Source organism: Leuciscus leuciscus (assembly GCF_965113295.1).
Source record: "Leuciscus leuciscus genome assembly, chromosome: 6".
Lineage (NCBI taxonomy): Eukaryota > Metazoa > Chordata > Actinopteri > Cypriniformes > Leuciscidae > Leuciscus > Leuciscus leuciscus.
In genome coordinates, this window is record NC_138730.1 from 5,122,529 (window position 1) to 5,266,707 (window position 144,179).

The 144,179-nt window shown below is 40.3% G+C and overlaps 6 protein-coding genes and 1 long non-coding RNA gene across 10 annotated transcripts in view; 3 read left to right on the forward strand and 4 right to left on the reverse strand.

Annotated features, from left to right (window-relative positions):
- Positions 1 to 386: 386 nt before the first annotated feature.
- On the forward strand, positions 387 to 64,411 carry dab1b (DAB adaptor protein 1b). Of its 2 annotated transcripts, XM_082174257.1 has the most exons (15): positions 387 to 606; positions 26,990 to 27,343; positions 47,275 to 47,414; positions 47,918 to 48,016; positions 52,291 to 52,422; positions 52,504 to 52,623; positions 54,356 to 54,394; positions 55,508 to 55,567; positions 55,787 to 55,846; positions 57,159 to 57,215; positions 59,154 to 59,253; positions 59,383 to 59,904; positions 59,987 to 60,084; positions 60,398 to 60,500; positions 62,732 to 64,411. In XM_082174257.1, exons 2-14 carry the CDS (start codon positions 27,277 to 27,279, stop codon positions 60,482 to 60,484), a joined length of 1,581 nt encoding a protein of 526 aa, XP_082030383.1. In that variant the 5' UTR covers positions 387 to 606; positions 26,990 to 27,276; the 3' UTR covers positions 60,485 to 60,500; positions 62,732 to 64,411. The 2 variants fall into 2 exon arrangements, with proteins under 2 accessions (XP_082030383.1, XP_082030384.1); XM_082174258.1 differs by lacking the exons at positions 55,508 to 55,567; positions 55,787 to 55,846.
- Positions 64,412 to 75,812: 11,401 nt separating this feature from the next.
- Positions 75,813 to 78,508, reverse strand: LOC309501971 (zona pellucida sperm-binding protein 3-like). Its single transcript, XM_082174271.1, has 8 exons — positions 77,722 to 78,508; positions 77,306 to 77,424; positions 77,125 to 77,228; positions 76,853 to 77,030; positions 76,594 to 76,711; positions 76,428 to 76,510; positions 76,258 to 76,346; positions 75,813 to 76,188 (listed from the first exon to the last, which is right to left on the reverse strand). Exons 1-8 carry the CDS (start codon positions 78,265 to 78,267, stop codon positions 76,121 to 76,123), a joined length of 1,305 nt encoding a protein of 434 aa, XP_082030397.1. The 5' UTR covers positions 78,268 to 78,508; the 3' UTR covers positions 75,813 to 76,120.
- Positions 78,509 to 83,236: 4,728 nt separating this feature from the next.
- On the reverse strand, positions 83,237 to 84,661 carry LOC309502003 (zona pellucida sperm-binding protein 3-like). Its single transcript, XM_082174322.1, has 3 exons — positions 84,094 to 84,661; positions 83,465 to 83,583; positions 83,237 to 83,387 (listed from the first exon to the last, which is right to left on the reverse strand). Exons 1-3 carry the CDS (start codon positions 84,628 to 84,630, stop codon positions 83,252 to 83,254), a joined length of 792 nt encoding a protein of 263 aa, XP_082030448.1. The 5' UTR covers positions 84,631 to 84,661; the 3' UTR covers positions 83,237 to 83,251.
- A 4,827-nt stretch (positions 84,662 to 89,488) lies between these two features.
- On the forward strand, positions 89,489 to 113,210 carry c8b (complement component 8, beta polypeptide). The gene is made up of 12 exons (XM_082174251.1): positions 89,489 to 89,644; positions 90,344 to 90,458; positions 91,117 to 91,261; positions 92,788 to 92,929; positions 94,248 to 94,380; positions 95,014 to 95,211; positions 102,314 to 102,554; positions 102,659 to 102,787; positions 105,216 to 105,379; positions 105,643 to 105,793; positions 111,552 to 111,620; positions 112,628 to 113,210. Exons 1-12 carry the CDS (start codon positions 89,580 to 89,582, stop codon positions 112,780 to 112,782), a joined length of 1,707 nt encoding a protein of 568 aa, XP_082030377.1. The 5' UTR covers positions 89,489 to 89,579; the 3' UTR covers positions 112,783 to 113,210.
- Positions 113,211 to 117,373: 4,163 nt separating this feature from the next.
- LOC309501998 (uncharacterized protein) lies at positions 117,374 to 125,008 on the reverse strand. 3 transcript variants are annotated; one of them, XM_082174312.1, is made up of 10 exons: positions 124,791 to 125,008; positions 123,754 to 123,897; positions 123,592 to 123,636; positions 123,329 to 123,370; positions 122,938 to 123,012; positions 122,128 to 122,205; positions 121,729 to 121,919; positions 121,128 to 121,287; positions 118,909 to 119,012; positions 117,374 to 117,534 (listed from the first exon to the last, which is right to left on the reverse strand). In XM_082174312.1, exons 2-10 carry the CDS (start codon positions 123,887 to 123,889, stop codon positions 117,502 to 117,504), a joined length of 864 nt encoding a protein of 287 aa, XP_082030438.1. In that variant the 5' UTR covers positions 123,890 to 123,897; positions 124,791 to 125,008; the 3' UTR covers positions 117,374 to 117,501. The 3 variants fall into 3 exon arrangements, with proteins under 3 accessions (XP_082030438.1, XP_082030439.1, XP_082030440.1); XM_082174313.1 differs by lacking the exon at positions 123,329 to 123,370 and having other exon boundaries at positions 123,739 to 123,897; XM_082174314.1 differs by lacking the exons at positions 122,938 to 123,012; positions 123,329 to 123,370 and having other exon boundaries at positions 123,739 to 123,897; positions 124,791 to 125,006.
- A 1,673-nt stretch (positions 125,009 to 126,681) lies between these two features.
- On the forward strand, positions 126,682 to 129,568 carry LOC309502092. The gene is made up of 3 exons (XR_014207146.1): positions 126,682 to 126,842; positions 129,127 to 129,269; positions 129,406 to 129,568. It is a non-coding gene; the product is annotated as an uncharacterized lncRNA (long non-coding RNA).
- A 426-nt stretch (positions 129,569 to 129,994) lies between these two features.
- c8a (complement component 8, alpha polypeptide) overlaps positions 129,995 to 144,179 on the reverse strand; it is an 18,446-nt gene continuing 4,261 nt past the window's right edge. Inside the window, exons 4-11 of the mRNA XM_082174242.1 lie at positions 144,029 to 144,176; positions 143,216 to 143,405; positions 142,034 to 142,216; positions 136,266 to 136,506; positions 136,029 to 136,148; positions 135,776 to 135,933; positions 133,578 to 133,803; positions 129,995 to 130,866 (exon numbers count right to left, since the gene is read on the reverse strand). Of these exons, the coding sequence (XP_082030368.1) occupies positions 130,718 to 130,866; positions 133,578 to 133,803; positions 135,776 to 135,933; positions 136,029 to 136,148; positions 136,266 to 136,506; positions 142,034 to 142,216; positions 143,216 to 143,405; positions 144,029 to 144,176 (1,415 nt within the window). The 3' untranslated portion in view covers positions 129,995 to 130,717. The remainder of the gene's footprint in view (positions 130,867 to 133,577; positions 133,804 to 135,775; positions 135,934 to 136,028; positions 136,149 to 136,265; positions 136,507 to 142,033; positions 142,217 to 143,215; positions 143,406 to 144,028; positions 144,177 to 144,179) is intronic.

Consider the following 144,179-nt stretch of genomic DNA (forward strand, 5'->3'; position numbering starts at 1 on the left):
ACAGTATGTGAGAATAGGTCACTGATGTTTGCATATAAGATTAGGCATCTGATCCAGTCTTTAATGGTGGACTTATAACATTATGAACAACTGGCAGCTACAGCCAGCAGAGAGTGAAGCATTACACCATTACACACATAACAAACGTGTTTTGAAAAACATGGACTGTGAAAAGCACTACACAAATAAATGAGTGGGCATCTGTTATTGTATGCATGTAATGGTGGGCTTCTGATTCCCCATTCCCACTTAATCCTCTCCCATCCCCCTTCACTCATCCCAGCATTATCCTCCGTGCATTTGAATTATTTTGTCACGGGGGTCTCTCTCTCTCTCTCTCTCTCTCTCTCTCTCTCTCTCTCTCTCCTCCCACCCCATCGCCCCACTTCTCTTCATAGCTGATTATTCTGGCTGAGAAGAAACATGTTATATCTGTCTACCGTCATTGTGATCATCGGTTTCGAGGGTATGGTGTGATCGGACTGGCACTTCACACGCAGATGTGCTGAAGGATGTGCACAAACTGGATTTAACTCATCATTTGACCATGGGAGCTGCTAGACACCGATGACTGTTGGAATAGAAGCGACCCACTGATAGTAATAGGTGAGTAACAGTAACGCGGTGTTTGCTGTTACAGGTGCGCGGCGTTTTACTATACAAACTGCATCGGCGGCAATATAGATCACAGGCATGAACTTTTACAAATATAACTCTTTATGTGGGTAAAGTGCACTTATTTTCGCTTCATTTCTGTCGTTCTGTGACAATCACATTGTGATTGTCAATGTCACACAAACTGACATTTTTAATACGACAGGATTTCTCCGAAACATATTTTTTAAGACTGAAATCATGAAGGGAGGAATTATTAAAAACACACGTCGTGTTTATCAGAGCTATTGTTAATTAATTAGGCCTTACATGTTTTATTTTCCGTGCATTGCTTGAGATGTTTCAGGAGAAACGTGAAACATTGCATAACTTTCGATTTTATTAGCCTAATGCAGCCTAAATTATTAAAGTATGAATACAATTACTAACGTTTAACTTGTGTTAACGTTGCAACACACAATCCTCCTCAGGACTCCGACTATAGGTTTTGTAAACATATGTATTACTTCAGCAAATATAGCTGAATGGGATCCAGACACTAATGTTACTGCATTGTGTGCTTGTTTGGAGTTACAGAGTTGCTTACAAAGCATTACAAATGGAGAATATTTCAGGAAATTATTCTGTAAACTTCAGATGATGTGTGATCCTTGTTCTGATGTCATATTATAAATCAGTCAGTCAGGATTGGTGATTCAGTGTGGTCAAGCAGCTGCTATAACAAAACCCTAAATCTCTATATACGTAATTAAACAATTCTGTGAAGTCGTGCTGTCCAAATCAATGAAGCGCCAGAAATATGTATATATATATTTTTTTGGTCACACTTTAGTTTACAATTCTTACTATTGACTATGACTTCTGCCTCAATAAACTCTTAATTAGGCTACTGCTTATTAATAGTTAGTAAGGTAGTTGTTAAATTTAGGTATTGTGTGGATTAAGAGATGTAGAATATGATCATGCAGAATAAGGCATTAATATATGTTTTATAAGTACGAATAAGCAGCCACAATCCTAGTAATATGCATGCTAATAAACTAGTTAATAGTGAGAATTTGACCCTAAACTAAAGTCTTACCAAATATATATATATATATATACAGTATATGTATCTTTATCTTTAATTACACATTAAAATGTATAGCCTACGATGACCGAAAATCTGGACATTTTATGAAATTAGAAATCCTAGTTGAAGGTCTGAAAAGGAGGACATGTCTGGGAGAAAATCTGACATATGTTCACCCTACCTTACAGCACATGCCAGATGTTGTTGGCCAAGTGCTCATAATTCCCAGTGAGGAGAAAAGCATTAACGGCTCTGGACAAAACAGCAGTATTAATGTCACCATATGTTTTAAAAATTCAAAAATGTTGATGAGTGAGCCAAGACCTATCACCATTTGAACATCAGCTTGCTTCAGGGGAATTGTCCCTGTAATACATGTAACGTTGCTTTTAGTTCATCTATTTTTTTTAAAGAATATATATATTTTTTTACACTTAACATGTGAATTCCTGCATTTAATGTGAGCTGTTTAACACATTAAAAATAATTAAATAATTGTTCCTCACTTTCTGTGGCTAGCATTAGTATTAATATGGACTAGTACCGGTAAGTACTAATACTATTGAGAGGATTGACCAGGTGTTTGAAAATGTAATAAAGTCACACAGTTAAATGGCAATATGTTTCCAAGGGCCAAAGGTTCTGAGGTTGTCTATAGAAAATCACGGTGTGTGTGTGTGTGTGTGTGTGTGTGTGTGTATTTGGTGTGTGTGCCTACTTAACCACATTTTGGGGACAAACAAAGTGCTTTGGTCCCAGTCGGGATCCTCAGACACCGTGGGAGCAACTCAATTATATAATATTTCGCAGCTTGAGGCCGGCGACTGCAAAGCCTCGGCCTCCCCTACGTTGCAGATAACAAACGCATGATCTAAGCGTTCTAGATGGATGGGAAAAAAATGAAGCCTATTTAAAAGTGTTACTAATTAACTGACTACTGTAGTTTCTAAAACCAGGTAAAATTGCAATGACTGCATCACAATAGGGTGTTAGATTAAAGTATTTATAACCAGCTTTGTATAAAAATCTATGGAATGTCCCCATTTACAGTATATAGCTAAGTAAAGCATGTATGTGTCTGTGAACACTCAACTGTTTTCTTTTCAAATTATCTCTGGGTCCTTAAGTCAGTTTTCCTTCAATATGCATTCAGATACTCATGTAGACATTATAAAATACTTTTTTGGTAAAGTCTTTGCATTTTTCTATGTGTTCTGAAGCATTCCTTGCGTTCCATTCATTCCTAAGGGGGTCAAGTTGACCCGTGAGGGAAGGACTTGTTACTTTTTAAAATTTCAACCACAAAACTCCTCGAATCCATTACATTTTTTTTTTTGTTTTTTTTTGTGTATTCGTGGTTCAAGTGCATCAAAAGTCCAGCGTCTTGGACCCCTCTGATGAACACTCACATTTGGTCAACATTGGTTTTGGGTCAAAATGAGAGAGTGAAGTTTCTAACAATACATGCAATTTCTGAGACCTGACCTGAACAACCTTCAATCATTATTTTAACCCTCGCATTGAGTATTCAACGAGGCTATGAAACTACTTAATGCATCAGTTCAGCTGGAATCTTCGAGGTATTGTTTTTCTCTGCGTCTTTGAATGGTGATTCCCTCCTGTGGCGCCGAAAGCTGAAAGTGGTTTTCCAGGTTCAATAATTTGTTGGTCTGTTCGCGTCCGGAGTGGCATCTTGGCGACGGTAGTGTGTTGGCTGATGAAAAGATGCACAGTCTCGTAGCCGGATTAAAGTTTGAAGCTGATAGTCAGTTTAGAGAGTCAGAGACTACAGCTTTGTGGCAAAACTTAACTTAGAAAAATCGACTCGCAACAGAAAAGAAAAGAAACAAAGCAAAAGAAAGAAAATAAGTGAACCTAGACCTGTTAGAAAAGGCTGGTTTCTTCATGAGAACTAGTTTTTGTCAAGAGTTTGCTGATCGACCAACTTCTAAAGGGGTGCTTACCATTTAGACACATAACTCTGTTTTGTCTCCCTGCCTCAAATCCCGGACAGATGGAGAATAGTGTTAGTTTTTACATGTAGGGAGCAACCAGTACTTGCCAGAAAGACCTCCAACGCTTTTAATGTTGTTGTCGGCCTCTTGACAGCCTCCCTGTCCAATTTTCTCTTTGTCTTCTCCTCAGTTTTGGAGGGATGCCCTGTTCTTGATAATGCCACTGTCATACTTACTCCACTGTGTTCCATGGTGTTGAAAAGGTTTCTGTAGCCCTTACCTGAGCGAAACCTTTCAACAGCGAGATCCCGTTGATGCTTCGTAAACTCTTTGTGGCCCATGGCTCTTGTAGTAGCAGCAACCAAACCAAACTGAGATCTTTTGGAGTTAATCAGTGTCTCTTCAGGTGAAGACAGGTGTGTAGTGGACTATTTCACATGAGCTTGATTAGTCCACTCTGAACACAGCCACATAACTGATTATAAAAGGGTGTGCAGATTAATGCAGTTAGTATATTTTTAGAGTTTTATTTTTACCTTTTTTTCTCTGAAATGTAAAACTTCAGTCCCAGTCAGTAACATAGTGTCAATGATCCGGCCCACATCTGGTACACGTGGATTCCACACAAACCAGATGTGGGCCGGATCTGGGCCGACACTATGTGTTGTCTGGGGTGGCATTGCATAGGTTGTAATTTTTACATTAAATGTGCAAAAGTTCTGAAATGATTTGTCTTCGTTAAATTGTTTTATATCACAAAAACCAGTCCCTACTGGTGTATCAGCAAGAATCTGGCGATACGATACGTATCACGATATAGGGGTTGCGATACGATAAGTTGCGATAAATAGCGATATTTCTCATTTTAGGAATACAATCTAATTTCAAAAAAGCTGTCATTAAGAAAACACCACTATATGCATAAAACCTGAGCATTAAAAATGTATTTAACCAGAACACAGTGGGATTTTCATTAGCATTAATCAGTCTCTGTAAATATTCAACGTCATGGAACTACTTTTTGTGCAATAAGAGTAATTGACGGAAATGGACAAAAATAAAGTGCTTGCATGATTCTTTAGATAAATTAAATTGATAAAAATGTAAACTGTTATAAACAAAACCAGTCACATGGGTTTTTTTTTTTTTTTAAATTGAGATTTCTACATCATCTGAAAGCTGATTAAATAAGCTTGGCTGAGATACAACTATTAGAAAATCTGGAATCTGAGGGTGCAAAAAAATCGAAACATTGAGAAAATCGCCTTTGGTGTTGTCCATTTAAGTTCGTGATTGTGCAGCATTCACTCAGAAAAAGAAATGTTTTATATATTTATGGTAGGAAATTTACAAAATATCTTCATGGAACATGATCTTTACAATGTATTGTTGGCTATTGCCACAAATATACCCGTGCGACTTATGACTGGTTTTGTGATCCAGGGTCACATATATATTTTTAGATCCTGCTTTAAAGGTTCACAGTGCAAGTAACATACAATGTCCTACCTTTTTTTGTGATCTGATCAAAATAATTACATCTGGTTAATATCAAAGAACAATCTTAAAGAAAAATTGCTAAAGAAAACAAACAAATGCAAACAATAAAACAAAATGCAGACGTTGAACATTCTCAGAAGCTTTTAACTTGGATTTCACAGGTTTTTCAGTATGTATTTATGTCTGTTAAGGTTTTTCTGGATGAAGATGAGCTGGTCAGCATGCTCAGATTTCAGGGCACGTCTATGTGCAGTTACAGTGTCTCATGCAGTGGAGAAACTCTTTCCGCAGAAACATTTGAGCTAGGAATGCGCAGGAAACGCTTTGGTAGTTTGGATAGCTCAGGATACTCATGTTCATTTTCTTTCCACCAACTGATTGGGTTTTCTGGGTGAGGCAAAGGTTTTTCTTCTCTAAACCTCTTAATCTCAGCTGCAGCAGCATCATGTGCAGAGTTTGTTGTCTTTAGAAGTGGCAAATACCGTTCCAAGCAAGTCGGCCAATTGGTTGAAAGGGTTGTCCCTCTTCTCTTAATAAGTAATGGGTGTGTTTTGGGTGTAATGTGCAAAAAAACAATCAGAGTCTCATCTCCCATTCCCTTTATAAGCCAGTTGTGCTCGTGTCATGGCGGATTCGCTATTTACATGGAGGAATTTGCAAGCGGAAAGACTGATCGCTTCTCCAGCGAGGAAACGGATCTGCTCGTGCACGAGGTTAAAGTGTGCAAGCAGACCATCTACAGGACAAGCCAGATTCTACCATATCTTTATGTACACAATAATAATCTTTTACCTTGTAATCCTTTTTTTAATATATTTTTGGCATGTTTGTGTGCTGGTGTGCATCCCTGTGTGTGTAATAAGCAGAGTTTACGTGCATGTTGGATCCGCCTATAGGCACACATTACTAATGTGGCGAAAAAAATATTTCGCTATTGACTTTAGAGCAGGTTTCAGTTGGTCAATGGCTCAGTCTATTTCAGTTCCTCAAACTAGCAACACACCAACAATGCCAGAACACACCTGGTTTTCAGACCAGCACACCCATGGGCGCACAATTGGGCGCAAATGCAAATGTGGCACAGGACGTGAAAATGAAAACTGCGTCGGACTGAAACTAGCAAAACACACTTGCGTCGCGCTACATTGCATTTCACCAGGTGTATGATACACTCAAAAAAATTTTTTTGTCTAAAAATAAGATTTATGTATTTGAATTGCATAACAAATTTCCATGCATTTGGATTACATAGTTTTAACATAAACCAATCAATAATCTGAATGTGATTCATATTTTTAAGTCATATCTAAATGAAACAGATAAGATTTATGTAATTGTATTAATAAACTGAATGTGATTTATATTTGTCAGTCGTATGTAAATGAAACAGGTAAGATTTATGTAATAGTACACAGAAAAACGCCCATGTTAAATCAACACTGCTCAGTGTTCATATGTGTGCACACTACAGAGGTAAAGCGGTCTTGAAGTTAATGAGATAATTAACTGATGATTGAGCATTAATTATGAACACCTGCTGTTAACAAGCAGAATCACTGAAGGAAAGAGAAACACAAGAACTACAACTGACTTCAGACACAGCCTTAGATGAAATCAACTGAAGAGAAAAGAAGACATTAAATCTGTGAAGATCTCAGCAGAGGAGGATTAAACAACTCCACAAACAGCATTACCAGCTTCACTTATTACTAACCAGACTGACTTTATTTCATTTCCGTTTGAATGAAAACAATAGGTGTATTTTTAAGTCACCATGATGGTGGTTAGCGTTTGCTTTAGTTGGACTCTTGACCCTTGACTCTTTAATATAAACATTCTCTGGCTGTTATAATTATGTGTTTATAAAACACGTTTGTTGCAGCAAAAAAGCCAAGAGAAAAAGAGATCAGGTGATGTTGGCTGTTTATTGATGATGATGACAAAGTCATCATCATGTAATTGCCTGATTCGCTGATCTTGTTCAGTGTCTAATGCTTTGATTATATAGGACTTGTGTTTTTTTATTTTGTTTTATCCATAACAGAAGCCATTTGATTTTACAGCATGAAATCTATCAAACAATATACTTTTTTTTATAGTTAGTGCACAAAAACCTTTCATCTATGGCAATACTTAAACTCACACAGACATCAAGAAACAGCATATGAATCTCAACAATGGTGACAAAAGCTACAAAAATCCTGATGCATAATTTATTAATGCCGCAATGCATGCTGGGAGATATGGGTGAGTTTTGATTGGTTGTACCCAGCATGCACTGCAGCATGAAGCATTTCATTGATTGTCACCATTGTTGAGAGTCATACACTGGTTCTTGATGTCCAAGTAATAATGTAGAAAGTTTAATGCACTAAATGTTTTTAAAATTCTTTATATTATTTGATTAACTGTTGGATCTAATGCTGTCAGGTCACACAGCTACTATAACAATTAAAACAAAATCACATAACCCCAATAATCAAAGCATTAGACACTGAAAAAGATAAGTGATTCAGGCCACAATATGATGATTACACCTTCATCAATAAACAGCCAACATCAACTGATCTCATGTTCTCTTGGCTTTTTCGCTGCAACAAATGTGTTTTATAAACACATAATTATAGCAACCAGGAAAAAATTACATTACAGAGTCAAGGGTCAAGAGTCAAACTAAAGCAAACGCTAACCACCATCATGGTGACTTTAAAATATAACTATTGATTTCATTCAAACGGAAATGAAATAAAGTCAGTCTGGTTAGTAATAAGTGAAGCTGGTAATGCTGTTTGTGGAGTTGTTTAATCCTCCTCTGCTGAGATCTTCACAGATTTAATGTCTTCTTTTCTCTTCAGTTGATTTCATCTAAGGCTGTGTCTGAAGTCAGTTGTAGTTCTTGTGTTTCTCTTTCCTTCAGTGATTCTGCTTGTTAACAGCAGGTGTTCATAATTAATGCTCAATCATCAGTTAATTATCTCATTAACTTCAAGACCGCTTTACCTCTGTAGTGTGCACACATATGAACACTGAGCAGTGTTGATTTAACATGGGCGTTTTTCTGTGTACTATTAAATGGTAAATGGTAAATGGACTGCATTTATATAGCGCTTTCACAGACCCAATGGCCACCAAAGCGCTTTACAATATTGCCTCACATTCACCCATTCACTCACTCATTCATACACCGACGGCGGTGTCAGCCATGCAAGGCGATCCAGCTCGTCGGGAGCAGCTGGGGTTAGGTGTCTTGCTCAAGGACACCTCGACACTTGGTCAGGTGGAACCGGGGATTGAACCACCAACCTTCCGGTTTGTAGACAATCTACATGAACCACTGAGCCACTGCCGCCCCTTACATAAATCGCCCCTATTACATAAATCTTACCTGTTTCATTTACATACGACTGACAAATATAAATCACATTCAGTTTATTAATACAATTACATAAATCTTATCTGTTTCATTTAGATATGACTTAAAAATATGAATCACATTCAGATTATTGATTGGTTTATGTTAAAACTATGTAATCCAAATGCATGGAAATTTGTTATGCAATTCAAATACATAAATCGTACTCGGTTACTAACGTAACCTCGGTTCTCTCTAGAAGAGGTCTCTCGTACTGCGTAAGATATCTTACGCTAGGGGGAAATCCTTTTCCGCGAGATATTGAAGCCAAAAATTATCCTTAATTTTGTAATAATGCAAAACGCGTTGCAGCAGCAATGCAGACATAGGCGAGACAGCTCGCGCGCCTATTGGCTGCTCTGCGGCAACTGCAGCAGCCTATCGAGCGAGGCCTGGCGTGACGTCAGACCCAATCAGGGCACTTCGCGCCCGCTGCGTCACGTCCCGCCGAAATGGGCGTGGTCTAGGCCTATAAATATCGCTCGCAGGCAGCTATTATCTGGTTTTTCATCATCGAAGCAACCAGAGCGTGTGCATGCACGGCAAGATACGCAGTACTCGTTCCCTCTTCTAGAGAGAACCGAGGTTACGTTAGTAACCGAGTACGTTCTCTTACGAGAGGTCTCTCGTACTGCGTAAGATATCTTACGCTAGGGGACCCAATGTAAAACGCCGTGCATGCTGAGATCTGACACCAAAGACCCAAGGGCGAAAGCCCGGGGTACATATAGTGCACAATCACTCAGTGAACTCACAGAGAGTCCGGGAAGAAGGAGGGGTGCAGCCTCACTTTTCCACATAAAGTAGCGTCGATGGGACGCGAATTTCATCATACAGACAGGGCGGGGTACGGCCTGAACTGATGGGGAAAAATGTGGGTCTCACACAGTTTGCCCAGCTTTAAACTGTCGATCATTGAGCTGTGCTCAGCAAACGCAGCATTCTGAGCTGAACGCATCAGGTCAGATAATACTGGTAGTTTAGACCAACAGCAGCCTGGCCTGCAGGGCGGGAACCTCTAGGTTATAAAACCTTATAAATGTAGACGGGGAGGCCCAGCCTGCCGCCATACAAATATCTTGCAAGGCAATCCCACTTGACCAGGCCCACGAAGAGGCCATGCCTCTCGTGGAATGCGCTCTGACACCCAAAGGGCACTGCATGCCCTTGGAGGCGTATGCCAGCGCTATAGCATCAACTATCAGTCTGGATAGGCTCTGTTTCGACGCGGCTAGTCCCTTAGAACGTCCGCTAAACGAAACAAAGAGCTGTTCCGTCTGTCTGAAAACAGACGAGCGAGACACATAAGCTCGTAATGCCCTGACTGGGCAAAGGAGGCTCGCGTCTCTTTCCTCATCAGGGACCGGTAGGGCTGACAGAGAGATAATCTGCGCCCTAAACGGTGTGTTGAGGGATTTTGGAACATAACCGTGCTTAGGTTTGAGTATAACTTTTGAGTCATTGGGCCCAAACTCCATGCACGCCGCGCTCACAGAGAGCGCGTGCAGATCCCCTATGCGCTTCACTGAAGCGAGAGCCAGCAAAAACACCGTTTTGAAAGACAGGTGTTTCAAATCGATTGACTGTAAAGGCTCAAATGGCGCACCTTTCATGGCTTCCAGAACCGTAGAAAGGTCCCATTCGGGGACTGAGGGAGGTCTGGGAGGATTCAGTCTCTTAGCTCCTCTAAGGAAGCGGATGACTAAATCGTTCCTTCCTATTGACTGACCAAGCGTTGTTTCTGAGAACGCTGCTATAGCCGCCACATAAACTTTGAGCGTGGAGGGGGCCCTGCCCCCATCCAACAGCTCTTGTAGGAAGGAAAGCACCTCCGTCACATCACAGTTTGTGGGTGACACACCACGGGCTGTGCACCAGCCCGAAAACACTGACCATTTCGAAGAATAGAGTCGTCTTGTAGACGGAGCTCTAGCCTGCGTGATCGTGTTTAATACTCCTTTAGGGAGTCCAACATGTACCCGTTGATGGCCCAGACATGAAGGGACCATAGTTCCGGGTGAGGATGCCAGATCGAGCCGCGGGCCTGTGAGAGGAGATCTCTCCTCACTGGTACTGGCCACGGGGCAGTACTTGCTAACTGCATCACGGCTGGGAACCAAGGTTGGTTTTTCCAGAACAGTGCTACCAGCAGTACTGAGCATCCTTCTTCCCTGATCCGTTCTATCACCTGAGGCAGGAGAGAGACGGGGGGAAAAGCATAGAGCGGGCGGCGGGGCCACACATGGGCCAGCGCGCTCCTGCTCTTGGAGAAAAATTCTTGACAGTGAGCGTTTTCTTGAGACGCAAACAGGTCCACTTCCGCTCTGCCGAATTTCTTCCACAGCAGTTGGACTGTCTGTGGGTGTAGAGACCATTCGCCTGCCGGAACATTGTTCCTGGACAGTCTGTCTGGTCCTATATTCATGATCCCTGGCACGTGCGCTGCTCTGAGCGAGCGCAGGTTGCACTGAGCCCATACCAGGAGGCGTTCTGCCAGCCTGTACAGTTTCTCGGATCTGATGCCGCCCTGGCGATTTATGTAGGACACCACAGACATGTTGTCCGAACGGACCAAGACGTGGTGACCTTTTATTTGGGGACAAAAACGCGTCAGCGCGTTGTCTACTGCCAGCATTTCGAGGCAGTTTATGTGCAGGAGCTTCTCCCGTTCTGACCACTGGCCGAAGAACGGTCTGCCCTCGAGCAGCGCTCCCCATCCCGAGGTGGACGCGTCCGTGGACACCACTTTCACCCTCGAGGAAGTCCCCAGGCTTACACCTGATTGGTACCAGTCGTTCGCTTTCCAGGGTTTCAGAGCTGTAACGCATTTCTGATTGACCCTGAGGCGAAGCAAACCGGGTGCCCACGCTTCGCGTGGGACTCGCGCTTTCAGCCAAAACTGCAGCGGGCGCATGCGGAGCAGACCCAGCTGGAGCACTGACGATGCTGAGGCCATGAGACCTAGCATCTTCTGAAATCTCTTGAGCGGGACAGATGCGCCGCAGCGAAAAGAGTTCGCTGTGCGTCGAATGTCTACCGCGCGCTGTTGTGATAGTCGCGCTATCATGGATAGTGAGTCCAGTTCTGTGCCCAGGAAAGATATTTTCTGACTGGGTGACAGGGAGCTCTTCGCCCAATTGACACTCAGACCCAAATCCTCGAGGTGATCGAGTAAAATGGTCGTGTGTTCTATGAGCACTGCGCGAGATTGCGCTAGAATCAGCCAATCGTCCAAATAGTTCAGCACTCGCATGCCTCTCATTCTGAGGGGTGCGAGCGCCGCATCCATGCACTTCGTAAATGTACGGGGTGCTAGGGACAAACCGAACGGCAGGACTGTGTACTGATATGCCTGGCCCTCGAAGGCGAATCTCAAATATCGCCTGTGACGTGACGCTATCTGTATTTGAAAATACGCGTCTTTCAGATCTATTGACACAAACCAATCTCCTTGGCGAATCTGCACAAGGATTTGCCTGGTCGTGAGCATCCTGAACTGTCGCTTCACAAGCACTTTGTTCAGTTGCCTTAGATCTAGTATGGGTCTGAGACCCCCGTCTTTTTTCGGTACCAGGAAGTATCTGCTGTATAGCCCTCCCTCGCTCTGATCTTGAGAGAGAGGTTCTATGGCCCCTTTGCTCAATAGTTTCGTCACTTCGGCTCGAAGTAGATGTGCTACTTCTGTTTTTACCGTGGTCTCGACGCGCGCCACATAGCGGCGAGGGCGTCGGCGAAACTGCAGCGAATAGCCTCTTTCTATAATGTTCAGCACCCACTTCGAAACCCCGGGTAGCTTTGCCCATGCGTCTGCATGGATAGCTAGGGGTCGAATACGAAGCGCGCTCCGCTCGCTCAGCGATGGAGAAGCTTCGGTGTGCTGTAACACAAGCGTGTCGCTCGTGACATTTGAGGCATGGGGCGCGCTGATGACAGCGGGCAGATTGCCCGCGCTCGACTCCTCTGCGGTGGTTAACCCTCTGGGGACCAAGCTGTTTTTGGGGCCCTTGAGATGTTCTGACATGCTCTGACATTTGTGCTTTTTTCAGTTATTTATAAACATGTTAATGGCAAAGGTGTAAATTCACTCTATATAGCACAAACAGGCCTACCATAATATGCGAGCAACATGTATGTAGATGTTTGTATTTTTAAGAGAATAATGTTTATGCGTGGTTATTTAAAAAAATAAAAATGAAAGTTGCTGAAATAAGACCACAAAACTCATACAAAATATGTGCCCACAAGACTTTTGACTAATGGATGTTTTCTCTTGGAGTTCTAGCTTCAAAATTATGTGAAAATAGTCTTGCTTTATCGTTCACAAAAAAAAAATACATTGATTTAAATGGTGTAAAACAGGTTTTGCTTGGAAAGCCAATATGCGAGGGGGAGGAGTAGTTTACACCTTAGATTACCCAGTCCCACCCACTCTGCATAATGACTCTGCATAATTAGCCATTCATTCAGGTGTGACACTGACTGAGCCACAATGCAAGGACAAAATAGCCTATATATTTAGAAGAAGACTTATATTGACCATTTAAGATTTTGCTTACATCTATCTTGTAAATATGTTTTGCTATTTTATTAAAAAGGTTACAATTACAACAATAATTACAATTTCAGCAATATTTCTGCAAAAAAAGTACTCTTTCTTTGTAAAAAAAAAAAAAAAAGATTATAGGCCTACATTTTATCATATGTATTCATTAGTTTGAATATAGCCAACATTGGAACATCTTAGTCTATGACTTTATTTTTGACAAAATAGTATTTTATATATATGAGCAGAAAAGTATCTTTACAAATATGTACCCTTCATTCATCTCACAGAAACGCGATTCATATTTAGGCTAAACAGTCTTTACAAATATGTACCCTTCATTCATCTCACAGAAACGCGATTCATATTTAGGCTAAACAGTCTTTACAATTATGTACCCTTCATTCATCTCACAGAAACGCGATTCATATTTAGGCTAAACAGTCTTTACAAATATGTACCCTTCATTCATCTCACAGAAACGCGATTCATATTTAGGGTAAACAGTCTTTACAAATATGTACCCTTCATTCATCTCACAGAAACGCGATTCATATTTAGGCTAAACAGTCTTTACAAATATGTACCCTTCATTCATCTCACAGAAACGCGATTCATATTTAGGCTAAACAGTCTTTACAAATATGTACCCTTCATTCATCTCACAGAAACGCGATTCATATTATAGAAACGCGATTCATCTTTTTGTTTACATAGGCCTACACTAACGTTATTCCATAACGTTATTCCACATTAACACTTGAGAAAGGATAACTTAGCCTACCTCACTCCTCAGCGGGATCTGCTCCTCATATCAGCACGGAAAATTTTCTCCATAAGGTAGGCTATATTATGCCTCTTTGTTTACAGCTGATGTGGGGGCGTTTCACAGACTGAAATGGTTCTCAGAATTTGCGTTTGAATAGCACGCGCTCTCCGGGGCGTGGTCAAATTACTGTGAATCATCTCGTAATGAGCTCGACTGGAGTCGCTCTCTTTTTATACAGATTACAGAAGCTGATAATATTTGTTTTTTATATAAATTACTTCATTTAAAAGCTGCGATCTCAAGCTTCATGCCCGTGGGTCTGTTTCCCTGTTTGACTGAATTTTCGCGGAGTTATAGATAATTTTCGAACGCGTTTCAAATGGGAGTTTACTGGCAGAGAGAAGGCAGAAATAGCATCATGTTAGTTTTTCTTTATTTGTCAAAAAGCAAAACACTTTATTTTTATTGTGAGTATACAGAAAAAAAATAGAAACTGAACAGGATCGATTGATGTATTACACGAAAATGAAAGATCAAAATTAACAGAGCATTTTGTGTTTATTTTTCATTGCTAAAAAAAAAAACGAGCAAAACGCGCGGGCGCGTTTTTGGTCCCCAGAGGGTTAACCGCGAGGGGGAGGGCTGGGCGGTTCCCGTGGGAACTGTCATGTCTATGTGTGGATGTGGGCGCGGGACAGCGGGCACATTTATCACACCAAAAGCATCGTTCGCTTGCGTGAAGATGACGTGGTGTTAGTGGGCACATTCACCATGTTTGAAGCGCAATCGGTCTGAGCCGATTCATGTGCGCGAGCCCTGTGTGACGGGATGTGCTTGTGTGTAGAGATGGGCACTGGGCAGTGGGCATTCTTCTTACACATAAAGCACCATCGGCCGTGGCCGGGACACCAGAAAAAATTCACACTTATGGGATTTATCTGGGTAGCCGTAAAAACGGCGTTTGTGTGCAGGCAAGCGGGTGACAGAACCGACTTGTTTACTGCAGGATACACTGGAACAGTCACATTTACTGGAACTGAACGAGCGAGAAGTTGCCATAGAAACAGAGAGCGTCAACATGCTGGCGTTTATTGCAGGCCTGCGTGCATTACAACAGGCTTGTTCACTGCAATATTGACATTTCCAGTCGCCTGAATTCCAGAGGGGAATGGGAAATGTATAGGAAAAAGGAGGTTGGTCCGTCCGCAGCGGGACCAGAAAAACTCCCTTTTTTCCTTACGCCAGTGACGCACGGAACACCATAGAAACGGTGTTTGGGTGCAGGCGAGCGGGTTGTACAACGCGCTCGTTGGCTGCAAAATACACATCTGCAGTCGCCTTTTCAGGGAACTGACAGAGCGAGCATTGACGGCATAATTTTATCTGCCGGTAGACCCGGGGATCGAACGCGGGTCTCTCGCGTGCAAAAACCTGAGAGTCTGCCACTGGGCCACAGGGGGAGACACATTGTAACTCAGTTAGCGCGAGTATTATAAGAGAGCGTCAACGTGCTGGCGTTTGTTTGCAGGCATGCGTGTATTACAACAGGCTTGCTCACTGCAATACAGACATTTCCAGTCGCCCGAACTTCAGAGGGGAATGAGAAATGTACGAGAAAGAGGAGGTCGGTCCGTCCGCGGGGGACCAGAAAACGCTCTTTTCTCCTTTCGCCAGTGACGCACGGAAACCATAGAAACGGTGTTTGGGTGCAGGCGAGCGGGTTGTGCAACGCGCTCGTTGGCTGCAAAATGCACGTCTGCAGTCGCTTTTCAGGGAACTGACAGAGCGAAGCATTGGCGGCATAATTTTAACTGCCGCTAGACCGGGATTCGAACTCCGGTCTCTCGTGAGAAAAACCAATGATTCCGCCACTGAGCCACAGGGGGGAACGCAAAGGTTTTCGGATGCACGAGCATATAAGAGCGTCACATGCTTTCTTCGGCGTATGCTTGCAGGCGCGCTTGTATTAAAACAGGCTCGCCTGCTGCAATATTGATATTTCCAGTCGCATGATCAGGGAACTGGGAATATGTATGAGAAATTGAAGGTCAGTCCATCCTCGGAGGGACTAAAAAACACATCTTTCTCCTTTCGCCGGTGAGTGACGCATGAATGGGGCGCAGAAGGCAGGGTAGCTTTCTTATAACGTAAAGAAAAACTAACCCCGACCGTCCGCTTCCAGCCTCCCTTGTGAGCGGCGCAGTTTGCGCGGCTTGAACAGAGGGAGAGAGAAAGCTAGCCCCGTGACCGCCCGCTCCTGACATCCTCTGTGAGCGGCGCGGTGTGCGCGGCTCGAACAGAGGGAGAACAGGTATCGTCCCCCAAGCAGGCAAGGCAAGCGGGCGAACCGGCAAGCTTTGCGGGTTGGGGGGGGGGCGGAGGAGCAGTCTCGGAGAAGGATGCCAGGTGAGTCCTCAGAGTCACCATAGGCAGTACCTAACTCGCAGTGAGGGCAGTCGCCGTCAGCGAGTGCGAGAGCTGCGTGATCAGGAAAAGGGGCGTCTTGAAAAAGACGCCCAGCTCTTTTAGTGCAATGGGAGTGTGTGTCGCGGTGGCGAGCACACACACATACATAAACACAGTAGCAGAGAAAGGATATAATGCCGGAAAGCGCAGCAGGAAGGCAAGGAAGGCGGCGCGGCCAGCGACTTCAGTGACTCGTCCCGCTGAAGGTGCTCTCTTTCAGACGGCGCGGCTTCTTATCCAGCTCCAGCGATGCGTGTGCTTCGCTTGAAGGATGAAAAATCAGATAATAGCTGCCTGCGAGCGATATTTATAGGCCTAGACCACGCCCATTTCGGCGGGACGTGACGCAGCGGGCGCGAAGTGCCCTGATTGGGTCTGACGTCACGCCAGGCCTCGCTCGATAGGCTGCTGCAGTTGCCGCAGAGCAGCCAATAGGCGCGCGAGCTGTCTCGCCTATGTCTGCATTGCTGCCGCAACGCGTTTTGCATTATTACAAAATTAAGGATAATTTTTGGCTTCAATATCTCGCGGAAAAGGATTTTCCCCTAGCGTAAGATATCTTACGCAGTACGAGAGACCTCTCGTAAGAGAACTTATTTTTAGACAAAAAATTTTTTTTGAGTGTAGGGGCCTTTATCTGTATTAATTGATACACTTAAAAACTTAAATTTATGTAATGAAAACAAGCCTAATTTATTCATGTATTTATTTACTTAAATTCTGTTTCTTCTTTATGGCAGCCACTACAGCATCAGTCATTTTGGAGTAGGTCTTCGTTTCAGAGAGAAAGTGTAGATCCTTAAACCTCGGATCCAGAGCTGATGCCATGCACAGGGTCTCCCTCTCATTGGCATATCGGCCGACGTCGATTGTAGACGAGACCCAGATAAACTAACGTCGACTGTAGACGTTCGGGGACGTCGATTGTAGACGAGACCCAGGTAGACTTAGGTCAGGTGCAAAATGAGAAAAATCTAGCACACGAGCTTGGAATAAAGTGGTGCAATGACACTTGCTCTCTTGTGACATTACCAGTGTTGCATCCTTCATTGGCTTTGGCAGAGTCCTGCACGGGTCCGATTTTGTAAACCCGCACCCGCCCGTACCCGCAGTGCTTCAAACCGCATCCGACCCGTTATCCATCAACAGCACTAATTAAAATCCGCACCCGACCCGACCCGCTTAAAATAGAACCGACACCCGACCCGCACCCGAAATAAAATCAGTTTAGCCAATCACATTATAGACACAATTACAAAAATGTTTATTGCCAGGTCATACAGAAGTTATAACGACAATTAACACAAGGACAACTTCAGCCGAAACTGTCAAAAGGCCGGCACATGATGGCTAACGTTACCACAAAACTGAGTAGCCTAACAGACGCGGCTACAACACTATATCTGCCACGCAATTTCGTCTAGCCTACATCTAACAATTTTGGGTTCAAACACGCCCTGCACACCACACATACTGAACAGTGTTAAATATGAAAAATACTGTTCGATAGAACTGGTTTGTTACCACAGTTATCTGCGTGCTTCCTCGGCGATGAAGTTCCACATGTGCGGCTATCCAACACGAAAATGCAGCAAAGCCTTTCACAATATTTTCTTCAGATAACTCCAAATTTCTCCCACACACTGGACTTGATTTTTGATGACGTATTGTCGACAACTTTACAATCTCCACTAGCTATTCTTTTCTTCAACTCCTCAGCATCCATCTAGACGACTGCAAGCAGATCGCGCACGCGGTTATGATGAATTTTTAAAAGTGAAAGTGGCCTAGGTAACGTTATAGATCCTGGGAGGGCGTGGCGCGTGGGCACAAATAAACTGATGTGGATTTTAAATTATTTTATCAACTTGAAATACAGGAATATTTTTGTAGATGTGTTCCTAAAAATATGCATATATTTTTACGTTTGCATGTGATTGTTTTAAACCCGTGTTTAGACCCGTGTTTCCCCCGTGTCCGACCCGACCCGTACCCGTATCCGACACAGTTGGATATTTTTCACCCGTTTGAGCAAAATTTGCGGGTCACCCGTCGGGTACCCGAACCCGTGCAGGACTCTAGGCTTTGGTGCCTTGAGCACTTCCTCGGCACATGCGATTTCAGCCTCATTCAGTGGGAAGACATGCTTTCCACTCTTTTTGACCTCTGTTGAAAGTAGTGCTGCATTGATGACTGGCTGTTGCTCTAAAAATCATTCTATCATGTCATGAGATCTATTCCACCTTGTGTGAACCTGTGTTTTGGTAGCTGGAGCAGGTCGTGTTTGTCTGATCCTGCCGACTAGTCATTCCACTGCTGGCAATTCCAGTGCTTTCTGTGAGGCGAGATTCAGGCTGTGAGCAAAACATCGTAAGTGGGTCATGTCTGCAAGTCCATTCATATTGGATGCATTGTCTGTTACAATCCTGGAATGTTTCTCTTCCAAACTACAATTAATAACGGCCTCCTTTAGTAATTGTTATCCCGTGTGTCTCTGTCATGCATCGCTCTTGTCTGTAGCACATACAGTACGAGATCTGATTCCTCTCAGTCGTTATGCAATGCGCTGTTATCGCTACGAATGATTCAGTGGCCCGTGATGTCCAAGCATCACGTCAAAGTGACTGTCTAGAGATTCTCATTTTTACCTCCTTGTACAAGTTGGGCACAGCGATGTCCGTAATGTGCTGTCAGCAGGATATTGTGTAGCGAGGCTCCAGTGTTTTTACCATATTATGCAAGCCTTCATTCTCTACGACACTGAGAGCGTACATTTCTTTGCAAACTTATTGAGTGAGTTATTTTGGTTGCACGCGTTCATGAAATTACGCTGAAATGACGCCACACTTGTACATCGCAGCGGGAGCTGGAACAATTATTTCGTCTTCCATTACTAGCAGCGAACAATGTTTTTTAACGCTAACATTAGCGGCGAGCCCTTACGCTCTTTCCTGTCACTGTTTAAGATCAAAGATAACAGGACTGCTATCTAGCGGTCTGGATATAAACTCAAAATGAAACCACTGCCATGAATCTTTTTTTTTAAATATGTATATTGCATTTTTGAGAATCAATACAGTATTGCCAAACAAAATATCATGATACTCATGTATATCGATATTTTCTTACACCCCTAAAAACCAGCTGTTTTAAAGTCCCTCTATAGTCAATAATTGTATCCCTTAAAACTCATCTTTAATCATCAAAATAACATATTTAAACGTTTTACCTTGAAAAAAAAAATGTCTCCATGCCTTAAAATATCTTGGTGCCTCAGTGGGAGCATTATCACATTACAGCAAGAGGCTTCAATTCACTGCTGATCCAAGAGTTCTTCCAGTCTGAAACGTTTAATTCATGATACTTTGATACTGATACTTTTACATTTTACATTAAATGTTTCAGATTCATATATTTCATAGTTAGTTCCACTATAGTTATGGCCCTGTTTACAGCACACTTGGCATTAACATGTGATCCCCGTGATCCGATCAACACAGACATCAGTCAGCATCAAAACACAGCTTGTTTACAGTTATCCACATCAAATAGCTCCTGTATCCCGATAACTGATCGGATGGCTTTTCCATGCGCAGTAATTAAAAAAGAGCTGCATTAATCAAGATTACGCTCAGGGCTACTGCAAATAACTAATCTTATTTAATAAATATAAAGGCCTGTTGCATGAAGCGAGACAGGTTTTAGAGTAGGTTTAGATTTGGCAAAACCATACAAACCCAACCTGGTTTAGATCAGGTTAAACAAGCTCTCAAAAGCTCGGTATAAACTTTCTCTGTCAACTAAGGGTTTGATCCTGAGTTTGTGATTAACTCTGAAGCGTGTGCAGCTGAAAGTGTTAATCACACAGAACATGGAGAGCGTCAGTTTGATTCACTTCTCACAAGAGAGACGGCGCAATTCACTTCTCTGAAGATTAAGAGATCATTTTGAAAATTATCATGAAATTAAACACATTTACAAGGCAAGAAAAAAAGTAAATAAAAGCAGTAAAAGTTTGAGAAGGCAGCCGAAAGAAAACATCTGACTATATCAATGCATGATGTGAATCAATTTAATTTAATTACTGATGTATATAGGTTCACAAAATGCTCAAAACACTTAAACTTAGTTATTTAAAATCTTTAGTGTATTAAAGCTTGTATTTATACATGTATTAATTTAAATGCAAAGTTTAATATTAATTATCAAGTCATATAATAATTATTATATGCATTGTACATAATGATAATTAATATATTATAAATATAATAAATAATTAGCAGCAAAAGTTTTCACTATAAACTGTTTTATTTTAAAGCAAGAGATACAGAGGAGTGGCTTTATTGCATCAGTTTGGTCTGTGATCTCTAACCCAGAATAAACCCATAAACTCTGCTCCGGAGATAAAACCAATATACCTGAAAATCAGAGTTTGCTCAAACTAATCTCAAACTTATCTGGGGTGTGTTTCCCGAAAGCACCGTTAGCAATCACCAACTGTGGTCGCAAGTTCTGTCGTTATCAGCAGTTCAACGAGTCTGTGTTTCCCGAAACCATCGGTCTAACGAACATTCGCAAACATCATCGCAGAGTTGTGTGTTTGGAACGACAGCTCTCCACCTGTGGTTAGAAGAAGAGTTTCTAGTTTGCATGACATGTGGACTCAATAAATCCTTATCATGAGCAAATTAAGCAAGCTGACATTCAGTACAACCTGTGTCTTTTATTTAGAATATATACAAATGTAATTTACGTATTTTAGTTTGTCAAGAGATTTACCATTTTTGAAGAGTGCGCATGTGCGAACGAGCTCTAGTAAGTAAGAACGAGCCTATGATTGAATCTGGAAATAAAGCAAAATAACTGAGAAAAATTAGAAATAGTCCTCAGATGTCATGTCTGTCATTTATAGCAAAACATCTAGCAGTAATTTGATCTCAAACAGATTTATTAAAAGTAGTTATTACTCCAACACCTGCGTGACATCATTAACCAACGTGGTTGAATGACCAATTTGCGACAAGATGGTTTCGGGAAACAGTCGTGACTCGCTAGTTGATTTCTTCAACGATGCATGGCACTATGATAGTGAACCAGCGAGTTTCAGCGTTGTACGGGAAACACACCCCTGGGCATCAACTGAAACCGGCTTCATGACACAGGCCTCCAGTGTCACTGGTTTCTGTTTATAACTTGTTTTTGCAGCATTAAGCATTGTAGCCAATCACAGACGTGTCTGTTGAGCACATGAATGCAATGACCAATCAGACGTGTTTAAATGAGTCACTGCGCTGAGGAATTCCACTCAAAAAGCTAGAGTTGTGTTCATGCATTCCCACTGAGTGAGTTCTGCACTCTCACAAACTACAAACATTTAGACACACTGTAAGCAAGGTTTTCTCGAGAGTACAGAACTGAAGTGAGCATTTGTCCGTATCAGCGTCGTTGATTACAATGGGTACGCTTTGCTTTTGACGTGACTGAGCGTTCAGGTCATATTTTCCACATCCATGACCAAAACACGAACTTCTTCTCTGATATTCCCCAACATCATAATCGTTGTACGTATCTCTCTATGAAAATATCTAGCATGACATATCATGTGGAGGAAGTAGAAAAGTAGTTGTTTTGGGAGCTTGATTTGAACTGATAGTTGATTTAACTTACAGTGTTGTTTAGTACAATGACCTGTTAGGATCAAAGAAAAGTCACTAACCCTTTAACGAAATGGTTACTACTACTATTTTCATCAAACTGTTGGATGGGTTGGATGTACTGTAGATGCCTCCAGGAACAGGGTTGGGAAACACCGCGTCTCCTCATTTGCCACTTGGGGTTTTGCCAGCTGGTGTTTTCAAAGCACATGTTCTTAATCTGGAATTACAATGTAACATAAAATGATCAAAATTCTGATGAAAATGTGCAAGGTAACAAGGTAGACTCTCCAATAGTGTACAACATTATTTATTTGAGCTTTTTCTGTCAAGGCAGAAAAAAATCGCAAATTTAGCAATCTCATTACAAATTAAGAGAATACATGTGACTTGTGGCATTGTTACACACATTTCTTCAGAACATCTCCACACTGTTTAGTTGTGAAGTAGTCCTATAAAGAACACAGAAAGTAGGTAATTATGAGTTGCTTTCACCGTATATATTTTTCCCTCTATGCTCCAAAAATGGTGCATTCCTCATTCACACAGTTTGCCACAAAAGGGGAATGAAAAGAGAAGCACAGATAGATATGACACACAGTGAGCAGAAGACCCTGCAGGGGAACGACATCACGCTTGATCTCATTACCACTGAAGCGCACCACATGACCTCGGTTCAGATTCTCTCTTCACGACTGACACTGGCCTCGCAACATGGAGTAATAATTAATGGAGACATGACTTTACAAAACCATCAAGCAATAATGTCATTCAGAATTTGAAAGCTTTTGAACAGGATGAAGATGTCCAAATTTTTTCGCCCTTTTTTCATTTAGTACTTTCATCCAGAGTTTCCTGGAAGACAAATTAACTACAATTTACCTTGATCTTCAAATTCAAAAAGTTTTGATGGTCCTAAAGCATGGTGTTTCCTTCTGGAGCATCACTTAATGTTTGAACCTTTTTTAATACTTGTGTTTGAGTCCCTCAATTGTCCTCAGTGTGAAAGAAGGATCTCAAAATCATACAGTCTCTGCTGGAAAGGGTTCAGATATGCAAAAGATGCTGGAAACATTGAGCAGGTAAACTTTTGAACTGGGTCATTTTTATAAATTCAGCTATTTTTTGTTTTTGTCTTGTGGACTATATGTAAACACATTTAATGTAAATCATCTTATTCAGGACAGTATTAAATAAAAAAATAACTTGCATTTTGAATGATCCCTCTTATTTAAAAGAAAGAAAAAAAAACGTTTAGCAGATTCTACAAGGTGTAAACTTTTGAGCACGACTGTATATAAAATAATTCTAAATATTATAAATAATAAGACTCACTGTAGACTCGTTACAGTGAACTCACTCATCTTTATTAGATCTGGACAATTCATAATGAATTGAATACAAATAGCCATTAATATTAAACTCTTTCAAAATCTAACAAGATAATCCTGAAATTGCAATCAAATGTAAACTCTTTCATCTCTGAAACTGAAGACCATAACTGAGTACTTCATATAGAGATAAATATGTAGAAAACCAGGCATATGAACAAATACAAATGACTGCTATGTCCTGACGCAATTCATTTTTATAAATATGTGTCTTTCTTTAAAGGATTATAAGTTCACATTTTTAGCCAAATAATTGTCCTTATTTTTTTCAAAGCTGGTCTTATTAGTAGCTGAAAAACAAGAAATAAACATGTGATTATGAACATTTGTTGAAAACCTGTTGTCAATTTCAAAGATATAACCTACAGAATTTGGTAGGATAAAAAATCCTATAAAAATATATAAAATATATTTATATTTTTTTAGTAACCATAATTTTAAAACATTTGTGGTCAAGTAAATTATTTGTAAGCTATGTGTATTTACAGTAGGTGAAAACAAGCTTTTCCCCAGTTAACAGTGTATTGTAGTGATCTGATCACATGGCTGTGGACTCTCAGATGATGGAGACTGTGATGTGGAGGATGTCATTCATTTACACAGAGACACACAGATTCACAGCGACATGTGCAGACTCGTGTCAGGGTTTCTTCTGTCTTGTTTTAGGGTACGTTTACACGACAACGATGAGCTAAAAACGGGACTGTTTTTTTTCTTCATACAGATGTCAGTGTTATCAAACGATCCCCGTTCACACGGATCTGTGAAACTACTAATAACCCTGTATTATGAAGAACCCTCTATAAAGAAAGACTACGACTATGCTTCCTCTACTACAGTGCACTGTTGCTATGCTTGCTTTTCTTAAACCTTTTCTCTCCTCATCTTCTGTGGTGTCTTCAGCATTCCCTCAAAGCTGTCAGTCTCTTGAGACGGGGGGTTTTCCTCCAGCTGCCTTCTGAGGGAAAAGATTACAGACATCTACAAATTGAGAAAATGTACAAATTAAGAAAAATGACGACTTAAACTAGACATGAAATGGATAAGCTTGATCAATGTTCAATACATGATGGCTATAAATGCACAGGAAACGGATGATAGCCGACAACAAGAGACAATCAAGACAAAAATAAAAGCACATGGCATGAATCAAAACCTGAAGACGTGTGACGGTCGGATAGCAGATTACAATCCTGTCAAAAATGCCTCAATTGAAAAATGTACACAAGCATATTTGTGAGACAGTTTTGGCAATTGCAATGCTTCTGAGCTTCTGACCCAGATGAGAGGCGATGCTTGAGCTCTTTCACCACACAGCAGATTGAGCGCTGTGGTGACCTAGTTAAAAAGGGCTTTAAAGAGCAGTCATTCATTACATTAAATCATGCTTTTGTCAGACACAGGCATGCTCATAATGAAAAATGCATTGTCCCAGATTGACAATGCCAGCCTTTTCCTTTTTTGATGCAAAGATGGACATGCACACGCTCCGATCTGCTGCCTGATGCTTTCCTAACCTTCATCAGTTCTGTGCGAATGAAAGCATGTTTATTAATGATGCATGACTTCACCAGCAGAAGCGCTCGAGTCTTTGAAGACAGAGAAGAATGTTGTACATGTGACTGGTCAGAAGTGTCAGATCTCTTGGAATGTTTTAGGAATAAATTAGGAATACTATTTATTAAATACAACTTAAAGTCCCCCTGTGGTGTAAATCCAGCTTTTAATGTTGTTTATGTGTCTATGTGGTGTGTTTAATACGCTTTAAGACAAACCATGTGTAAATTCATAAGTCGACAGCATTGCTGAGTATTTTCTCCTTAAAACTGCAGTGAACCAAAGACAGTCTCAAACACACGCTTTGAAATCGCTGGTGTTTCTGACATCACAAACTACCTTGTAACCAATCAGATCAACGTGTGATCGTCAACCAGTGGATCTCTGAGCTGAGTGAGTGAGTGGAGGCGGGGCTCATTTGCATATTCATAGAACTGCGAATACTAAATAAGGCAAGGGTGTCGAGTTACATTCAAGATATTTTAAGGCTATTTTAAATATGTCATTTATGGTGATCAAAGATGAGTTTTAAGGGATCAAATTATTGACACAGGGACTTTAAATTCTAAAAGTTTTATATTTTAATGACGATTTTTTTTTATTTGGTGCACTGATGAATCGTTCACAGTAATCAGATTTTTGGAAACAGAAATGTTTATTGAAACTTTATACAAAATCTATTAATAATAACAATTAACTTTTTTATTTTTTTTTATCAAATTCGATACATTATTCTTTTATGATACCAAAGATTATACAAAGAGTGCACTTGTGTTACTATGAATGGGGGAAACTGCAATGCACAATATGGTGGAACAAGTCCCGCCTTCTGAATAAAAGAGCCAATCAGCAGTTGATAAAGTCATTACATCACTGCAGCTGCCGTTCGCATTGGCTTGACCAACCTGAAATATACGTTTTTTTAATGCCATTTCAGGGCAAAAAAAAAACATAATTTATAAGGCAGTTCATGTCAGATTTTATTGGTGATTTCAAATATGAATTTTAATCATAAGCTTGTTGAACAGCTTTGGAGAATTTGATGTTTCCACATTCAACAAGATAGGAGCTGCACTTACATGACTGAATCACTGCCTGAGAGGTGTTTCAAAGATGGTCGTCGCGTGAAATGAATCACACTCAAACCAAGCAAAAATATGCAATTTGGTATTGAATATTTCTATGGCTAAAATGTAAGATGAAATTATGCTGCTGGTAATGTAAATCAGCAAGATCTTTATAACAGTATAGCAACTACTTACATAAAATGCATATAAATATCAGTCGTCACTCTATATATGCCAATAATACTGTATGTCTTAGTAAGATGATATTTAAATGCTTAGTTTTATGATCAACTGTACTGTTAAAACATATAATGCAATACAGTGATGATTGAGAGATGAACAAATAAAACTTCCTTAAAAGCATGATGATCATATTTGATACTCATGATTTTTCTAATAAATTATGTCTGGATAATCAAGTAAATCAAAGTTGCTTCTGTCCATTAAGTGTTTATCTTGAAATATTACTCACAATACATAAGTTATTCTTACATTTACTTTATAAAAATCAGTAAAGATTTCACAGCAAGGAGAGATGCGTACAGTGACCTGAAGGGGAACATGTGTACAATTATACTAAAAGGCCTTTTACTATTACTTCATCGGTCGGGTAGATTTTGTGCAACACTTTTTTCAGCGAAGTTTTGATTAGGTTGATCATTTAGAGGCCTTAGAAATTTGCGTATCAAATATGATAAAGTATGCTTTATAGAGTTAAGAAAGAAAATAGGATTTTCATTCAATTTCAATGAGAAAATACTTAAAGATCAACAAGATCTTTATAACGGTATAGCTTACATAACATGCATATAAACATCAATAGTCACTCTATATCTGCCAATAATATGTCTTAGTAAGATGATATTTAATGCTTAGTTTTATGATCAAAGATCTGTAATTTGAAAACATGAAATGCATTGCAATACAATGATGATTAATAACAGCATCTGTACAATCTGTGATAAATACCTCTTCTATTTCTCCATAGTGTCACAGCCAAGCGGTTTGGACGCAGATGAAGAATAATGAAGTAATGTGAATGCCACCGGATCAGCTGCGAACACATCAGAGGAACACTGTTCAATTATATGTAGGAAACTACAGAAGAAATATAGACAATCTCATTAACTGGAGCAGATCCTTGTGTTTGAATTCTGGACATAAACCTCAGATGACTGGGACAGTAATGCAGCGTTTTGAATTTGCCTCCGATGACTAGAGGATACTGCGAGATAACCATCTCCATGCTTCTGAGAGGAACAGAGACACAGGAGGATGTCAACAGAGGCAGAACGTCAAGCAGATGTCAAACTCACTGTTAAAAAGGAGTCCAGGAGAAAAGGTCAGTTCAGTGGCGGGGTGCTAATGACATTAACATTAAAGTTCAGAGTCCCCCTGTGGTGAAAATCAAGTTTTTAATGTTGTTTATGTTTTTGTGGTGTTTTTAATATGCTTTAAGAAAAATGCATTACTCAACACCATTGCTGAGTATTTTCTCCTTAAAACTGCAGCGAACCAAAGACAGTCTCAAAAACACGGGTTGAAATCGCTGGTGTTTTTGACGTCTCAAACTAGCTTGTAACCAATCACGTACATGCCGGCGGGCTTTAGCATACTGTATCATTAACAGCAAACTAGCAGGGGAGTCTCGAGAGAAGAGAAGCCAGAAGCCAGGTTATCCCAGTATAGTTTTTGGTTGATATGAAAAATCGGGTATATTCAGCAATATAGTGTTGTATGATGTACATTATGATGTTGTGCCTTTCTCCACTGATGTTCTGAGTTGTTCAAAAGTGTTTCTGATGATTGTTAGAAGGCAGAACGGGAACACAGTTTGTGTAACATTAGCAACACATTATTAGCGGTTTAATAACATAGTCAAGCAAAAGGCTGATCATATTAATTACCGTTTTGTGTCCGACGTTGTAAAGAGCGACACTATTGTGCAGCGTTTACCTCAGTAAGTTGGCTGAGTGGATCTCTGAGCTGCAGTGAGTGAGTGGAGGCGGGGCTAATTAGCATATTAATGATCCGTATACTAAATGAGGCAAGGGTGTAGAGTTGCATTCAATCTATTTTAAGGTATGAAGTTTTTTCTTCACAGGAAAAAACTTTTAAATATGTCATTTTGGTGATCAAAGATGAGTTTAAGCTATAAAATCATTGACTACAGGAGGACTTTCTTTAATTTCTTTAGTTGTGCAAACATTGTGCTACCACAGTCTCTTGTCTTTCCTTTCATGATCGATTAAGGCAAACATTCCAGCCTCCGGCAAACTCACTGTTTATTATCGACAAATATTTCTCTCATCATATTTGACATTATTTCAATAATTTCCATACGTTTTCTCATCCTTTAAGTTTACTGTACACACATTTTTGTATAAATCATTTTATAGAAAATACGAAATACTGGCATTATTTTCTCACCTCTATGTCGTTTAAAACCTGTATGACTGTCAGCAGAGTTTTGCTGCACCTCAAAGATAAAAAAAAACATTTTACTCTACTATTTCACAATAATTTACATTGTTCTGGCACCTCTGGACTGTAAAATACGTCTCAGGTTACGACTGGTTTCCTGAGAAGGGGAACGACACACTGCATATTGCATTGATGCTATGGAGAACGGCCCTCACCGTGACCGGTGACTGAAGCATGTGTGAAAACACGGCAAATATTATTGGCTGATGACAGTCCATGATGTCATTATTGGAGTGCCTGTGAGTGTAAGAGGGAGCCTATGATACACGTCATCAACTTGTCTGAAGGAGACGTGAAGGCAAGCCCAATAATATGAATATTCTGCATAATTGGATGTTTTTAAACAAACACTGACAAAAAACTATACAAGTTTTAGGGCTGGACGATACAATGATAAATATGACATTGATATAGGTGATCACCTGGGTTTAGACCTACCTATATTGTATTTATATAAAGCGTTCACAGGCAAATTTGCTTTATGTATTTCCCCGGCATGGAAATCAGGCACATATAAATGTCAGGAAACACGATTCCTGGCTGCATGTCAATATATCCATGGATCACTGGATCTTTGGTAAGTTGTAAGGAACACTATATCGAGTCCAACCTTTAGTTTAAACTGATAATGGTTTGTTTTACTGGTGTTTTTGCAGTTTCCCCTATAAAACCCAGTCACACAGCAGCTCTTCTGCCACTCAGTCCGGCTGAGGGAAAGTGACGTCAATGCATTCCCTCTATACTCAGTATACTCTAATGACGTCATGGACCGTCGTCGGCCAATGATATTTTTCGTGTTTTCACAGGTGCTTCAGACACCGGTCACGCTGAGGACGTTCCTCGTTGCATCAATACAAGGTGCAGTGTTGAGTTCCACTTTGAAAGGGAACATATTACGATTGGTTGTTAGCTGTCATGTTTTGATATTGTCCCTGATGAGAGATTGAGTATATCTGTGTCCTGCTCTCACTGCCCATAAATGATAAATGAAATTTCATCATCCTTGAATTTTTCCATCTCCATAGCAACTGCAGCTCACTGACAAAAATCCATGTGAAAACTGATTCTCAAACACAGCTGTCATGCAAGCTACACAAACACACTCATAGTAACCTATGGCAGATGTCAAACTTTTATTAAATGAACACGGCCTGTGAAATAATGGCAACAGAAAGGGCGTTCTGGGTTGAGCACACTGAGACACTTTCATCAATGTTCTTTAAACGTGCGATACAAAATCCTGTTGACTGCAATGCACTTGAAAAATGAGTGAAACATTTCTACTACTAAGTGGTAGTTTTTGGTATCATTAGTATAAATTGTGAAGAATTGTGTTTTATTAATTCCAAAGTGCCATATGAATGAAAAAGTTATTATAAAATGAGATATTATGCGGAACATTCACACTGCTCTTTTCCATACAAATGAAATTCCATACAATGATTCTATTTTATTGTGTTATATTTTATTATTTAAATTTTTATGTTGATAATATTATATGATATTCATGTGTTGTCAGTAAAGCACTTTATAAACTGTTTTAAAAGGTGCTATATAAATAACACCTGCATAGTAGAGCAGAAGTCACCAATTAGTGGATTGTGGTCCAAATCCGGCCCCTAGACCAGGACTGGGAAACACCGGCCCTCGACATCCACTTTCCTGCAGAGTTCAGCTCCAACCCTGGTTAGACAGACGCATATGAATATCTATATCTGCAATAGACTTCAGCAGATGATTTTGCTAATCTAAGACAATTCAACAAGAAAAATGTATCAGCTAAGTTACCATAGTTTAAACCCTGTAATACTGAGTTAATATAAAAACACAAACCATCACATTCAAACCTGTGAAAGGTTATCCCATTTCTTCGGGAATTTAAATCTCTGTGGTTTTTACTACCAGAATATATCTATGCATATTTATGCATGCTCACACTGTAATGGCTAATATTGCCCACAACCCATTGCGAGGCACGTGTGTTTGATCAGGGTTAGTGCTAAACTCTGCAGGAAAGTGAAAGTGTGAATCAGCCCTCATGAATTAATATTCATTTATGCAACCAGTCTTGTGTCCAGATGTACACCATGGTCAGTTGGTGACCTCTTCATCCTGAGCAGAGGTTCTCAAACCTTTTCAGGCCTCTGATCAAATCAGAATATCAAAGAACCACATAGTGACAACAATCTCCCATTCATTTATTTATTTATTGAGCAATTTCGTTGCTTGCAAAGTCAATGAATGCGGAATCGGCATAATGCCTAATATTGATTAACATTAAAGTGCCCCTATTATGCTATTTTAAAGTCTCATAATGTTGTTTTGGAGTCTCCTACAACAGGTTTACACACATCAATCAGATAAAAAATATATATTTCATTTTCTCATAATAAACATTGCACATCACCACATTCTTCAATGATTCTCAAACGACTCAATGGACAAATCAGTCTCTCCAAATCCCACCTTTCCGAGAGCTACTCTGCTCTGATTGGTCAGATGGCCCAGTCTGTTGTGATTGGTTTACTCTGCTCTGATTGGTCAGATGGCCCAGTCTGTTGTGATTGGTTTACTCTGCTCTGATTGGTCAGATGGCCCAGTCTGTTGTGATTTGTCTACTCTGCTCTGATTGGTCAGATGGCCCAGTCTGTTGTGATTGGTTGACTCTGCTCTGATTGGTCAGATGGCCCAGGCTGTTGTGATTGTTTTACTCTGCTCTGATTGGTCAGATGGCCCAGTCTGTTGTGATTGGTTTACTCTGCTCTGATTGGTCAGATGGCCCAGTCTGTTGTGATTGGTTTACTCTGCTCTGATTGGTCAGATGGCCCAGTCTGTTGTAATTTGTCTACTCTGCTCTGATTGGTCAGATGGCCCAGTCTGTTGTGATTGGTTTACTCTGCTCTGATTGGTCAGATGGCCCAGGCTGTTGTGATACAGCACACTGTAGGTGGTGTAGGAAACAATACCCATTACAATCAACTGTCGGTGACGTCGATTTTACCATATCAATCCGAGCGCGAGTCCAATGATGAAACATTGGAGGAACTTATTCAACCCGAACCTCAATCGCAAGGACGACTCGAGCAGAACCTTACTAGGGCTGACCGATTAATTGCATTAGCGACAATATCACGATATGATAAAATTAGATAATTTAACTGCAAAGGCTGCGATTACACACTGGTCACATGACACGTGAGTGTAAAGCAGTCGGCAGAGGAAACATCAACTTGGCACGTTATATAGGCCTGGCCTACAGGAAAGAACAGTTTATATTTTATCTATCTAATATTGTGTTGGTCATACTATACAATAGGGTGGGAGAAAAGATTCTCTCTCCAATGATTCTGAGCAGTTTTTAACCACAGGTGCGCGATGACGCTGTGTGTGCTATAGATACACCCGTTTTCTGCTTGCTTCCAATTCCACACACACACACACACACCACTCGAACCTTCCGTTAAATAATATTTCATAAGGTTCGGAAAGGTTAAAGCGACTTACAAGGACATTTGCGGGCTTCATGCACAAGAGATGCGCTGTGAGAAAGCTCATGCTTGATGTTACTCTCGCAGTGTGTTGTCTCGCCCACCTGCATTTTCTTCACACATGATCTACGAAAGCATAATTTATGTTGTTTGGAATGCAGTGGGCTTGATATAATTTATTTTAATTTATAGTATATTCAAACTATGAAACTCTTTGACAGGAGGCTGCTTTCAAATTCAAATACTCGCTTTGTGAAGAGCGACTTCGTGTTGTTAAATGTACTTGAGTTTAAAAATGCTTTTAGGATGTGAAATTTATGTAAACACATTCAGTTATATTTTAAGGGATTAAACAGACAAGACAAACCACATCTTATATTTCAAAAGAGATCTGTGCATTAGTGTGAACGCAGCTGAAAACATGATGTTATGTCCTAACTTCTCTTTGGAGCCCAGCTGATTGGTTATGAAACAGTGCTGAATATTCTGCATTGAATATGAGGCGTATCTGGTAATTTGTCTCTTGGGGGTTTAAGGTCAATGAGTTTCTGTGTCAGGCCTCCAAAAACTAAACAGCCTGTTGACAGATTGGGGCGTCGAGAGAGTGTCTTCCTCCTCCCCATATGCTGCCATCTGTCCTGCTCTCACAGAACTGTTGAACAGTTGATGGCTGACACATGCTCCCCTAGGAGAGTCACTGATCTACTTTCACTGCTGTGGAACCAATAGGATTATGCATTTTCATGTGAGCATAGATAAAATATTTCAAACCGTAGCACAGTTTGATGAATCACATCATTTTGTTTGCTTGAAAATAATGTTAATAACAATGGTCTTGTTAAAAACAAGACAATGGTTTGAATTGTCCTAAAATAAGCTGTGTTTTCTTTGTTTTAATATATGGAGGAAATGTGGCCTCGGCATTTCTTCATTAGGTTCACATATATGTTCTGATACTAATAAATGTTTAATTGATGGGTTTTAGTTTTAGTGTTGAGCAGGTTTAGAAAAAAAGTTATAAAAAATATATATGGAAAGCCATGGCAATATATATATATATAAATATATTGTCATGGCTTTCCATATATATATTTTTATAACTTTTTTTCTATATATATATCTATATAAATATATATTCTATATATATATATTAAGAGCATATTTAAAGCATGTTTGATATCCACCTATATTCAATTATTTAATGGAATACATAAAAGTTGACAAAGCTATATCCTTTATGTTAGTTCAGTTTCACCCTTCCATGTTTGCCATGTTATTTATCTTTTATTTATTTTTCACATGATCAAGCGTAGTGTTAGTTCTGGTAGGTCACGTTAGTCAAGCTCGCATCAGCTGACCCTCAGCTGATCCACATCTACCTATAGGAATATGATGCCTATCACCATATACATGTATAAGCTCCTTCAGTATTATCAGCAGCTATCGCGTTTCTCAGGAGCTAATTACCCTCTTCCCTCCCCAGCTCCTCCTCTCGCCCAGTCAGGATTTGACATTCTGATTCCCCTTGAATCAGAATAATTATCGAATAATGTTGTACTTTAAAATCTTGAATTAAATATATTTGCAAATTTTCATGTTGGTTCTGTTCTGTTTACCCTAAGCGGGGGTTATTGCTGCTCTCCCTGCTCTTATCCATGTTAGGCTGCATGGATGCACAGGGAGTTCTCGCCCAGAACGGAACCATACCGCCAATCCAAACTGTATGCTAATTGTCAATCGTACTATTTGACGGTAGTGGTCCTGACAGAACTGCAGCCAACAAAATTGTGTTTTCTCCATATTTGGTTTGGTGCACGAAAAGAAGTAAATAATGACAGCATTTATATTCTTGTGCAAATTAGGCAAAATTTCAATATATCTAGAATTGTTCGTCTTTCTGCACTTTCCTTCCAGCTGTTTATCTCCCAACAGCTGTAGTGCATTCACTTTTAACTAGAGAATGTGCTGAGCTGAAACTCGCTTTCTGGCAGGACTTTTACGGGCTTTTCCCAAATCACTGAAGTGACGTTGACGTCCGGGTAAGCGGTAGAATGAGCCGTCAGGTAAGTGTTATTTAAATAAACTCCTGATGTACTTACAAACTTTCCAATGCCTCGTTTTATGAGTACAGAACTTATTTGTGCTACTGTAGAAGTATGGTGCCATTCTGGACATTATTAGTGGGGTAATTTACGAGATACAGCCTTGGATCCATTAGCGCCTGCACTAAACCATCCGGCTGATATCTCTAAATAAGCTCTAACTTTAATAATGTTCAACCAAGGGAGAAAAGGCTTCTGGGGGGTGTTTGGCTCGAGGTTATGGTGCAAAGGACCCTAGGTTGAGTTTACTCCGAACCATCCCTTTAAGGTTATACACTCCTGAGCTAAAAAAAAAAGAAAAAGAAAAAACAGGTCATGGGAAAATATTTAATGGTCTTTCATTGGTCCTAACCATTTTAATCACAAATCACTGGTCAGGAATTTAACAAGACAACTTTTTCCAGGAAGGAGAGTCAGTGTTGTTCCACTCAATGCTAATGGCTTCAAACAAACAGAAAAATGTTTAAATATTCACTATAATGTTCAAATCTGGCCAAAACATGAGCCTGATGGACTTGTTCTCAAGACACTTCTTGGTTGTCTTTGCACTTTAAGCAGGAGCATTGAAAAATAACATCTGATCATTCCTCTTTAGATAACAACTTTTCTTTTGTGGAAAGCAAGCCATCCTGCAATATTCTCCTATCCTCCAGTGCATTAAATGCCTTTTCACAGTGAAGTAGCTCAGCAACACCAGTCGCTAAAAAGGCCTGTCTTCCTCCATGCTTTATTGTGCTAGAGATGCATGTATTATTATATTCCTCAGCAGATTTTCTGGAGCATCACCATGCAACTCGTGTTTCACTGTGATTCATCACTACACACACAACTTCCCATATTCTGCCAAAAACTTCATTCTGTCTTTAAGCCAGTTCTCACCGCACAGACAAAGTCCAAGAAACATGTTTGTTGGGTTTTGCTGGATCAGTGTGTTACCCCCTGTCGGTGTCTGTTGGCGTTGGTTGGGGTTTGTTTTCACTCGACTGACCATGTTCAATCAGTGTTTGACAGTGTCTGTTAGGACAGTGTGAACATGACAGTTAATTTTTTGTTTGTCTGTGAATTTGCCTTTTGATGTTTTGAGACAGGCTTTTTAAGTTGTGCATTTGCTTAAATATAGATAATTTCCTGACTAATAATTTGTGGTTTAGACACTTAAAAGCTTAGTGTTTAGCCATGTTGGGCTTGGTCCATTTGCTTTTGTCCAGGAGTGTGTGTAGATATATATCTTATCAATGAACTGTCTCTTAAAAGACAAGAGTAGACATATGTACAACCTTTGACATTGTATGAATCTGAAAAATCTGGTGTATTAAATGAATTAATGGAAGAAAAGCTGTAAAGGCCATGTTTTCTGTGGAGTAATTTCCGTTATATTATCTTTTGGTTATCTTTTGATTATTACATGGCTCTGTGGAATAATTGAATCTGACTGGTCAATCGTGTATGCTATTCCCCGATAACAACTGGTCAAAACTGAGAACACAGGCTTATCTGGGTAACTGAAGTCGCTGCTTTACGCTTGCTATGAAGGTTTTTACTCGTGGAAGTTTTGTGTTTGGTGAGCTAATTCAAATATTAAAACTCAAATCAATATTGTGTGTACAGTTGTTTAATTATGCCATCCAGAATCATGGACTCGCTCTCTCTTGTTTCATACAAACGCAGCGGCGGCCATTTTGCAATGATTGTTTTGTACACTATTGGATTATGAGATACAAACAGGTATGATTTTAAAACAGTTTAATCTGAAATCAATATCTCTTACCCCCATAATTATTAATGTGGTGAAATGCTGTGTAATAAGTGTTATGACTGTATACCGTGTCTCTTAAATGTCTGTCTAGTTTGATCTGAATCTGCTCTCTCCGCGGAAGCTTTGCGTTTAAAGAGCTAATAAAATATTTCAACTCAGACCAATATTTCGTGTCTAATTATTTCCTTATGTGGCAAGTAGCCGTGTAATAAGCGGATCATGTACGTCTAGCCGGTTGTTATCACAGAATAAACCTCTTCAGTGTGAAGCAAGACCTGAGCCTGATCGCCCTGTCGGGGGTTATTCTGAGATAACAACTGACTACATGTACATTATCCCTTACTTAACTGTACTGGACCAATTTGGATAGCAGTTAGTAGAACTTGTTGCATTAAATATTTTTGTAAATCCATTAGATACAGTCATGGTAATAACTTCTTTTTTTTTTCATTCAATTGCCTGCTGCTACTAGTATGCTCGTTTCCACAGAGAGTAAAAAAAGGTAATTTTTCTCAAAATTGCGAGGTATAAACTCAAGTTATAAAGTCAGAGTTGCGTGATATACAGTCGCAATTACGTGTTATAAAGTCAGAATTGTGAGATAATTTTTATATCGTGGCGGAAACAAGCTTTCATGCTTCTGATTGCTTTTAGAGGGAAAAGCTGTCTATAAAGGCTGGTCTAGGGTCAGTTTTCTCCGTAATAAAAGAATATATTGCGAAATTCCAGTGTTTTGAGCGGTGAGTGGATTCTGAGTTTTACACACACGCACATCCTCTCGTTATAATAAGCAGTTAAAAATAAGACATTCATTGTGCATCAACTTCACTGATCATAATGGAACTTTGTGAGATCGCGATGATGTTGTATAACCGCTTTTTCATGATAATAAAATGAGCGATCTTTGCGAGCTTTCTGCCATGCCAAATCCTGCATATAGTAAATGTTTTTAAAGGGGAAGCGCATATCCTAATGGTGTTAGTTCACTCTCCGCCTATGATCAGAAAATTAGCTAATATTTTGTGTTTTGGTGTTGTTTTAATATAGAACTTGGTCTATTTCAGTTATATTAGGCTAAATACAGGATTTTTTTGTTTTGGTGAATGTCTGTTTCGTAGATCATAAAGTGTGCCCCCTCATGAAAATGAAATTCATCTGTCATCTAAATTCGTTCTATTCATCTGTCTGCTGGAGTGACATTACAGAATAGATAGAGAAAAAAAAAGCCAAAGAATAATTTTTCTTGTACCCCTGTTCAGGTGTCACACTCCTCTCCATATATTGACTATCATGGACTACAAATCCTGACATGCACTGCCTTCCACACCAGTTCATCATCACCTCATTATTTACACACAGGCTGTGTCTGAAATCGCATACTCTCTTGAGTTGGCACTTCTTTTGAAAAAGAAATTATTTCACAATCGCTAAAAAAACGCCATGTTTTATATAGTATTGTCCAGAACAAATATAACAGGAGGACAAACGGCTCCCAACTGGAGGGCACACCATCAGCCTCATTAACTTGCAAAAACAAGGCATAAAACTACCACATCAGTACAAGTGCACACTCATACACCCTGCACAAGCTACCGGCTCATTTTAAAAATAAAACGTACTTGGTTACTAACGTAACCTCGGTTCTCTCTAGAAGAGGGAACGAGTACTGCGTAAGATATCTTACGCTAGGGGAAAATCCTTTTCCGCGAGATATTGAAGCCAAAAATTATCCTTAATTTTGTAATAATGCAAAACGCGTTGCAGCAGCAATGCAGACATAGGCGAGACAGCTCGCGCGCCTATTGGCTGCTCTGCGGCAACTGCAGCAGCCTATCGAGCGAGGCCTGGCGTGACGTCAGACCCAATCAGGGCACTTCGCGCCCGCTGCGTCACGTCCCGCCGAAATGGGCGTGGTCTAGGCCTATAAATATCGCTCACAGGCAGCTATTATCTGGTTTTTCATCATCGAAGCAACCAGAGCGTGTGCATGCACGGCAAGATACGCAGTACTCGTTCCCTCTTCTAGAGAGAACCGAGGTTACGTTAGTAACCGAGTACGTTCTCTTACGAGAGGTCTCTCGTACTGCGTAAGATATCTTACGCTAGGGGACCCAATGTAAAACGCCGTGCATGCTGAGATCTGACACCAAAGACCCAAGGGCGAAAGCCCGGGGTAGATATAGTGCACAATCACTCAGGGAACTCACAGGGAGTCCGGGAAGAGGGAGGGGTGCAGCCTCACTTTTCCACATATAGTAGCGTCGATGGGACGCGTATTTCATCATACAGACAGGGCGGGGTACGGCCTGAACTGATGGGGAAAATGTGGGTCTTACACAGTTTGCCCAGCTTTATACTGTCGAACATTGAGCTGTGCTCAGCAGACGCAGCATTCTGAGCTGATCGCATCAGGTCAGATAATACTGGTAATTTAGACCGACAGCAGCCTGGCCTGCAGGGCGGGAACCTCTAGGTTATAAAACCTTATAAATGTAGACGGGGAGGCCCAGCCTGCCGCCATACAAATATCTTGCAAGGCAATCCCACTTGACCAGGCCCACGAAGAGGCCATGCCTCTCGTGGAGTGCGCTCTGACACCCAATGGGCACTGCATGCCCTTGGAGGCGTATGCCAGCGCTATAGCATCAACTATCCATCTGGATAGGCTCTGTTTCGACGCGGCTAGTCCCTTAGAACGTCCGCTAAACAAAACAAAAAGCTGCTCCGTCTGTCTGAAAACAGACGAGCGAGACACATAAGCTCGTAATGCCCTGACTGGGCAAAGGAGGCTCGCGTCTCTTTCCTCATCAGGGACCGGTAGGGCTGACAGGGAGATAACCTGCGCCCTAAACGGTGTGTTGAGGGATTTTGGAACATAACCGTGCTTAGGTTTGAGTATAACTTTTGAGTCATTGGGCCCAAACTCCATGCACGCCGCGCTCACAGAGAGCGCGTGCAGATCCCCTATGCGCTTCACTGAAGCGAGAGCCAGCAAAAACACCGTCTTGAAAGACCGGTGTTTCAAATCGATTGACTGTAAAGGCTCAAATGGCGCACCTTTCATGGCTTCCAGAACCGTAGAAAGGTCCCATACGGGGACTGAGGGAGGTCTGGGAGGATTCAGTCTCTTAGCCCCTCTAAGGAAGCGGATGACTAAATCGTTCCTTCCTATTGACTGACCAAGCGTTGTTTCTGAGAACGCTGCTATAGCCGCCACATAAACTTTGAGCGTGGAGGGGGCCCTGCCCCCATCCAACAGCTCTTGCAGGAAGGAAAGCACCTCCGTCACACCACAGTTTGTGGGTGACACACCACGGGCTGTGCACCAGCCCGAAAACACCGACCATTTCGAAGAATAGAGTCGTCTTGTAGACGGAGCTCTAGCCTGCGTGATCGTGTTTAATACTCCTTTAGGGAGTCCAACATGTACCCGTTGATGGCCCAGACATGAAGGGACCATAGTTCCGGGTGAGGATGCCAGATCGAGCCGCGGGCCTGTGAGAGGAGATCTCTCCTCATTGGTACTGGCCACGGGGCAGTACTTGCTAACTGCATCACGACTGGGAACCAAGGTTGGTTTTTCCAGAACGGTGCTACCAGCAGTACTGAGCATCCTTCTTCCCTGATCCGTTCTATCACCTGAGGCAGGAGAGAGACGGGGGGAAAAGCATAGAGCGGGCGGCGGGGCCACACATGGGCCAGCGCGCTCCTGCTCTTGGAGAAAAATTCTTGACAGTGAGCGTTTTCTTGAGACGCAAACAGGTCCACTTCCGCTCTGCCAAATTTCTTCCACAGCAGATGGACTGTCTGTGGGTGTAGAGACCACTCGCCTGCCGGAACATTGTTCCTGGACAGTCTGTCCGGTCCTATATTCAAGATCCCTGGCACGTGCGCTGCTCTGAGCGAGCGCAGGTTGCACTGAGCCCATACCAGGAGGCGTTCTGCCAGCCTGTACAGTTTCTCGGATCTGATGCCGCCCTGGCGATTTATGTAGGACACCACAGACATGTTGTCCGAACGGACCAAGACGTGGTGACCTTTTATTTGGGGACAAAAACGCGTCAGCGCGTTGTCTACTGCCAGCATTTCGAGGCAGTTTATGTGCAGGAGCTTCTTCCGTTCTGACCACTGGCCGAAGACCGGTCTGCCCTCGAGCAGCGCTCCCCATCCCAAGGTGGACGCGTCCGTGGACACCACTTTCACCCTCGAGGAAGTCCCCAGGCTTACTCCTGATTGGTACCAGTCGTTCGCTTTCCAGGGTTTCAGAGCTGTAACGCACTTCTGATTGACCCTGAGGCGAAGCAAACCGGGTGCCCACGCTTCGCGTGGGACTCGCGCTTTCAGCCAAAACTGCAGCGGGCGCATGCGGAGCAGACCCAGCTGGAGCACTGACGATGCTGAGGCCATGAGACCTAGCATCTTCTGAAATCTCTTGAGCGGGACAGACGCGCCGCAGCGAAAAGAGTTCGCTGTGCGTCGAATGTCTACCGCGCGCTGTTGTGATAGTCGCGCTATCATGGATAGTGAGTCCAGTTCTGTGCCCAGGAAAGATATTTTCTGACTGGGTGACAGGGAGCTCTTCGCCCAATTGACACTCAGACCCAAATCCTCGAGGTGATCGAGTAAAATGGTCGTGTGTTCTATGAGCACTGCGCGAGATTGCGCTAGAATCAGCCAATCGTCCAAATAGTTCAGCACTCTCATGCCTCTCATTCTGAGGGGTGCGAGCGCCGCATCCATGCACTTCGTAAATGTACGGGGTGCTAGGGACAAACCGAACGGCAGGACTGTGTACTGATATGCCTGGCCCTCGAAGGCGAATCTCAAATATCGCCTGTGACGTGACACTATCTGTATTTGAAAATACGCGTCTTTCAGATCTATTGACACAAACCAATCTCCTTGGCGAATCTGCACAAGGATTTGCCTGGTCGTGAGCATCCTGAACTGTCGCTTCACAAGCACTTTGTTCAGTTGCCTTAGATCTAGTATGGGTCTGAGACCCCCGTCTTTTTTCGGTACCAGGAAGTATCTGCTGTATAGCCCTCCTTCGCTCTGATCTTGAGAGAGAGCCTCTATGGCCCCTTTGCTCAATAGTTTCGTCACTTCGGCTCGAAGTAGATGTGCTACTTCTGTTTTTACCGTGGTCTCGACGCACGCCACATAGCGGCGAGGGCGTCGGCGAAACTGCAGCGAATAGCCTCTTTCTATAATGTTCAGCACCCAGTTCGAAACCCCGGGTAGCTTTGCCCATGCGTCTGCATGGATAGCTAGGGGTTGAATACGAAGCGCGCTCCGCTCGCTCAGCGATGGAGAAGCTTCGGTGTGCTGTAACACAAGCGTGGCGCTCGTGACATTTGAGGCATGGGGCGCGCTGATGACAGCGGACAGATTGCCCGCGCTCGACTCCTCTGCGGTGGTTAACCGCGAGGGGGAGGGCTGGGCGGTTCCCGTGGGAACTGTCATGTCTATGTGTGGATGTGGGCGCGGGACAGCGGGCACATTTATCACACCGAAAGCATCGTTCGCTTGCGTGAAGCGAGTGCACGTTGGTTTCGTTTTTACAGAAACCGTGAGACATGCATAACGTGGTGTTAGTGGGCACTGGGTAGTGGGCACGTTCACCATGTTTGAAGCGCAACCGATCTGAGTCGGTTTTATGTGCACGAGCCCTGTGTGACAGGCTGTGCTTGTGTGTAGGGATGGGCACTGGGCAGTGGGCATTCTTACTACACATGAAACACCATCGGCCGTGGCCGGGACACCAGAAAATACACTCTCTTGGGGATTTATCTGGGTAGCCGTGAAAACGGCATTTGTGTGCAGGCAAGCGGGTGACAGAACCGACTTGTTGGCTGCAGAAAACACTGGAACAGTCACATTTTCTGGAACTGGACGAGCGAATAGCTTTGGTGTGAGTCCGGCCGCAGCGGGACTGGAACACCGTCGTTTTCCTAGCTGTGCTAGGACGACTTCGGGGCCTCGGGCTTCACCGTGATCCTAGGTCGCGAGCCACGTCCTGCGGGGCGGCGACCGGATGAGCGGGAGCGCGGTCTCGCGCTTCTGGCCTGGCGGCGCTGTGAAGTGGAGGCAGTGGACGGTGGCTGTGGCACTGAGCTCTGAGCAGACGGTTTCGCACGGCCTGCTGCAGAGCTGGAGCGCTTCGGGAGGAAGTGCTTCATAGCCTGAGACGCTTTCTGCACCTCTGCGAATCTCTCCGCGAAGTCCTTGACGGAGGATCCAAAGAGGCCTGTGGCGGAAAGTGGGGCGTCGAGGAACGCGGGGCGTTCAGACTCGGCCATTTCCGAGAGCGTCAGCCAAAGATGTCTCTCAGACACGGTGAGAGAAGCCATAGTCCGTCCAATGGCTTGTGCTGCGGACTTAGTAGCACGAAGAGCGAGGTCCGTGGCACTCCTTAAGTCCGGCACACAGATCGCGTCAGGTCCTTCCTCATCCAGCTTACGGAGGAGATCGGCCTGGAAGATCTGGAGCGTTGCCATGGTGTGCAACGCTGACGCAGCTTGCCCGGCGGCGGAGAAAGCGCGGCGGAGCAGGCTTGACGTCGTGCGGCAAGCTTTAGAGGGCAGGGCCGGCTTAGCGCGCCGTCCAGCGGAGGGCGGGCATAAGTGGGCCGCTATCGCCTCTTCAACCGGCGGCAGCGAGAGGTATCCTTTGTTCTTGGCATCGTCAACGGCGGAGAATGCCAAAGAAACAGCAGGACGCACTCTAGCAGAATAGGGGGCGCTCCAGGACTTGGCGATTTCTTCGTGTAACTCAGGAAGAAAAGGCGCCGGTCTGGACGCAGGCGAAGCGCGCTCCCCAGGCAGGAAAAATCCATCCAGCCGGTTGTGAGCGGGCTGCTCAGGCGAAGACCACTCGAGGCCGAGGCTCGCCGCGGCCTGTGCGAGTACTCGCATGAGTTCCGTCTCAATGGAAGCTCTCTTGCCTGACGATGTGCGGGCAGGGGGTGCGGGGTCCTCAGAGCCCGCCCAATCCTCACTGCCTGACGCCAGGATAGAGCAGGAATCATCCTCTCCCAGCAGGGCTTCCTCATCCGCGATGTCAACGGAAGCGGCGGCAGACGGCGGCCGCTGTCCGTCAGGAAGCGAAACAGAAGAAGCCGGGGAAGCAAGCGGGCGAACCGGCGAGCTTTGGCGGGTGAGGGAGGGTTCCGGGGCCCGCTGGGCACGGCGCTTTTTACGGCGCGACGCCGCGGCGGGCGGGGGAGCAGTCTCGGTGAAGACGGCTAGGCGAGTCCTCAGAGTCGCCATTGCCATCAGCTCGCAGTGAGGGCATCCGCCGTCAGCGAGCGCGAGAGCTGCATGTTCCTCACCCAGGCAGGAAACGCAGATCACGTGGCGGTCCCCGTCGCTGAGTGTGGCTCTGCACGAGCCGCAGGAAGGCATCTTTAAAAAGACGCTAGCTCTTTTAGAATGTGTGTCGCGGCGGCGACACACACACACACACAAATACAGAGTAATAAAAGAGAAGGATATAAGCGCCAGGAAGCGCAGCAGGAAGGCAGGAAGGCGGCGCGGCCAGCGACTTCAGTGACTCGTCCCGCTGAAGGTGCTCTCTCTCGACGGCGCGGCTTCTAATCCAGCTCCAGCGATGCGTGTGCTTCGCTTGAAGGATGAAAAATCAGATAATAGCTGCCTGCGAGCGATATTTATAGGCCTAGACCACGCCCATTTCGGCGGGACGTGACGCAGCGGGCGCGAAGTGCCCTGATTGGGTCTGACGTCACGCCAGGCCTCGCTCGATAGGCTGCTGCAGTTGCCGCAGAGCAGCCAATAGGCGCGCGAGCTGTCTCGCCTATGTCTGCATTGCTGCTGCAACGCGTTTTGCATTATTACAAAATTAAGGATAATTTTTGGCTTCAATATCTCGCGGAAAAGGATTCTGCATCAACATCTGGTGATTGTATCAGGTCCATGATATGCTTCACAGTCTCAGGATCCAGAAATTAATCTCTCAGAGCTGTAGTGCAGTCTCTTAAGTGCTTTTTCTACGTCGTCCATCCTTTTTACCGGTCGTTTCTTCCACCAAGTAATTGTCCATTTTCTTGTTTGCTGTGCGTCTTGGCTTTGGGGTCGTGGATCTCGGCAGTGCATCGGCAGCACCCGTGGCTTTCCGCCACTCTTTTGTAAATCCCTCATCACATCGAAGTTTCTGCACACATTCTTTTAAACTGGCCACATTGCCCAAACACGTGCCCAGACCTGTCAAAGGGTCAGTGTCCTCTCTCTACAGAAGCTTATTTGGTGAATCCAACAATATTCCAGTGACGATCCAGCACTTCATGCACAAGGTTCACAAAGAACAGGAACTTGGGAGTTGGTTCTCATTGGTTTTCATTCGCAGCTCTGGACCATGGGCTTTTACAGAATCAGTTTCAGTCAGAAGAGATGTGATCTCATTGAATTTTTTCAGAACGACGGACACTGTATCTAAATGGCCTATTAAGCTTTATTCAAGAACCCGTTTGAGTCTCTCACCCTTGTGGTGCACTACCTCCGCTGACATCACGTGTACTACAACCAAATGTAACTGATTTTTGATTGTATAGTCCAGCAAAGAAAGGAAAGGGCCACTGCCTCCTTCTGCCATGTTGTCAAAAGCATCCAATTTCCCATGTAAAGGTTGTTGATTTTTTTCCCCTCAAAAATAGCCAATAACATCTGTTATGGAGGACACGTAGTACCTGTTCTTTTGCAGCTGGTCTTGAGAGTTGAGATCTCTTTTCCGGTGCTTGCGAGTCTTTCTCCCCCGTTTCACATTGTGTATGAAGAAAGGTGCTCTTTAGAAGATTTGTGTTTGTGAAATCCTCAACACCAGCGTCCGTCACATGGCTCGTGCCAACATTAAACTTACGACAGCAAAAACAAATCGCAACATCCACTTTTACGCTGTGCTCAAGCCAGTCTCGGTAAGTATGCCAACTAGAGGCAAAAGGACGTTTTCTGCCACTGAAAATGCACACAGGGTACGGTTGTAACATCACTTATTTAGGCTGAGGATTTGAAATTTCCACCTCTGAGTTTGAGCCAACAGGTGGTTCATTTTCTAATATCAATGTTTATTTTACGTGATCCATAAAATGCTGTGAAAAAACAATTTGCTAATTGATTGACAGGCGATCTGACCAATCATAATCCGCCATCCGCCATTTTGTCCGACAAAGCAGTCCGGAGAGATAGTAGATTAATGTCAGTGGATTTGAACTTGAAAAACAGTGTGTACTGACGTCTTTCCAGGGTTGAAACAACATTCCTTCTGATGTTCATTCATGTTTATTTGATGAAATAAATTAACTAGAAGGAAGAGATGATCGGTTAACTGAGGCGCTACAGCGATCTGTCAGACACATTAAAGAGCTACAAAACGGTATTTATTGTTTAGATTTCTTTAAAAAATGACCAAATTTGAAAGTTGAGACATTATTTCATATCAAAAGTAACCTGGTCTGTCCTGTCTGTCAGCGCGTTGTCAGTGTCCTCTTTACTCCGCAATGTATTTTTCACTGCATGAGAACATGATGTGTGGCGTGAGAGCGGCGTCGCTTGTCGGACGTAGCAACAGTAACGAAAGGTGGCGGCTCTTTGCGAACGGTCAATTGCCAGCGATAGGGCTTCACCCTGATGCACCATCACACGACGCATCATCACAACCAATCACACACCTGCATAATTTATCTCTTTTTTTCACAATCAAGGTAATATGAATATAATCTGGACGTACTACATTCGCCATGCTGTCATTATCATGTGACCTACTAGCGTCAGTTGCTTTGCCTCACTGTCATAGGCTCGTTTGAGATGAGCAAACTCTGCGCAGAGCTGATCCCCGGTGATCACCGCGAGATGCATGTCGGTTAGAAATGTGTCCGAGTGCGGTCCACCTTGCTCTGATGTCATGCTGACGTATGTCTAAAAACTGTCCACCGACTGCGCTGATCAAAAGCATGATGGGAAACGACTTGCTCACGACACAGCTTAATGCTGATTGGTTTAAACAACCGTGATGTATTGTTCTCTTTTAAAATGTTTTTATTTTAATACTGTGATATCATGATTTAATATATATAAATTATGTGTGAATATTTCCAAATTCTCTGACAGTGCAATCTCTCTATGGATTATGTGATTGTTGTCATACTTATAAAAACATGAATGAACACATGTCTGTATTGAAGTAAAAAGAATTGATAAACTAGCCTGGAAATCCAGACCTAAATCTAAAAGATGAATGGTCTGGCGTCGACTAATGAAAATCGGCCAGCTCGAGGGGCGGCACTAAGCATGCATTTGAAAATCTCACTGCACGCAATTGGATAACACTACGACCAATCACAACAAGCCCCATACGCTTAGCTAGCAGCGGAGCTAACTGGTAGATTAGACTCTTACCGTATCCGGTCGGCAAAACAGCAAAAACGCCCTTCTTGCAAAGGAACGATTCGAGCGGAGTCTTCTGTTCCTTTTTTAGATGAAAAGCCAAGTCTAACTCGTTCATTGTAGCGGCCAAAGCCGTTTCAAACAACTGGTGTTCATCCATAGCCATCTTGCAATGTTTACTAATGACTTCGACGTCACAGCGCTGTCGTCTTCTGTTTAGCTCGCCTATATCAGATAACCCGATGTGATTGGTGCAGCTCGGATACAAGGGCATATTTAATGAGCATCATTAAATCAACGCCAGAGTAACTCGCTGAGCAAATTCAACTTGTGCTCTCGCGAGAACTCTGGATTACCAGGGTACTGATAAACATGTCTTTCAAATGGAACTTTGGGTGTCTTGTTCATTACATTTATTTTCATATAAAAGCAACAGAACTTAAATTACATCCAGTTTATTAGCATGAGTATAAATCCCGCGATATCCACCTTTTATCGGTCACACCTCCACTCTCTCCAAATTCTTTCCATTTTTGTCTGCATTTCTGAGCGTTTGTTTGGTTAGCCTGTTTTGGATTACTGGCCTGTACCTGTGTTTATCAATTTTTGCCTCTTTACTTTGTGTTTTGGACTTGTTTGCCTCGTGTACCTGTCTTTTTGTTTTGAATCACTGCATGCCTTACTACCCCATTAAACTCTGCAAATGGACCCTCATTCTGTATCATCATATCAGGAAATATCTTAAATTCACAAAATTACAATATCATGAATAATCAGCATTTACCAAGTAAAATGTTCGGTAGTTGTTGAAAATTGTTCCTAGTCAGCCAAGATAAAAATTAAAAAAAAGGAATTTTACCAAGATTTGTCAAAACATTGTCAGAAAGTAATATCATAGTGACCAAAGTGTGTATCACATTACCACACAATGATCTATGTGCACATATTCATGCCAAATATTCCAGCATAACACTATCTCTAAAGGTTAAAGGAGACATGATATATCAGCTTAAATGAATAACAGTCTCACTGTCCTGTGTGTGTAGGTCAGGATCGCAGCGAGCAGGTCCTGGTTCAGCGCTTCAGAGGCGATGGCATCAGGTACAAGGCCAAGCTGATTGGGATTGATGATGTGACGACCACACGTGGAGACAAGCTGTGTCAGGACTCCATGATGAAGCTGAAGGTAAAGAGTCGGCTGCATATAAGCTGCAGTATTCGCTATGTTCTTGTCTCAGTGTTGAAGACCGCGGACATCCACAGTGCATTCAGAAATGTGAACATATTAAAGGGTCTGAATACTTTCTGAATGCACTCTAGCTAAGCCATTTAGCATTGCCTTGAGACAGATCGAGGTTTAAAACCTGCTCCAAGTGACCCTGCAATGTGTTTAGAATCGCTTTTAATAATTCAACAGAGTGAATACAATTATCTGTTTCTTTTTCTGCCCTCAGAAGTCAGAGAAAATAGCAAACTAGACACATCCCTTTCAAATGTTTAGAAGTGCTGAATGAGTAACAAGAGTGACCTTACAAACTATGCAGAACAGAACACTATGTACCATATGCACTATTCAAAGTCTGTCAACATATTGCTGATAAAGTGAGAATTCATCTTTACACTACGTTTTTTATCCATGCTTGCTTGTAATTCTTCTCATGCTTATGTTTCATCTGTTTATTGCTGCAGGGAATTGCTGCCTCGGCACGATCCAAAGGAAACCACAAACAGAGAATATTCCTAACTGTGTCTTTTGGTGGAATCAAGATTTATGATGAGAGATCAGGGGTAAGAGTTTTCTAGAAATGTTTCTAGAAAATGATTAGTGTTGTTGTGCCAGATAAACACTGCTCTGATTCTAAAAATAATTTTCTGATATCTGGGAGTTATATAAGCAATTTCATATGTACACATGTACTGAATATCATCATAACCGTGATTCATCTGTAGACAGGAGACCGCAGGTTATCACAGCCATGCTGATATTCAATACTACAGCACAACCCTGGGTTCAGGTCATGTTTTTTAGGGCGCTTTTCAGGATTTCTTTTTTCATGCTCTTGCATGTAGAACTACTTTCTTATGCACTACTTTCTTCTGCAGAGCAAGTATGGACTTGCTACTGCCAATAGATACACAGACTGTGAGCATGTAAGATATGCTGCTGCTGCATACATAGACAAACATAAATCCTGAAGCAGATGTAGGCAGGTGGAGCTGGGGGAGGTGGAGGGGTTCAGAGGAACTCTGATAGTGCACTTATGGACTAGTTTACAGAAAATGCTGAACCAGGCTATTTAAACGTTGACCAAGGAACCTCATTGGCTGCTGAATCAGCAGAGTCAATCAGCTCGTGTCGTGTTGTAAATTATGTGATTGCTTGCAGATTACATGTAAGATTACATTTAGAGTTTCATGACTTGACTAAATATGTCTGCAACCAGTGGCGGTTCTAGACAGTGGTGGACGAAGTACACATACCATGTACTTGAGTTAAAGTAAAGATACTCAAGGTAAAATATTACTCAAGTAAAAGTAGAAGTGCTGCCTTTAAACATTCACTTGAGTAAAAGTACAAAAGTATTTTCCTTCAAATGTACTTAAGTATCCAAGTACTATGCTTTTTTTATTGCTATAATGTCCTATTATAATTTTTGTCACAAGACTCTTGCTTAACTCAGTCTACGTGAAGACTCTGTCACTCTTGGCACATCAATCTATTAATAAAATGACATTAATTAGTCTATAATATATATATATATATATATATATATATATATATATATTTGCATTGAATACATTTTTTGTGTGTTTAATTTTGGACGGAAGGGGTAAGTATTTACCGATAATTGCTGCAATAATAGCTGCGCTCTCTGCCCCGCTTAAAATTATTGGCAACACAAATTGTTTGGAACTATTGAGAGCTACACGAATCACGTGACCGCGCGGCGGCGAGATCAGAGTAGGCTTGTTCGACTTGAAACGGCGCACTGCACAGACCAATCGGTGAATTACATTAAAATACCGCAAGAGCGATTAGAGAGTAGACGGCTCTGTATGCTTTTCAATCGCTCTCGCGATTTCGCTCTATACTTTGATGTCATAAACTGATCGGTCTGTGCAGCGCCGGTTCAAGTAGAACAAGCCGTGTGTGTCGCAACCTCTTATATACTGTCTATGGTCGCAACTCTCATTAACGGCTCTGGTTCGCACCGCCAAGGCAAGTTCAAAACAAAGCGCGCACGTTGTAGGCTACTGTGATAGGTGGCTCGTTTGACCAGTTAAGGCTTTATCCACTCATAAATAAAAAGGAACGACTGATTTAGAAAATGTAGTAGAGTAAAAAGTAAGATATTTGACTTTGAAATGTAGTGGAGTTAAAGTAAAAGTCTTCCCAAATTTAAATACTTCAGTAAAGTACAGATACGCAAAAAAGCTACTTAAGTACAGTAACGAATTACATTTACTTCGTTACTGTCCACCACTGGTTCTAGAGGGGGGGCCGGGGGGGCCAGTGCCCCCGTGTCACCAAGCTTGGCCCCCCCTCTGGCCCCCCTAAATTTGGAATCGTAAAATCACACCAAACAACTGCGCATTTTATCAGCTGCGGTGCCTTCATCTATAGGCTACACTGCAGCACGACGTATATTCACATCAAATGTTAACGCAGAGGAACGGGACACTGCAGTTCACAAAAGTTCATTATTTGCATGTGCTTTAAAGCCTTGCCGGTTAAACATGTCATTCGCTGCTGATGCGCTGTTCAAATATGCGCTTTACTGAGCGCGTACACTCGACGCGTATACATGCACTAAAAGCCTGTTACTGGACTAAGTTATCTTTCGAGTCTTATATTGCGCTAATACTGTCAAATACAGACAATGTTTACATAAACAAAGCTGGTTATGTCTAAAGTGAAAGCAAACAGAGAAAATTAATTAAAATCTGCTTGTCATATGCGTGTATATTAGACGCGTCGCGTGCAGTTCTTAAAGAGACAGTAGCCCTAATAATAAACATGCTGCCGCTTGTCCTTAAAGAGATAGTTCACCCAAAACCAAACAGTTGCTGGTCCCCATTGACTTCCATACATAGTAGGAAAAAAATATACTATGGAAGTCACAGGGGTACATCAACTGTTTGGTTACTCACATTCTTTCAAATAACGTTTATTTTCAACAGAAGAAAGAAACGTATTCAGGTTTAAAACAACTTAAGAGAGTAAATTATGACTTTTTTGGGGGAGAACTATCCCTTTAATGTTAATAAAACAACAAAACACACAGAGGAAATCATTCACTGCTCTTGACTGAGAACTTTAAGTCTGTTGTGTTTTATTTTCATATTTGTTCATTTAATTACTTTCTTCAATTCTACTGTTAAATACACCTATAGCTGAAAAAATAAAGCACTGTTTATTTCATTTGTATATTAAGTTGTGTATGTGTAATATGTATCTCTGTTCTTAATTTTTATAACAAAGAAAATAGTGACAAAGATTTTTATTTTCGCCACTTTGGCCTAAATGTCTGCCATTCTTTTTTATTTTATATTTTGTTACCTATATTTTGTTACCTATAAGGCTTTGCTTTTAAAATAGGGACATTAGTTTGGCTGTAATGCTCAATCACATGCAAAATAGTAAAACCAACATGAAATAAGAATCGTGATAAAATCGTGATTTTCCTGAAAAAAATAAATAAAATTGTGATATGATATTATTGCCATATCGCCCACCCCAGGGGTATAAAAGTGCCTAGATGTGCTTAGATGCTAAAAATGTGTTATTATTGATCATTATATCACACTACAATTAAACATAATGAAACATTAATTTGAATTGAAATTGTTTTATTAGCTTAGCTAATATAATTTATTAGCTTTTTCTAGAGATTGCAGTCATGCATGACATGGTGAAAAATGACTTGAAATAATACTGAAAATAGGTTAAGATGAATGTTAAAGGTGTGCCCCCTAAAAGCACAAGTGGCCCCTGCCTGGCCCCCCCAGTTACTGTGGTCTAGAACCGCCACTGTCTGCAACACTCAAAAAAAAGTTAGAAAGGAAGGCATGTTTACCACTGTGTTTGTTACATCACCTATCGTTTTTCAATTGTACTCATTTGGGACGCGAGGATACTAATTGTTGCAGTTTTACAAGTGGAATCTTAACCCATTCTTTCTTGATACAACACCTAAGTTGCTCAACAGTCCATGGCCGTCGTTGTCTGTTTCTCCTCTTCATGTTGCACTATTCGTCAAGAACAAATCTGGACTGCTGGCCAGTCAAGCACACAACACTGTCTATAAAGCTCTGGCACATGCAAATTGATGCATGGCATTTAAAAGGCATAATGTTTTGTTGTAAATGTGTGTTAAAGAATAAAGCAAGAACTGAATCCAGACAGCGATCTTTTAATACATGGAAGCATGTAAACCGATCATCTTCAACTCCATAACTGAACTGAACTACTTCTAGTCTCCGTCCACGTTCCAGCTCATTGGGTTACACTGCCGTTTAGCGGTCGTTCGCAGAATCACTGTAATTCACACAACACATATCAAAGGCATGGGATGGATGAAAAAAATGGCTGTAAAAACCCCTTGTGGGCTTCACAGTTCGGAACAATCTCTGTTGTGTTTAAGGAGATTGTGAATCTCTGTATATGACACAGGCATGTCTCTCTGCAAACCCACAGAGGACGGATGATGTTGAATCAAAACTGAATTGTCCTCATTGTCAATTCAATGACTTTCCTGCATGTTGAATGACTGATGAATATGAATTATGTCTTTGATAAGTTTCCTACATTACAGTTTTAGCAACCATCAGGCAGTGATGCACAAACACAGCTATACAGGGCATAGTGTTTTCATTTTTTTTCCTCAAAACCAGTCTTTTCAATCTTCAATTTCATCAAATTTCATCACAATCTTCGACTTGTGAATAGAGGCTGTTTAAAAAAAAAATGTTTGCATGAAAAGCTGGTAATATGAAAATGGTCTTGCTTTAGTAACTGTTTCTTACATATATAATGATGTGATAACATCCCCAATCCTCAGGTCTTACAACACCATCACTCTGTACACGAAATCTCCTACATTGCCAAAGACACAAGGGACCATCGCGCCTTTGGCTATGTGTGCGGTAAAAAAGGCAACCACAAATTTGTGGCAATCAAGACAAGCCATTCGGTTAGTTGTTAATATTCCTAAATGAATCTTGCTTGTTAAAAGTGGCACTATGTTTCTTTAACCTCAGTTATCGTCTTGTAGGCAGAGCCGGTTATACTGGACCTGCGTGACCTTTTCACCCTCGTCTATGACATCAAACAGAGGGAGGAGTCACAAAAGAAGTCTCAGAAGGACAAGCACTGTGAACAAGCCATCTATCAGGTAAGATCATGAACTAAGTCAAAAACGTAATTTATAAATTGCTGATGACTCTTTCTGGCAAAATTCTGAATGTATTTCTGCTGTCCATATGCTTCATGCCATACAAGGTTTCCAGAAATGACAGACATATAAATCATATTAATCATATCATCTTTCATATGAAATATAAATGATCATTCAAGAGGGTGTTTTGAACAACCATTTCTCTGACACAATTGCTGTAAAACATTCCTTAAAGAAAACATTGACAACTTATTGAGATCCATCCATCCATTCTGCAGAACGATTGATCTATGTAGGGCCGCAGGGATACATGGCCAACTTATTGAGACGGTTCAGAGATTTATCAAAGTTTACAACTCCTTTTAACTTGACCACAGGCTGAAAAACTCTTCCATTGTTAGGACTGTATACCAACATGTTAAGAAAACAAAAGAATAAGTTTCCTGTAAATTATGTTTACAGCAGCACAACTTCTACTGAAGATAGTGGGATGTTTCAGTTTCGTCACTAATGTCACTGAAGGTTTTGTAGAGGGGAGGAAAAACAAACTAGTTTTACAAGTAATACAAGTAAAGTTTTACCCTGCCAGTTAATCAGCCCATTAATATCAGCTATTAATGATATTTGAATAAAAGAAGATGACATTCTAGTGTCTGTTTGCTCTAATTCTATCTTACATTTTAAAGTCCCCATGTAGTCAGTTGTATCCCTTAAAACTCATCTTTGATCACCAAAATTACATATTTAAAAAAATTCCCTTAAAATGTTAGTATACGCGGTTCTATGAATATGCAAATGAGCCCCGCCTCCACTCACTCACTCAGCTCAGAGATCCACTGGTTGACGATCACACGTTGATCTGATTGGTTACAAGGTAGTTTGTGACGTCAGAAACACCAGCGATTTCAAAGCGTGTTTTTGAGACTGTCTTTGGTTCACTGCAGTTTTAAGGAGAAAATACTCAGCAATGGTGTCGACTTATGAATTTACACATGGTTTGTCTTAAAGCAGATTAAAAACACCACATAGACATATAAACAACATTAAAAGCTGGATTTACACCACAGGGGGACTTTAACTCTTTCCCCGCCATTGACAGAAATTGTCTTCAATCCATGTTTTCACTGTTATACAATCCATGTTTATACTGTTATATTATATTATTTTTATATATATATATATATATATATATATATATATATATATATATATATAGGGGGCGCTGTTACGCATCTTCTGAAAGAGAACCGAATCTCCTGATCTAAACACAGGTGAAGAAGCAGAAACAAATGATAGAAGATTACTTATGCACATGTAAAATGTCATGATCATCAAACATTAAACAACATATAAATCAAAACTGCCTAACGTTACTGAATGAAATGTCGACCCCATGAAGAGGAACGACTGTGAAACTTTGAGGGTGTTGATGATCTCGATCTGCTTCATCTGTGGACGAAATCTTTGACAAAAACACAATTTCCTCAGCTTTTTGATCAAAATGTTGCTTTTTTATGAAACTTACCCACGTTCAAGTGTTGATCAAAAAGAATGCATGAAGATAGAATAAAAAAATTTTTAGCAGAGGCAATTGTTCTCTCTTTTAATATATTGCATGTTCAGATATTCATACAACAAAATATTCTGGGGGCCATGAAATTTTTGTGAAAATGTTTTTTTTTTAAATGCTACTTCCAATAATGCCTGTTTTTCTTAATGACTGACACAGACGATTCTGGAAGATGAGATTGATGATCCAGTCTATCAGGTGAGTACTTGTCAATCGCAGTTATCATAAACTTAATCTGATTTTATTAAGAACTGGCATTCTATATGATTTTATTATCATTTAACTCCTCCATTTAAGTGTTGCTGATATTGTTTGCACTTGATGCTTACACAACTTCTGTTAACCATTCAGCTCCTGTCATTGGCAGTGTATTGATATGCAGTCATGTTTTGTGGTTGTGTGTATATGTTCTACTGAGAGTCATGAACAGCCCCACTGGATGCACTGATGTGTTGAACCCAGTGCTCTCGCGCTCACACTGAATACAGACAACTTTAACCATCATTTTAACATCCACATTATATCTCCAAGCAGAATCCCTAAGATAGAAGCTCTCAAAATTGGTTTAGTTAAGCTTTGAAGCATTTGCATCAGTTTGTGATGGGAAAAGTCTAGTGTTTTTACCTCTTGAATTATATGATAATTGTATTATATTATCAGAGAAAATTTTCATATACTGCCCATGCGCTACACGACTTCCAAGGTGGTTGGATTGCTTTTCAATTTATGATGTCAGTTCCAGTCAAAGCGTTTGTATCAAAGGCAGGACCAGATATTTAACCTGCTAAATGTCTCTCGGGCATCTCTAAGATCACGTATTTGACACTTCACACCTAGCGATCTTCACTCACGTGAACGAGACATGATTAGCCTCTGATTTCAAGCTTTCAAACAGTGTGTCGTGTGTGGGAAGTATTAATGAAGTTGTTAGTAAAGTATCAACTTCTCATATTTGTAGATAGATTTATCCTAAAATTAGGAGAAATAAAATAAAAATTTGACATTGAGATTTCTGACTTTTGATTGCTGACTGGTCTCTTGGCATCTCTTCTGAAAATGGGGGACTTGTGAGATTATGGGGTCTTTTTTGTGAGAAGTAGAGGAAACAACAGAAAAATAACTAAGAAATGGATGAGATATTGTTGATTTTCTATCCTGTGGAAATAAAGAGGGCCACCCTACAGTTCTGGATAAAGATAAAAAAAATATTTTTTTATGGATAAAGGGTCATCATTGAATGTTCTTAGTGTTGTCTCTGTCTGATTGGTTCCATATGGGGCCTTTCTCATTTTCTTTCCCAACTCCTTGTAGTACATTGTGTTTGAAGCTGGACACGAGCCCCTCCACCAATCAGAGGAGAGCGTTTACCAGGTACTTCCTCGAGCCACTCCCCTCTTCGCCCACACTTCTACAGATATAGCATCACAAAGAAGGGGGAATCTGAAAATAGATTTCCTCTAATAATGTCTCCCCAAATTAAACATTTAAAATATCCAATAATCTGTCAGATTAAAAGTATACTCTAACATACCTCCAATACATATAGCCTTGTGCAGTGGCCTTGTGTTGTTAATTTACTATAATTTTTAGGTCCCCACAAGTCATCAGAAAGACGGGATCTATGATGTTCCAAAACACCATCTTATGACTGTAGGTTCTCTCATGTCTCAAACATTCGCTCAATCTCCCCGTCCCTCTCCTCCAGCAAACAAACCTCTCAGTGTCCTTCCCCCTTCTTCGTTTTAAGACCTCAAGGGATTATTTCTGAATGCCATAGCGAATTGACAGCGATTACTGTACTAAAAATATTTCTTTGTTCTTGTACACATTGTGAGTCTTTCATTGTACGAGGGAAATGGATGAGGGGGAAATAAAACAGAGGTTTGTTTTTGGGGTTCACCTCTAGAATGGATGTACTGCATGGATTTAGAAAAGGTTAATGTGACAATTGCAATGCATTATGGTTAACCTTTATTTCGATTGTCCACTTTAGATATTCTACTAACTACTGTATAAGCAACTTTCAAGTACATGTCAGAAAAGTTACGTATAGTCAGTAGAATGTCTGAAGAGGACCATTGAAATAAGGTGCAACTTGCATTATAGACAAGTATTTTTAATGAAGGTTTTTTGGACCCAATGAAATAAAGATGATGATTGGCTTGAACAACAACATTCATATGACTGAAAATTTCAGAAAGAGGGATGTCTTCCAAAAATTTCTAGGGGTTATTATTTTATAACAATCTTATCAATTAAGATCCACGCATACATTGCAAAATCCGAGACAGATCTGTGAAAGTCAAAACAGAGCATTGCTTTCACCAAGAATGAATCCATGTTAAATGATTGTTATCAATCCATTTCACAGAGTGTTATTGCTTGTCTGTTCATTCAGTCGGAGCCTATCGAGTGCCTGGAGCTAATCTTTGCATAAATACCAGTCACGCTTCTGCAATGTTTGCTCACACGCGCCAAACATTGATCTTGCTTGAATCTTTGAGTCTTCTGGTGTGGTTTGCTTGCTTTTCTATAGACCATGACCATTGTGTTGGTTTTCTTTTTTTTATGTTTTACATACACATTGGGTTCTGGTTAAATGGTGATCATCCACCTCATTGCTTGTACCTTCAGTTTAGTTTTTTTAAGTGTTTGTCGGCTGATTCCCTTCAGTTGTTGGTGTCCTTCAAATGTCATCATTGTCTTCATTGAAGCCTTCCCTTGTTAATCACTATAGCATGTGTAGTAGTTACTGTATTTCTACTGTTGAATCATAATTTCATTGTCGACCCACTAACTGATTAATAACTATTACATTTGTGGACTGCTCTCCTCAGTGAACACTAACTCAAAATCATAACGTAATCTTTGAACTCATGCAGATAGTTATAGTTGTGTGTTGTAGAATGCCTTCCAGTATGGCTTTATATCTTCTTTATCTTTCTCCCTGAATGTATTGCAGAATATAAGCCAGTTTGATCTTTTCGGTGACATGGCCACCCCCCCAGACATCCTCTCAGTAAGTAAACCCCAGGAGAACAATCAACCTTGAGGTCAGCCTCACTTAATGCAAACTGAATAAATTAGATATTTATAGATATTTTTAGCCATTAATAGTTCCCAACTTGTTAATACGGCTAAAAGAACCTCACCCCCACTAAACCACCAGTTTGTGATGACCTAATTATATACAATCTGAGTATACAGTATATTAATAAATCTGACATATAGTTGTCAAACTGAATATATCTTTAAACAGCTGAAGAAATTGTTGTAAATCCAGTCATATATAGTTACAAGTCAGAATAAATTGAAAGGGCTCATGACATTAAAGTGGTCAAATTTTTCTTTTGACATATAAGAGTTTTTTTTTTTTACCATTAAAACGTCCTCTGCATTATAGTCAAAGCAACCGAGACGTACTCCACGGGCCCAAGTCTGCTGACAACAGGACAAATGAAAGAGTGAAAGAACGTTTGCTTTGATTGTCCAGTTTAAACAGCTCGTTTACATCTCTGTACATACTTTAGAAGGATCCAAGCGTTGGAAACCAATTGAAGGTTTATTTTAAAGGGATAGTTCACCCAAAAATGAAAATTCTGTCATCATTTACTCACCATCAAGTTGTTTCAAACCTGTATGAATTTCTTTTTTCTGCTGAAAAGAAGATATTTAGAAAAATGTCGGTAACCAAACAGTTGATGGACCCCAATGACTTCCATAGTAGGAAAAAAAAAATACTATGGAAGTCAATGGGGTCCATCCGTCAGTGGGGTTTGGTTACCGACATTTTTCTAAATATCTTCTTTTGTGTTCAGCAGAAAAAAGATATTCATACAGGTTTGAAACAACTTGAGGGTGAGTAAATGATGACAGAATTGTCATTTTTGGGTGAACTATCCCTTTAATGGTGTCGTGGATGGTGTCGGAGGATTATATGTTTGTTCAGAGCATTTGACTGCAGATTGTTTTGTAAATGAGGCACTTTTTGTTGAGCCAACTCTATTGAATCTGACAGCAGCTGCATTTTAAACCGTAAAGTAATTACATAAAGCTTTTTTCTGTTAATGAAAGTTTTATATGGACAATGATTTAAAACACTTACTCACATGCAATAGCAAGTGGGCGGTGATACTGTTTCCTATACGCTGATTTCACGCAGCCGCCATTTTGAAATTGAAAGTGAGGCTCCGGTGGGAAGAACCCCGGAAGTAAAGATAAACAACAATGCCTTGGACTACCAACCTAAAGCTGCTGCCGCGATTTACACTATTGGATGTTAATATCCAATATAGGATATGTATATAGTTCATTCCTGCTTCTTTTTTTACTTTCTGAATTATATATAAAAAAATTATTTTATTTATAAATGCATTTCACTGTATATAGTCTAAAGTATGAAAGAAATGTATGTACAGTTTTAGAATAACTCATTTTATACATTAAACACAACAATACGCCATCGCATTCACGACTCTCCTGTGATTAAAGGCGACACTTCCGATTTTCTTCCCACCGGAGCCTCGCTTTCGATTTCAAAATAACGGCTGCGTGAAATCAGCGTATGGAATGATGTTAGCCAATCATAACAGTGGCCCTTTACTGACAAGCCTTATAGGAGATACCCATTAAAAACTGACCATTTCAGCTCAGTCAAAAAAAAAAAAAAAAATGTTTTATGCATATATTTGTTTGTTTTTTTTAGCAAAAATTAACACTACAAGTGAACCTCAAGGAACATATTGAAATAATTTAAATGTAATGACCCATTTAAATGTAAATTCTTACTAAACATAGTTTATATAATTTATAATTGTTTTCTGATTGGCTCTCCTAGTAATATCACAGTGATATCTCTAATGCTCTAATGTTTTATTGAGTGTGCAATGTATTATGATACAATAATGTAAATTGTTGTAGAGTCAAATATCAAACATGACATCAATATTAATCACAGATGCCAGCGTCGCCTGCTACCACAGTGGATCCTGGAAGGAGACGCCGTCAGCTCCGCCCAGAACTCCTTACTCACTTTAGCCCGCCGGCCGTGCCCTCGGGTAACAAACACGGCAAATGCCATTTTCTATTGAGAGTTACTTCGTTCCACTGTAAAATTTATTTTTCATCAAAGTGCAGCCAATTCAAAAACAGAACTATTATTGAAACTGGTTGTTCTTGCTTCTCAGGTTATATGACCATGAGTACTATCCAGGCTGCTCACTGGACCCAACAGTCGTTTGCCTCCCAGGCTGGTCCAATGGCCTTCGGGGTTCAGGCCCCATTGCAAGTGGCCCAGATGCTTCCTGGAGGCCAGCCTGTGATTTGGGGTCAGGCTAACCTCTTCCACTCTCCAGCAACTGGCCAGCAGCAATGGGCATTCGTCCCAGCCCAGACCGTTGGCATGGGGGCACATCCAATTCCAGCCGCAGTGCTTCAGGGTCTGGTCCCCATAGCTGCCATGCGCCCCCACTCCTGTGAACCTCCCGAGGCTTCGTCCAACATCATGAGTCCTCAGCACTTTGTAGACTCTAAGCACACCCTAGACACGGACCCTCAGGAGGAATCCATAGCTGTTCACATTTGCACAAGCAAACAAGACACTGAACAGCCCTCTGGGAAACAGATCATGGACTGCGCTGCTGAGCTTGACTTTTCACAGATGAAATTGACTTCAGGGTCATCGATATCACCATCCCCAACTGACTCTTGTGAGTTCAAAACACTACGGCCAACGTTGAGATTTATCATGTGACATGCATTATTCTTACTCATTTGATTCCCTTTCCATAGGTGCTACTCCTGGTCCTGAGCAGGACACCATGTCCCCTTTAACAGAGCCATTACTCCTGGCTGCAGAAGACAGCTCAGTCAATGACACAGATGTTTTGGTAATGGTTATGTTTGTTTCACAAGAGATTTTTTGGGTAAAACCTAATATTGATGGTCCTCTTTAAACATTCTGTTGACAATAAGTGAAGTTGCAATTACATATCAGCTAACAAGTATTAGTAGACCGTCTGCTTAATATCTGCTAACTCTTTATTGTGATGCTCCTCCAACAGACATTCTACTGACTATAAGTAACTTTGGAAGTACATGTCAACTTATAATAGTCTACTAAACTCTAATGAGCTGTGATTCAGCTAGTTCTAAGGACTTTTTTTGTTTTTAATCAATCATCTCATTCTCTATGTTTAACAGGAAGCCTGTGCTCAAACTCTCAGCACTGATGAGATGCCACCAGATGCTCAGATAAGCCTTCCAGACACTTCACAGCTAGATGCCTAAGAGAGATGTCTTCTGGGTTGGTTTCCTCTCTTGCTCAGTTCCTTCAAAATAATATATACAGGGTTTCCAATCCTCCTCTTGGAGGGCCACTATCTTGCAGAGTTTAGCTTCAGTCTTAATTAAGGCGAGACACGGCAGGCAAAAACATCGTTGTTTTTTTACTGGTCAATTTTGAGATTTTTGGATATTTGTCTTCAATAACATGTCTTCTTTCAGACTTGTGGTGAGAAAAAGTCTGAAATACACATTTAGGTCTTTATTTTACTATACGTTGTCAGTTTGCGTCTGTAGATTTCTCATAAATTCAACAAAAGTTTGCATTCTTAATCAACATGCTGCTCCACGATCGCTGTCTTCACCCTGTCATCACAAGCACCGTTAGGAAGCTCTCTCTCTCCAGTACAATCCTGTCGGATCCAAATATGGTAATTTCCTTTTTATCAGCAACCAATCGTGAAAGTAGAAGGGCTGAATGCGCAATCTCATTGGCTGATGATACATTTTTAAAGCCCGTTTTCGCAAAATGACTTTTCTCTCATACTCCAAGTCCGAAATCTCCACTTCAGTAGCACCTAAATACACCAAACTTTCCAGTCTTGTACCTAGTTATATTGTGAAGACATTTACAGAGGGATTTGTAAATATATTATTCCTAGCCTGATTTATATAACATTTTATTCCAAAAAACATGGCGAAAATAATTTTTTTAAGGCTATTGACAGTATTTTCTAATTTACAGGATAACAAAAGTAGATATCCATAAATCCCTCTGTAATTTTTTCCCCATCTAATATGTGAACACAATGAAAAAATAAATTTTAACTTGGCTTTATCCAATACTCAGATTTCGTTTTTTTAAATATATGCAAATTAGCGCATATTTAGATAGATATTGCCTAATTTGCATATTTAAACATTAAATTACAGAAAACTTGTAACATATTTTTTTCTCATCTTAATGTAGGTAATCAACTGGGAAAGTTTCATGGTGATATCTGCTAGTTAAAATTTTTACCCTATTCACCTGTAGTGTCTCGCCTTAAACAGCTAATATTTAAACCTTCTAGGCGAGTGTGTTGGGGTTGTAGCTAAACTCTTCAGGACACTGGCGCCCAGTAGAGCAGGATTGAACACCCCTGTTCTACACAAGGGTTTACAGTGCAAAAAAGGTGGCAGTCTTCAGGTAAAGCCTTTGCCTCTTAGGGCCAGATTTACTAACAGCTTACTCCAGTGCAAACCTTCTTTTGGCGTTAAAAAACTACTGTCAGGATTTACTTAAGACAAGCAGTGAAAAATTAGTGCTGAAAAGGCGTGGACAGGGTTATTTTTGCGGCTGACCTTATTGCATATGCATTTGTAGGAGTTTCCCTTTCAGACACAAAATTTATGGGAGGAGAGTGTTTAAATGAATCATGCAAAGTGATTTACTAAGGTTTGAACTAGTCAATTTACTGGTATTTGCGGCATTATTTACCTAAAAGCATGTCTCAAGATCCCGATAAAGATGTAGTTCTAAAAATCGTTCTCAATATTAAAGAATAGCAGAATTCACACCACTACTATAACGATAATGGCATAGACTAGAGAAACAATATTGTTGGAATCACTTTCAGAACGATTTTATCCAGCTGATGAATGATAAAAAGATTGACAGCCAATCAGAATCCATCATTTAAAGTAACAGACAAGCACACGCTTATGATAAACAGAACGAGATTGTCCGCTGGCGTGGGCGGTAACATAGTTATCCTCATAGTTATCGTTCTTGGTGTGAACGGGCCTTTAAACCAGATGCTAATTAGCGCTGCTCTTGGTAGATTGAGTTGGTCATTATGGAAATGATCCGGCTGCGTCTGTGTTCTTGAATGTGCAGTAGATCACGCGCAGAACTTTCCATTCCCATGGGCGCTACTTTACCCTGTTTAGTAATGTTGACCACAATTTTAACAGATCTTGGATCCAAACAAGTGTGTTACAGCAGTAGACCTTCCTTCTGTCAGTTTTAGACTCGGTAGAATGGTTAACACAATAAAGGTTTGAACTACAGCTGTCTCTCATTTTTATAATACTGTTAGAAAAACACACTTTGGTGTGCCAGTTCCTCAAAGGGGCTTTTCATTTTTTTTTTTTTTATCACATCCCTCGTTTGTAATCACAACGTTTTTTTGGTCTCTCGTGTCTATAAACTTTATTGCTTTAACTTTATTTATTTGTTGACTAAACCTGTATTTGTATGTTCCACCTTAGGAAGAGTCACCCTGAACAAAGAGAAGAGCACTGTGAGAATCCAAAAATCACAGTGATGCAGATGGGACGTAAAATAACTGTGTTAAGCTCTGTGGGACATTTCACAAACTCTGATGACTGATAACAGAGAAAGTAAAATCTATTTTAATAAATAAAGTGCACCTTTACCGTCTACAAGTAGCCACTGTCTATTAAGATGACTTTAAAATGAAATATTTTTTGTAAAATATTACTAAGCTGTCACAATATGGGGAAATGGACCAGTGAGATCAAAGTTTAACTGCACTTGGAGATTCATTTCAATTGATATTTGTAATGCACAGAGATACATTCAAGTTTTGCTTTCTTGACTGAGGTGATTTTATCACCTAGGACGCTGTGTAGTTGCAATCTGCATATAAAGAAGACAAAAAGCATTGGTAAAAATAATGTTGCTTTTCTTTTTTCTTGGAAGGAATTATACTGTATGTTGGCATTGTGGTGAGGCTTCTTACATTGTTTTTCTTTTTTTTTCTTTTCTTTTTTTGAAAAGCAAATTGACAGACATTTTCTTTTAGATTTTATACAATGATATATGTTTATTTAAAAATGAACATTTTTAATAAGAATTTTCAAATAATTAAAATATATAACATTTTCTAGCTTCAGTGTGTATAATGATACTTTCAATGTTATATGTTTTTGAATGTCAAAACATATTTGTTGAATTTAAAAAAAAAAAAAACTTCTGTTTTGAGGTTTGATTTACTCTGTGTTGAAAGTTCAGTGTGGTTCATGAGCTATACTGTATACATATGTACCTCTTCAGGGTTGATGTTTGTTTTACTGACAAACTATTCCATTCTGCATTTTCCTCTGTGAATCTGTCGGAGTCGAAGGTCCTTGTTAATGGCTTCAAGTGTCATTGAATCAAGAAGTGTTGCAGATAAAGCGATTCAAAGACAGTTACTAGCTGGATATCTGTCTACTTTATTACAAAAAAAAATATCACTAGAATCAGCTTAATTTCTTTGTTGTACTGTAGTCCTTTTCTTTTTGATGATAAAAATGTAAGAAAGTGCCATTTTAAGTGTTGTCCTACTCTGTACTGGTGCATTTTAAGTTTGCCTTATTTTGTCAAGTAAGAAAAAGGAGTAATCATGGGATTAATAGATTGATATAAACTCCATTTGATTTACTAAAAAACATGAATATATGTAGCTAATTATCATTAAGATTGATTCAATGATAAATCCTGAAGACTAACAGAAAATCGACTGAAATAAAGCAAATATGTTGGTGTCATTGGTTAGATTTGTTTACATCACATTTCTTTATATTTACAGTCCACATGATTTTACTTTTTCATTGGGCAAAATATAATTGTTTACATTACATTTGGTATTGGGTAAATATGACCCTGATGTATGTTTTCATAAATCACTCCACTTAACATTGTTGATGTCATTATTTTAGATTTTGTATTAAGTATAAGGTTGATTCTTACACTAACATACGGTGTAAGATTCAACAGACTGTGTATAACTCATTCAGCACATGCTCATTAAAATTCACTCTCTGTCTGAGAAAAATGAGTGCAATTGTTTCACTTTGTGAGTTTTCTAAACATCCTAAAATTTTTGGATGTCATTATTTTCAGCTGGCAATAATTCTGCTTTTTATTTCTATTTTTATCTCTGGATTAAACATTTAAATTCAGCATGAAACGAACGTTGCGATAGTCTTTTATTTCTTGTGATATTGCGAATGCTGCAATCTCATTTGAATTGAAATTGAATTGAAATGCCTTTTATTGTCACTATACACATGTACAATGAGATTAAAAGCAATTCCTTTTCCAGTGCCAGCATTAAAAAAAAAAAGAAGAAGAAGAAGAGATATAACAACATAGAATTAAATAAGTAGTGCAAAAGGAGAGAATGTCCAGGGGTTGGGGGGTTAGACTGTGAAGTCAGTGCATGTGCGAGTTCAAAGTGGTCATGGCTTTTGGAAAAAAACTGTTCTTAAATCTGTTGGTCCTTGTTCTAATGCAGCTGTAGCGCCTCCCTGAGGGCAACAGGTTAAACAGATCAAAGCCAGGGTTTTTCGTTCTGCTAAGGCAACGGGAGGTGTAAATGTCCATCAAGGAGGGGAGAGGGCAGCCGATGATCTTCTGTGCTGCCTTTACTACTCTCTGAAGCCTCTCCCTGTCTGCCACGGTGCAGCTGCCGTACCATACAGTGATACAGTACGTCAGTAGGCTCTTGATGGACGAGCGGTAGAAAGTCAGCAGCAGGTTGGTAGCCAGGTTGCAGGAAGCAAAGTAAAGCTTGAAATGCAGTGGTGTAAAGTAAAGCGTGAGATGCAGTGGTGTAAAGTAAAGCGTGAGATGCAGTGGTGTAAAGTAAAGCGTGAGATGCAGTGGTGTAAAGCGTGAGATGCAGTGGTGTAAAGTAAAGCGTGAGATGCAGTGGTGTAAAGCGTGAGATGCAGTGGTGTAAAGTAAAGCGTGAGATGCAGTGGTGTAAAGTAAAACGTGAGATGCAGTGGTGTAAAGCACACCACCACTGGACTCTAGAGCAGTGGAGACGTGTTCTCTGGAGTGACCAATCACACTTCTCTGTCTGGCAATCCGATGGACAAGTCTGGGTCACTCTTAATGCTTCAGCATTTCAAGACATTTTGGACAATTTCATGCTCCCAGCTTTGTGGGAACAGTTTGAGGATGTTAGCAATAGCAATAGCAATAGCAACTTTATTTATATAGCACAGTTAAAAGCAGCAGCCATATCACCCTGTAGCCCAAGACTGGTTGCCCACTGAAGCTAAGCAGGGCTGAGCCTGGTCAGTACCTGGATGGGAGACCTCCTGAGAAAACCAGGTTGCTGCTGGAAGAGGTGTTAGTGAGGCCAGCAGGGGGCGCTCACCCTGTGGTCTGTGTGGGTCCTAACGCCCCAGTGTAGTGACGGGGACACTATACTGTCAAAGAGCACCGTCCTTCGGATGAGACGTAAAACCGAGGTCCTGACTCTCTGTGGTCATTAAAAATCCCATGGCATTTCTCGTAAAGAGTAGGGGTGTAACCCCGGTGTCCTGGCCACATTTCCACCCATTGGCCCTTACCAATCATGGCCTCCTAATAATCCCCTTACATTGAATTGCCGCTATCACTCTCTCTCCTCTCTCCACCTATAGCTGGTGTGTGGTGAGCGCACTGGCGCCGTTGTACTGTGGCTGCCGTCGCATCATCCAAGTGGATTCTGCACACTGGTGGTGGTTGAGGAGAGATCCCCATATATGATTGTAAAGCGCTTTGGGTGTACAGTAGTACATATGAAAGCGCTATGCAAAATGCCTCATTCATTCATTCATTTAAAACAACACAAGTTGACCAAACTGCTTTACATTGTATCACATAGCACAAAAAGAGGAGAAAAGCACAAAAAGAAGAGAAAATCTACTCTACAAAGACAACATCATATAGGCAACACATGTAGTAAAAATCATTGATTAAAAGCTATTGAAAACAGATATGTTTTAAGTTGTCCTTTGAAAACCTGCACCGTATCGGCGTCTCTAATATGTATAGGCAAGCAATTCCAAAGTTTAGGGCTCGCTACAGCAAAGGCGCGATCTCCTTTTTTCTTTCGAAGTGTCCTGGGTATTTTGAGTAGTTTCTGACTCTCTGATCTCAGACTTCGTCCAGTCTGATGTTCCTGTTCCAACATGACTGCACACCAGTGCACAAAGCAAGGTCCATAAAGACATGGATGATCGAGTTTGGTGTGGAGGAACTTGACTGGCCTGCACAGAGTCCTGACCTCAACCTGATAGAACACCTTTGGGATGAATTAGAGCGGAGACTGGGAGCCAGGCCTTCTCGCCCAACATCAGTGCCTGACCTCACAAATGCGCTTCTTGTAGAATGGTCAAAAATTCCCATAAACACACTAATCCTAGTGGAAAGCCTTCCCAGAAGAGTTGAAGCTGTTATAGCTGAAAAGGGTGGGCCAACTCCATATTAAACCCTACGGATTAAGAATTGGATGTCATTAAAGTTCATGTGCATGTAAAGACAGGCGTCCCAAAACTATATATATATATATATATATATATATATATATATATCTCCACCAAAGGCACAGGGTGACATCCGTTCCCTGTACAAAAGAAGCCTTCAAACATAGATTGGATGTACAGAACTGACAAAACTTTCAGAAATTGATAGTCTGAACAAGGCAAAACTTGCACTGAAGATCGAGTTACTTCAAAAGGAACTTCAGAGTAAGTGCTAATACACTATTTCACCCAGCGTAAGACTGTAGACCGTACATAATATCTGTTATAGCAGGTAAAAGATGACTGAATGCTGCCTGCAAAATAAAATGCATATGCGCTTAAGCTTGTTTGTCTTGTCTTTTATTCAAGAACAATAAAAAAATAGTGTTCAATAATTCTGTCTCATGCAGCTCTGCCACTAGGTGTGCACTGGCTGGAGGTCATCATCAGGCTGCACCACAGGGGTCCTCTCTTTTCGGATGGTGGCAATGTTGTGTAGGATGGCACAAGTCACTGTCAGGTGCAACCCTCAGACTTTTTGCCCAAAGGTGATTTCACGAGTTCACATATTAATGAAATCTGATGTAATATTATAATGCGTATTTGGCTTGCTGTCCGGGGGGAGGGCTCCGAGCTCGGAATTCGGCCCGACCCCAGAGTACTCCCCCCTATGAATGTATAGCTCATAGGTATCTATGAGTAGACCCAGCCGAAAGTGAGGTGATGGGGAGGTGGCGGGATGCTGAGAAATGAGTCATGAGACGGGAGGTAAGGGAAGGCTTTATTTATACTGGCTTCTTCTTGTGCTGATTGGATGATTACCTGAACATGCTCCTCCCGAACTTTGTTACATAAAACTTCATTTCAGTACATGCCCTTGTTCTGGCTAGAGGTGCATTTTTAACGGGTTTGTGGAGCAGGGTTTGGGTAAGGGAATGGCGTCATAAAATACATCCTGCAAGCATAGCCCCTGTCTCCAAGCAGGATCCCATCATAATCACCTGTGTAATAGAAAAATGCAGTTCAGTTGGGCACAACATTACTGTACATAATACAGTGAGCTTCAGATTTATTTTTCTCTTACCATGTTCACGTAATGTGCATAAATGTGACTCTGCACAGTCATGGAGTTTTACAACCTGGGGTCTTAAGTGGCTTGGAATTAGCACAAAAACTCTGGAATGGCACGACAGACAGCACTTTTCTCCAATAGTGTACAGGAAAGTGGCGCTCACAAAGAATCTCAGGCCAATGCTCACAGTCTGTGCTTGTTGTTGTTAAAGCCTGACTCCGACGAGTCGAACTTTTAATATGAAGGTCCAAAAAATTAATCAGGCACATGATACCCTCATATCTTTCCAAAAGTAAACTATCGCTCTGCACTAAAATATCCAAATCTATCCCACATTACACGTTGAATTCGGAAAGTTCTTTGTATTATCTTGGCACCTTATGCAACAGGTTGCTCTGTGATCCAATCCTGTTTACATGAAATAAGCTGCTCCCAAGCAGGTTTGTATGGAGGTATTTTTGGTGCAAAACTACTGAACGCCTGTGACAGTGGAATTTGTAGTTGTAGAGAATAGCCACACATGTGTATCAGTAAATTTGAAGTCACAGAGAGAAATGTTTTAAGAGTTGCAAACTTGTAGACTTTTTTTTATCTTCCACAAACACAACACAACAGTTACACCTTCTCAAATTCTTCATTGCAGGTGCACAAATCCTATTCTACAAATCACAAATTAAGAAACTCATACGCTCACATGTTTGCTACAGTTGCTGCAGTGAATATGGTGCAAAACGCATTTACACACCCGCATCAAGAAATGTGAAGTCACGGAGAAATTTTGCTCATCTGCAAATCAGTATGTGAATTCATCCAATGAGAGTTGCACACTTGTAGAATATTTTCTCATAAATGTCTTGTATATTTTTCTAGCACAAACACAAGTACATAACCACAGCTGCTTGAATCTGCTGCGACGAATCTCAAACACTGTTTTTCGCTTAAGTGACAAGTTTCGCGCGCTCTCCCTTTTGCACCAAGTGCACCGTGAAATGTGGGGCAAAAGTGAGTTGTGCATCTGTAGAGGCAGTGGGCGGAGCCTACATGAATATTCATGAGTTTCCCGGCCTGGCATGCGCGTGGAACTGCTCATTGTAGTTCACGCTCCTCGTTTCTCAGCAGGTTTAATGGATTATTTAAAAAAAGGTAAATATAGTTTCAGCGCGAACTTAAACTACAATTGTGTATCGTTTTGTTAAACTCATAATGTTTTTATTAGTTTGCACGTTTTGTGCATTCGTTAATGACTAAATGATTGCTGGCATTCACTTCGTGTAGGCCTATATAAAGCACAGCAAACTTCAACTCGTTCATTTCGTTGTGCTTTTCCTCTGTACATTGCAATGCTTTAAACTGTCTTTTGTTATCATTTGTTGAATGTCACTGCAAAAAAAAAAAAAAAAAAAAAATAACGTTCCACTTTTACCGTAAAACCAAAAATTCCAGAACACCTGAATGATTACAGCAACACTTATTTCCCACAGAAGAGCAGAATATTCCTAAATACATGAACCATTACCATTTAATTTATTTATTGCTAAGCTCTTCTGATACCTTACCTTATGAAGCTTTACAACTGTGTCATCTCTGGCAATAATCTCTGGGAAATAACTCCACAACCATATCCGTGTCCAAATAAACATTTTGCACCCTACACTGATGTCTCTTTGTCATGTTCTTTCTTTGACCTTATGTGTTGCTCTGTGTGCCTGGATGATACACAATGATGACCATTGATACAAATGCATGATCTACTTCCGACTTGAACTCTTGAAAATGAAACCTTTAAACTTTGTTGGATCAATGTTAAAACATGACATTCTGGTATTTAACCCTCTGAGGTCTGAGGGGTTTTTGGGGTCCTTGAGATGTTCTGACATGCCCTGACATTTGTGCTTTTTTCAGTTGCTTATAAACATATTAATGGCAAAGGTATAATTACACTCTATTTAGCACAAACAGGGCTACCATAATATGTGAGCAACATGCATGTACATGTTTGTATTTTTGAGAGAATAATGTTTATGCATGGTTATTGAAAAAACTAAAAACGAAAGTTTCTGAAATAAGGCCACAAAACACATACTAAATACGTGTCAATAAGACTTTTGACTAATTGATGTCTTTGCCTAAATTTTTTTCTTCAAAATGATGTGAAAATCATCCTGCCCTTATCATTCACATAACACAATACATTGATTTAAATCTTGTAAAACACTTTTTGTTTGTAAAGGCAACATGCGCAAGGGGCGTCAACCATTCAACAACATCATGCATATGTAGTGGTTCACACCTTAGGAGACAATGGGGCCCGCATACTTAATGAGCCATTCATTCAGGTGTGTCACCTATAGCCACAAGAAAGAATGCAAGAGCAATATATATACAGTATATATATATATATATATATATATATATATATTCTACCAAATTGGTTCACAGTTGGAAGCATGTCAAATTTATTTATTTTTTCACAAATTTTGCTTGCAAATTGTATAATATCCAAGGAAAACATGTCTATTAATTGTGCAGTTAATTCTCATACTGTATTTTCAGTTTTGGAATATGTATCCTCTCCCCAAATTTGTCAATAATAAAACACAATAAAAATTATTTAAAGAAAATGCTTATATCTACCTTGTAAATATATATTTTTTTATTAAAAAGGTTACAATTACAACAACAATTGAAGTGTAATCTTTCTTTGTAAAAACTAAAGTATACATTTTATCATACATATTTCAAACTTCGAATATAGCCTACATTGACAAAACATACTACCCATCAGCATGGCCAGTTCTAATGTGGTACCTAAAAGAAACAGGTCTATTTGATCGAATTTAAGATCAACCAAGAATAAACCTTTTTATATATCTATATATCTATATAAGTGTCTAAATCCGCATTGAAGCTCCACACCCCAAAGAGTTGGTGGCGGTAATGCACCAAATTCGTATGACAACCGCAAATAAATTTAACATATTAGCAAAAATTGGCAAACAAAAGCTTATTTGAGGTGGCAGATATTTTACAGTAAAAATGTGTAATCTATCCAAAACTAATCAACGAAATGTTGTCTTTCATTTGTCTGTAACATAGGTCTTTCGTTTTTATTATAAGGAATATAAATGTTAATTTTAATACGTTGCTTATACAAATACATTTTATTTCAACATATTTCAATCGATTTTACTCAGTATAGCAAAATAGTTTGCTAAAAGCAGATCATTCATTCACACACAGAAACGCAATTTAAATTTAAACCGTCTTTTTGCAAGTTGTGGTAAACAGCGCATCTCTGTCGTTCATTCATTCACACAGAAACGCGATTTACTTGAGAATGAAAAAAAAAACTTACTACATTATTCCATCCGTTGCTCCTCGAAATACCAGCACTTCTGAGGTAAGTTTTCCATTATTATTATTCCTCACAGCGCTGCGAGACAGTGTAGACAAGTACACTTATCTGAATAAACTTGATGTGTTTTCTCGAGCTGATATGTGGGCGTTCACAGTTTGTATGGGATCGTCTCAGTCATTTGCGTTTGAATAGCGCGCGCTCTCCGTGGGCGGGGCCGATTATAATGTAATGAGATGAGATGAGCTCGACTGGAATCGCTCTCTTTTAATACAGATTTCACAAGATGAGAATATTTGTTTTTTATATAAATTACTTCATTTAAAAGAAGAGAATTCAAGCTTCATGCCTGTGTGTCTGTATGCCTGTTTGACTGAGTATTCGCTCAGTTATTGTTCATTTTCGGACGCGTTTCAGAATGGACTTCACTGGCAGAGAGAAGGCAGAACTCGCTTCGTGTTTATTTTTCTTTATTTGGCAAAAAGCACAACACTTTGTTTTTATTGTGAGTATACACAAAAATAATACACATTTAACAGAATCGATTGATGTATGAAACTCCTATGGAAAATCAAAGTCAACAGAATATTTATGAGTTTCTTTTACATTGATAAAAAAAAAGCGAGCTGGTATCGCCGGCGATACCGTAGACCTCAGGGGGTTAAGATTTGCATGACAAAAGTTTGGAATCACTATGATTTAAGAAATGTTATACATTTATAGCAGGCAAGGTCAATTTCCACACTTCATTAAGCAGCACAACCATTTTCAACTGTGATAATAATCAGAAATGTTTCTTGAGCAGCAAATCAGTATTAGAATGATTTCTGAAGGGTCATGTGACAGAGCTGAATCCTGGAAATGGTGCCATGGACGAGACCCTCCATCTCTCCACCTGCTCTTATGAGACCCTCCATCACTCCACCTGCCCTTACGAGACCCTCCATCACTCCACCTGCTCTTATGAGACCCTCCATCACTCCACCTGCTCTTATGAGACCCTCCATCACTCCACCTGCCCTTACGAGACCCTCCATCACTCCACCTGCTCTTATGAGACCCTCCATCACTCCACCTGCTCTTATGAGACCCTCCATCACTCCACCTGCCCTTACGAGACCCTCCATCTCTCCACCTGCTCTTATGAGACCCTCCATCTCTCCACCTGCTCTTATGAGACCCTCCATCTCTCCACCTGCTCTTATGAGACCCTCCATCACTCCACCTGCCCTTACGAGACCCTCCATCACTCCACCTGCTCTTATGAGACCCTCCATCTCTCCACCTGCTCTTATGAGACCCTCCATCTCTCCACCTGCACTTATGAGACCCTCCATCACTCCACCTGCTCTTATGAGACCCTCCATCTCTCCACCTGCTCTTATGAGACCCTCCATCACTCCACCTGCTCTTACGAGACCCTCCATCACTCCACCTGCTCTTACGAGACCCTCCATCACTCTGAGACCCTCCATCTCTCCACCTGCTCTTATGAGACCCTCCATCACTCCACCTGCCCTTACGAGACCCTCCATCACTCCACCTGCTCTAATGAGACCCTCCATCACTCCACCTGCTCTTATGAGACCCTCCATCACTCCACCTGCCCTTACGAGACCCTCCATCACTCCACCTGCTCTTACGAGACCCTCCATCACTCCACCTGCCCTTATGAGACCCTCCATCACTCCACCTGCTCTTATGAGACCCTCCATCTCTCCATCTGCTCTTATGAGACCCTCCATCACTCCACCTGCCCTTACGAGACCCTCCATCACTCCACCTGCTCTCATGAGACCCTCCATCACTCCACCTGCCCTTATGAGACCCTCCATCACTCCACCCCGCTCTTATGAGACCCTCCATCACTCCACCCCGCTCTTATGAGACCCTCCATCACTCCACCTGCTCTTATGAGACCCTCCATCACTCCACCTGCTCTTATGAGACCCTCCATCACTCCACCTGCCCTTACGAGACCCTCCATCACTCCACCTGCTCTTATGAGACCCTCCATCACTCCACCTGCTCTTATGAGACCCTCCATCACTCCACCTGCCCTTATTGCCTCAGATTGTGAAGCACAACACATCACGCAACAACCTCAGGCACGAAGGAACGGCTCACCTCTGGCGGTCAGCTGATTAATCAGAATAAAGCTGCAGAATGGGAACCGCTGTGTTGAGATGGCAGAAGGATGTGGGGTTCAGCGCCTGTAGCCTACATACATGATTGTAGTTTGAATAAAGCTTTATTTCATGTGTTTACTTGTATATGCATTTGTTTATTGTGTGATGGTGACTTTCATTCATTCTTTTACTAATTTATTAATATTTCTCATTGTTGTCAGTAAATAAAATAAAATAATTTAATTAATTAATGCTTTAATTAATTGTTTGAATGAAAATGTAGATATGTTCACTATATACACATCTAGAGTGTATTCATGCATAGCTATGTCATATGACATACATTACATTTTATTTGTTTTATTGAATTATATCATTTTTAGTAAAAAGTAATATAATTAAGTATTGGTCAGCATTTATCGTTGTTATTATTGTATGTTTTGGGGTGGGATAGCAATGCAATTCATTCTGGGGTAATATCATTTTTTTATATTAATGATACTTACATTTTTCGAGTATAAAATCAACAGTTTTCTCCAAAGACGAATCTTCGCACAGCTGCCCTTTGTGCAGACATTACAAACGCTGAGGAAAACCGTTCTAGGTAGGGCTGTAGAGTTACTGATGTTATGAGGTGTATGTATATATATATATATATATATATATATATATATGTCATGGGTTCGCATATATACATAATATGAGATTTTATACACAGGAAAAAAGAACCTACAAGGTTGAATATCTTAATATATATTTTCTTAAATAATTCATTATAATACATTTAAAAAATGATTTTTTTGTTATTTATAGGTCTAGGCCTGAGGGATGAAACGAGTTAAATTCAACAAGAAAAAGAGGAAAACATAAAGGAGATTTAAGCTACTTTTGCTTGTGGATGAAAATGTTTGGATATAAAATAAAGAAATTAACAACATATTCAAGAGATGACCATTTTTGGATTTCGTAATAAAAATAAATAATATCGTTAAGAATAAAACGGTGGGTCACATTAGTAGGGTTAAATATAAGAACATAAATGTATTCACAAAATAAATGGGCAGCAGTTTCTTCAAAAAGACGCTTGTTAACGCTTGTGATAACGCGTCGTAGGTCACATGATAACGTCAACATGGCAGATGTCCGGTTCGCATTCATACTTAACGAGATCAGGCTATAAAGTACCTACTCTTTTAGCGCTTTCGAAGTAAGTACTTATTGAAATTAAGTACCTACTCATTGAATATGCGGTTTCGAACGCAGCCCTTGTCTTGCTGTGTCTCAATTCACCTACTTATACTATACCCTAACAGTATGTACTGTTTTTGTGAAGACTCTCTTCTTGACCATCGGTCGCACACATCAGCCATGTTTTGTAGTTTTCTAAACACTTTTAACTCGTGTTTGTAGTTCTGAACTGAATCCTCCTTCAAAGCGCAATGGGTTGTGGGCAATATTAGCCGTTATAGTGAGCACGGATCCACACTTCGAAAATCGACCAGAAATAGTAGACCATCTGGGGACTTCTGGCATACTCTTTTCAACATACTATGTTTTGGGACACACTTATTTTAATCTCACATACTGTTTAGGATGGATAGTATGGACATTGAGACACAGGGTCAGTCTCTCTTATTTGATAAAAGGGCTGTATCCAAAATTGCATAGTTCCCTACTATATAGTTGGCGAAAAACAGTATATGACAAAAGTATGTTCGAATTTACAGAACTCATAAAGGAGTAGGCAAAAAGTACCCAGATGATCTACTACTTCCGGCTAGATTCGAAAGTGTTCATACGATGGACACTTTACTACCCCATGAGGCCTCAGGAGAGGATTTGTGAATGGCAGTGAAGCGACAACTGATGCTGGAAGGTCACATGACAATGATAACATGGTGAATGTAGTATATATGAATTTCATTCATACTACACATAACATACTTTTTAGAGGTTGTGAAATAATTACTTATTCCAAATAAATACCTACTCAAGAGTATGTGATTTCAGATGCAGCCATTGAGCGGACATTTACAAGACACCATTTTCAACTAAAAAACAGACAACTTTTTATGCATTTTGGCCATTTATTTTCATCACCACAGAGTTTTGGAGGCCTAAAAACAAACATTTAAAAAAGGGTTTCAAAGTGCAAGTTTAGCAAACGAGCATTAGCAAACGAGAACAGCCTGGAAAGTCACTAGAAGATTTTACATTATCTACATTCATTCACAATTTTACAAACAAGCTTGTCTATGACAGAAACTTACTGTAATCTAAAAAGAACCTGAGTTCAAATGATAGACTAGAGATTCATAAATACAGATCCCAGAGAGAGAGGGTGTTTAGTTTTGTATGACCCTCTAGGGCTTAGTGATCAAACGTCAGATAAAGTTTATTATAAACTATTAAGCATCACAATATTCATATACAAACTGTGAGAGCACAGGAATACAATAGGGAGACCAACTCCATCACATCAGCAGTGCTTCATGGTACAAGGTGTTCCCGCAGAGCAGTTTTGGAATCATTTGCTTGCCAAATTCTTAAGAGAATCATGGATATGTTTTTCGTTAGGAAATTCTGCTGTTAAACGAAAAACATGTAATGTAAACTGATGGCTTCAAAAGCATATACCAATTAACCTTGGAGCCTACAGTAGCTGCATTTAAAATGCTCAATTTAAGATTACCCATTTATACAGAAATTTATAAACTTCTGGAACCCTATGGTTGGATGGTATTTGATGCAAAATGACAAGTCAGAAACAAGCAAGGATTGGTTTGTCAGTTTTATTAAGAACCTCTCTTTTGCCCTTGAACCATTACAGGACCAAGTGAGGCCTTGCCTTCCCACTGAATGCCTAGAGAGAAGAGAGCCAAGTTAGAGCACTTGAATAAAAGCAACCTTAGAAAGAGCAAACGCTACCAACCTCCATAGGGAGAAGCAGCAAATTCATCAGGACCACATGTTGAGTCACAGCAACCACAAACTTGGTCGTTTCCATCAGCAGCAATCCACCTGCAAAAAGACAAGACACGGAACCTTCAAAATGAACAAAGTCCATACATTTTATTTTTTTTATTAAATAAAATAAAGTACCCATTGGCAAAGGAACAGGATTTGCGCTGAGCATCACTGGGTGCAGAAGCAATAGTTGCCTTCAGAATACATGTTATGTAGATCTGCAAGGGATGTCATACAAATCACAAAACCAAAGCAGACCAGAAGAGAAAACAAATTAACGCATGATATTCGTAATACATACAGAAAGACTGTTGCCCTCATGGAACATAAACGCCTCCAGCTGGAAGTGGATCTTGTCAACCTGAGACCGAGGCATGAAGCGGGAGCTGGAAGCTGTAGTTTTGGCATCCACAAAGCACCTGATGACAAAACAATCACAAAAAGTAACTCATGAATGTCAATTGTAGAGCATCAAGCAACTAGACTTTACCCCATGACTCTGTGACAGTGATTACAAACAACTTAAAACAGTCCTACCGCATCAAGGGCCATGACCTTACCCATGATTCTCAATGAAGGAATATCTTGGAAGGGAGTTCACATCAGGTACTTGAGTGGCCACACAGCGGTCCACAAACACACGCAGAGGCACATGATTGTACTGATACACAGATGCCTCGATGTTAATAACGTCACCCAGGAAATAGGAGTATGAAGGCCTCTGATAGGACCAATCATCTACACAAATAAAAATGTATAATTATTTTTAAGTGCACAGCCACAATAGAAAGGGTAAAGGTGTATTTTATTGAAAGAAACAACCTGTACCAACCCATCATGATCTTCAGGGAGAACAGCAAGACCTCTTCACCAGCCTTGGTTGAGGCATAAGGGAACCATGTTGGCCTCAAGGCATCACTGCTTACATTTTGAAGCCTTCGATTCATGAAAGTACCCATTAAATGGTCTCCCAGTTGCTCGAGAAAGTACAGAAAGTCACAGAGATCATTTACCTTTGATAATGGCATTGAACACCAACAATTGCACCATCGGCCCGGGTAATCGGAATACCTGCAAGCGCCTCAGGGGTGTATGTAAGAGAGAAGGTGTAGACAAGCTCATCCTCATTCATCTGGAAAAAGACTGTGGTTACCAAGAGGGTCATCCCAGAGACTTCACGTATACCAAGACAGTGCCCTCATATTACTATGAATGGGAAAGTGCTCGGTGCAATAGTGGAATGACTCCACAATAAGAGCATCAAAATGTTGTTGATTATGTAAAGGCAAGTAGTTTGAAAATTCAGGATTTTCAAACAGCTAAGACCAAGTAAACTGACAGCTAAGACCAAGTAAACTGACTTTCCTTGAAAGATTTTGGCTATCTTCTGCCACACCAAAATAACCCATTAAGATTTATGAGTTCTTACCATCAGCAAGCTGATGCAGTTCTGTAACTCATAGTCAAAGATGAGCACTCTTGACTCAGGATCCTGACCAACAACAGGACATCCACCTAGAGACAGACCAGTTGGCTGGATCAACTGACCATTGCTGAAAAAGTCCTGCTGGACCTCTACAAGAACCCGATTCTCGCCGCATTGAACCGCTACGCTGCTGGGAGTCACGGGTTGCCTCAACTGGAAGTCCACCGCCAACTCACGCTGCACCTCGGGAACAACGGGATACCTCCAATCCAAAGGCTTCACTGGACCCTGCAACAGCTGCTTTTCCTGAAGGCCAAAAGGCTCCTGTGCAAGGCTTTTGAAGTCGGGACCCAAAGGACTCTGAAACTGAGAAGCCACTTGCAAAGGGTTCCAGAGCCTTAGAGGAGAAAGGGCAGGACTTCTGGAAGCTGGATCTGATTTTGGCCCTATGCTTCTTGGACTGTGACTGTACCTTAAACTTCCCCAGACATCAGGCAGATCAAATGCAACAATCACAACCATCACTAAGACAACTTTCAGAAACCCCATCCTAACAAACTTTGATTCAAACACCACAACACACACAAGAACTTGGCTTTGCCTGTTTGTACACCTTTGAATTAAGGTGGTTCCACCCCTTTTACCTTAATTGATTACCTTTGATTCTCCTCTGGACCTGTAGATTTTATGCATCTCGGGCACCCACCGCTCTTCACATTCTGTATGTCTCTCTTATCTGACACATTAAGGGGGGTATTTACATGACACCATTTTCAACTAAATCTTTTTATGCATTTTGTTCATTTACACAACAACAGCATTTTGGGGGACTAAAACTCAAAGTTTTGAAAACTGGTTTCAAAGTGCAAGTTTTTGAAACCGATACCATTATTGTCTATGTAGTCTAAACTACAAAAACATGAATGCGTATGCGTATTACGTTTTCAGTCTATAGGCATGTAGTGTTTCTTTACAAAGTGTCATTGCCAACTACTGGCCTGGCAGCAGAATACAGCATTTTTTGTTGTTTTCACAGATCCTTGTGAACCGGGATCATTTCGACAACATTGTTGTCTGTACGCAAAACATTTAAAAATGCAAAGGAAAACCTTTCTTATTTTTAGTACAATGTTGTCATGTAAACATACCCTTAGTTCAGTTATTGGAGCTCTAGCCTAATGAGTTGATGATCTGAATCAGGTGTGTTAAATAAGACACACTTTGGCTATCAGTCCAAATCTGATTATTTGTGTAACCGATTGGAATCTGAACTAAAATTATTGATGTCCACATTGGATTATTGCAACTTATTCAGATCTGATGTGTGTATCCATGCCGCTCTTTCACTTGCCGAAATATCTGCATTGATTTCTATGGAAATTACGTTGCGTTGGTAAGCATACACCAAAAACAACACCTGCAACATAGGAGTCTGCTATACAGATATCTTATTTACAACGTGTACTAGCCACCGCGCTGGACTACTGCATCTTCTTAGGCCACAGCAGAACTATAGGAGGCTGGTATGAGCAGCTTTATTCCGTGCTGTCGTCTCCACTGGTTTCAAACCATGTCTTCATTATGTTGTCATTTTCTGCTCATTGAGCACTTTACAACAATCTTGTTTCTGCAGCAACTTTCAGCATGTTTCATAGCATCTGTTTACATTTTGTGTGGCATGAGAAAGTTGCATAAATCACATGAACCCCAATCATAGCAGACAGATTGAAACTGATTTACAGAAATGTGATTCAAAACAATGTAGCTTGAAACAGATTTGTAAAAAAAAAAAAAAAAAAAAAAGATTTATTCACACTTGCTAATTTTTTTTATTCGGATTAGGACTGACAGTCTTAATATAGCTAAAATGTGCAGATGAGTGGATCCCTTGGACTAGGACTGAACAACCACTGCATTAGCAAATGTGAAGTCTGGAAAGTCACTAGAGGGCTTTAAGATATCTACATTAATACACAATTTTACAATTAAGAAACTGACAGCTTGTAAAGACAGTCAACTAACGAGCACATGAGTGCAAACAAATTATAGACTGTAGTTTCATGTACACTAAATATACAGGTCAGAAAGAAAAAAAAAAGTTTAGTTTTGTATAACCACTACAGCTTCGTGTGATCAAACTTCAGTGGAAGCTGATTACAACCAATTGTCACAATATGCACAAACACAGAGTACAGGAATGATAGGGAGACCAACTCATTACATCTGCAGTGCTTCATGAGACAAGGTGTTCCTTGCAGAGCACTTTTGGAATTCTTGAGAGCATCATGGGTAATTATTTTCACCAGGAAATGTACATGTCACAGGTCGGGATGGGCCAAACCAGACTACACCCACCCCTAGACCAAGAACACTTTGAGGAGCGTGCCAGAGACGAGACCAGAGACAGAATAAAAAGTAACAATTTTATTGAGAATAAAATAATTGATAATCCTAATCTAAAAGTCTTCTCTCCCTCGTCCAGGGAGGATCCAAGGCGGGGCAAAGCAGACACAATCTTCCCCACAGGTGGCGATTCCCAGTAAGGGGTACTGGACAGGTAAGTATTGGACAAGTGAGTTCCTCACAGGTAGGTAGATGATCCAAGCTTCCTCTCCTCTTTCACGTGGGGGACAGTTCACAGCAGTCGATAATGGGCAGGTAAGTTTCTTACGGTAAGTAGGTTATCAGAGTTCCTTCTCCCAGGCTGGTATCAGGTGCACAGTGGGAGGTGATGGACGGGTGAGTTCTCCGATGAGCGGATGGTCAAAGCTTCCTCTCCTCTTTCACGTGGGGGACAGTTCACAGCAGTCGATAATGTGCAGGTAGGTATCTTACGGTAAGTAGATTGACCGAGCTCCTTCTTCCAAGCTGGTATCAGGTTCAAAATGGGAGGTGGTGAACAGGTGAGTTCTCCGATGAGCGGATGGTCCAAGCTTCCTCTCCTCTTTCACATGGAGGACAGTTCACAGCAGTCGATAATGTGCAGGTAGGTATCTTACGGTAAGTAGGTTGACCGAGTTCCTTCTTCCAAGCTGGTCTCAGGTTCACAATGGGAGGTGGTGAACAGGTGAGTTCTCCGATGAGCGGATGGTCAAAGCTTCTCCTCTTTTACACCAAGGGCAATTACCACGGTAAGAAATGGACAGGTAAAACTACAGCAGGTCCTCCGCAAACACCGTACGAGACTTCCCCTAAGGCAGAAGGGGGCAAGCTCAGGAGCGGTGTACAACTCCCACGGGTGTCTTGGGAGGGCAAATGCTTCGCACCCTACAGGTGGGCTTCACGGCTGTAGCGAACTCAGTCACAGACTGAACTGGGCTTTCTCTAGGACAGACAGAATCATAACTTCACACAGCAATATAATGTTCTCACAGGTGTCGTGGGGACAGAGACTTCACACCAACTGTCCTTTCAAACCCCTTCCCCAGTTGGACATACTCGATCCCTCCAGGCTCTGATGATATAAGATATACCAATCTGACTCTTGGGCGAGTGCACGGCAGTTAAAAGCAATCTTTCACACACCCACAGCAATTTCACTCCAATACACAGCGCAAGGAAGGAGAAGGAACGTCATTTCAAACACTTCAAGTCCACTCGTTAAAGTGTAATTAAGACCAGCACTCACCCTGGGTCTCGATCTAAAGAGCGAAGGATCGGCGGTGTGAGGAAGGAAGTTCTAAACACTTCTTCATAGGCATGAACTGGATTCGCTTCACCCTCCGAACGGAAGGAGATAAGAACGGCAGAGAATCAGTTTAATTCACTCAGTGTTATTCATACGGCGCACTCCAAGCACTTCAACCCACATCTATCTCAGTATCAAGCGTGCAATAGGAGATTCAATAATCAATTACTTATCTTCACTCTTCCATCTAGACGATGTACTTTCCTCTTTCCCTCTCGCTCTCCGTCTCCAATTCCTCATACACACGATATTCCTTTTTCCTCGCAACAAGCCCTCAACGACACACTTCAGAGAACACTTCCCAACAGAAACAAGTCACATCCAAGCAGGGGAAAAAGCACCACAAGCAGGGGAAGAACAACGCTCACTTTCTCTTCCTCTGACTTTTTATACTCTCATGAGCTAGTGTGGCCCCATTCAAACGCTCAGCGCAAATTACCCACACCTGCTGTCAATCCGCCACTAGGTTACCATAGCGACAGGCACTCACCCAGGCTTTGGGACGGTGTTTCGCTTCCCAAATCTCAGCGGGGACATTTCTCTAACAGGGATAGTCCCGGGCTTATTTGTCACCCCGTGACATACACAGTTAAACAAAGTAACAAACTTATTTCTTCAAAAGTATATATCAATTAACCTTTGTCTTACACTAGCAGCCTTTAAAAAAAAAAAAAGTTCTTTTTTTAAATTCCCTATGGAGAAAAACTTCTGTACCTTTGCAAGTCCCATATAACAATGCAACCAAAGGGTTCTAGGCTATATGGGACTTACAAATGTACAATAGGACTATCAGTTTCACCACATTGGCAGAATGAGGCACTTCCAATTTAAAGTGTTAAACCAGACATGAGGAGTCAGATGCAAGCATGGATTGGTTTGTCAGTTTTATTGAGAACCTCTCTTTTGCCCTTGAACCATAACAGGACCAAGTGAGGCCTTGCCTTCCCACTGAATACCTAGAGAGAAGAAAGCCAGGTTAGAGCACTTGGGGGGAAAGCACAAAAAAAAAAAAAAAAAAAAAAGCAAAAGCTACAAACCTCCATAGGGAGAGGCAGCAAATTCACCATCAGGACCACATGTTGAGTCACAGCAACCACAAACTTCGTCATTTCCATCAGCAGCAGACCACCTGCAAAAAGACAAAGACATGAAACCTACAACGTCAGAAAAGTCGACTAAAAATAAACCCCCCAAAAACCCATGTACCCATTGGCAAAGGAACAGGATTTGCGCTGAGCATCACTGGGTGCAGAAGCAATAGTTGCCTTCAGAATACACGTTATGTAGATCTGCAAGGCATGACAAACAAGTCACAAGACCAAAGCAGATGGAGGAGAAATCAAATTAACTCATATTCATAGTACATACAGAAGGACTGTTGCCCTCCCGGAACATAAACGCCTCCAGCTGGAACTGGAGCTTGTCAACCTGAGACCGAGGCATGAAGCGGGAGCTGGAAGCTGTAGTTTTGGCATCCACAAAGCACCTGACAACAAAGCAATCACAAAGAGTAACTCATGAATGTCAACTGTAGAGAATCAAGCAACTTGACCTTACCCATGACTGTGGTTACAAAAAGCAACAAACAGTCCTACCGCACCAAGGGCCATGACCTTACCCATGATTCTCAATGAAGGAAAATCTTGGAAGGGAGTTCACATCAGGTACTTGAGTGGCCACACAGCGGTCCACAAACACACGCAGAGGCACATGATTGTACTGCTTCACAGATGCCTCGATGTTAATAACACCACCCAGGAAATAGGTGTATGAAGGCCTCTGATAGGACCAATCATCTATACAAATAAACACTTTAGGCACAGCCACAATTGCAAGGGTAAAAGTTTATTTTATTGAAAGAAAAAACCTGTACCAACCCATCATGATCTTCAGTGAGAACAGCAAGACTTCTTCACCAGCCTTGGTTGAGGCATAAGGGAACCATGTTGGCCTCAAGGCATCACTGCTTACATTTTGGAGCCTGCGGTTCATGAAAGTACCCATTAAATGGTCTCCCAGTTTCACGAGAAAGTGCAGAAAGTCACAGAGATCACTTACCTTTGATAATGGCATTGTACACCAACAATTGCACCATCGGACCGGGTAATCGGAGTACCCGCAAGCGCCTCAGGGGTGTAGGTAAGAGAGAAGGTGTAGACAAGTTCATCCTCATTCATCTGGAAAAAGATTGTGGTTACCAAGAGGGTCATCCCATAGACTTAACATATACCAAGACTCTCATATTGCCATGAATGGGAGAAGGTGCACTGTGCAATATGGAAGAATTCCTGAAGAGCAAATCACCAATTAGTCAAGTCTTCACATCACTACAGCTGCCCTCAGAAGCTCCAGTGTTGCCAGAGATAGTCAATGTTTTGGAGACATGCGCATTGGCTGTTCCTGGGTAAAAACTAGCTTTAACACTATTAAGGCACAAGATTTGTTCTGGTTTCTTAAGCTCCTTTCAAACCGTTTGTGGGATAGTTTACATCAGATGTTGGTTTGAAGGGTTATTTAAAAGGCAAGTAGCTTGAAAATTCAGGATTTTTCCTCCATTTAAATAAATAGAACTTGGTCTTAGCTGCCCTGGAATTGTAAATGACAACCAAGTTAACCGACTTTCCTTGAAAGATTTTGGCTTTCTTCTGTCACACCAAAATAACCCATTACGATTCATGAGTTCTTACCATCAGCACGCTGTTGCAGTCCTGTAATTCATACTCAAAGATGAGCACTCTAGACTCAGGATCCTGACCAACAACAGGACATCCACCTAAAGACAGACCAGTTGGCTGGATCAACTGACCATTGCTGAAAAGGTCTTGCTGGACCTCTACAAGAACCCGGTTCTCGCCGCATTGAACCGCTACGCTGCCGGGAGTCACGGGTTGCCTCATCGGGAAGTTCTCCACCAACTCACTCTGCACCTCAGGAACAGTGGGATACCTCCAATCCAAAGGCTTCACTGGACCCTGCAACAGCTGCTTCTCCTGAAGGCCAAAAGGCTCCTGTGCAAGGCTTTTGAAGTTGGGACCCAAAGGACTCTGAAACTGAGAAGCCACTTGCAAAGGGTTCCAGAGCCCTAGAGGAGAAAGGGCAGGACTTCTGGAAGCTGGATCTGATTTTGGCCCCATGCTTCTTGGACTATGACTGTACCTCAAACTTCCCCAGACATCATGCAGCTCAAATGCAACAATCACTAAGACAACTATCAAGAACCCCATCCTAACAAACTTTGACTCAAACACCACAACACACACCAGTAATTGGCGTTGCCTGTTTGTATACCTTTGAATTAAGGTGGCTCCACCCCTTTTACCTTAATTGATTACCTTTGATTTTCCTCTGGACCTGTAGAGTTTATGCATTAGCCAATGAGAGCGTGCTATGATGTCACTAGCCGGATATGTCATTATCAAACATCGCAGAGATCAGTGATGCGGGTGCTTTCAAATGTGAGTAAACACGGTTCCTTGTGTTAAAATTGCATGTGTTGAACTAATGTAGAGTAAACTATTGAATTAATATTATTATTATTATTATTATTATTATTATTAATTGTTGAAGGTGTAAAGACTTTACACAGTATAGTATAGTTGTGATGTTGCTGTAAAAAGACGTTTTATTATGTATAGCTAACAGGGGAGCTCCAGTAAGGACACGTAAGTTACGTCTCTAAAGTGGATTTACATAAACCATATACATCTTAAAGACGCTTATTTTAAATGTCTATTTACATCTGGCAGGAAAATCTTCAATAAGTATTGGAGAAGAGCACATCACAACATGAAATAGACATCTGAGTGATGTATGTGTGCTATTATGTAGAACAGTGGTTCCCAATTCCAGTCCTCGTGACCCACTGCTCTGCACATTTTGTATGTCTCTCTTATCTGACACACTCAGTTCAGTTCATGGAGTCTCTCCTAATGAGCTGATGATCTGGTTCAGGTGTGTCAAATAAGGGAGACATACAAAATGTGCAGAGCAGTGGGTCACGAGGACTGGAATTGGGAACCACTGAGTTAAGCCTATTTTTGCATAACTCTGTCTGTTTTTTAGACAATAACGAGTGAAAATAGTTAGGTTAGATACATTTGAGTAGGCTTGTTTTGTTAAAAATCGATAGCTGTAATGCTTTGGTGCAGAAGGAAGCCCGTGAGCCACGGAGGTAAGTTTGCGTGCAGATTAGGCAAATTTCCACCTATTAGACAACGTTAGTCAGCTCATCATTTTTTGTTCTGCTTCACTTATAGCTCTTAAACCTTTAAAATGGAGTTTAGGAAGATGTATGTAACCACGGCCGTTAGCTTTGATTAGAACAAATCTATAAAGTAACTAAACATAAGTTATCTATTTTATTTGTCCATTAGTACTGTTGATAAATTGAAGAACATTTATGTTGGATAAAAAGTTAAAACAACCTCAACATGTAAATGTAGTGTTGAGCTCATAAATCACAGAAGTAATGTGAATCTCATCTGGATGTTACAGGGTCATATGAACAGATGTGTGTTTATCCAGTGGAGAGTGGCTCATGAAGCTGAATGCTGCCATCAAAGGCTTTGAGTGAGTATACTACAGAAATAAATAACAACAACTATTTAAATATTAAGTTGTAGTTTATTTTAATTATTGTAATTTTAAACAGAGCTATTACAGCACTTTTCTGATTCTTGATTTCTGTGCATTTGCTGCACAGCTTTTGTGGTAGAGCAGGACCTGCAAGGAAAGGTGATGGCGGCGTTTGTGAAAAAAAGCGTTTTTGTCTTCTAAATAATAATGAAATCAAATGACATTGTGCTGTTAAAATGACTGCAGTTATGTATGTGCATTTTTGTAGGATCTGAAATGTCAGCAGACCGGTGTGAGCACTGAGGATGAAGAGCACAGTGACACTGAAATCTAGAGTAAAATGAGCTCTGCCATCACAATATTTTTTTTTTAAACATTAAAATAGAAAACAGTTGATAAAAATATTTCACAATATTACTGTTTTTCAGATAAATGTAGTCTTGGTACCTTAGAGGTGCCTTACCTTAGAACCTTACTAATACCATACTTTTGAACAGTGTATATATTATTATATCAAAACCAGCACAAGCACACCTTGCAATCAAAACATTAAAAATAATATAGTTACATTATTTTGCCAGTATGTTTGTAAATATATTTTTTTAGAACATCAAATTTGTGGCTTATTATATTCCGTAAAATAATGTTAAGTGTTTTTTGTTTCTCATTTACAGTAACCTAGTTGTATCAAATGTAATTTATCCACTTTTGTCCATACAATTTTGTTTAATCCAAATTGTACGTATATGTATTAAAGCAACACATTCATGCTTGAGTTTGGTCTTAAATGATTTGGCTTATTTAAACGAACAAGAATTTAAGAACAATCACACCAGGATATATTATATATATTTTAAAAAGTGTTAGCCCACAGATACATTTATGAGGGTTTATTTAATTTATTGCAATCAACAAATGATAACAATTAGTAAAAGCCACAGTTTTAAAGCTTCGCAAGGTGCAATTTAAGTTGTATACTGGCTTACACGAAGTGAATGCCAGCAATCATTCAGTCAGTGACGAATTAATAAAAACATTATGAGTTTAACAAAACGATACACAATTGTAGTTTAAGTTCGCGCTGAAACTATATTTACCTTTTTTTAAATAATCCATCTGCTGAGAAACGAGGAGCGTGAACTACAATGAGCAATTCCACGCGCATGCCCGGCCGGGAAACTCATGAATATTCATGTAGGCTCCGCCCACTGGCTCTACAGATGCACAACCCACTTTTGCCCCACATTTCACGGTGCACTTGGTGCAAAAGGGAGAGCGCGCGAAACTTGTCACTTAAGCGAAAAACAGTGTTTGAGATTCGTCGCAGCAGATTCAAGCAGCTGTGGTTATGTACTTGTGTTTGTGCTAGAAAAATATACAAGACATTTATGAGAAAATATTCTACAAGTGTGCAACTCTCATTGGATGAATTCACATACTGATTTGCAGATGAGCAAAATTTCTCCGTGACTTCACATTTCTTGATGCGGGTGTGTAAATGCGTTTTGCACCATATTCACTGCAGCAACTGTAGCAAACATGTGAGCGTATGAGTTTCTTAATTTGTGATTTGTAGAATAGGATTTGTGCACCTGCAATGAAGAATTTGAGAAGGTGTGACTGTTGTGTTGTGTTTGTGGAAGATAAAAAAAAGTCTACAAGTTTGCAACTCTTAAAACATTTCTCTCTGTGACTTCAAATTTACTGATACACATGTGTGGCTATTCTCTACAACTACAAATTCCACTGTCACAGGCGTTCAGTAGTTTTGCACCAAAAATACCTCCATAGGTTTGAGCTTACGGACCTGTTGCTGTCTCCGGGATGAGCATGATGGTGTGTGTGTGTGTGTGTGTGTGTGTGTGTGTGTGTATGTGTGTGTGTGTGTGTGTGTGTGTGTGTTGAAGTGAGAGCAGTGGCTGATGGCTATGAGTTAGGTGTAGCCTTAACTCTTGTTAGTTGTGAGCCTGCAGTGGTTGCTAACTGTCCTTGCTACTGACTTACTTTATTGCCTTGTGTAGGTAAATAAATGGTATTATTATTGTCTCTGTCTCTTACTTTTGTATATGAAAATTAAATTAAATCCCCTTATTATCCCCAAACCTGCAATAATTTGTTAAATAACACAAATATGCTTTATGTATTTAATCTCACTTTATTAACCATTGTCTTTGCTGCTGATCTTCAGTGATCCGATTCAACCAAACTAAGCAAAAATGACTAGATAAATGTCACATTTGTGTTTTGTTTTTTGTTTTTATTGCTGAAAAGGGTTGAAGTTTCTTCTCCTTTGTTCTATTCTTCCACGGCCCAGAATGGCAGCACAGCTGAAAGGTTTGTTTGAGCTAAACCTTCTACTGTTCAGGCATGAATCTGCAGTTAATGCAGGCTGAGGCGTATGAAAGGGCCTTTGCATTTAGAACAAGCAAGCCCAGGTGATAAAAAATTATACAAAAGTAATGTAACATATGTTCCCTTAGTCTTGGTTGGACTTTTATGTTACTTCCTGTCCTGTGTGCCCTGTTGTAGTCCTCTGTAGTTTTCCTCTGTTGATTAGTCTCCCCAGGTGTGTCTTGATAATGTGTTATCTTGTTATGCTTGTTTGCCCCTGTGTATATATAGCCCTTGTGTTTCTCTTGTGCTTTGTTAGTCAATGTTTGGTGTTCCCCATCTGTACGTTCTCTATGCTTTCTGTGTTTCCTGGTTGTTGTTATGTTTGCATTTTTGTTAAACTCTTTTTAAACCCAATTATATTACGTATACAACTTTTGTAATGCATTTCTTGCTTTTAAAAGTAACTTTCCCCAACACTGATTGTGGACATACTGTACAACTTCAGCCAGTTTGCCTGTCATTGTTATGTAGTTGTTGTTGTTTTTTTGTTTTTAGGCATGTATTAAAACTAGAATAAAACTCTCTCCATACATTCGGAAAGAGAGATTAAGCAGTGCATTAAGTTGCATATTAGAAAATAACTGCGAAAAGCTTGAAAATAATCATACTTCTAGAAAAGCATGTAAATTGTAAAAATAAGAAAAAGAGAAAAAAACAAAGAAAAGAAAATAAAATAATGTAAAAAGTAATTACTCAAGTCAGTAAATGTAAATAAGATCATTAATGTTTAACAGAGAGTCCAATGGTTACATGAATGCAGCTCAAAACAAACAACGTTGTATTGATTTTGTCTGTTCACTTTGATGGGACTCATTTACGAGAAATCAAGACTTCAAATAACACATCCTGGAAAAGCCGGAATGCCTGAAGGTTTTTGATTTGTTCAACCCATAAAAGGAAAACACATTAAAATACATTAGATGTTATGTTTTTAAAAAGTTAATGTTATTTGATGGCTCAAAATAAATATTTATAGTTTTATTGCAAAACGTTGCTAGTATGAAAAATGAAATGCTCTCTAATACAAGTAATTTAATATGATAGCGGTGCACGATTTAACTGCAGCGCTGTCTCTTGTGTATAAAAGTGGACATGTATGAATGTTGTCAGAGATTAGAGGAGGGGCTGCTGGGTAGGGTTGAGGGTTTAAGGTCTGTTACTGTGTTATCCAGTCTACTATTATCTAGGTTTACTTGACATTACAATGCAAAGTTTTCTAAGAGCTAATTCAGCTTACAGCGAAACAATACTTTTTCTGGGCATTATATGGTACGTAGGAACATTTTACTTTATGAGCATGAATGTACAGTGTGTTTGCTTGGTTTCCAGTGTTGTAAGTAAATGTTTCGGTTTGAAGGATTCACTTTTTGATGTAATAATTTTGGTCAGTGCACCATTCAGAGAATTGTTGACCATTTAGTTTTGTGACTGTGGTGTTCAGTGGACTGTAGACAGGAACATTATCAATCTGTTATTATAAAATAAAATATACAAAAATACCAATAATTTTGGGGGGAAAAACATAACCCCCCCCCCCCCCTCTCTCATACATTTGATCATACAAATGATCGGTAACACTTTACAATAAGGTTCACTGGTCAACATTAGTCAATGTATTAACTAACATGAACTAACAATGAGTAATACATTATTACAGTTTTTATTAATCTTTGTTAATGTTAGTTACTAAAAATCCAGCTGTTCATTGTTTGTTCATGTTAGTTCACAGAGCATTAACTAATGTTAACAAATACAACCTTTGATTTTAATAATATATTAGTAAATGTTGAAATTAATATTAACTGAGATTAATAAATGCTGTAGAAGTATTTTTCATTCTTAGTTCATGTTAACTAATGCTAACTAATGAACCTTATTGTAAAATGTTACCAAAAATGATCATATTACTTTCATAAAGAGCTTGATGGTTTATTAAATAAAATAAAAACATAAATCTGCTTCCAACAGTGCTGTAGTGCTCTGTAGTTCAGGAGACGCTGTACAGTCGCCCAAAGCCCCAGTGGACTGTTCTCTGTCTGAATGGTCTCCATGGACGCGCTGTGACCCCTGCTATAAGAAGAGGGTGAGCATAGTGTTCTGAACATTGTCTGGTCCTTTATACTGTATGTTTATTCATTTATGTATCACCAAAAACTACACTAACGCATTTGGAGTGTGCAGAGGCATAGAATATATATTTGTTATAAATATTTTTGGTTTTTTTCTGAAGAGACACAATCCATTTATTTGATGAACAGGCTTTTATTCACAAAGAAACATTCATCAACTGACACATCAGATATGTAAAAAGTAAGCTACAACATGTTTGCTTGACATGCGAGAACCAATGAGGTTCATTCTCGTGTTACGCATCACGTTTGAGCTTCTGCAAAAACCAATGAGGTTCATTCTCGTGTTACGCATCACGTTTGAGCTTCTGCAAAAACCAATGAGGTTCATTCTCGTGTTACGCATCACGTTTGAGCTTCTGCAAGAACAAATGAGGTTCATTCTCGTGTAACGCATCACGTTTGAGCTTCTGCAAGAACAAATGAGGTTCATTCTCGTGTAACGCATCACGTTTGAGCTTCTGCAAGAACAAATGAGGTTCATTCTCGTGTAACGCATCACGTTTGAGCTTCTGCAAGAACAAATGAGGTTCATTCTTGCGTGTCAAGCAGGTGCAGTTAAGCTTCTGTTTATGTTCGCTGATCAATGTTTTTATCTCTCTTTATCTTCAGTATCGCTATGCCACCCTTATCCAGCCGTCTGAGTTTGGAGGAGAGCCGTGTCATGATCATGGCAGAGAGGAGGAATCCTGCACTGCTCCATCACGATTCTCCTGCCAGAAACCCACTCCATGCCAAGGCTTCCTTTGTACCACAGGTGACCCTCACATCACCATCGTCCCTATGCATTGCAAAGAACTGTAATACATACAGGGCCTAAACTAACTTTTTGCCACACCTGCCAATGGCCGGTTACTGCAGAAAATCTACCAGCCATAAATATTTTTAACCAGCCATGAAACTGTTTTTGCAAAAACAGGCAGTTTTGACTCCAAAATTTTAGATACCAATGAAAATTCTACATTTTTAGGTACAGAAAATTTTATAAAGTAGGCTAATCAAATGTAAAATAACACTACATATTGACTGTATAAATTAAACATAGATTAATCTTTATTAAAGTAACAAAAGTTAAAAACGCAGATAGCAGAAGATATATATTAGGCTGCTTTAACTTTAAGAGCGAATGTACGGATCCAATATACTGATACATACTGTACATACGTTTTCTTTCTCAACTATTTACATTCAAAACATTACCAACTATGTTTACTAGGATACTCACGGAGACGGACATTTTTTTTTTTACATAATTTTGTGTGTATTTGTCCGTTCAAGCGTAAGAAGACGAGAAAGCGAGCTCAATTCAGTATTCGTGTAATGTCTGAGACATGCGTGCTTCGGATGTTTAAAATTTCCACACAGCACGCGAGTAATGAATTTAATTCCCTTTGGCTTCTTCTTACGCTTGAATATTTTAATTGACAAGGTTTAAACTTTCGTGACAATGCAGCACAACATTGCATTGTTAGAATTCATAAAAATGTTACCGGCCAACTAGCGATCGACACTGTTTCATATACTCGCCAACACAGATTTTATATAAATATTTAGGCCTTGTATACAGTATATATATTTCACTGGTGTGTGTGATTTCAGTCGTGGCTCCTAAATCCCGCTAAAACTTAAAACTACTTTCCTCAAGCTCCGTTTGCAGAATTGTCATGTTGTCCTCTTTCCCCTAGCCATGACCATGACCACGTCCATATTCTTCTCTTTCGCTTCCTCCTCATTTCTGCACACATAAAAAACACAATTGCCAAAGTGTGATTCATCTTGCTCTGTTTGTTCACCACTAACACATGCTGGTGATGTTTTATTCTTCTATACTAACTTGTGTCGTACCCTACGATTCAATAGGTGTCATCATCGTACAGTCTACATACATGTCGTACCCAAGTTTACTAGATCCAGTGTTATTTGTAATGATCTTATTGGATAGCACAGTCTGTAGCGGACATACGAGGGCTGATCAAATGTATGAATTATTAACAGCTTACTCAAATAATAAGTCTGCTATTACCTATTTAATATGTAAGTGGTTAATTATAAAAGTAGTGTTTTTTATGTACTGCATGTTATTGATTGGTTTAACATTAATAATGTTACATTAAAACATAAAAAAAATTGTAGTCACGGCATTCAGTGTTATTACTTGCTAATTAGTTAATCAGAGATTCTTGTTCATGTTTCTAGAAAGTTAATGCTGCATTACTCATTTGATCCTGCAATGTAATAATTACAGAAAGGACACGAGTGTGACGGCTGTGTCTCGTGTTACAGGTCGCTGTGTGCCGGAGGGTCTTCGCTGTAATGGCGATGATGACTGTGGTGATGGTTCTGATGAACAGGGCTGTAGTAAAGTGTACAAAGCATGCAAACAGACAACTGAGGAATATTATGGAATCGAGAATCTTGCCAAAGGGTGCGTGTGTTTAATACACTCCTGTACTCACCTATTCCTATTGCACTCACTTTTAAAAACTGCAGCTCACTGATGGATCTGAACTTTTTTATTGTTGTTCAGGCCTGCATTTCTTTTATTGCTTTCCTGGTAATGCCATGTTGACCTCTGGCAAGTTTTACCCTTGTGTTTATAGTGCATCCCATAGCATTGTGAGCAGAACAGACCAAAACTAAAATAGTTGTCCAGGGATAATCTCCCTCCACTGCAGTTTCATTTACAAATTCAAATGTGTCATGTTGTGTTATTTAAGACACAAAAACTTATTTTGGTGTGTTGTGGCAATTTAATTCTAAACAATCATCTTTGGCGTAAGAGACAGTCTGGAATCAAATGATCATTAAAAAGTAATTTATTCTTGCAAGAAGGCCCAGTTGCCACACAGAAGTCACAAGTACAGTCTGTGGAACAAGTGCGACCAGGAGAGAGGGGCAGGCCAGTCTTTATACTGTTATCTTCAAGGTTCTTTAAACACTCCATAGATGGATAAGACACTCCACCAGTGATCCTATTATACACTGAACTTTAGTTTAGAAAGGTATAGCGGAGGATCTTTCCAAATTTTAGATAAGACCCGCCCTCTCCACTTTTTGAAAAGTTTGATTGATTCACCAGAATGATTGACAATTAGGAGGACCAATAGTTTAGACTACCCACCAGGAAGTAAAACATCCTCTGCTATACCTTTAACTTACAGTCTGCAAGTCCTAAATTGGACACCCTTTGACCTTAGGGGTCAGGGCCTCGGCGTCTCCCCCTCTTCTCCTGCCTCACAGAAGTTCCACATCAATCATTATATCACATGGTCAGCAGCACACATATAAGTCAATCCTGTGTATGTTAATGAAAATCAAAGTAAGTAATGAAAATCAAAAATCTCCCATTACAGGTGCATTGGGGGGGGGACGGGATGAGGAGGAGGGAGGGTCGAGCTAGCCTCCGTTTGTTTGATAATATTTTGAACGTCAAAAAGAAGTCAAGTCAAGTCAAGTCAAGTTTATTTGTATAGCGCTTTTCACAATACAGATTGCATCAAAGCAGCTTCACAGTATTAAATTAAAATAATACAACAAAGTTTGTTTCAAGAGGAATTTATTAATAATAAATTCCTCTTGAAAAAGAAGTGACGTCACCCAACATTGCTTAGAGCATCTTTAATTGGACATTATTACAAATCTACTTTTTAAATGTGTACTTAAGGACATTTTTGTTGCTCTTGTACTTGATGCCAAATGTAAAAACTGCCATAGATCAGAGATAACTTGTTCTTCATTCCTAGAATCAACATTTTGAATGGTAAACTGGAAGCAGTGGTGCTTGATAATCGATACTACGCTGGTGGCTGCTTGCCTCATTTTATCCAAGATGTTCGCTTCAGGAAGCCATATAACATACAGCAGTACACAATAGAGGTATGTTGCATGTTTTAAAATCTATAGCTGCAGTACGTAAGATTCGTGATGTGCTTTTTCAAAACTTTGCTTTATGGAGTTTTGAAACCTTTACGAATCCTTTGTTTTGAGCGTAGCATTAAACTGGCCAAGACATGTAATTTCAACAAACGATGCTTTGTTACGCCATTCTGTCTCAAAATGCTGGTGGTTCGCTGTTAGAGGGTGTCTAAAGCCACATTTCCACCGCCATTACCCGGAACAATTTGTCCCAGGAACTTTTTTCCCCCCAGACCTGTTGCTTTCTGCGTTTCCACCGCCGTTCAAAGTACCGTGAAGATTAGGCAAATTAGCCCGGCGACGTAGGAGGGCCACTGTCCTGCAGAGTTTAGGTCCACCTCAAATCAAACACGCCTGCCTGTGATTTTCAATCAATCCTGAAGGCATTGGTTAGATATTTCAGGTGTTAGTGATTGGGGTTGGAGCTGAACTCTGCAGGACAGTGGCCCTTCAGGACTGGAGTAGCCCATCCCTGCTTTAAGTACTTCTTCGACAAAAGCTACTCCAATTACACTAGTATTAAATAATGGCAGTTTCAGAACTTTGGATTCTGTTTTTAATGTATGTGTGTTACAAAATTTACTTTGTTCCCAGACAAAAGGCTCCTATGATTTCACGCTGGAGGCATACGAGTCTTACAATGAATACTTCAAGAGTGAAAGCAAGGCAACTTTATCCAAGACTAGCGTCTCATTTGGAATTGCTATTCCTCAGGTTTTTGAATTCAGTTTTAACTACAATGACCACAAATACAAGAAGTCAGTGAAGAAGATGCGCACCTTTTCAGGGACGGTAAGTTGTTTTTCTGTCACTAAGGTGAAGCTTCATTTGAACTATATTATGTTGAAACAGATGTTAACAGATGAAATCAGAAAATGGCCATTACCATGAAGAACCAAGATTAAACTAGTTCTCTTACGAGAGGTCTCTCGTACTGCGTAAGATATCTTACGCTAGGGGAAAATCCTTTTCCGCGAGATATTGAAGCCAAAAATTATCCTTAATTTTGTAATAATGCAAAACGCGTTGCAGCAGCAATGCAGACATAGGCGAGACAGCTCGCGCGCCTATTGGCTGCTCTGCGGCAACTGCAGCAGCCTATCGAGCGAGGCCTGGCGTGACGTCAGACCCAATCAGGGCACTTCGCGCCCGCTGCGTCACGTCCCGCCGAAATGGGCGTGGTCTAGGCCTATAAATATCGCTCGCAGGCAGCTATTATCTGATTTTTCATCCTTCAAGCGAAGCACACGCATCGCTGGAGCTGGATTAGAAGCCGCGCCGTCGAGAGAGAGCACCTTCAGCGGGACGAGTCACTGAAGTCGCTGGCCGCGCCGCCTTCCTGCCTTCCTGCTGCGCTTTCCGGCGCTTATATCCTTCTCTTTTATTTGCACTGTATTTCTGTGTGTGTGTGTCGCCGCCGCGACACACATTTCTAAAAGAGCTAGCGTCTTTTTAAAGATGCCTTCCTGCGGCTCGTGCAGAGCCACACTCAGCGACGGGGACCGCCACGTGATCTGCGTTTCCTGCCTGGGTGAGGAACATGTAGCTCTCGCGCTCGCTGACGGCGGATGCCCTCACTGCGAGCTGATGGCAATGGCGACTCTGAGGACTCGCCTAGCCGTCTTCACCGAGACTGCTCCCCCGCCCGCCGCGGCGTCGCGCCGTAAAAAGCGCCGTGCCCAGCGGGCCCCGGAACCCTCCCTCAGCCGCCAAAGCTCGCCGGTTCGCCCGCTTGCTTCCCCGGCTTCTTCTGTTTCGCTTCCTGACGGACAGCGGCCGCCGTCTGCCGCCGCTTCCGTTGATATCGCGGATGAGGAAGCCCTGCTGGGAGAGGATGATTCCTGCTCTATCCTGGCGTCAGGCAGTGAGGATTGGGCGGGCTCTGAGGACCCCGCACCCCCTGCCCGCACTTCGTCAGGCAAGAGAGCTTCCATTGAGACGGAACTCATGCGAGTACTCGCACAGGCCGCGGCGAGCCTCGGCCTCGAGTGGTCTTCGCCTGAGCAGCCCGCTCACAACCGGCTGGATGGATTTTTCCTGCCTGGGGAGCGCGCTTCGCCTGTGTCCAGACCGGCGCCTTTTCTTCCTGAGTTACACGAAGAAGTCGCCAAGTCCTGGAGCGCCCCCTATTCTGCTAGAGTGCGTCCTGCTGTTTCTTTGGCATTCTCCGCCGTTGACGATGCCAAGAACAAAGGATACCTCTCGCTGCCGCCGGTTGAAGAGGCGATAGCGGCCCACTTATGCCCGCCCTCCGCTGGACGGCGCGCTAAGCCGGCCCTACCCTCTAAAGCTTGCCGCACGACGTCGAGCTTGCTCCACCGCGCTTTCTCCGCCGCCGGGCAAGCTGCGTCAGCGTTGCACACCATGGCAACGCTCCAGATCTTCCAGGCCGATCTCCTCCGTAAGCTGGATGAGGAAGGACCTGACGCGATCTGCGTGCCGGACTTAAGGAGTGCCACGGACCTCGCTCTTCGTGCTACTAAGTCCGCAGCGCAAGCCATTGGACGGACTATGGCTTCTCTCACCGTGTCTGAGAGACATCTCTGGCTGACGCTCTCGGAAATGGCCGAGTCTGAACGCACCGCATTCCTCGACGCCCCGCTTTCCGCCACAGGCCTCTTTGGATCCTCCGTCAAAGATTTCGCGGAGAGATTCGCAGAGGTACAGAAAGCGTCTCAGGCTATGAAGCACTTCCTCCCGAAGCGCTCCAGCTCTGCAGCAGGCCGTGCGAAACCGTCTGCTCAGAGCTCACAGCCACAGCCACCGTCCACTGCCTCCACTTCACAGCGCCGCCAGGCCAGAAGCGCGAGACCGCGCTCCCGCTCATCCGGTCGCCGCCCCGCAGGACGCGGCTCGCGACCTAGGATCACGGTGAAGCCCGAGGCCCCGAAGTCGTCCTAGCACAGCTAGGAAAACGACGGTGTTCCAGTCCCGCTGCGGCCGGACTCACACCAAAGCTATTCGCTCGTCCAGGTCCAGAAAATGTGACTGTTCCAGTGTTTTCTGCAGCCAACAAGTCGGTTCTGTCACCCGCTTGCCTGCACACAAATGCCGTTTTCACGGCTACCCAGATAAATCCCCAAAAGAGTGTATTTTCTGGTGTCCCGGCCACGGCCGATGGTGTTTCGTGTGTAGTAAGAATGCCCACTGCCCAGTGCCCATCCCTACACATAAGCACAGCCTGTCACACAGGGCTCGCGCACATAAAACCGACTCAGATCGGTTGCGCTTCAAACATGGTGAACGTGCCCACTACCCAGTGCCCACTAACACCACGTTATGCATGTCTCACGGTTTCTGTAAAAACGAAACCAACGTGCACTCGCTTCACGCAAGCGAACGATGCTTTCGGTGTGATAAATGTGCCCGCTGTCCCGCGCCCACATCCACACATAGACATGACAGTTCCCACGGGAACCGCCCAGCCCTCCCCCTCGCGGTTAACCACCACAGAGGAGTCGAGCGCGGGCAATCTGCCCGCTGTCATCAGCGCGCCCCATGCCTCAAATGTCACGAGCGACACGCTTGTGTTACAGCACACCGAAGCTTCTCCATCGCTGAGCGAGCGGAGCGGGCTTCGTATTCGACCCCTAGCTATCCATGCAGACGCATGGGCAAAGCTACCCGGGGTTTCGAAGTGGGTGCTGAACATTATAGAAAGAGGCTATTCGCTGCAGTTTTGCCGACGCCCTCGCCGCTATGTGGCGCGCGTCGAGACCACGGTAAAAACAGAAGTAGCACATCTACTTCGAGCCGAAGTGACGAAACTATTGAGCAAAGGGACCATAGAACCTCTCTCTCAAGATCAGAGCGAGGGAGGGCTATACAGCAGATACTTCCTGGTACCGAAAAAAGACGGGGGTCTCAGACCCATACTAGATCTAAGGCAACTGAACAAAGTGCTTGTGAAGCGACAGTTCAGGATGCTCACGACCAGGCAAATCCTTGTGCAGATTCGCCAAGGAGATTGGTTTGTGTCAATAGATCTGAAAGACGCGTATTTTCAAATACAGATAGCGTCACGTCACAGGCGATATTTGAGATTCGCCTTCGAGGGCCAGGCATATCAGTACACAGTCCTGCCGTTCGGTTTGTCCCTAGCACCCCGTACATTTACGAAGTGCATGGACGCGGCGCTCGCACCCCTCAGAATGAGAGGCATGCGAGTGCTGAACTATTTGGACGATTGGCTGATTCTAGCGCAATCTCGCGCAGTGCTCATAGAACACACGACCATTTTACTCGATCACCTCGAGGATTTGGGTCTGAGTGTCAATTGGGCGAAGAGCTCCCTGTCACCCAGTCAGAAAATATCTTTCCTGGGCACAGAACTGGACTCACTATCCATGATAGCGCGACTATCACAACAGCGCGCGGTAGACATTCGACGCACAGCGAACTCTTTTCGCTGCGGCGCGTCTGTCCCGCTCAAAAGATTTCAGAAGATGCTAGGTCTCATGGCCTCAGCATCGTCAGTGCTCCAGCTGGGTCTGCTCCGCATGCGCCCGCTGCAGTTTTGGCTGAAAGCGCGAGTCCCACGCGAAGCGTGGGCACCCGGTTTGCTTCGCCTCAGGGTCAATCAGAAATGCGTTACAGCTCTGAAACCCTGGAAAGCGAACGACTGGTACCAATCAGGTGTAAGCCTGGGGACTTCCTCGAGGGTGAAAGTGGTGTCCACGGACGCGTCCACCTCGGGATGGGGAGCGCTGCTCGAGGGCAGACCGTTCTTCGGCCAGTGGTCAGAACGGGAGAAGCTCCTGCACATAAACTGCCTCGAAATGCTGGCAGTAGACAACGCGCTGACGCGTTTTTGTCCCCAAATAAAAGGTCACCACGTCTTGGTCCGTTCGGACAACATGTCTGTGGTGTCCTACATAAATCGCCAGGGCGGCATCAGATCCGAGAAACTGTACAGGCTGGCAGAACGCCTCCTGGTATGGGCTCAGTGCAACCTGCGCTCGCTCAGAGCAGCGCACGTGCCAGGGATCATGAATATAGGACCAGACAGACTGTCCAGGAACAATGTTCCGGCAGGCGAATGGTCCCTACACCCACAGACAGTCCAACTGCTGTGGAAGAAATTCGGCAGAGCGGAAGTGGACCTGTTTGCGTCTCAAGAAAACGCTCACTGTCAAGAATTTTTCTCCAAGAGCAGGAGCGCGCTGTCCCATGTGTGGCCCCGCCGCCCGCTCTATGCTTTTCCCCCCGTCTCTCTCCTGCCTCAGGTGATAGAACGGATCAGGGAAAAAGGATGCTCAGTACTGCTGGTAGCACCGTTCTGGAAAAACCAACCTTGGTTCCCAGCCGTGATGCAGTTAGCAAGTACTGCCCCGTGGCCAGTACCAGTGAGGAGAGATCTCCTCTCACAGGCCCGCGGCTCGATCTGGCATCCTCACCCGGAGCTATGGTCCCTTCATGTCTGGGCCATCAACGGGTACATGTTGGACTCCCTAAAGGAGTATTAAACACGATCACGCAGGCTAGAGCTCCGTCTACAAGACGACTCTATTCTTCGAAATGGTCAGTGTTTTCGGGCTGGTGCACAGCCCGTGGTATGTCACCCACAAACTGTGATGTGACGGAGGTGCTTTCCTTCCTACAAGAGCTGTTGGATGGGGGCAGGGCCCCCTCCACGCTCAAAGTTTATGTGGCGGCTATAGCAGCGTTCTCAGAAACAACGCTTGGTCAGTCAATAGGAAGGAACGATTTAGTCATCCGCTTCCTTAGAGGAGCTAAGAGACTGAATCCTCCCAGACCTCCCTCAGTCCCCGTATGGGACCTTTCTACGGTTCTGGAAGCCATGAAAGGTGCGCCATTTGAGCCTTTACAGTCAATCGATTTGAAACACCTGTCTTTCAAAACGGTGTTTTTACTGGCTCTCGCTTCAGTGAAGCGCATAGGGGATCTGCACGCGCTCTCTGTGAGCGCGGCGTGCATGGAGTTTGGGCCCAATGACTCAAAAGTTATACTCAAACCTAAGCACGGTTATGTTCCAAAATCCCTCAACACACCGTTTAGGGCGCAGATTATCTCTCTGTCAGCCCTACCGGTCCCTGATGAGGAAAGAGACGTGAGCCTCCTTTGCCCAGTCAGGGCATTACGAGCTTATGTGTCTCGCTCGTCTGTTTTCAGACAGACGGAATAGCTCTTTGTTTCGTTTAGCGGACGTTCTAAGGGACTAGCCGCGTCGAAACAGAGCCTATCCAGATGGATAGTTGATGCTATAGCGCTGGCATACGCCTCCAAGGGCATGCAGTGCCCTTTGGGTGTCAGAGCGCATTCCACGAGAGGCATGGCCTCTTCGTGGGCCTGGTCAAGTGGGATTGCCTTGCAAGATATTTGTATGGCGGCAGGCTGGGCCTCCCCGTCTACATTTATAAGGTTTTATAACCTAGAGGTTCCCGCCCTGCAGGCCAGGCTGCTGTCGGTCTAAACTTCCAGTATTATCTGACCTGATGCGTTCAGCTCAGAATGCTGCGTTTGCTGAGCACAGCTCAATGTTCGACAGTTTAAAGCTGGGCAAACTGTGTAAGACCCACATTTTTTCCCATCAGTTCAGGCCGTACCCCGCCCTGTCTGTATGATGAAATTCGCGTCCCATCGACGCTACTTTATGTGGAAAAGTGAGGCTGCACCCCTCCTTCTTCCCGGACTCTCTGTGAGTTCACTGAGTGATTGTGCACTATATGTACCCCGGGCTTTCGCCCTTGGGTCTTTGGTGTCAGATCTCAGCATGCACGGCGTTTTACATTGGGTCCCCTAGCGTAAGATATCTTACGCAGTACGAGAGACCTCTCGTAAGAGAACGTACTCGGTTACTAACGTAACCTCGGTTCTCTCTAGAAGAGGGAACGAGTACTGCGTATCTTGCCGTGCATGCACACGCTCTGGTTGCTTCGATGATGAAAAACCAGATAATAGCTGCCTGCGAGCGATATTTATAGGCCTAGACCACGCCCATTTCGGCGGGACGTGACGCAGCGGGCGCGAAGTGCCCTGATTGGGTCTGACGTCACGCCAGGCCTCGCTCGATAGGCTGCTGCAGTTGCCGCAGAGCAGCCAATAGGCACGCGAGCTGTCTCGCCTATGTCTGCATTGCTGCTGCAACGCGTTTTGCATTATTACAAAATTAAGGATAATTTTTGGCTTCAATATCTCGCGGAAAAGGATTTTCCCCTAGCGTAAGATATCTTACGCAGTACTCGTTCCCTCTTCTAGAGAGAACCGAGGTTACGTTAGTAACCGAGTACGATTTTTACATTTTCTAGCTTGCATTTGCAGAAGTTATGCTAAGGTGCTGTGGCTGGTTGCCAGAGCGTTGCTTGGATGTTTTGAGTGGATGTTAGGTGGTTTCTTACTGGTCCAAGAGCGTATCCCAGAGTATCTATGATCCCTAGATTAGAGGTCTTCACCCCTGCTCCTGGGGACCCCACTGTCCTCTAGAGTTTAGCTCCAATCCTAATTAAAAACACTTGAACCACCTCTTGTTTTAGTTAAGCTCAGGTTGGAAATAAACTTTGCAGAATAGTGGATCAGGTCCTTCACTGTAAATATGTTGGATTTTTTACCAATTTTATTGTCTGCCACTTAGTCTGGTCAGATGAAATAAGCCACATGGTTTCAGAGATATTTCATGTGTGTAGCAAAAACATTACAGGAGGAATTAAACTAAAGTTCAGGGTTAGGGGTAGGATTAGATTCCTTTATATCCTTTATAAGTATAAATAATTGTAATAGTGGTGCTATTCTTAGCAGACACCACTAACTATGAGAAAATAGTTGGATATTAATAATATTAATAAAATAAGAATGATAAGACAATATTAAATTATTGACCAGACTGTGAAATCTATCATTTGGAGCCAACCATGACTTTATTCTGTGTTGTCCTCAGAAAAAGAAATTCATCCGAGCACACTCTGAGCTTGAGGTAGCCCGCTATGCTTTAAAGAGCTCAAACCTGGTGCTACACCCTGAATTCCTGTCCCGCTTGCGCACACTGCCACTGGAATACACATATGGAGAATATCGGCAGATCTACAGTGACTATGGGACACATTTCATCAAAGAGGCAACTCTCGGTGGAGATTTTGAATATACTGTTGTCCTCAATGATGAGCGACTTGAAAAATCTGGTAGGTAAAAGTAAGGAAAAATAGTATGTGATCAAAACAAAGACCACCCTGTTATTCCAAAAGACGAACCTACACTGAATCTAAGGGTTTTTCTTTCATTATAGGATACACACTTGAAGAAACCAAGAAATGTGTTCAGTTTGGACTGAATCTTGGAGCCAATATTGAGGGAGTGTATTTTGGTGGAGGACTTTCAGTTGGTGGCTGCAAAGGCCTGTTGGAAGAGCTTGGAGGTGAGCAAATCCACAATTACACTGTTCAGATCAAATAATCTGAAAGTTGAAGCAAGCATTTCTTTGCTTTTAAAATTATTTCTCCTACCTCAGCTTAATGTGCAGAGACTGCACCAGAGAACAGTGACACAACAAAATTGAGAAAAGTTTATTTTAACTGCAAATTTCAGCAGCATCTGCCAATGGGAGTGGGGTCAGGAGTGCAACATAATCCGTCTCTTGTAAAATAATCTTGTAATCCTTACAGTCAGAAATTACCCAACGGCTACTCACTGCAATGTGTTAGGTGCATGAAGTGTTAGGCTGGGCACACACTTGAATATTTTAAGCCTGATTTTGAGCCTGTTTTGCGCTCCCAAGCAATCGGGGGTGTGGCCCAATTCGAGGCTTCTGGCAACCGACTTTTTGTCGAAAAAATGCTCAATTGTGTGGTGTCATTACAATTATTTTACTGCTCCTGATTGCGTCGTAGCCCGCACGATCCCAATTCGTAAATATCAAACATTTTTGATATTTACAACTCTTGATCAGGCTGCCTCTGACGTGATACCCACGATAGCCAATGAGAGCGAGCAAGCTTCACCAACCAGCCGCAAAAGAGTATTTGTTGAAAGTGGAGTTGATCGTAGTTGGACTTCTATTTAGAGTGGTGCAAGTAGGACCAGTTATATTGATGATGTGCCCTGGATGGGAGTGAGGTTTAGGTGGGTGAATGTAATGGTGAGTGTGAAAAAGAAAAGTGAAAGTCACATGTGAAGGCCAAGTAGAGTAACCCATACTCGGAATTTGTCCTTTGCATTTGACCCAACCAAGTTAGTAAACACACATTAGGAGTAGTGATAATCACACACACTGCAAACCGTGGACACACACCCAGAACAGTGGGCAGCCATTTTTGTTGTGGCGTCCAGGGAGCGATTGGGGGTTAGGAGCCTTGCTGAAGGGGACCTCAGTCATTTCCTGCTGGTATTGAAAATCGAACCTGCAACCTTTGGGTTACCAGTCTGACTCTCTTACCATCAGGCTCCCACGAATAGACCCCTTTTGCGCCGACGTCACAGTTACGTCACAGCGTTAGCTGGAGGCAAAACAAAGGGAAAACTGGAGGCGGCCAATACAAACCAGCACAGATTCGGCTACATAATAAGAAGCTTAAATTATTATAATTGTTATTAAATGTCATCTTGTTGTGTTGTTGGGTGCAAGAATCGACGGAGTACAGGCTCCAATTTGAAATTTTATCACAATGTTTTCTAAATTATTGTGATCATTTGTGAATCATCTATGATTGTATACATTGTTTTGATTGATTGTGACTAGACATTGAAGAACCTGGTAAGAAAGTGTAATCAAATACATAGTTAACTTAAAATACATGCTGTATCTGGAATTTTTATTTCTAGAAAATATTCACATCATTAAAATTGCACCTTAATGTGTTATTGTCGTCTTCTTTCTGGCCGTGGCGCTGGCTAAGCAGAACTGCGGATCGTAGGCTACCACACAAGTCTTGTACGTGACCATTTAGTACAGTTATAGGCATCTAAATATGTATATGCCCTCAGTTTCTCTTTACCCTCGGTTTCTCTATCGGGTAGGTGTAGAAGTCAGGCCACTCAACCGGAGGTAGCGTTGACGTTAATCCTGTCATATCGTCCATCCATTGAATAAGCGTGTACGGGTCAGCCAATCTGGGATGTCCGTTAAAATTAACTTTTGCAAATAACAATTGCGGTCCTGGACAGTGACTGACCTTGCACATTAAGATAAAATCGGATTTTCTCCAGTCATTGTTAAAAAACAAGCTAACAAAACTTGCACACTAACGTTAGTGAAGCGGACAGAGGGATCGTTCTGCCTCCACCTAAGCTCCACCCACAAAAAAAACGTCACCATGTTTACCAACTGAAAAGGGGACTATACCCTGACCAGCCCACGACTGCAACCTGGCCTCAAGGGGTGCACTTGGAAACCGGAGTTGTAACTTGCATTTCCTTGTGTTGCATCTTTGAATGGGGATTCCCAGAAGGCGTGGTTTACATGATTTAAGTCGGTTGAAAATACTTTCCTGGGGAATCAAGGGGGCCCTCGATCGTCATCACCATTCACCCATCTAGAGACAGCCCTGCCTCCCGCTTTCAACATCTCTTATCTTCTCTGATGATGTGTTTTCAGTCACAAGGGTGGGACAACCTATAGAAAAGACTATAGCAACTTCTTTTTAATGTCAATTTTAAGATATCGTGACAATCCAGTTAGACATGGTTGAATTCATAAGGAGTTTTGAACACTATCAAAACAGTCCTCTACTAGTGTTTAGAAAGCTTGTTTGGAAACAGTCATTAAATCCATTTGCTGCTTGTAGAGCAGATTATCTAATGTTACTTATGTTTAATCAAACACCCTGTTTTGTTGTCTGACATTTCAGATTCCAATAAAGAAAGGGACATGGTGGAAGACGTCTTTATTGTGGTCAGAGGGGGTGACAGTGAAACAGTGTCACGTTTAGCAGCAAAACAGCTTCCAACTCCAGACATAATGCAGCTGTGGGGTGATGCTGTGTTCTACAATCCAGACTTTATTCACAAGAAGGTGAAATTTTTCACTCAGTATACATTTCTTTACAAAGCCTCAACTTGTCAACTTAAATCTGAATATTTCTATATCGCTATAGACCAGACATTAAACTGTTGTCTTCAATTTAAAGGGATGGTTCAGAGTAAAATCAACCTAGGGTCCTTTGCACCATGACCTCAAGCCAAACAGAAGGGAGGGGGGTGTTGACATTTTCAACACAGCTTGTCCTTGATTATTGATTTCACTTTGCAAAATCCTGTAATATTAAATGTTTACAGTTAGAACCACTTTATGAGTTGGTGCCATCCCAAGAATCGAATGCTAACCTCCTGAAGAAAAACCTGAGAAGAGCTCTGTCCGAGTACCTGAAAGAAACCAGCTCCTGTCGCTGCTCCCCCTGTCTCAATAATGGCATGGCCGTGCTCAAAGGTGAGACTAATCACACACCACTAATAATAACTATATAGAAATAGTGTTGAGTGTTTTCCTATTATATTCATTATTTTTTATCAACAATTGAATGTTGGTAATTTTCATTAAAAAAAAACAACAACAAAAAAACATTTCGAGAAAATCGTGTTTTTGTCAGACTTCTTCTGGATTGGATTCAGAACAATGATCAAAACCAAAGACTATAGATATAGAAAGACGGTGCACTCGTATTACAATGAATGTGAGAAAGTGCAACACGCAATATGGCGACATACGTCCCGCCTTTTAAGTGAAAGAGCCAATCGCTGATTGGCAGAGTCATTACATCACTGCAGCTGCCGGTTCCCATAGAAATCTGAGACTCGCGCTCAAAACAGTACATGCGCATTGGCTCTCTTGCCTGAAAAGTACGCTTTTTTACTGCTATTTGAACAAAGAAATATCATTTATAGGACAATTCATGTCAGATTTTGTTGCTGAATTCTTTAACCGGCTGTTGGTGAACATGTCAAACTAGCGATCAAAAGACTTCAGATTTTAGCCTTGGATCAGAGGAATCTTTTAGGATTTGCAGTCAGCATTCATATTATTCCCTAATGGTCTGATGGTAAAAGTTTTGATAAGTGTGTCAGAGGTTTGGGTTCTAATCCGCCCTCGTATAGTTTTTTTTTTTTTTCCTTCTCATTAAAATCAAAGATGTTCATCAATGATTGTATCTCAAGAACAGGGACATGTTTGTGTGCATTTTGTGCACTCCTGAAACAAATGATTAAATTACTGTAACATTCTTTCTTGTAAATCAGTGGTCAAATATCAATGCTGGAGTCTTAAGTCTTAAAAGACCAAATGTCCACTTCTGTCCTGCCTTGCGGCTCGAGGTCTGAGGCTATCAGCCGATGTTAGCCCTGCCTCGCACTGGCCCCGCGAAGACTTGATATAAGTATACTATACCACTCGTTTCGAAGGGAAATGAAGTCAGTATTCTGAAGGGTGCAGGACATTAGTCTCATATGTGGTAGTTTGGAACACTTCCAGTTTATTTTTACAGTAGTAGTTCTACACACAAGAATCTTTTAAGGGAAACAACTATGAAAATGTATTTGTAACGTATAGGCAAGGACGAAGCGGAGAGAGAGAATCCATATGCAAACACAAGTTTAATAGCAGAGAATGTCTAATAAGGGGAGAAGTTCCACTCTCAGTACACTTCCGGCTTCTGAACTGGTTGCAGTTCCACTCTGGTTCCACATGAGGGCGCTCACAGGACGAGTGCAGAATGAATGGAGGTCTATGGAGCTATACCTCTCAAAATCCACTTTTCTCAGGATATAATTTGTCTAGTAATTTGAATGTTGTATTTCGAAATGAGATGCAAAGAAATTACACATTGCTGGGTGTTAGATTTTTTTAGAGTTACTTATTTGCTTTAAAAAGTCTTTTAAAGTGTCAATGACATCATACACATCGTACGACCAGAGATACTGCTTTACGGCGATCCTTCAGTCACTTTGGTGCTTTCGCGCTCTGCACTTTCTTTTCTCTCAAGGCATCGACAACACAGCTGACACAGGTAAACACACAACACAGCTGACACAGGTAAACACACAACACAGCTGACACAGGTAAATGCACAACACAGGTAAACACACAACACAGCTGACACAGGTAAACACACAACACAGCTGACACAGGTAAACACACAACACAGCTGACACAGGTAACTACACAACACAGCTGACACAGGTAAACACACAACACTGCTGACACAGGTAAACACACAACACAGCTGACACAGGTAAATACACGTGCTAGAAGAGTTTTTGTTGTGTTTGTTTCTGGTCCCGCTTCGGATGCCACGATGCCATCAAGCGGCATCTCTGGTCGTAATCAGTCCTTCACTGACCAATCAGCGTTCATTAGCTGAATGCTAGCGTGTTATGGGCAACAACAACTCAACCTCTAAGAAATCGAAAGGACATAAGTACTCGTTCATTCAACTTTCGACCTATAACCCATGTTGAACTTGCAAAACCTACAATAAAATCTGAGATTTCTCAATGGCAATCGGGTGAAAGACAAATTTAGCCGTCTAGCCCCATAGACTCCCATTCATTTTGCACTCATGGGCGATCACCCCCAGTGGAACTCTGGTGGAACAACAACCAAATTTCAGTACAATAGGACTTAGGGAGTGGCCAGGCTCTCCGTAGATGAGCTCTATTAATAGACAAACATAAACTCAAGATAATCCAAAAACAAGGGGTAACAGCTATGTTTCAGTTTAGTTTCCGCCAACCCTGGGTTTTAGGTACTATGAAAGTAGCTTGGCTTGAATCGGTGTTCGTTGCCATGGTATCTTACGCTGCACGGCTAACCTGCTCCGGGGCAGGTTATGTTCTGGATTCAAGATCTCAGACTGAAGTTTGACCAATCAGCTGAGAGCAAAGAAACATATAGGTGACGTAACTTATTCCCAGTGTCTGTTGCAATGACTTCACCTTTTCTTCCAAATCCTGTGACATCTCAGCGCAAATTGTTTGACGAGCACTTCGTAGAGAAAGAGTTTTTAGCCAGACAAAATCCCCTTGCCTTTCCTGATAGTTATTTGTATGAAAGATACAGATTTTCCGCGGAAGGAATGTCTTATCTTTGCGAACTTCTTGAGCCGCACATAAAGAATTTAACACGTCGAATTCATGCACTTACTGTACCGCAAATGGTATTGCGTTGCGTTTTTTGTTGTTGCAAGTGGTACATTCCTGCACGGTGGGTGACGCACAGAAGCTAGGGGAAAACACGGTTTGTCGAACCATTCGTAAGGTGGTCCTCGCTCTGCAGGAGTACATGAATAGTTTCATTAATAGTGTTCCCCGGACATTTATCGGCCATGTCCATAAAAGAGGGCTTTTATAAAATTGGCGGTAAGATATATTGATAGGGTTGACATCACATGAACACATTTTTTTATAAAAAAAAAAAAAAAAGCAAATTGCACAAATGTACTATACAATATAATACATGTTAAGAATTATTTTAAATCTTTATTATTATTCTGTTAATCTTATGATAGGATTCCCTAGCTTTCTTAGTAGTACAAATACGTTCTATATTTATGTAAAATTATGTATATATGTATGTGTAGCCTATGTGTAATAGCCTATAGCCTATTTTTATAATATATAAAAAATGTGCATGTATCATTTTTTATATATTATAAAAATAGGCTATAGGCTATATTACACATAGGCTACACATACATACATAATTCTACATAAATATAGAACGTATTTGTTTAACTTACACATTAACAATCAGCAATCTTTCTCCAACAGTCTTCTCTTGCTTTGGCAGCAGAGACCGTATTGTTTCGAGCTTGAATTTACATATTTAAATTCATCGTAATACTGAATGATTATCTCTTGCTCCTCCGCGGGAAAATATATCGCTCTCGCTCTACCCGTGATTGGTTGTTCAGTGTCGACGTCACTCTCTTATGTGCACGCGCGCGTGGAGTAATCATAGCTTGAGGATCAAAGTTGATGAGCTGCATCAGGGTACCAATAAAGCCTGATTGCATCGGTTTGGTTTTGTCAACTCAAAACTAATCCTGTAACCCCGAGTTTGTTCAGCTACCTTCATGGTACAGGCCCCAGGAATACACAAACAGCAACAACAACAACTGAAGCACAGAGGTTTAAAGGGGTCATATAATGCCATTTTTGTACAAGCTAATATGATTCTTTAGGGTCTAAATTAAAAGTTTGTAATATACTTTAATTAAAAATTCTCATTAGTATTGTAAGAAAACACTAATTTTACCTGGTCAAAAACAGCTCTGTTTTCAGCACGCCGTTTCAGTGCATGTGTCTTTAAATGATAATGAGCTTAATTGCTCACCCCGCCCCTCTGTTCTGTGCGTGTTTGTAACACAATAACCACGCGTTGTTCATTATAAACGTGGGATTATGAATTATATTGAGAACGTCTTACATAGAAAACATGCTGTAATGTACCCTGAGTGTAAACCTTAGATGCATTCATCGTGAAGCCTGCAGCAAGGTTTGCAAATTTCGCAAAGATTAATATAAATACTAATATAAAGGTTAATAAAACATTACACTCACATCTTCTGGAGGTTCAGCAGTAACACTTTGGTACCGATCCGTTTTTTCTCGTTTGTAAAGTCTGGTGTGAAATGATTCGGTAAACATGAAAGCATGGACGATCGTGGGGAATCCCCGTGAGGGAATCCCCGCGTCAATCCTTTGGGCATATAGCTTCAAAAACAAAACTCAGCCACTGCATCTATAACGGCTCAGATTTAGGAACATCCAAATGACTGCTGTGTTCCTTATTACATCTAAGAACAGAACACCACAATCGCGTAGACGCCATTCTACTCCAGCATATCAACAATGGCGGACTACTATGACGACGGCTGTCACAGCTTGCTCAGGGCGGGTCTTGTGTTGAAGCACGGCTGTCAATCACAATCGCGGGAGGGGCGTACGATCTTATGACGTCACAATATCGAACGGCTTGATTTCATAGATGGTCAAACATATAAGGAGATTAAAACAAAACCACTGGATGGATTTTAATCATGATAGGATGGTTGTGTACAGGCACTGCCAACAGACATTTCAGTGCAATCAACTTGTAAAAGTGCATGTACCATTATATGACCCCTTTAAATAGACTGGTTAACAAGGGGCTGATGAGGGACAGGTGTTGGTGATTGGTGTCATGGGGACTAATAAGGGTAACTATGGTGACAAACAAGGTACAAGGCAAAACAGGAACCAAACACAGGAAGTAAACACAGAAACAATGGGGAACTAAGAATATACTTCAACATAAAAGTCCTATTAAACACAAGACAGTACAGGGATCGTGACAGTATTCATTTATTAATTTAAAAATGGGAAACAATAGCTATGTTTCCATCCACACGTTTTTATCCGAATTAAGTGATATCGAATGAAAAATGCCTTATGGAAACATGAATGAATATCGACTCAAATGAAATGCGTTCGGTCTCATCGGATTTTATCTTGATCGATATACGGCTTATGCGATAAACGCTGATGGAAACGTTATTTGCCGAATATCGCCGGGCATTTACGTGCATCTGCATCATCATAGCAATGTGTTGATAGCGTCGTTGTTTTCTTATTATAGCTTGATATGTCGCTATCAGCTGGCACATAAGCACTATTACAACTTGTGCAATATTGATCATTTGTTGGTAGATGGCGCGATCCATTTTGTCTAGCAAAACTTTGTTCGCGAATGTTTGCTTGAATGTTGTGCGATTCAGTGCGAAAATGAATGGAAACACCTTAAAATGTCTCAAATCAATTCGATATACCAATTTGATCGCAAAACAGCATGTGACGTCATTACGCACAGGTTTTTATTCGCTTTAAAGCCGTTGGATGGAAACACACTTTCACCAGCTTTATTCACATGAGTTTTTTTTACCGAACTTCAGATAATTCGATTGACAAGTGGATGGAAACTTAGCTAACATGTCTTGTTGTGGTAACTAGGAATACAAATGGGAAATCTGACTCTGGATTGTTGAATTATTGAAACACAATTGAGAGGTAATGAGGAATTTTCATCTCACATAATTGTTATGTTATGTTAACAATTATGTTGTTTTCACATAATTCTAAGTATAACAAAAGTAGGTAATTCCTTTGATCCTTATGAGATAATATGTGTAATAACTGTCTGTTTCTCTCGATAGGCACAAGGTGTATTTGTATTTGTCCAGCTGGTTTCACAGGAGTGAGCTGTGAGATCACCCAACGAAAAGGTTTGTCAATCTATAAGAGAGAGATGCTTTGGCCCGGTCTCAAATGCTGCACTCGATGTGGATGCCCATTCGTTTCAAGAGCTTTCCCATATGTTGATTTGTGATTTAGAAGTTCTGATTGGGCTCTTTAGACCAGCAGAAAGGGTGCTTGTATTAATGCCAGAGTATCACGCCATTTTCCTTCATAGAAATTATATTCAGTTTCAGTTTTTAAAGTACTTTATTAGCATTTGATAGTGACAGTCAACTGACCACTATATCAAATTTAAGAGAAAAACATAGACTGTAAAAAAATATGGACGTAGTGTCTGTGACGTCACCCGTAGGTTTCTGAAGACCGTTTTTGAAGCCTAAAGTGGGCGTGGCCGACCGTCGCCATCTTGGTAGCGAGTCACTCCCGAATTTATTTCTTTTTACAGTCAGACAATTAGCTGAGGTAACGTGACGGCTAACAGACAGCAGACAAACGGCTAATGATGACTAATGACCACAGCAGCGGGAATCCACCTGTCACTCAAAAGTGGACACCCTTAATTATGCAGAAATTTAAGGCTTAATATAATTTAAACGTATGAGTTATAAAAAAATTCTTTAGATATACAAAAACGGTGCACTCATATTACAATGAATGGGAGAAAGTGCAACACACAGTATGGCAGAGTAAGTCCAACCTTCTATATAAAAGAGCCAATCGCTGATTGATAAAGTCATTGCATCTCTGCAGCTATTCAAAATGAATGGTAGACCTCTTACATAACAGAATATTGCTATGCAACAAAAATAATTTATCTTCTATTTCACCTCTGCTGTAGTTTGCGTATTAAGCTAGATTAGTTTAAACTTGGCATTGCATAATATGAATATTGTTGGATCTCATGACAAATTGCATGTGAATATTTTTTTTTCTTTTTTTTCCTCATTTGTAAGTCACTTTGCACTAAAGCTTGTGCTAGTTGAGAACACAGAATCTAACTCATGCATGTTTCTTGTCATCCGAACACTCTCAGCATTGGCAGTGGATGGCAGCTGGAGCTGCTGGTCTTCATGGTCCACATGTTTAAGGAGGACCCAGCTTCGCACCCGCCGATGTGACAATCCAGCCCCGCAGGATGGAGGAGCAGCATGTCCTGGGTCTCAAGAGGAATCAGCAGATTGCCTCTAACATGTGTGTCATCTATCCATCTCTCTATCTATTTCACAAACAATAAGATCTTTTTACATTTCCGGGGTTCTCAGAAGCAGAAGCCGTCATAGTTGGGTTAACTTCTATAGTGCTGAACAGGAGATGACAGCAAATATCATTTTTGTATTTGCTGTAATAGCAAAAGAATGAAAAAATCTGTGGTAGTGTTTCCATGACTTTCCAAATAATGGAAAATGTTATTGATTACAGCATTCACAGCATTTTCTTTTTCATTTACTGCCAAGGTAATATAACACAATACAGCATTATAAATATGTATACAATAAAAAAAAAAAGCAAAAATAACTAAAGAAACATTTGCAGAAACGCGTCATCACAGTCTGTGAAAAGGGTCCATGGTATTAAAAAGACTTAACGTAAATAAAATCATATAGTTACACATTGTTGTAGAAGGGACATTCTACCAGAAACGTACATTTCCACTTTAAAAAATCTTGGGGAAAAAAATATATTTTTCTTAAATCTGAACGTTGAGACATATGGAGGACATGTTAAACTATGAGAAACACATATCATCCCATCTCAGCATGTTTTTATGATTAAATAAAATACATTTTTATACGCATTTCACCCCTAAAATGTCAGGCCCTGTCACAGACAAATTTGTATATGTTAGAATGGTTTCCTAATGAATTTCTTTGATACAGATAGCATTTTCTTATTGATCACATGTCCCTGATTGTATCTAACATGGTTTTATAATTCCTTTAAGAAATATAAGTAACTTTTCGGTCAACTGTAGTACACAAAATCACAGAATACCCGCAGGCACTCATATAGTTGTAAAATAACTACCTTTACATAGGAGATTTTTATAAAAACATAGTAGTGGATATATACCCCCACCTTCATCTACACAGTTAAAGAGATTAATTAATTAATATTTCCTCAAATAGTACACTTTTATCATAATTTCCTGTGTGACAGGACTGACCATGGCGTGACAGGACTGACGGTACTGTGACAGGACTGACTTTATGGATTTTGATGATGCAGAAAAAGTTATGTTTTGTGTTCTTTATTTAAGTTTTGATTGGCATTTCTTTTTTAAATTATTATTATAATTTTAATGTTAAAGTAATATTAGACTATGGTAAAATTCAGCCAAGGACATACATAATATTGCCAAAAGTATTGGGACAGCCCTCCAAATAATTGAATTTAGGTGTTTAAATCACTTCCATGGCCACAGTTGTATAAAAATCAAGCACCTTGGCCTTCATTTTACTATTGCATGCGTTAAATACATAACATATGCAATAAATGTAATAAAAAAGAACAATAACATTAATTTGTAAGGCCGTGTCACACAGGAATGTGACAGGGCCTGATGTGACAGGGCCTGACGGTTGGCCATTGTAAACTGCCATTACTCAGCCTGCTAGCATGCTAGCATAAAAACTGTTAACATGCAAGCAAGGAATTTCAATAACCTTTTTAGACATGTTTTGGATTTAAAACATTTTCATTATTTTCTGAAATGTTTAACCGTGACAGGGCCTGACCCTTTAGCTCGTCTTCCTAAAAAAAAACATACAAAAACAAGCTTAAAATCATACAATTCAATGAAACAATTCAACCTTAATCAATGTAAGCTTCACCTGGGTCAAATGATGTCACTTCCTCTGAGTGATACCCTTAAAGGTGTATTTCACACATTTTATGTAGAGTTTTATGTAAACGTGACAGGACTGACCAAAACATGGGGACAGTTGTAAAATAGAATTTATTTGTAGAATTTATATATAATTTTATGTTTTTGATCAGTTGATGTGAATGATAACAGCTTAAACTTGTTATTGATGAGTTTTTTTTTTTTAAATAACAGTTTGTAGCATAACAAAACTATGAAAGCTGTAGCTCCAATTTGGCTGAGGACAAGGGCATGGACAGGATTTGTAATTTTCAAAAGTGTTTTTAATAAAGAAAAAAATATCTGAGAACCTAATGAATGACATATTCCTTTACAGAACAACTCACAGAAATCAACTATGAGCCAGTTTTAGAAATTTTTGGATGAAATACTTTTTTATTCACTGTAACAATTCAAGGACAGATAATGTACGTTTCTGGTAGAATGTCCCAGAAACTTGTCTTTACTCTGCCGAGTATATGGGCATACGTAAATAAATCAATTTCTTTAACCAAAAAAAGTTATTATTTCACTGATATTCTCTGTATGTGTGAAACATGAAAATATGTCTGTATTATTCCCTAAAATTGTGAGTGTTTTCATGACGATTAAGTATATTCTCATTATTGTAATTTTTCAGATGTTTTGCTTTGGGGGAAATTTAGTGTTATGAAATTAATGTTAATACAAAAACCATAAAGATTGTCTTGAAGCAAAATGTCTTGATTTTAAGCTGAAACATGAAACTGACAGAATGTGTTAGCATTAATCTACCAGTTAACTGAATGTTTCTATTGCATCAGGTAATGACATGTTCATGAAGTCCTACAATATTGGCCTCAACAGACACACATCGCTACGCTTGGACCAACACTAAATTAACTAAACTAGATATTCACCTACACAGAAAGTGGTACTTTACATTTTGTGAAGCACTTTTACTGCTCCCAGTGTATCTGGAAAGTATTCACAGCGCTTCACTTTTTCCACATTTTGTTATGTTAAACTTGATTGTAGTCCACCTGTGGTAAATTGAGTTGATTGGACATGATTTGGAAAGGCACACACCTGTCTATATAAGGTCCCACAGTGAACAGTGCATATTTAGATGGTGAAATGAAGCTTTGTGAAGCACTGGGGCTTCCCCCTCGACTGTATTGTAAAATGGTTCATTACTCTAAGCTTTTCAACACGTTGCACACTAACGACATCTTGTGGTCAAAAGGTGGAAAAGCTGCCTTTCTGTCCCAGAAGACCGTTTTTTTTTTTTTCATTTTTTTTTTTTTTTCATTTAATAAATCACTTTGTGCTCTGTAAACCACAAAGCAATACAATTAATCAAATTCATGTATTAGTGTTAATGTAGTTCTTATACAATGTATGAACAGTTTGGTTTGAAATGTGCTGGGGACAGAGACGCATTCATTTTGTTTTCTCTTTGGCGCAGGTCATGTTTTGAAAGACGATGTCCGGCTTACTAATGTAAATAAATAAAAATGTATACAAAAATGTGATGATGTTCGACTCGTTTTATGAAGAAGAAAGCCTTAAGTTTTCAAAATGCATTAGACATATGACTGGCTGGTATTCTGCTTCATAAGTACCATGTTGACAATATGACATGATGTGGTTTAATGTAGGGACTGTTCGTTTTTTATTTTTTATTTAAGGGGCTACCGGAGGAGTTTTGAGATCTATAGTCAAACTAGACTTGACCCTCCCTTCGCTAGCAATACATTCTTCTATGAACCTACAAAATGATTGTGAAAAAAGGCATGACTCTCCCCGATAATTTATTGATTACTTCTGTACTGGTTTGCGCTTGGCAAAGATGTTCAGATAGCCATTGGTTGTTTACAACCATGACAAACGACTTCTCTGCTTTCTCATCTTACTAGGGCTGTAACAAACCAAACCCACGATTCGGTTCGTATCACGATTTTTGATTTTAGATTTGAAAAAAATCATGTTTTCGGTGCTGATGCGGTGGTGACGTGTTCATGTAACATGTGGGTGGCGCTGCCAATAAAGCACATAAAAGCTGTCACAAAGAACCGGCAAAAGTAATGATTATGAATATGTCAAATATAGCAAGGAGACATTTTTAATTGTTTATTAATAAACAAGTGTTTTCTGTGTCAGTGTCGACTGCAAAGATGAAGTTGACGATGCTGACTCGTGATCTTCGCAGCAGTGAACGCGCCGGAGAGAAATGCATATTTCATACGGATTACAAGCAGAGAGCAGAGAACAGTCTGTTTTCTTTCGTTTTGAATTGTTCTGTTTAAAAGTACACATTTCAAGCTTTCTATATATGTCTCAGGTCTGTGAGGCAAGTAGGCTACCTTACGCTGAGTTTCGGTTCATTTATGAAACGAGCTCCAGTTCACGCGCCGGCGCCTCCGTGTCGTGATTGTCTGCTATATTCTTATTTATTAAATCCAGGCAATTGGTTGATGAAACATTGATTAAAATTAAGATACAATTAATACAAAACAAAATTCACTTTAAAGAGAGTCAGCTGATCTGTTTGAGGTCTCTGTGAAAGTTTTAAAGCAGTCTTTTAGTGCCGCTTTCAGAGTAGTCACATCCGTAACCGAGAACTGACACGTTGTTTTTTCCCTCATAAATGCGAACACGAAAATTTTTATAAAAATTATAATGGATTTTTGTTGGGTCAGACCCATCTGCTAGCGATGGGGGGCCATGACTGAAAGCCCAGCTAACACAAATAGGTAACTGTTACTAACTGCAACGTAATCTGGTGACCAAACTTTCGTAGTGGCGAGGTAATTAGTTACGTCGTGGCAACCGGAAATTCCCTGATACGTTGCATATGTCATTTTCAAGGCAGACCGTTTGTGTCCTCATTTGAAGACTATTTAAATCTGCTGAATGATGAATGCATACTCAAAATTAGGTAAATTCAGCTAATTTATTTCGAAAACAACAGTACACATTAACATTTAAATTATAATTATAACACAATTATAATTTGTTTAGACAAAGAAAGGGAACACTTCGAGGAATGTAGAACAAGCGAACTACTCCAATTCTGCAGGTACTGGCAGTCGATCCTAAAGAAACAGCACAACAACAAAACAACAGGTAAGTCGTTCATTGTAGTAGTTCATTGTAACATTTAAATAAGAGTTGCATTAGGCTAAAATAAAAGGCAAAATAAGGGATATGATACTTAAACTGTCACATTATTTTTTGCAAATAATGCAATTTATAAACAGGCCTTTTGGTCCAAACGGCGAAATGATGTCTTTGAAGGGCACTTAGCTGGGATCAAAATTTGCTCCTTTTTTTTGCATTCTCACTGCAAGCTCTTATTGTTCCTTATAGGGCATATGATAACGTCTGCATTAAATTAATGCACCGTGAATTTGTCTGATGCAAATTAAATCAAGGAGATAATATTAGGTTTAGTGATATTTAAACATGAGCTTAGTTATAGGAGCTGTCCAGGGTGATAAAAAGCAATTTGTAACTTTTTCCTAACAAAAATGCTGTGAAAATGTTGACTAACGTGGAAATTGTTTTGGGCTTAACTTAGCTTAAAATAAAGCTCTTAAGTTGCTGAGCAAAATGCAAAATGAAATGCTTTTCATTTTAAGTCAGTCCTTTTCATAACATCTTGTGAGAAAAAGATGCAACTCCTGTGACATAAGATCTTGTGGCAATCAGGGTTTTATATGAAAGGAAAAGCGACATTTTCATCGTAATAACGAGATGTTATGTCGATAAAAAAATGAATGAGAGTAAGTCTCGCGAGTTACAGTTTCAGAAAGTGCGGTTAGCAGTGTGTGTATTGCATCACCCGACCCGTGCGTTGGAAATAAATAAGTGATAACTGGATAAAACACCAAAAGGGTGAAAAATATTCACTTAATTATATATAATTGGTGAGATATTGAGGCGATTACGTTGTGATATGTGACGATTGATGACAACTGATCGTGATCCATCTGAAGTGTCAAAAACACACACAGTTCATTGACCAATCATAGAGCATAAGTTCTGTTTATAGTTGTAGCCAGATAGATAGGCTACATCTCTTGTTTAACACAGAGGGGAGAAATAGGCTGAATAGGAGATCCAGATTGTGTTCGTCAGTAGGCTACAGAGTGATTATTTCTTTGATATGGAAGTTCGCTATTCATGCAAGTACTATGAAACTTGTGTAACTTTGACGTACATGTTGATTTATTTGCGGTTATTCCGGTTTGCATTTCCTACATTATTATAATATTTTTATTTTTTTGCACATTTAATTATTTATGTAGAATTTTGTGGATTTATTTATATATTTATTTGCGTGTTTAAATATGTATTGTTTTTGCAGGTTTTGCCCTCCATTGTTTCAATCAAATCGAACCATCGTCTGATTAATATGAAATATTTTGACTTTGTTCCCCCTATTTTCCTATATTCAACATCAATACCTGGACATGTTTTTTCAGTTGGGCTGGCACATGTTTCAGTGTCTCTGCAATGTAACACTCTACGTCCTTCTCTCCCAGATCAGACTTGCATTTCATAACAGCATCTGGAACAAAACAGAAATCATGAATATTATGTAAGTAGCCTATCATTTATTTATGCGCTCAAATTCACTTTATCAATATAATACTATCATTTTAAGTTTGGTAAAGGTATTTCACTTACAAATGTTATTATCAGACTTAATGATTACAAATTTTTGATTCGTTCAAAAAGCTGATTCATTCAGTAAAGACACCTTTTATATTGAAAGGACTCAAACTTGTGATCACGGAGAAGGAAGACGCAACTGACATGACTATAGGAACGGGAAAACCCCTTAACGGTGAAAAGGACAAGATATAGCAGCGGACGGGAAAAAAATGTTTTTTTTATTATGAATATAGGACTGACCTGACGGAAGATGCTATGTCTACTGTAAATGCAGCTACACTCGCTTACTCGATCTCTTACAATACTCCACTCTTGCATTAATGAAAAATATCAATGAGATCAAACATGTTTAAGTTGCTAAGAGTGGTTGCTAGGGTTGTTGTGTTGGAACTAACCGTTTTATAAAACGGTTAGTTCCAATCCTTGATTCTGATTGGTCAATAGCTGTGTTTTATTCACGATAAAACACAGCTATGACCGCTTCACCCGATGGTTCTATGTATCACTACACAACACCCCCCTAGCAACCACTCTTAGCAACATAAACCCATGTTTGATCTCATTGATCTCTCTCTTGGAATACTAACACTGTATCACTGGTGAAGAAGTCCCAGCAGCGCCTCTACTTTCTCCGCAAGCTTAAATGAGCAAGAGCCCCCCCGCCCATCATGTGCACTTTCTACCGATGCACCATTGAGAGTATCATAACCAGTTGTATTGCTGTGTGGGGCGGAAGCTGCATTAACTACAACAGGAACTCACTGCAGCGCATAGTAAACACAGCTGAAAGGATCATTGGTGCCTCCCTTCCCTCCCAGCAGGACATGTACAATCTCCGCCTTACCCGCAAAGTAAGCATGATTGTGGGCGATATCAGCCATCCTGCGCACAGTTTTATCAGCCTTCCAGACTCATGAACAGTTTTATTCACCAGGCTGTCAGGCGGCTGAACTCTCTCCCCTCTCTTCCACCACTCTTCCATTTTTCTTAAAATATTGTGTGTATTGTATTTTATTTACGTATATTTATATTTCACCGTGGGTTGATTAGTGAGAAACGCAATTTCGATTTCTTTGTATGTCTGGTATATGTGAAGAAATTGACAATAAAGTTGACCTTGACCTTGACCTTGATATTGTTCATTAAAGCTAGAGTAGAGTATTGTGAGAGATCGAGTAAGCGAGTGTAGCTGCATTTACAGTAGACATAGCATCTTCCTTCAGGTCAGTCCTATATTCATAATAAAAAAATTCATTTAGATTTGTCCATTTGTCAGTCGCGTCTTCCTTCTCCATGATCACAAGTTTGAGTCCTTTCAATGTAAAAGTCCTCACTACCGACTCACTCACTCACTCATTAAGACAGTCTTTATCTCCATCTAATGGCGAAATAATGTATCTTCTGTTTGCGGTCAGTGACAATTTTTTCCAGCGGAAGGAAGGCTTTTAGTGATTTTACTTCATGAAAGTTGCATAGATACATATTTTTCGGCTTTATTTATAAAAGCAATAACGCACTCGAGGCAAGTGCTATATCGTGAATAAGTTATGGCTGAAGGGGTTACTCCGCTTCGCTTCGGCAAACAACACCCTTCAGCTGTGACTTATTCACGATACAGCACTAGCCTCGAGTGTGTTATTGCTTAGCTTATATATATATATATATATATATATAGATATAGATATATACCCCTACAGTCAACTGTCCCGAGTGGTGGGCCATCGGCAGTACTTATTGTGAAGCCCTGATTATTATTTACTTGACTCCATGTCCTTAAAACAATTTATTAAATTTTTCTGATACACTAAAGATATATGATGCTCATATTTTTAACACAAAAAAGTGCACAGTGGTTTTATACTTTTAAATGGCTTATTATTCTGCAAAGCATCCCTTGTTATATGCAAGAAAGAAATACAGTTTTGAATGACATGAGGCCAAGTAAATGTTTCCAGAAATAAAAAGAAATGTTCATTCTTTACAATGTTATTTATTTTTTCAGACTCACGTTTGATGACTTTACACAGAGTTGTGTCAATCAGAGGCAATTTCTCCCTTTTCCCCTTCAAACTGAAGTGTCTCCACACGATGTTTGTCGCTACTGCCCGCATCACTCTCCTCACACAATCCCCTGGATTTGCCCCACCAATAAGGCTGAGATGGTGAATCTGTGAAGCATCATGGTTTGGCATGCAGGGTAGTACAGTCAACAAACTCATAGTCCTTGTTCATTTCTCATTGTCACAATTTAGTTGTTGAATATGTAAAAGTAGAAACTTACATAATTGTATATATTAATAAAGGAATTGTGCATATTTGCTACAGAAATACATACTATAGAATTGTATCACCGATTTTTTGATTTTATTTATTAGGAATGAGGAATTCATTAAATATATTTTTTTTAATAAATATGACTAATAAAAATAATTGAAATAATATTAATGCAACTTTCCATTGCTTGTAAATTAGTGCTAAAAAAAACAATAATGACATAACCATGAATGTGTTTTTGTAATTGTTAAATCATATTTAAATAAATAATACACAGTTTTTTTTTTTAATATCAAGGTAATTTCATGCGCCCCGGAAATAACCCAAATCCTCACCACTCTCCTTCTGAAATCAGCGTCTTTAAGGCGGTGGTCAAGGGCCTCAAGCTCCTCTTTGCTCTGAGCAACACTGAGCTCCAGGAGGTCTTCCGCTCTCTGATGACCCTGGCGTTTCCTCAGTAGGATGAGTATCTCTCTCTGGGTGGCTGCCAGGCTGTCTACTTTTCGTAGCAGAACCTCCAGTGTTTCTGCAATTAGAGAGCACCAGTTACACACTTGGTGAACCAAAAAGTAGCCTAATGTTAGTGTAATATATTAACTACAATACAAACATCATAAACCTGTCTAATTCACTGTAATTCACTTAAAACGCTATCTAACGGAAGAACTCAGTATCAATATGTACTCTTTTTCTTTTTATAATTTACATTTGTTTCTTAGGCCTATAACATGTACCTTTAAGCTCACTCTTCGTGGGGTCATTGGGTCGTTGGGTCTTCATGTGGTCAGCCCTTGCAGATGTTTGTCTCGCCTCTAAAACAGTTATGTAATGTTATACAACAAGCACTCAACTGTGAATTATCCTGTGGCTTGTATGGACAATTTGATTCCTCGTGATATGACCTATTTAACAATGTTATTTTGTTGCATACGCAATGTTATTATCATTGCCTCATCTCACTTCTAACATCAGCTACTTTCAATCCAATCTAAAATCAATTCAAATAAAGTTTACAGATGTTGAATACAAATTAAATGTTACCTTCAGTAATATATTCTGCCACAGACACAGAATTAAATATGGGTGATTCATCAGGATCTGCAAGCATGATAAAAACCTCGAACCTTGAAAAACATCATATTGAGACGAATCCACTAAACGGATGCGCCACTTTTGCCTGTGATATTTTACTACAAAAACCTGTCTTAGTAATCACCAGGAGAATGTTTTTATTTTAATAGTATTTAGTAGTATTTAAATCAAGTCATTGTCATTCTTTTCTGTACAACAGGTACAAAACATTTATATATCTGACAAATTATTCTTAAATAATTTATAATAATACATTTATCGTGAAAATTATTAAAAGGAAGTTTCTGTATGGATCATGGCAGCAGTAATTTATCCAATAATAATTTCCATTTGCATAGTTATTTTGTCATTTTGGCTATAAACCAGCACAGACAGTGTACACCAAATGTCTGTGGGCGCAATTAATTCTTAGTGAATTCACCCCATAGAGTAAATCATTTATTCAACTCTACCTTTAGATAAATCATGTGATGTACTGGGATCTGAATGGTCATAGGTTGCATTCTGGGAAGACTCTTTGACTTTTTCTATTTTGAGTATACAAAGACAAAAAAGAATTACATGTAATTGCAGAAAATATGTTTTATGGGTTACACTTTATTTTAAGGTGTCGTTGTTACAGTGTAATTATATATTTAAGTACTCAGTAATATTAAGTAACTACATGTACTTACTATAGGGTTAGGGTTTGGTTGAGGGTTAGCTGCATGTAATTAAGCATAATTTACTGTTATTACTATGGTAAGTGCATGTAACATATGTAACAATGACACTGTAAAATAAAGTGTTACCATTTGATGTACTCGTGGGACTATACTGTCTGATGTGTTTGTACTAATGTACTTGGTTTATGTTGGGCTGGGATGGGAAGTGTAGCCTCTGTTGCTGTATCAAAGAAATGTAAAATAACGAATATGTTTCAGGGGGGAATTTTTCATTTTAAACATTTAATGTAGTTGTTTAAAAAGAGCATACAAATATACTTATAACTTTGTCTGATGTTTTTTTTTTTAGGAAATGGTCCATCTAAAATAGCATGCAACATGTTCATTTACTTTAACCTGAATTTAACCTTGCCATTTGTTGAATGGTATTTACAGTGGTACCTTGATGCTTTCTTTTTCTTGGGGTCGCCCTCAGTGGTGTCTCATCTAAATACATCACACATTATTAATGTGCAGTTAGCAATGTTTTCTTTGAAAGTTGATAATGATCTGACTTCATTGTGTTCTCCGTGGGACCTGAGGTATCACCTGCATCCCATTGACCTCCTGTGACTGTGTCGGACTCTTCCAGACTGTCCAGTTCAGTGCTGTTTTGTGTAGATATCTTCTGAAGAACACGTTTAGTTGCTCTCCAGGATCGTAGATATTGCCTCGAACGTTCTCTTTTGTCCTCACTCATTGTTAAGCCTGTAAATATGTTAGTGTAATGTCTGAATGTGCTTCTGTTTTTCTAACAACAATTGAATGAAGGTCACCACTCTTAATAGGCCTATTTGTCACTTATCATTTTTGATTGAATTATTTTGATTACTGTGTAAAATTCACTGTGCAAATGGTAACCCATCATTAAAAATGCATGAAGTACTTAAAAGTCTTAATCCTGGAACACACCAAGCCGACGGTCGGCCGTCGGGCAGTTTCCGTGCGTCGGCCGACTAAATCTTCTCAGTGTGTTCCGCACCGTCGGCTGAAATTGGTCCTCGTCGGCTTTGTAACGGCCGATTCGACATGTTGAATCGGCGTCGGGCCGTCGGTGAAAGAGGGAACTCTGATTGGCTGTTCAGCTTAGTGACCGAGTCAGTGCACGAGAATAATAGCAAAATAGCGAGCAAAGTCAAAACGGTACAGATAGAAGGCTGTTCTAATGATATGTCATCTTATCTGAGTGTTCCTTGGCGAATATTTCAATATTAACACGAGAGGAGTGGAATAAAGACAGTGTTTAGCAGGATTGATATTCAAAACGGTAAGCACGCACTGCTTTGTTTACGGTTTGTGTAACTGCAGCCGGCAGCGCCGGTTTCCCTTTTTGAATGACGAATATAGACGAATATATCTGCAGAAATAGACAACTATCTCATTTACACGCAGGCGCAGAACGCGCATTCTAGCTGACAGTCGGCTGTAGTTCTCTAGGTGTGTTCAAGTGCAGCTTTTTACCCCGACGCGAGGCGACAACACAGTCGGCTTTCATCAGCGCTAGTTCGTCTGCGTCGGCTTGGTGTGTTCCAGGCTTTAGACTACATAAAAAATTAAAATAATAAACGAAGCTTGAAGTGAAGCCGAATAATATTACGTACCTTGAAATAAAAGATGGCAAGAAAATAAACTCAATGGAGGAAGCACTTGAAAACGATGTTAAATCTAATAAATTAAAAAAAGATAATCATTGGGTTGGTTTAGGCAAATGCATTGGTATCATGAATCAGAAACTGCAAGAGCTTGTGAATCAAATTGAACCATGAAATATATATATATAGTCTCCATGCCAACATCTGACTTATGCCTTTTAAATACTAATAATGTGTCTGGTAGGCTTTCAAAACATATACTTACAAAGACAGTCGCTGTGCTAGGGCTCTTAAAAGAGGCTCTGGGGTGTAGTTAGCTGCTGTTGACACAAGGAAAGGGGAGAGAAAGTAGAAACATGTCTAAATATGAGTGAGATCTGTACGAATTAAAATGCATTACATTTCGGCAATGATTGTTGACTAATCAGGATGCCTACTTTATCACTTACAATAATCAGACTGCAATATATACTGAAACAAAGAGAAGAGAATAATTATTTTCATGGTATAAATTCCAAAAGTCAATAAAGGCTCTTGATTTATTAATATACCAATTGCATCAAAAAATGCATGAGAAGAATGCAGTAATGCATCTGACGAGACTTTACAACCCACTAACACATAAGAAATTGAGTCAGTAAAATACATTTTCTTTCTTAAAAAATACTTATTTTTAATACTGTTAACAGTAATAATAAAATATAATTATTATTATTGTCATTATAATTATGAATAGTATTAATAATGCTAATAATAACTTATTTTATTATTATTTGAGTTTAATTATTATTAATATTAGAAGTAGTAATACTAATAATAATTATTATTATTAACACTGTTAACAATAATGATTGAAATAAAATATTGTAATAATTATTGTTATAAATAAAACAATATTTATATTTATAAATATGATTAAATGTAGTGGTATTAATAATATGACAGACAGACGGATGGCCGTGATCGCTGGCGCGTACACCACCCGCGCTCACGCGCTCGCAGCCAAGCCTGTGAGACTGAGACAACGCGCTTTCCATACAAAGTAAAGATAGTAGGCTACTATTAATAATTGTATATTTTATTTATTTTAAAGTAACGATAACATCACAGACATTACTGATGACTGATGAAACGAAAAAGTTTATTTCAATATGAGCGGATTTTCTCTAGTATTCCAAATGACGTCACACAGACTTAACGGCATTTAACGGTATTTCGGTGGGGAAAAACCGGAAAACCATTGTTTATGTGAAAAGTAGTGGTACATTTACTGGAAAAGACAGTTCATCAATTTTGTGACTATTAAAAATGTTCATTAGGTGAAAGTGGCAGTTATTTATCTTAATTATCTGGTTACCCTGAGTAGGGGCCTATAGCCTATACTAGTATGCTATAATTAGATTTTATTATTTACTTTCTTCAAAGTTTTAAGTGTCATTTACCTTTGTAGGGGGTTCGTATGTTTTAAAAGTAATTGTACCTAAATCGGTCAAGTAAAAAGTACTTTACCTCAGAAATGCTGGTAGAATAGGATGTCCACTTACAATAGGCCTATAAGATGAAAACCGGGTTCTGCGCGCGGTGGTCACAACCCCTGCTTATATACTGGCAGGTTTCGCGGGCTTGGCACGCGCACAAATGTATATTATTTGTATTTATTTTTTTAAATGTACATTTATATAATGATACCTTGCGTTACCTTGTCAAAAAGTGATATAGGCTACCACAATAATTTAGTAAATATAAGTTATATATAAACTTTAGAATATAAATATGTTAACTAAATTGGCTAGATTTACGAAATTAATTAACAATTAAAATGAATCGGTTGTGCAGTCAGTGTTGGGTACCTGGAAGCTGGAAGGGATGGGAAATACAAATAACATAATACATATTCAACAACCCATAGGTGGCGATATATGCGAGTCGCCAATGCATGCAAGCGAAGAACCAGCAGAGACGAGACACGAGTTTCTCTATCAACCTTTACTGTCTATGCTATCAACGCGTGGCAGCCTCTATGGTGGAAGCATTCGGCTTGGATGTGCAAATGGTTGAGAAGTAAGTAGTATGATATGGAATAATATGTGGAAATGTTTGGTTTTTTCATAGTGTGATACTTTGTGGGATTGTGAGCGTTTTCCCAGAGCTGTCTAAACGCGTTTTATTTTTTGCAGGATATTGTTTGTTTTATTTATACATTGACAATATGTGCAGGAAATTTCTACAGGTTTTAGAATGAACCCTTCAGTACAACAGAAACATGCAGGGACAGGCCAGGGCTGCGTTTCCCAAAAGCATCGTAAGCCTAAGTTGATCGTAAAAACGATCGTACGACTGATCTTAATATTACGGTCTGTTTCCCAAAAGCATCGTAGCTTAAGTAGCACTTGAAAATCTTCGTAGATCTACGAGTGCTCTGGAGTAATCGTACATCACCAAGTTCATCGTAAGAAGACAGATTTATGAGGACACCTGCAGGACAACCGACAGATTACACCTTTAACTTTATTCAAATGCAATGTGATTATAATATAAGGTTTGATTGTACTTTATTGTACACTTTATTACTCTTTTTTTGTTGTTGGTTAAATTAATGTATAAATTAAATAATTAAAAAGGTCAGAAAACAAAACAAAAAATAGAAATAATTTAATCTAATAATTTTAATCAAAATTAAATGAATGAACAAAAAATAAATAAAAGAAATCCTTTTAATCTGTTAAAAATTACATCTTTGTTTCACTCTATCTCCTCTAAAAGGACATTAATTTCATCTTTTTGAAAGGAATCTTTATTTTTTATTTTATTTTTTAGCTATTTTGTCAGTGCCTCCGCCTGTAGGTGCTTTATATAGACTTGTCTTGATTGCTAATCCACAACAGATGACAATTATTAGGTTAAACGTTCCATATAAGGTTATGTTTCAGCACTTCACGAATGGACAGCGACTCTTAAGTAGCACGTAGAGCGCATTCTCGCGCGTTCATGTTAAGTGCATTTTTGGGAAACGCTCGTGGAATTGCTGCGAGCGTTCGTAACCTTGCACGTAGAAAGCGCTCTTAAGAGCTAAGATACATCGTTATCGGGAAACCCGGCCCAGGAAAGTTTATTAATATAGCACATTGCATACACAATGGTAATCCAAAGTGCTTTACATAGAAGAAATAAAAATAATCTAAAGAAATAAGAATAATTTAAAGTATGAACAGTGACACAGTGCTCATTCAGTAAATGCACAGCTAAACAGATGTGTTTTGAGTCTGGATTTGAATGTGACTACAGTAATAGCACATCTGGGCCCGTATTCATAAAAAATATTAATGCAAAGAGTAGCTCCTAGTGACAAAATCCTAAGAAAGTTCTTAGAAATGTGGGTGTTTACTCTTAAAATAAATAAAAAATCCTAGTAAATAATTCAGAAAGCATCTTAACCCTTAAAAGAGGTCTTAAGGTCACAATTGTTAGGAGCACGGACGAGGACTTTTAAGAGGATTAAGAGTTTTTTCAGCAGAGGAGAAAATGGCAGAAAGACGAAGAGGGAGAAGAAATGACAGTGAGTTAATAAGACGCTATAAATTAGATCTAAATGTAACTGGAAGCCAGTGTAAAGATCTGAGGACTCTGATATGTTCATATTTTCTGGTTCCTCAATCTGGCAGCAGCGTTCTGTATGAGCTGCAACTGTTTTATGGTCTTTTGGGGAAGTGTTGTATTTCTATTCCACTGTAATACCTAGATCCTTCTAAAACATGTTCATAATCCACTGTAATCAAATATTGCCCTTATCTTTAGATTAAAGATGCAAGACGTCAATCCAGGGTCGTCAGAGGAGCATCTAACCAGTTCAGTTCTAGGTCCGGTTGCTAGGGGCGTTTGCTAATATTACTATTTTATTTATAAAATTCATTTAGTATTAATAGGGAAAAATTACTCATAGTCTTATTTAAAAAGGCCTATGAATCATCACAACATGATTTTGTTTTCTTTAAAAATATTTAGAATAATACAAAGACAAAAATTTCCAAAGGCAAAAATAACAAACACGGAGAAGTCTTTACCTGAATTGCGGCTCTTTTTGCGCTGTCCCTCTGGAGGTGTGCAACTATAAGATCGTCCATAACAACATCAAGTACTCGGCCAAGTACTCGGAATTTGGCCTCTGCACTTAACCCATCCAAGTTAGTTTACACATTAGGAGTAGTGAACACGCACAGCAAACCTTATTTTGGTATCATAATTTTGAAGGCCCTAGACTGTATAATTCTAAGAATGAATTGTTAAATTTTAATTAATGGTCTGAAAAATACTTATATGCTAAATAGATTTTTTTCATTACACCCAGGCAGGCTTGGTTTGGAAACTACGCATGTCCAATGGGAGGCTCAAGAAGGGAGACATTTGGATGTCCTCAGTCTCCTGACGTCTGGTCACTTCAGCACGTGTCATTGGTGCGTACAGTTAGGGCTGGGCCCGAATATTCATTCGGTGGGTTGGTATTCAATTAGAAAATTTGACATTCGAATATTTGACACAAATTATTGATTTAAAAACGATTGTATTGCTTCCGCTAAAACGGTGCTGAACGTCACATCACTGGGCTGCCCTGCCACTGCTTTCTCAGATCGGCTTGGACTGGCTCTACTTGCGGACACTCATTTGAAGTGCTGTTTCGGGAACTATAGGGAACTTCAACACATTGAAATTAGCAAGTGTAACGAGTCCCAGGTTGATGGGAATCCACTCTGCGTTGTGTTGATGGACTGAATAAAGAAACTTCAACCCTCTTGCTGTTCAGCACTGTTTTTATGTTCTGCATAAATATGAAATATAAGTTGTAAACATGTATTTTGTGACTCTCATAGAGCACCATTCGACGGCTTGTTGAGCCACGAGACGACCTCCTCTTTGCTCGATATGAGGAGAACTGAGCGAGCTATTTTATATATGAACGCACATCGAGTTAACCTACTCTCTATAAAGCTACACTTAATAGGGACTGTACACAAAATGACAACATCTGCATAAATGAAATATGAATTGTGGCTTTCTCTGCATATACAGTGTGTACAGCACAGCCAAGTGTACATGCCATCAGAAGGACGACTTACTGTGGTTGCAACTAGCTAATATTCTGGTCTGTTGATTGTTATTTTAAGATAATAATATGAAAAATATATAATAACTTAATGATATATAACCAACACTACGAGTCAGAGGTTTGGACACACTTTATTATCTTTCCTACATTCATGAAGCATTAAACACAGACATGTATTAGTACAGTTTAACTGATGTCATTTGTGTTCTTTGTAGGCTATGTTTGAACTTGATCATTATCGAAACTCTGAAATGCAAGATGAAAAAAAAAGAGTCAATTTTAGTGCCTTTTAATAAGAACTGGGGCTGTTCAAAAAGGACATAAAAACATAAATGTATGACAAGTAGTCCATATAATTTCTGTGCTCTTCTAGCTTAGAGTAACATACAGTATAGCTTCAGGAAGTTCAGCTGTTATTTTTGGAGAAAAAAAAAAAATATATATATCTTGATTTCAAATCTCATAAACACTTCTCACTAACCTTATTACAATTGATCACATAACATTTATTTCAACAAACAAATTAACCAATAAAAAACAGATGTGTTCTGCCTTATGTTGATAGGACAGTACAGATAGTGATAAACAACAGAAGAGGAGAAAGAGGAACAGGATGAGCCACAAGCCGGCACTCAAAATCATTCATCTGACAAAAAAATTATTAACACATGTTAACTAAATTACGACATTAGCTAGTAAATGTAAACAAAAAATAGTCATTTAAATTAGTGCTTGTCTTGCAACCAACATGAGCATCAATGGCAGACTCAATATTTTATGCAGACAGAAGTGGTGTTGTTTGTAAGAAAACTGTCAACATGAGAATATGAGATTTTTAACATCTTCTCTTCTGATTACTGCTTCCTTGACAAGGCAGACCTCCATCTTTTGGCGGGGGATTATTGCATGCTCGTGTTCGTGTCTTTGCTCCAGACACACATGGGGACCAGGAGCTCCAGCAACTCCAGACTCCGTGTGTAGGACCTGTCAGAGGGAATATGAGCTCTGTGAACGCCTTGCTTAACATTCATCATCACATCTGATCAGGCGGGACAGATCATATACACCAATAAAACACTTGATAGTAAAATGTGTAAAGCATATAGACATTTCAAGTGTGTAGTGCAGTGGGCCTGTCCCAATACCAACACTTGTGTTCTTGGCCACTCGAGAGTGTGTGCAAATGACAGAAAGTGCATAAGACTTTCCCAGGTCGGATAAATTCCCAGAAATCCCGTGATGTTGAGGAAAACCTTACAGTGCAAGTCAAATGAATTAGATTACATATAATTGGTTTGTAAAACATAAAGTGTTACAGATTTTATTGGGGCACATGAGTATGTGTATGTTCTAAACGTTTTCAACTGCTTTTTACCACTTAATTAGATGCACCACAGTTAGATTGTGTTGTGTTGCAAAGAAACTACTGAACACACATTCAGATTTTTTTTTTTTTAAGTGCAAAGTCATGAATATCAAGCTAGTAGACATGTAAGTAGACAAGTAGTCAAGTGCAAAGACCAGAAGCGTGGCTATTGGGACAGGCCTCATTTATCAAATGTGGCAAAGAAACTTTCCTACATTGATATTAACATAATTTATTAAATGTGCGTACAGAACGTATAATTCAGAGGACGAACGTACGGAAAAAAGAAAGAAAAAAAAAACTGTGTATGCCTTTCTTTCAGATGTGAAGTTATAAATCACAGATGCTGAATGGTTTCAGTCAGATCTCCGCCTTGTAAACGCTGCCTAATAAATGTCATTAAGTTATAAAAGAGTATCAGTCAACTTCTATATACTTCACTTACGAACGACCAGCGGTAAAAATTGCTTAGATTTCCAAATACCTGCAGTTCTTCGTCTCTCTGCCACAAGGACGTGTGTGTACATCTGCTTAGATCCTGACGACCTTTTCCACGTCAAAAAACATTTTATATATATATATAATATATATAAACGTTGGTGTGGATTTTAGCATATGCTCTAAAGTTCAAATCTGTGCATATGCATGTTTTATAAATGAGGACCACAGTGTTTCCCAACCCTGTTCCTGGAAGCACAGAGTTGGGAAACACTGGGAAACCCAAGGTCGAGTCTGATTAGTCATAATAATAATAATACACTTTATTTATAATGTGCTTTTCTCATACCCAAAGCACTAATGTCCGGATCTCACTTTTACTACTACTTTTACTTGAATTTGGCAGATTATTTTATCCAAAGCCACGAACAGTGCATGCAAGTTATGTTTGAAACTGCACCAGTCACAGAAACATGGTTATAAAACAGATAGTTACGGCCCTTGATTATGATTGGCTGAGATGCATTTGAAGCTGTTGTAAAATACTCTAAACAAACACCTGTGAACTGCCCACATTACATGCATGAAACCATTCAGCTAAACATTGCTGAAGAACTACATCACTTGGCACTAAGCCAAATCGGTTTAAACGCGATTTCATGTCAACTGCAGTTAATCATGCAGTCCTACAACAGCTATATTGTAATTTGTTTTATTCACAGATGTTACATCTCCCTCTACAGGATTCTCAACACTTTCAGCAAGTCCACTTTTCTGAAGAGTTCAGATTAAACACACCTGAAAATTAATCAAAGTCTTTAAATTTCGGCCTGGGACACAATAGAAGATTTTAAAATCTTAACCGATTTCAAAACTGTGGGAGACAACAGACATGAGGGCAGTTCTGTCTGAGACCACACACCTGTCGACTGTAGTAACATTTCCACAGTGAGACGAGATCTCACGGAGACTCACGAGAAAAGAAAGATCGGCGTCGTCAGCTGGTTCTCCTGGCATGAGTTTTGCAACGGAGAATAAAAGAAAGTGTTTGATCTTCTTTCTCAATACTTTTGTGGCGTGTTTGTAGCCGCCAAGTTTTGGCTATAGAAGCACTCAACATCCGGTTGGTGAAGCTCGCTCGCTCTCATTGGCTATCATACATCAGAGGCAGCCAGATCAAGAGTCGGGTAATATCAGACATGTTCGATTTGGGATAGTGCGGGCTCCGACTATCAGGAGCAGCAAAATAATCATAATGGCTCCACACGATTAAGGATTTTTGGACAAAAAGTCATTTGCGACAAGCCTCGAATTGGTCAGATCGCGTAGAGGTGCAAATTTGCTCAAAATCGGGCTTCAAATCTTCAAGTGTGTGGCCAGCCTTACCAGAAAGTTGCAGTCAGGCGAGTTAGATCAAGATTGGAGCAAACCTCTGCAGTTGAGAACCCCTGGACTACTGTATGTCTCTCTTCAATTTGTTCTTTGTCTGACACAAGATGTCCATGGTTTGGGGCTTCCAGGAACAGGGTTCAGATCCACTGCTTTAGATGTTGGCTGCGTCTGAAAGCTTAGGCCACAGCCCTGCAGAGTTTAGCTTCAACCCCAGTTTAACACACCTGACCCAGCTCTTCAGGCTTATGTGAAAACTACAGGTGTGTGTGTGTGTGTGTGTGTGTGTGTGTGTGTGTGTGTGTGTGTGTGTGTGTGTGTGTGTGTGTGTGTGTGTGTGTGTGTGTGTGTGTGTGTGTTGCAGGGTTGAAACTAAACTGTGGAGGCACCATTTTTCAGACGCCGTTATTTTTAATTCGAATAGAATTATTTTGGCCTCTTCTGACGCACTGCCAGTACTCAAACCACATGCATTTGTAAAATAAGAGTGAAAATACATTACCTTTTCTTTCAGTCTCCTCACAGGCACTACCTCTGTATCCACTTTTACATAAACAACTGCACGCTGTCCTGGAGAGCATGGGGACGCCGTTATTCCTGCACGGGGCACAGCGACATGGGTTGAAGTTCTCCATATACTCTTCCCATGCCATCTTCAGGTGGGGCAACTTTGTGCGCAGCTGCTCGGCTGATGTGCTCAAGCGTACCAACTCGTATATTGGTGCAATCTATGACAGGACCACAATGACCAGACATAGAGAAGAAATAACTATAAATAGTAGCCTATATAACTTAAATTGAAGACTTCAAACAGAGTTTTGACAGAGATCAAAATTTGGGTTGATAATCGTATATAATCAGTAACCCAATGCGTGACCGTAGTGATTAAAAACGCTTAATGCCTGCTACAGTCTGTGCGATTTCGGCAATCCTATCCACCTTATTTTGCAATGGGGAAGTAAATACGATGAAGTTCTTCCTTCTAATGTGTTAGACATCCGTTTCGCTAGCCGGTAGGTAAGAATCCATGTTGTGGGAGCACGCACAAAACACTAAACCGGGATGGTTCATATTTATCACACCCGCGGAGTACAATGAAGAAGTGGCCTGACATCTTATGAGAACATTTTCAATTATTTTGTGTTGTGACACGGAGTAAACGGGTCTTCGATGCGCGTCTCAGCAGCTCCTTTAACAAATGCCATCTCTGCATATGCTGTGAGTTTGGGTTGCTTATGATGTTAAAATGGGAACGCAATGTGCGCCATTTCACCAGATCTGTAATGTAAATTATCTATCAATATGTTTCAAAATAAAAGTTCAAACCCTCATGAGTTTGCGTGTTTTGATGTCCAATTAATTTAATAATCCTTTAATAATCAAATGTATTCCTGATATTTAGGCTCTCAGTCTGAGTGTTTCTTGGGCACTCAGTCTGATGGTTTGATTGGTTAGTGGTACTATTTTCACTGATAGAAGAAACATTTCTTAAATGTAAGTTATTCAATATTAATCTTTTATAAAGCAATTTTGTCAACCTGTATAAGCTGTTTAACTGTTAAGTTGCTATTGATTTCTGCACTTTTCTCACTTACAATTTTGCCTATATATTTTTTTTTTTTTTTTTTTTTGTCTGTCAATATTCTTTTTCACCTTTTGATTATTGCTGTTGCCTGTGTTATTGTAGTCATTATGTGAGTATTAAAGTGATTTTCATTTATAACCTATTTAGAGTTTGTTTTAGACATTTAAAAAAAATTGTTGAATAAAAAAAAAAAAAGAAAATCAGCATGTTGGGTCAAACATTTAACCCAGGGTCAAAACAACCAAGTGCTGGGTTTGTCCCTTTTCAACCCAGCGCTGGGTTGCCAAATGCCCCAAATTGTGTTGTTTTTAACCCTGCATTTGTATGCCATCCTAATCAAATTTCCTAGAATCTGACGGAAAATTATTTACCTAAAGCATATATTTATAGCTCACTATCAAGTTACATTTACACTAAATTCTGCAGAAAAGTGGACCTCAAGGGCCAGAGTTGATGAAACTAAAGTTTGAAACAACTAAGCATCCTCTGGTGCTCTTCTGTCATTTTTGACCGAAAAATGTGTAAATTTCATTGGAAATGAACGGGAGACAAATTTCATCTAGTGGAAACTTTTGGTACTGTGGCCAAACAAAATCTTACTGAAAGCTCATTTTTTGAGATATCAAGCTCAAATGTAGAACACAACTTGTTTAGATTTTATATTTAGCTTTGATTTATTATATTTAATATAAAAAAATTAAAATTAAATTTTTGTGCATTTTTCATAACAATACATGTAAAATCCTGTTACTTTTTTTTAAGTTCACTTTTTTTAACTTTTTTTCACTTCAGCAATAATCTGCCAAGTGTCGTCTTTGAAAAAAGATCAAACTGAAGTCTGTGCTCTAAAGCATTCAAGATGAGTTTAAGTTGGACATTTAATTTTTAGTTCTACGCTCAAAAAGTGAATACATGTATTATAAATACAGCGTATATATAATTTAGTATAAATAAATCCCCTAAAAATACAAAATATTAAATAAAAAACTTTATCAAACTAAAATATAGTACATTTATTTCATTGACAAAAAATTTTTACATTAAAACAAAATAAAACATTCTGTACTTTTTGACCGACCTGCGAAGAGCAGGTTAAGTTAGTAAGGCAAACTCACCTCAAACTCAATTAGCGCAGGGTTATATTTGAGACTCTTCCCCCAATCCTTGTAACTTTTGGCATCTCTGATACCCAAACTTCCACTGCTGGAGCCTGTGTCTCCACCCTTCACAAAGCCAAAGACATCCTCAATAGCACTGTTGGACTGATCACGGACTGTGGAAAATAAAATAATAATAAAAGTTGAATTTTAACTTAAAGTATAAAACCAAAAGAAGAAAAGTAAATGCATGGGGCTCCAAGTTACGTACTCTCATCCATTGTTCCAAATTTTTTACATGATTTTACTTTTGTTGTCAGTTTGACATTTTCGACCAATGTCAGGCCTATAGAAACACCAATGCACGCTCCGATCTCTTGCCCAGTTTTTTCTAATAGTGAAAAGAATGTGGGAAATGGCACAAGTACCAATTAGATTTTCTAACTTGAATAAAGTTGAGTCATTTATTTTAGATGCTTTATTTGGGTTGTATATGTAATTTACTTACCATTTCTTTTCATGGCATTCTTGTTCACAACAGCAACATAATCAAGGACCCCACCCATGGTTCCCTCTGTGACATAGTGTGTGCCATATTCGTTGAAGAAACTGGAATATGCACCGAAATTGTACTGATCTGGCAGATCACCCAGAGCCCAGAGCATGTCCTCATCCAGAGTCAAGTCTTTGCTTCTCATCTTAAACTGAGCCGTTTGTACTGTTGACAACAGCCTGACAAAACCCATCTCCTAAACATGAAAAGGAAACATGCAAAGATGTTGATGAGATTAATGTGTTTCCAAGTGGATATCCAGACTGTATAGTTTTACCATTAAATATCTGCATTGGTCAGACAAACAAAATAGTTATTTAAAAGAGTCAAACTTGTGCAATTGTTTGAGTCAGTGTTCGGGAAGCTCAAGCAAACAGAAAGCAATGTTTTGGGTAGTGCCACAGAGAGAGACACAGTGTTTAGTCTACTCCACCAGGATACTGTTATGAATAAATGAATGAGGCATTTATATAGCGCTTCCATATGTACTGTACAACCAAAGTGCTTTACAATCATATCAGGGGAATCTCTCCTCAACACCACCAGTGTGAGCATCCACTGGGATGATGCGACGGCAGCCACAGTATAACGGTGCCAGTGCGCTCAACACACACACACACACACACACACACACACACACACACACACACACACACACACACACACCAGCTATCGGTGGAGAGGAGAGAGAGTGTTAGAGCCAATTCAGTGGATGGGGATTATTAGGAGGCTATGATTAGCAAGAGCCAGTGGATATAAGCACGAGCCCCGTCTGATTAGTCGTAGCGGCAGTGTTGCTACAATCTATAGAGATATTCTTCATGTTACTCAGAAAACAGGACACAGGTTTAAATCATTTGAAGTGCTTGTGCTAAATGTTACACTCTCATAGGAAAATGAAAATCCATACTATCTCTTGGTTTGGCTGCCGTGTATAGACCTCCAGGGCCCTACATTGATTTCCTAAAAGAGTTTGAGGATTTTCTCTCAGATATATTGTTCAGGGGCGGCGTTTACACATGGCAGTTTCCTGATCTGTGTCAGCTTCTCAGTGCACACAAACACACTAATGAACCAGAGGAAATGACTAGCAGTATTTGCACCATTTTCTCTAATACATTAGAAACTGTTGCACCGTAAACTGTTGCTAAATCTCTGCATCTAAACCAACAACATGTTTTTTTTCCCCACATCAATCTATACTTTATGTACTCCTCAGAAATATACTTTATGTAGTCCTCAGACTTAAAAATGCACTTAAGTATACTTGACTTATACTGACAGAAAGGTCTATGTATTTTTGGACTATACTGTACATGTACTCAATCTTTTGATCAAAATACTTAAAAGTATAATGAAGTATTCTAAGTATACTGTACTTGGCTTGTAGTTGTTTCATCTTTTAAATACATTCTTCACATAGTTTTACATACTGTCTTATGAACTTACATTGTTTGAAAATATTGATTTATAAAGAAAACATATGTTCCTTATTCTGAGTATCTGAATTTATTTCAAGTCTACTTTCCTCTTTCCTCGCCACTGACTGACTTTTCCTGCTATCCATGTTTTCACTGTTATACGATAGGGGGCGCTATTACTTCTGAGAGAGAACAGAATATCTGGATCAAAACACAGGTGAAGAAGAAGAAGGTCTAACCAGAGCCCGTCTACGGAGAGCCTGGCCACTCACTATTAAGTCCTATTGTACCGAATTTTGGTTGTAGTTCCACCAGAATTCCACTGGGGGCGATCGCCCATGAGCGCGTGTGTTTACCTGTGTCAGCTGTGTTGTGTGTTTACCTGTGTCAGCTGTGTTGTGTGTTTACCTGTGTCAGCTGTGATGTGTATTTACCTGTGTCAGCTGTGTTGTGTATTTACCTTTGTCATCTGTGTTGTGTATTTACCTGTGTCAGCTGTGTTGTGTGTTTACCTTTGTCATCTGTGTTGTGTGTTTACCTGTCAGCTGTGTTGTGTGTTTACCTTTGTCATCTGTGTTGTGTATTTACCTGTGTCAGCTGTGTTGTGTATTTACCTGTGTCAGCTGTGTTGTGTGTTTACCTTTGTCATCTGTGTTGTGTGTTTACCTGTGTCAGCTGTGTTGTGTGTTTACCTTTGTCATCTGTGTTGTGTATTTACCTGTGTCAGCTGTGTTGTGTAGTTACCTGTGTCAGCTGTGTTGTGTATTTACCTGTGTCAGCTGTGTTGTGTAGTTACCTGTGTCAGCTGTGTTGTGTGTTTACCTGTGTCAGCTGTGTTGTGTGTTTACCTTTGTCATCTGTGTTGTGTGTTTACCTGTGTCAGCTGTGTTGTGTATTTACCTGTGTCAGCTGTGTTGTGTATTTACCTGTGTCAGCTGTGTTGTGTAGTTACCTGTGTCAGCTGTGTTGTGTATTTACCTTTGTCATCTGTGTTGTGTATTTACCTGTGTCAGCTGTGTTGTGTATTTACCTGTGTCAGCTGTGTTGTGTGTTTACCTTTGTCATCTGTGTTGTGTATTTACCTGTGTCAGCTGTGTTGTGTGTTTACCTTTGTCATCTGTGTTGTGTATTTACCTGTGTCAGCTGTGTTGTGTAGTTACCTGTGTCAGCTGTGTTGTGTAGTTACCCGTGTCAGCTGTGTTGTGTAGTTACCTGTGTCAGCTGTGTTGTGTGTTTACCTGTGTCAGCTGTGTTGTGTGTTTACCTTTGTCATCTGTGTTGTGTATTTACCTGTGTCAGCTGTGTTGTGTGTTTACCTGTGTCAGCTGTGTTGTGTAGTTACCTGTGTCAGCTGTGTTGTGTAGTTACCTGTGTCAGCTGTGTTGTGTATTTACCTGTGTCAGCTGTGTTGTGTGTTTACCTTTGTCATCTGTGTTGTGTGTTTACCTGTGTCAGCTCTGTTGTGTATTTACCTGTGTCAGCTGTGTTGTGTATTTACCTGTGTCAGCTGTGTTGTGTAGTTACCTGTGTCAGCTGTGTTGTGTATTTACCTTTGTCATCTGTGTTGTGTATTTACCTGTGTCAGCTGTGTTGTGTATTTACCTGTGTCAGCTGTGTTGTGTGTTTACCTTTGTCATCTGTGTTGTGTATTTACCTGTGTCAGCTGTGTTGTGTGTTTACCTTTGTCATCTGTGTTGTGTATTTACCTGTGTCAGCTGTGTTGTGTAGTTACCTGTGTCAGCTGTGTTGTGTAGTTACCTGTGTCAGCTGTGTTGTGTAGTTACCTGTGTCAGCTGTGTTGTGTGTTTACCTGTGTCAGCTGTGTTGTGTGTTTACCTGTGTCAGCTGTGTTGTGTGTTTACCTGTGTCAGCTGTGTTGTGTAGTTACCTGTGTCAGCTGTGTTGTGTAGTTACCTGTGTCAGCTGTGTTGTGTATTTACCTGTGTCAGCTGTGTTGTGTGTTTACCTGTGTCAGCTGTGTTGTGTGTTTACCTGTGTCAGCTGTGTTGTGTGTTTACCTGTGTCAGCTGTGTTGTGTATTTACCTGTGTCAGCTGTGTTGTGTATTTACCTGTGTCAGCTGTGTTGTGTAGTTACCTGTGTCAGCTGTGTTGTGTGTTTACCTGTGTCAGCTGTGTTGTGTGTTTACCTGTGTCAGCTGTGTTGTGTGTTTACCTGTGTCAGCTGTGTTGTGTATTTACCTGTGTCAGCTGTGTTGTGTAGTTACCTGTGTCAGCTGTGTTGTGTGTTTACCTGTGTCAGCTGTGTTGTGTATTTACCTGTGTCAGCTGTGTTGTGTAGTTACCTGTGTCAGCTGTGTTGTGTGTTTACCTGTGTCAGCTGTGTTGTGTGTTTACCTGTGTCAGCTGTGTTGTGTAGTTACCTGTGTCGGCTGTGTTGTGTATTTACCTGTGTCAGCTGTGTTGTGTGTTTACCTGTGTCAGCTGTGTTGTGTATTTACCTGTGTCAGCTGTGTTGTGTGTTTACCTGTGTCAGCTGTGTTGTGTATTTACCTGTGTCAGCTGTGTTGTGTAGTTACCTGTGTCAGCTGTGTTGTGTGTTTACCTGTGTCAGCTGTGTTGTGTAGTTACCTGTGTCGGCTGTGTTGTGTATTTACCCGTGTCAGCTGTGTTGTGTGTTTACCTGTGTCAGCTGTGTTGTGTGTTTACCTGTGTCGGCTGTGTTGTGTGTTTACCTGTGTCGGCTGTGTTGTGTATTCACCTGTGTCAGCTGTGTTGTGTATTTACCTGTGTCAGCTGTGTTGTGTGTTTACCTGTGTCAGCTGTGTTGTGTAGTTACCTGTGTCGGCTGTGTTGTCGATGCCTCGAGAGAAAAGAAAGTGCAGAGCACGAAAGCACCAAAGTGACTGAAGGATTGCCGTAAAGCAGTATCTCTGGTCGTACGATGTGTATGACGTCATTGACACTTTAAAAGACTTTTTAAAGCAAATAAGTGACTCTAAAAAATCTAACACCCAGCAATGTGTAATTTCTTTGCATCTCCTTTCGAATACAACATTCAAATTACTAGACAAAAAATTATATCCTGAGAAAAGTGGATTTTGAGAGGTATAGCGCCATAGACCTCCATTCATTCTGCACTCGTCCTGTGAGCGCCCTCATGTGGAACCAGAGTGGAACTGCAACCAGTTCAGAAGCCGGAAGTGTACTAAGAGTGAAACTTCTCCCCTTATTAGACATTCTCTGGTCTAACCCATGAAGAGGAAACACTTGTTTTGGGGGTGTTAAAATAATACATAAATAAAAATGCGATTTTCTGAGCTTTTTGTTTAATATGTTCCTTTTTTTTATGAAACTTACCCTCATTCAAGTGTTGATAAAAAGGATACATGAAACTAGAATAAAATGTTTTCAAAATGGAAAGTTAAAGGTGTATTTCAAGTATAAAAAATTAAAACCTAAATAGGAACATAGTAGTATACTGAAAGTGAAAAAAAAATATATATATGAATAGTAAACTATAAGTATGATGTTAGGTTCACTTACAGAACGCTTACAAGAAAAATTGCAGTATAAAACTACTAAACTAGTAGTTTACTGAGAGTATACTTCAAAAGTGTACTTTTATAAACTAAAACATTTACTACAAGTATTAAAATAGCAAACTACTACACTGTAAAAAGTGAACAGTTGGATCAACTTAAAAAAATACTTCAATTGAAGTATGGTAACACCTAAAGAAATTAAGTTTTCTCAACTTAAATTATCACGTTAAATATACTTATTAGTTCACTTGTAGTACAGATGCAGTACAAAGGAGAAACATAGTTGTGAACTAGTTGTGCACTTAAAGTTTACTACTATTACAGTTATAGTACACCTAAACGTATACTTTACTAAAAAGTGGGCTAATTTAGTCCCATGCAATATTGAAATAGTACACTTACAATGTATTACTAGTAAATTGATATTAGTATTCTTACTACATAAAGTATACTTAGAAATATACTTGAACATTACTTAAGTATACTTCATAAAATGAACTAGAAGTGTACTTCTTTTTCGCAACGGGATGATCAAAAGCACCCTTCAATTCTACAGCATTCTTAGTGGCCAGGAGAGACATTACAAGACAGAAGTGTCAAATACAGCTAGTGGCTGGGAGAATCTTAACAAGCCTCAAACAAGCCCAAATATGCAGCTGTTATTCTGGAAATAAGCCCAAGTATATAAGTGACTTCTTGAAGAAGAAAAAAAGCTGTTTATAATATGCAGACTTGGCAACACTGGTACATGGTGACAATAAAGAGAGTTGAGTTGAAATCCAAAATGTATTACTTTACCTTATTATTGTATTGTGTTATGTTGCTGAGAAACTTGTATTCGGTATTAACTTCCCGACCAGTTTCCACAAAAGAGACTCTCTGTGTTGTGCCAAAGTTGAAGGATCCTTCTGTCTGTCTTGCTCTGAGAAGGCTAACGGCATCCTCATGATAGTCTGACGCTTCCTCAGTAGTTGCTTGTGCCTGGCCAGGACAAAAGCACAGTCAGCGGATGCGTCTCAGTCGTAAGGTTGCATCCTAGTTAGGCTGTGTCCTTCTTTACCCAGTCCCACTCAGCATTAAACACAAGAACGAGTCCGCGTGGGACTTACTACAGCCTTCCGATTGAGAAGAACCCAATATGTGAAATTCAGATTCTTTATAAAGAATTCAGATCAGTTAAATTTTCATCTGTGTTCACTAAGATTTCTATTTAAGGATTGTTTGATTGGTTTGATTTAAGGATTGTCACCATTTATGCGCTATGTGTGTCCCCAATAACTTACTAATAATGATAGAATTATGCAACAAACAAAAGAGCATGGATTAGATTCTGGAAATGCATGAACATGTTAATAAAAAATGTAAACTCTGTACTCCAACATCCTAACTAAACTAAACACAAATTGACCCAACTGTTCTAACCACACATTTATCAGCCATTGAGAAACCCATATTGGTTGAGCAATAATTTGTTAGTTTAAAACAAAGTAGTTTAAAAACATGAAAATTGAACACAGTAGTTTTTTTATTTGCAGTCTGAACCAAGTCGATGACCTTAACGCACAAAATCTGACAATAAAATATGAAAAAAGTTTAGTGTCTTTGTTGTCTCGCTTTCAATATCCCTAAATAAATATGTCAAAATAGTGTCCATTGTGATTATGTATTGTAAGAGGTTGCATTTTGCTTAATAAAGACAAGTTTAGGATAAATGATCCAAATGTCCATATTTGCTTCATGACTGGTATTGTAAGCCTTCTAAAGCCATTGCATAGATCTATGTGAGGAACTGGTTCATATTAACCTTTATTTTCAAACAGAAAATATGATTTCTTGAATGTTCTAACGTAATTATTTCTAATAAAATTATGTAAAAAAAAAAAAAAAAACACACACACAATTATGTGCAGAATAATAAACATTGAAAGTATATGAAGTTCTTTTCTGCCAAATTAAGGAGCCAGAGATATCAGCGCTTACCATTATCTGATATGTGAGGAAGTTGTATGGCTTCCGGTAATATTTTTCAGCATCATCATAACTGAGGTGTTCACAGAAGGGATCGTACGTGAGTTTCCGCCACTCTCCATTATAGATGTATTCACAAACACCTCCAAAGTATCTGGAGTCCAGAACATGATTCATAAAAGCTCCAGTTAAAGCATTATATCTGAGGGAATGAAACAAACAATAATTCAGGATTTGGATACATGTTGTACTTGTTCAAATATACTGAAACATAAAGCTAGATTATCTGCCAAATATGTAATTTTCCACTTAGGCAGGATTACTGATATTTAGCATTAAAAGCACACTATGTTGTCATCATTTGCTCTCCCTCTTGTCATGTGGGTCCAAATAGCTGTAGATATTTTGAAGAATGTTGTGAAGCAAACCGTACTGGAGACCATTGACTTTCATTCATGTGCAGACATTATACAGTAGATCTGAACAATATTGCTTCAGATACTGAAATGCTTGCTGAGTAACTACTGTACATTGATACTGAAAAAACTCCGGAAATGCATAAATCAAGATAACAGATTAATTTTCAATTTTATATGAATGGATAAGGGAAAGTGTATATTGTAGGTCCTGTAACTGGTCATCAACATAATTACACATGCCACATCTAAACATACATGTTTTCTCAATAAATAAGCTCCATAAGCTGCAGTTCTTGTCTTAAAGGTGATATCTCTAATAAAACATATTTCCAATGCTGAATAGCACGTTATTCCATTTTTAAAATAAACGCCACGTGTGCATTTCCTCATGTCTACTGCTTCTTACCCTTGAGTGGCTTTATCAGCTCCTGGTATGATCAACATGTCGGTACATTTGGTTTCTCTTCTATTCACCACTTCACAGCCAATCTCATCGTTCTGACTTACACAGTCTATTTCATCATTGCAACGGAGCTGCTGTCCAATACAGCGTCCTG

Excerpts from the sequence above, each read along its gene's own strand:
- dab1b (XM_082174257.1), top strand. The coding sequence starts at position 27,277 with ATGTCAACAGAGGCAGAACGTCAAGCAGATGTCAAACTCACTGTTAAA. Across the intron at positions 27,344-47,274 it reads AAAGGAGTCCAGGAGAAAAG|GTCAGGATCGCAGCGAGCAG; the intron begins GTCAGTTCAGTG and ends CTGTGTGTGTAG. Across the intron at positions 47,415-47,917 it reads ACTCCATGATGAAGCTGAAG|GGAATTGCTGCCTCGGCACG; the intron begins GTAAAGAGTCGG and ends TTATTGCTGCAG.
- LOC309501971 (XM_082174271.1), bottom strand. The coding sequence starts at position 78,267 with ATGGGGTTTCTGAAAGTTGTCTTAGTGATGGTTGTGATTGTTGCATTT. Across the intron at positions 76,712-76,852 it reads TCCTTCATTGAGAATCATGG|GTGCTTTGTGGATGCCAAAA; the intron begins GTAAGGTCATGG and ends TTTTGTCATCAG. Across the intron at positions 76,189-76,257 it reads TGCTGCTTCTCCCTATGGAG|GCATTCAGTGGGAAGGCAAG; the intron begins GTTGGTAGCGTT and ends TCTTCTCTCTAG.
- LOC309502003 (XM_082174322.1), bottom strand. The coding sequence starts at position 84,630 with ATGGGGTTCTTGATAGTTGTCTTAGTGATTGTTGCATTTGAGCTGCAT. Across the intron at positions 83,584-84,093 it reads ACTGCAACAGCGTGCTGATG|ATGAATGAGGATGAACTTGT; the intron begins GTAAGAACTCAT and ends ATCTTTTTCCAG. Across the intron at positions 83,388-83,464 it reads GTACAATGCCATTATCAAAG|GCTCCAAAATGTAAGCAGTG; the intron begins GTAAGTGATCTC and ends CATGAACCGCAG.
- c8b (XM_082174251.1), top strand. The coding sequence starts at position 89,580 with ATGCAAAGTTTTCTAAGAGCTAATTCAGCTTACAGCGAAACAATACTT. Across the intron at positions 102,788-105,215 it reads CCTGTTGGAAGAGCTTGGAG|ATTCCAATAAAGAAAGGGAC; the intron begins GTGAGCAAATCC and ends CTGACATTTCAG. Across the intron at positions 111,621-112,627 it reads TGAGATCACCCAACGAAAAG|CATTGGCAGTGGATGGCAGC; the intron begins GTTTGTCAATCT and ends GAACACTCTCAG.
- LOC309501998 (XM_082174312.1), bottom strand. The coding sequence starts at position 123,889 with ATGAGTGAGGACAAAAGAGAACGTTCGAGGCAATATCTACGATCCTGG. Across the intron at positions 122,206-122,937 it reads ATCACATGATTTATCTAAAG|AGGCGAGACAAACATCTGCA; the intron begins GTAGAGTTGAAT and ends TAACTGTTTTAG. Across the intron at positions 121,920-122,127 it reads CACGAAGAGTGAGCTTAAAG|AAACACTGGAGGTTCTGCTA; the intron begins GTACATGTTATA and ends CTCTAATTGCAG.